The 136,151-nt window shown below is 43.2% G+C and overlaps 2 protein-coding genes across 2 annotated transcripts in view; both read left to right on the top strand.

The window, feature by feature from the left end:
* magixa (MAGI family member, X-linked a) overlaps positions 1-2,905 on the top strand; it is a gene marked incomplete at both ends in the record, with an annotated part of 120,686 nt that extends 117,781 nt beyond the window's left edge. The window contains 2 exons of the mRNA XM_084333408.1: positions 499-1,003; positions 2,893-2,905. Coding sequence (XP_084189534.1) covers positions 499-1,003; positions 2,893-2,905 — 518 coding nt within the window. The remainder of the gene's footprint in view (positions 1-498; positions 1,004-2,892) is intronic.
* A 46,216-nt stretch (positions 2,906-49,121) lies between these two features.
* LOC311244000 (tyrosine-protein phosphatase non-receptor type 18-like) lies at positions 49,122-118,280 on the top strand (the record flags this gene model as incomplete). Its single annotated transcript, XM_084333409.1, has 14 exons — positions 49,122-49,230; positions 62,312-62,388; positions 66,296-66,391; positions 67,484-67,522; positions 68,203-68,271; positions 68,918-68,980; positions 73,503-73,572; positions 79,318-79,390; positions 79,933-79,999; positions 80,871-80,926; positions 107,708-107,815; positions 108,881-109,089; positions 117,847-117,936; positions 118,164-118,280. 14 exons carry the CDS (start codon positions 49,122-49,124, stop codon positions 118,235-118,237), a joined length of 1,200 nt encoding a protein of 399 aa, XP_084189535.1. The 3' UTR covers positions 118,238-118,280.
* Positions 118,281-136,151: the final 17,871 nt, after the last annotated feature.

The following is a 136,151-nucleotide window of genomic DNA, read 5'->3' on the forward strand; positions in this document are numbered from 1 at the left end:
TGGGTCCAACACACCTACCCCAACGCTAACACCCTCTGTATGCATGACAGCCATTGAGGATGTGAGACATGGTTACACACACACACACACACACACACACACACACACACACACACACACACACACACACACACACACACACACACACACACACACACACACACACACACACACACACACACACACACACACACACACACACACACACACACACACACACACACACACACACACACACACACACACACACACACTAATTCAAGAAGAGAAGTGACAGGGAAGCAGCTCTCACACCACCACAGTTTCACACCAGATGGACAGATTAAACTCTGTAGGCTTCACTGTCTGTATTGACAATCTGTATTGTACATATTACAAAATGTAATTATACTATATTCTCTTCTCTCTCTCTCTCTCTCTCTCTCTCTCTCTCTCTCTCTCTCTCTCTCTCTCTCTCTCTCTCTCTCTCTCTCTCTCTCTCTCTCTCTCTCTCTCCAGACCCTGAGCACGGAGCCCTCTCATCCTCTCCCCCACCCTTCCCAGAGGAGCAGGGTGTGGATCCAGTAACCATGACAAACGCCTCCCTTAGCTGGCAGAGAGGAAGAGGAGGAGGAAGGGAGAGGAAGAAGAGAGGGGGAGGAGGGAGACAGAGGAAAGGAGGGAGCAGCACACAAGAAGAAGGAGAAGGAGGGAGAGGGACTCCTGACTTGGACCTAGACCTCCTAGGAGAAGAGGAAGTGCAGGAGCCGGGGGAGGAGCAGGGTGTGGACTCAGTAACCGTGACACCCACCTCCCTCAGTGGGCAGAGAGCAGGAGGAGGAGACAGGGAGAGGAAGAGGAGGAGAGGAGGAAGAGGCAGAGGAACTCCTTATTTGGACCTGGACCTCCTAGAAGAAGAGGAGGTGCAGGAGGAGGAGGAAAGGAGCCGGGGAGGCAGTAGGAGCCAGAGAGAGCAGGGGAAGAGGGCAGCTCAGAGCTGGGATAATCTGTCACGACATGACGGGTGGGTGGATGGATGGATGGAAGAAAACAGAGGGAGAGAGAAGGAAGAGGAGGAGGAAGGAGGGAGGGAGGAGGGAGAGAGGAGGAGGAGAGAGAGAGGGGATAAAGATAAACAGGGAAGAAGGGAGGAAAGAGAGAGAGAGGAGAGGAGAGATGAAGAAACCCAACCTGAACCCGGGACCTATTCTGGGACCTCAGTCTCAACATCCAATGGAAAAGCTCAATTCTCCTTCCTCATGCCATTGGACGATGCCAACAACAACCATTCATCCGACAGCGAATCGGTGGCCAGCTATTCTGAGGTCAGCCTATCGGCGGCCAGCATCGCGCCCGGAGAGGTGGGGTCAGAGTGGAAGGAGCATTATGATTGGCACGCAGCTGAGTTATCGTGGCAACAGGGCGGAGCACCCGGACCCTGGCTGAAACCAAGTCAACAGAGGCTGACACAGATTCTAAGTGGCAGCCGGTTTGGGGGGAGAGACTTAGGGGGGGAGGCAGGGCTCTCTCTCTGATTGGCTAGTAGTAAAGGTTTCTCTCTTCCTAATTTTTTCCCATTATGAAAGGATCAGAAAATTGTGTAAAGTTTTTGATTGGGTTGTTTTTGGCCTCTGCCTTTTTTGATTGGCCAGATAAGAGCACGGCACCGGCCTGGTCCTGATGACCACCTGGACTTCTCCATATTGACTGGAGGATGAGAAGCTGTCCTTTTTATTGCCCTGTTCCCTCTCCTAGGCCCGCCTGCAAATCCAAGAGGGTTAATGACACAACACCGCCTGCACACAAACCCGCCCTTCTTTAATGCCGTCTGAACCCCCTCTCCTAATTTACCCATGATCCTTCAGCACTAGCCCACCTTAAACTCGATGTCCTGTAACTCCTCGCCTAGAAGGTCTGACTGTTATATCTGTTCATTCGACTCATGCTTGATTCACACAGACACATCTGCTTTTTAAATATATATGGTTCAGATCTATGTCCGTGTCTGAACCGTTCAAGCTGGTGTGACAACATCACGTCTGGCTCTCGAAGGGTTAACGGTCAGATACCGTTCTTTCTCTGTCAGTAAGGTATTAGCAGCATCGTCATCATCGTCTTTATCGTACTCATCATCTTCATCATCGCCATTCTAACATTTTGAAAAACAAATTATGCAAGAAACGATGAACTGCACCAAGCCATTTTGATTCCAGCCTCCTGCAAAACCAAAACAGAATGCCAGCACCACCTTGTGGAAGTTAACAAGTTGGCATAAATAGTGGCCCTGAAATGTGTACAATTCTATGATAATTGTCCTAATTGTTTCTATAGTTAGTCCTAGCATGGATATATTATTATTATTATTATTATTATTATTTTAATGATTTTCTTTTTATGAGCAACATGTATAGGGTAAAGGTTAAAAAAATGGGGAAAGTGAAAGAAAAAAAGAATAAAATAAAATAAGACATGGTTTTATTTGCTTGCTTGCTTGGAAAATTATTGTATCTGTTCCCCATCATATTTTAAAGTCCTGTGAATGTGTATGACTATTACCAGAGCCATAGAGAGACAGAGTTCTAACAATACCCTCCATAGCAACAACCAACATAATAAACAACACTGTAACAATATCCTCCATATCAACAACCAACAGTCTAAAGATATAGAATCACCAGTTACCTAGCAACAGCCATGGGGCAGCACAACATGGCTACCGCAGAGCAGAGGCTAAACTGTCTTATCTAAGTACTGGATGAAACCAAGTGCCTCATTTTCAGCCTCCCCCTGACCACAAACTATTCTGTTAGAACCTCACCTAAAGACACCATTTGTAAATTTCTAATTAGATGAGATGAATCCTCTGTGGGAGCGTTGCTGTGCCTGATGTCTCTCTTTCTCTTTCTCTCTCAGAGTGATGGACTAACCTGCTACTATGACTACCTGCTACTGCAGGGTGTCTAGACCAGTAGTTCTCAAGAGTAATGGAATAACCTGCTACTATTAAGCTACAATTATCAAGGCACCCACTTGATGAAATGTATCACCACTTTGAGAACCATTGGTCTCGACTGAAAACACAATGTCATAGCAACGATACCATAGACTTAATTGACGGCCTGCGTTTTCCCCAAAATGTATAGAAACGTAGCAGCTGTAATCATGTGAACACAGTCCTCCCTCGCTACAGAAACACGTCCCACCTGAGACACCGTAGTTCTACTGTTATTATAGACGCATAAATACACCACGTCCATCCATCCTGTCAAACCGTCATGTTTTCAACTCCATGTCTGTCTATCTGTCTGTCAGCGTCAGGCAGTCTCTTCTGTATGTATACACATGCCTCAGAGCTCACACACACCTCATCATTCTGCCTCTAGATTTCCCTTTAGCCCCCTCACCTGCTCTGATCACTTGCGTGTTGCTGGTTGTAATCTATGTAATCCATTTCTAGAGAACATCAGGGCGTCTAAGGGCATTTTATTACTGGTCCTCTATGAATTTTGTAAGATTTCTGCTGTACAGTTGTATGTGTCTCAAAAAAGCATCAAGTGATACTTCCACATTTGGAGTTTAAGTCTATTTCTCCTCAACCCGGTTGAAATGGTGGGAAACATTTCTGTAATGACACTTAAAGCTACTAGAATCTACTAGAATCTAAGAGAATCTTCAACAGAATATATCACTCAGATTGGTTGGGACACCTTGTTATAATTACAGTAAACAAATGAGACCATTGCTGAAACAATCAGTAGCTTGATTCTCACAATAATAGCCCCCCGGCACAGGGTTTGGTCTGATGACGAGAGGATTCCCTTGCTAACCGTGAACTTGGAGCTATTTTTGTTGATAAAACAAGTGTTTGGAAAGGCATCCTTTGTGCCATCCCACACCTTCAGTAGAACTTCAGCAGGATCCAACTAATAGACTCATTGAATTTACACTGATATATTGATGTCAACATCCTCCTGGTTGTGCCTTTAAGTTTATAAAAAAAAAGTATTCTTGTTAGCTTTATTAGCATTTCTCAATGGAATTAAAGGGTACCACTAGCTGCAAGCTAACGATCTAGTAGTCTCGTGAACCCGACTCTGTGCCACTGGGATGGGAGAAACCCGCCTGGAGGCACTTAGTCCATAGAGTTTTTAGTCCATAATGAATTTGAAGTTTGTTCACCAGCTCTGTGTTTTTGTGACCATGTGCTTCTGATCAACTTGGTGCACACACACTATAGCGAAATAATGCCCTACACCTGGCAAAATCAGTGAAACAACCCAGGTGTTGTGGTGCGTGTGGTCACAAAAACACAGAGCTGGTGAACAAACAATTCATTATGGACTAAAAACATGAAAACATCTTTGGGAAAAGGAGGCTTGGGACTGTCCGTGATTTTTGGAGAAGATTGGAATAGATGAAGTGCCTCCAGGTGGGTCTCTCGATTTTTGAGTGAACCGGTTCCTGACTCTGTATACAGTCCCTGTAGCTCCGAGTCGGGTTCACACGACTAAGGTACCATTAGCTGCCAGCTAACGATCTAGATGACAGCTTGTGGAACCCATTAGTTTGAATGAGGAATGCTGCCTGTAATGGTATATGCTGGGATACAACAGTTGACAACTAGCAAAACTGGTGAGACATGCTAGTGTGTTTGGTTTGTTTGGTCTCAACAGTAGCATTGTTGACATTTTACAAAAATGAGACCATTTCTAAATGTTACCTATTCAATATCTATGGGCCACAGAGCGTTCCTACCATCCATTGTGAAGATACATACTTTTGCTCCATCACGCCTAGCAAATTTCTAGCCGGAGTTGAAAATGTGGGGCGTTGGTGGCACCTAGAACGCAGCCGTGTCTTTCCAATGACTTTAGACGCTTTGTGCTGCCTCTAAATGTTGTTTTGTGTTGTATCTGAACGTACTATAGCGCTAACTTGCCTGTTTCAAGTAATTTAAGAGTCAATCCAGAAACATGGCCTAGTGAAAATAAAGAATGACATTAATGATGGGGAGGTATCACTTTAAACCTGGTGGTGGTGGTGTTTGATAGAGACCTCCGTGTTTCTCAGCTAGTGGGTCACAGAGATTTAATGGGCTGTGACTCCACAGACAATGTCCTGATACCAGCCCAGCTGAGGAGCACGGAAGTTCTGACCTGAGCCTCCTGGAGATGACTAGCTGATGCAGGACCAGTTCTGCCTTTCAGAACAAACATGAATGTCTGCTTCTAACTCTCTGGTACAGATCTGATCTCAGTATAGCTGTTTAAACACACTGAAACCTATTTAAAACCAGAATCACCTTTATTCAACAAAGTACATGATCATACTATATTTGACTTGGTTTATGCATGTTCTCAGACAGTGCATGTAGGGGAGAATACATCGCAGTCAGAGTGGTTGAACTACCATCTACAGCCAGTACCACAAGGGTTAATCAGAACATTATCCCAGATCATGAAGGGTTAACCCTTGTGTGGTGTTCTGTGCAGTGTGCACCCTCCCCCCTACACATTTATATTACATACTATGTAATATATGTAAATTGTAGTTGAAACTAGTAAACATGGTAAAAATGAAACAAAAAGGTTGACTGTGTACCTTCACTGTCTGCCTCCACCTTGTTTAATTTATATTTTTCAGGATAAACATGATTTATTCCATTCATGTCTTGATTATAATGTATTATCTTTTTTTTTTACAGGTTAATAATCATAATGCTATCTCAGATCATGAAGGGTTAATAATCACAATGCTATCTGAGATCATGAAGGGTTAATACTCACAATGCTATCAGAGATCATGAAGGGTTAATAATCACAATGATATCTGAGATCATGAGGGGTTAATAATCACAATGCTATCTGAGATCATGAAGGGTTAATAATCACAATGCTATCTGAGATCATGAAGGGTTAATAATCACAATGCTATCTGAGATCATGAAGGGTTAATAATCACAATGCTATCTGAGATCATGAAGGGTTAATAATCACAATGCTATCAGAGATCATGAAGGGTTAATAATCACAATGCTATCTGAGATCATGAGGGGTTAATAATCACAATGCTATCTGAGATCATGAGGGGTTAATAGTCACAATGCCAGGCAGACCAAGAGGTTCCATGCACCCTGGTCTGAGATCAGCACAGGTTGCTCAGGTGTACAGTCAGATCCTGGGTTGTTCATTGGTCCTGTACCCAGATTATTATGCATCCAGCGTTTACCTCGTCCCGTTAGCAATAACAGCCATTGTGTAGCTTTGTCAATGGCACGATACACAGCCAACGCCACCAGCAGTGTGTCTGGACCCTTAGTGGATTTGAGATTATATAAGGACCAATCAGGTTGGAAAATATTGTCAAGCCACCCCCCCCCCCCCCCCCACCTCTAGAACGACATGTGTCCCCCCCCACTGGCCTGGGATCAGATCCCACCGGAATCTTCTCCTACGTCTCCCCTACTCTGTCGCCTCCTCTCAGCCCAAATGGAATAGAATAGAATAGTTAAGTAAACTACCAAATGGCCTTCCTGTTGTCCCAGTAAAGACAGAACTACTAATAATGAAAGTGGGACTGTTCATTCTCTGTAAAGAGAAGTAATAATATGTTGGTCTTAGTTGTGGGCGGCTGACGTTGCATGTTGGCTGTGTATCAGGGCCATTAGAGGCATCGTTGGGGTCAGAGGTCACGCCAATGTTGATCACTTCTGTTGAGCATTTGAGACCCCACCCTTTCCAACGATGTCACCGTCTCCATCACTCACACTGCACAATGTTTAGCAGGCATGTTGACTCAACAACATTCCAGTTGGTTGCATTGTCTGACCTGGTGACTTGAAGTTGACCTTTGACCCTGACTTGACCTGTCTGAGTTTGTCAGCCAGACAGCAACAACAAGCCACAATCAACAAGATGTCAAAAACACCTTTAAACCTCCACTTAAAACCTTCCCTTTAAACATTCCCTTTAAAGGTTCACGCCAACAAGAAAGCACTAGAGTCTCACAGAGCTGCTTCAGGGTCAGTTTGGGCCAATCCTATTTCTCTATGATATATTGCTATGTAAACAGAACAGAACTAGCACTGTGAGAAGGGGTTAAAGGTGCTATAGATAACATTCAGCCACTAGATGACTAGAGCACCTGGGGAAATGGGAAGTAGGGAGGGCCTACAATATGTAAACAACAACATAAAGGTTTGGACCTGCCAATATTCTTTTTATGATACATTTATTAAATTCATTATTAATCCAAAAAAAATAGCTCTGTGGATGTATTATTATTATTATTATTATTATTATTATTATTATTATTATTATTATTATTATTATTATTATTATTATTATTATTATTATTATTATTATTATTATTATTATAATTATTATTATTATTATTATTATTATTATTATTATTATTATTATTATTATTATTATTATTATTATTATTATTATTATTATTATTATTATTATTATTATTATTATTATTATATATATATTTTTTTTTTATTATCTTTTTCCTCCTTCTTTTTTCAGTTTTTTCTCCCATCCCAATGTTAGTCGTTATGCCAATTCCCAATCCCCTTCCTGGTCGTTGCGCACTCTACCCCCTACCGCTGGTCTGGGAGGGCGGAGACTATCACATGCTTCCTTCGATACATCATGTGTACCCAGCCCACCGCTTCTTTTCACCTGGCAGCGCGGACTCTCACTGGGAGAGTGTAACGTGTGGAAGGTCACACTACCTCTCCTAGATCCTTCCCTTGCTGTGCAGGCACCCCGACCGAATTGTAGGAGTCGCTGTTTACAATGACCAGGACCCACCCTCGCCGGGTTTCCCAGCCGCTAACACTGCCAATTGTGTTAGTATGGACGGTCGGCCAACCCGGAAGCACCACAGCTGGATTCGATCCCACTGTCTCTGTGGTGGTAGACAGGCGCTTAGTCCGCTGCGCTACCCGGACGCCCCTATTATATATTTTTAAGATTTTTCTATTATCTATGTCTATGGCACCTTTAACTGACAATTCCTGTCATTGAAAACAAGGAGAGCTGTGTTATAAATTATCAGATGAACGTTCTTCACTGCAGTGTGAAATGATCAGATCAATAAGATAAACATCACGTCTAATCATGTTTTTTTTACTTCAAAAGACAGATGTGACAGCGGCTATAAGCAGCTGGATCTTCTCTCATGTTGACTAGATGTTCTGTTTACAGGCCTGTTATCTAGTGAAATACTGTAGCTCACTTCTACTGAGTCGCTACAATGAGTTTTGGGGAAATGGCCTGCATCCTGGTTTGAGTGACAGTAACTTAAAAGAACACGCCAACATTATAGGAAGTGCGTTCTCGTCTTCTCCAGAGTCAGACAAGAAGATAGATACCGATTTCCTCTCTGCGTTCAGTAGAAATCTATCCAGCTGAAAGCTAGCCTAGCTTAGCACAAATTAATGGAATCGGATATGGACCACTAGCCCGGCTGAATACTCCGGGAGAGGTGTTTTTGGCCAACAGCTAGGCTTGTCCACATCCGCTTCCATTCATGTGTGCCAAGCTAGGCTAGCTTGCAGCTGGATAGAGCTGAACAGAGAGGAAATTGGTATCTATCTTATTGTCCGACTCTGGAGAAGACGGTGAGCGCATTTCCCATAACGTTGGTGTGTGCCTTTAACAGCTCCATGGCATATACGTAACAAAGATCAGATCGACCACAAAAGAATGCTCAAAATCCAACTGTGTGTGTGTGTTTTCTATCTCCTAGTGCTCTTCAGTGCTGGAGTCACATGGTGCTGGAGTAATAACTGTTATCCCTAGCATGCTGTCTTATCTGTTCCCAGCTACAGAGAGAATGCGTAGTGCATGGAACGATATTCCTTCCTGTCCAGTATGTTCGATGGTACGACCCAAGTGCTATTTTCATGTTATGATGTCATGATGTAATAATGTCATAATATGATGATGTTGATGTCATAATGTCATGATATCATGCGATGCATTTTGCTCTGTGTATTGGTGTGGTGTTTGTGACCTTTTGACCTCAGGCTGATTGTGGCTTGGGGGGAGGGGGGGTATCGTCAACCAGCCTTTCACTACAATAAGGGCAATGAACTTATTATACTGAGAAATATTAAGTGCTGTATTTGATGGAAACGTTTTTTTTATAAAGCGATCATTTTCAACGTTTGACCTTGCTTACTGAGATGAAGAAATTAGTTTTTCTTTCCACTGTTTCAGCAAAAAAGAATGTCAGTCAACCAGTCAGTCAGCTAGCTAGTCAAGCAGCTAGCTAGCTAGTCAGTCAGCTAGTTAGTCAGTCAGCTAGCTAGTTAACCAGTTAGTCAGCTAGCTAGTCAACCAGTCAGCCAGTTAGCTAGTTAAGCAGTTAGTCAGTTAGCTAGTCAACCTGTCAGCCAGTTAGCTAGTCAACCAGCCAGCTAGTCAACCAGTCAGTCAGCTAGCTAGTCAACCCGTTAGCCAGCTATCTAGTCAACCAGCCAGCCAGCTAGGTAGTCAGTCAGCCAGGTAGCTAGTCAACCAGCCAGCTAGCTAGTCAAACAGTTAGTCAGCTACGTAGTCAACCAGTTAGCAAGCTAGCTAGTCAATCAGCTAGCTAGTCAACCAGTTAGCCAGCTATCTAGTCAACGAGTCAGCCGGCTAGCTAGTCAACCAGCTAGGTAGTCAGTCAGTCAGCTACATAGTCAACCAGTTAGCCAGCTAGCTAGTCAGCCAGCTAGCTAGTCAACCAACCAGATAGCTAGCTAGTCAACCAATGTCCACAATAACACAATCAGTACCCACTTATTGTTTGTCCAGGTTACACTGTGGACACTATGTTGTTGGACAGAGCCGTAAATGGCCAGTTTGTCAAGGTTTACCTTCTTTGTGTTGTTGGCTGCACTATGAAGATGTCACGATGAACAGACTATGTAGCTGATATTATAGATAGATAGATAGATAGATAGATAGATAGATAGATAGATAGATAGATAGATAGATAGATAGATAGATAGATAGATAGATAGATAGATAGATAGATAGATAGATAGATAGATAGATAGATGACAGACAGACAGACAGACAGACAGACAGACAGACAGACAGACAGACAGACAGACAGACAGACAGACAGACAGACAGACAGACAGACAGACAGACAGACAGACAGACAGACAGACAGACAGACAGACAGACAGACAGACAAGCAGACAGACAGACATGCAACACCCTGCTATTGCACCCCCCATCCTATGCTGACTTAGATCAGTTGAAAAGTAGCCATGGTTTCTAATGTTTCTGTACCATAGGAAGCCCCTGTGAAATCTGGAGTGCAGCTGATACTGTAAATACTAATGGACATGATGGCGCTCCCATGTACAGCTTTATACCCTTGATATTGTTCTGAATATGAAGATGTTGATGATAATATTGTTGTATGGTTTCTGAATGCAGCAAACACAGAGTAATAATAAATGACTTGCGGTTATACTGAGATGAAAATGAATTATATAAAAGTGATTATGATATTATAATAAAATTAAAAAAAGATTTTAACAAAAAAATATTGGGGATTCTTGCTTTGTTTAATTTGTTTGTTTAAGTAAATGCATGTTGAATTGTGGCCTGGTTAATTCTGCAGCGCTAAACTAGCCCCAGTAAAAAAAAATATGACAAATGACTAATCACGGTCATTTTAAGTTGCAATAACTATTTTCTAACAGTATCTTTACAAAGAATATGATCCAATGTGTTTACAACAGACTGAATGCAACAGCAACGGTGATTACACCCAAAAGGCCCTTTGGTTATCTAGATGTCTATGTAATTTGTCAAGGATGATTCTACCTAGTCTCTAGACTCGAGGGTGACTGTATCTGAGTATAGTATAATACATCCTGTTTCACCCCAGGTGAAAATCTGCATAAAATGTATACCTAGGTAAATGGAATATTGCTCCACTTCTACAAGGGCTATTTGCATATTCTTGGTATCTAGGAACATCTATGGACCTCAATGAATGTATTCTCAGTGTCAGAAATATTGTGTCTATTACTAGGCTTGCTTAAATTGTGATGAAACAAAGGAAAATATGAATTATGATTTTTCTTTTCATCTTTGACAGTGAATAAAACCATGATAATAATGACCAGACTTAAAGAACTGCCACTGAGCTCGTTCAGTACCCTCTTGAGATCATGTGTACAAAAGATCTTGTTATGGTTTGTAACCGACCCCAATCGCACAACACAAGACAGGTATGATGGTTTGCCAAGAAACAGATATTTATTGAACAACAGGGAAAAACAGGGAAAAGGGCACTGTCCCTTTAAGGGAGAATCACAAATACAGGAATATAATATGAGGGGAAGGAAAGGTGCCTTTAAGAGGCGGGCAGGAAAAGGGAACACTATGGGAAGGTAAGGGAACGCCTAAGGGAAGGTTAAGGGAACGCCTTGGGACAGAGGAACTAGAGACTAGGTAAACAAGGGACAAGGAGAACTAGGGATAGAGGACTAGGGACTAGGAGAACTAGGGATAGAGGACTAGGGACTGAGGAGAACTAGGGATAGAGGACTAGGGACTAGGAGAACTAGGGATAGAGGACTAGGGACTAGGAGAACTAGGGATAGAGGGCTAGGGACTAGGAGAACTAGGGATAGAGGACTAGGGACTAGGAGAACTAGGGATAGCGGACTAGGGACTAGGAGAACTAGGGATAGAGGGCTAGGGACTAGGAGAACTAGGGATAGAGGACTAGGGACTAGGAGAACTAGGGAAAGAGGACTAGGGACTAGGAGAGTTAGGGAACAGGAGAAACGGGGACTAGGGGAACTAGGGACAAGGAACTAGGTGGAACTAGAAGGGGAGAACTTGGGACCAGGAACTAGGTGGAACTAGAAGGGGAGAACTTGGGACCAGGAACTAGGTGGAACTAGAAAAGGGGGAGAACTAGGGAACAGAGGGGACTGAGGCCCCCGGAGGCGGGCTGGGGAAAACAGGGAGGAACTGGGAGGACTGGTGGAAATCATCTGGGCCGCTCTGCAGGACAGAGGAGATAGTTAATGCACAAAAGGGAAAAAACAGAGCAGGTGCAGAACAGTCCAAATAACAAAGTGAACAAAGTAATAATATCTTCGTGTGACAAACACACAGGGGGAGATGTAAAGTCCAAAAATACTATTCTAAGTGAGAACCAAAAACAGAGGCAATACGCTGGGAGAGTGACATCACAATCTAAACTCACCCAGGCGTATGCGTAATGGTACAGGGAACGCAGCGGGAACGGGGGCAGGGGCACTACGCTGAGTGAGTGACATCACAATCAAAAACTCACCCAGGCGTATGCGTAAAGGTACAGGGACAGCAACGGGGCGAGGGCATCGCCACCGGGTGGCTGGCTGTCCGAGCCGAGGGACAGAGTCCTGGAACAGTGGCGGTGGCGAGGATGTCGTCCACCGGGTAGCCGCTGTCGGAGCCGAGGAACAGGGTGCTGGAACAGCGGCGGTGACGAGGATGTCGTCCACCGGGTAGCCGCTGTCGGAGCCGAGGAACAGAGTGGTGCGCCACTGCTTGAGTGCGCACCGGAACCGAGAGACGCGTCGGGGTGCGTCTGCGAGGAGGAGTGTGCCAAGCACGAAGGTCTAGAAGATGCGCGTTGCGCGCTGGTCTGGAGAGCGTGCCAAGCTCGAGGGTTCTTGGAAGATGCGCGTTGCGCGCTGGTCTGGAGAGCGTGCCAAGCTCGAGCGTCCTTGGAAGATGCGCGTTGCGCGCTGGTCTGGAGAGCGTGCCAAGCTCGAGGGTTCTTGGAAGATGCGCGTTGCGCGCTGGTCTGGAGAGCGTGCCAAGCTCGAGCGTCCTTGGAAGATGCGCGTTGCGCGCTGGTCTGGAGAGCGTGCCAAGCTCGAGGGTTCTTGGAAGATGCGCGTTGCGCGCTGGTCTGGAGAGCGTGCCAAGCTCGAGCGTCCTTGGAAGATGCGCGTTGCGCGCTGAGGACTGGAGAGCGTCTGCGCTGGTCTGGATGTGCGTCAGGACGAACAGCTGCGCGGGGGTCTGCAGTGGAACGCTGGGGTGCCTCCCGTGGAAGTACAGGGAGCGCAGACCAGTCTCCCCCACAGGCAACGGCGACAGCTGGCGAAGGCTGGAGCAAACATCTCGACGCCGGAGAATGGAACAGCATAGGCAGACAGAGGATCTCCCGAAAGAGTCTAGATGTTTAGAGAATATGACTCGGCAAGTATACAACACGACCCCACGCCAAAACGAGGGGAAGCGCCCTGGTATTTAAAGCCCACAGGGGGACTAATTAGCCTGCCACCACAGGTGCGAGAGATAATAGAATATCGAACAGGTGTGGCCACTAAGGGTAAGGAACGAGAGGGTGGGGGCTAGAGAGAGTGAGTGAGAAGGGAAAATAAACAGTATAGAAGGGAAATAAACAGTATAGGCTTAAAGAAACAGAGAAAAGGTAGTGAGCAGCGGGCAAAACCTCACAGTATCCCCCCCTCCAACGGGAGCCACCCGGCGACCCAAAACAAATACAGACAGAGTGGCAGGGGGCAAAACAAGAGGTACTGGCCAAGCCAGCAGGGGAAGCCACCACAAGAGTGGGGCTAGCAAAAGAAACAGGGTCGCCGAGGGGTAACTGGGGGAACTGGTCCAGAGGAAACTGGTCTAGAGGAACTGGGTCTAGAGAACTAGTCTAGAGGAACTGGTCTAGAGAACTGGTCTAGAGAACTGGTCTAGAGAACTGGGCTAGAGAACTGGTCTAGAGAACTGGTTTAGAGAACTGGTTTAGAGAACTGGTCTAGAGAACTGGTCTAGAGGAACTGAGGGGCAAGCAGGGTAGCAAAGGGGTAACCATGGTAGCACCGGGAAAGGGCTAGCAGAGGGAAGGTTGCTGCCAGGGCACTGATAGCTACAGGGCCTATGCTAGCTGTACTGCTACATCAACATAGAGGCTGCGCTAGCTGCCGAGCTAGGCTAGCAGAGGGAAAGGGTAGCTGCCAAGGCACTGATAGCTACAGGGCCTATGCTAGCTGTACTGTTACATCTACATAGAGGCTGCGCTAGCTGCCGGAGCTAGGCTGGCAGACAGGGCTGGACCAGCATGAGAGAACAAGCTAGCTGGAAGGACAGTCCTAGCTGTGGGAATACTGACCTTGCTAGCTGAAGGGCAGTCCTAGCAGTGGGAGAAACTACACAAAAAAAAGTGGAGGCCATGCAGAGGGACCGGGTTAGCTGCTTGGGCCTGGCTAGCTACAGGGCCTATGCCAGCTGCAAGGCTGCATTAACATAGAGGCTGTGCTAACAGCCGGGGCCAAGCTAGCAGACCGGGGCCATGCAGAGGGAAACTGGGTTAGCTGCCAGGGCATGGCTAGCTACAGGGCCCATGCCAGCAGCAAGGGCTGCATAAACATAGAGGCTGTGCTAGCAGCCGGGGCAAGACTAGCAGACAGGGGCTCTGCTGAGGGACTGGGTTAGCCGCCAGGGCATGGCTAGCTACAGGGGGGTCAAACAGGGCAAAACGGGAAGCAAACAGGGGAGCTAACCGGGGAGACTAACAAGCTAAACAGGGAAGCTAAACTGGGCTAAACAGGGGAGTAACAGGCTAACAAGGGAGCTAAACAGGACTAACAAGGAAGCTAAACTGGGCTAACAGGGAAGCTAACAGGGCTAACAGGGGAGCTAGAGGGGACAAGAAAAAAAAAGGCAAACTCAACATACACAGTCTGTGCTGGCTGGGGTCGTAGACTTGGTGGGGTCGTACTGTTATGGTTTGTAACCGACCCCAATCGCACAACACAAGACAGGTATGATGGTTTGCCAAGAAACAGATATTTATTGAACAACAGGGAAAAACAGGGAAAAGGGCACTGTCCCTTTAAGGGAGAATCACAAATACAGGAATATAATATGAGGGGAAGGAAAGGTGCCTTTAAGAGGCGGGCAGGAAAAGGGAACACTATGGGAAGGTAAGGGAACGCCTAAGGGAAGGTTAAGGGAACGCCTTGGGACAGAGGAACTAGAGACTAGGTAAACAAGGGACAAGGAGAACTAGGGATAGAGGACTAGGGACTAGGAGAACTAGGGATAGAGGACTAGGGACTGAGGAGAACTAGGGATAGAGGACTAGGGACTAGGAGAACTAGGGATAGAGGACTAGGGACTAGGAGAACTAGGGATAGAGGGCTAGGGACTAGGAGAACTAGGGATAGAGGACTAGGGACTAGGAGAACTAGGGATAGCGGACTAGGGACTAGGAGAACTAGGGATAGAGGGCTAGGGACTAGGAGAACTAGGGATAGAGGACTAGGGACTAGGAGAACTAGGGAAAGAGGACTAGGGACTAGGAGAGTTAGGGAACAGGAGAAACGGGGACTAGGGGAACTAGGGACAAGGAACTAGGTGGAACTAGAAGGGGAGAACTTGGGACCAGGAACTAGGTGGAACTAGAAGGGGAGAACTTGGGACCAGGAACTAGGTGGAACTAGAAAAGGGGGAGAACTAGGGAACAGAGGGGACTGAGGCCCCCGGAGGCGGGCTGGGGAAAACAGGGAGGAACTGGGAGGACTGGTGGAAATCATCTGGGCCGCTCTGCAGGACAGAGGAGATAGTTAATGCACAAAAGGGAAAAAACAGAGCAGGTGCAGAACAGTCCAAATAACAAAGTGAACAAAGTTATAATATCTTCGTGTGACAAACACACAGGGGGAGATGTAAAGTCCAAAAATACTATTCTAAGTGAGAACCAAAAACAGAGGCAATACGCTGGGAGAGTGACATCACAATCTAAACTCACCCAGGCGTATGCGTAATGGTACAGGGAACGCAGCGGGAACGGGGGCAGGGGCACTACGCTGAGTGAGTGACATCACAATCAAAAACTCACCCAGGCGTATGCGTAAAGGTACAGGGACAGCAACGGGGCGAGGGCATCGCCACCGGGTGGCTGGCTGTCCGAGCCGAGGGACAGAGTCCTGGAACAGTGGCGGTGGCGAGGATGTCGTCCACCGGGTAGCCGCTGTCGGAGCCGAGGAACAGGGTGCTGGAACAGCGGCGGTGACGAGGATGTCGTCCACCGGGTAGCCGCTGTCGGAGCCGAGGAACAGAGTGGTGCGCCACTGCTTGAGTGCGCACCGGAACCGAGAGACGCGTCGGGGTGCGTCTGCGAGGAGGAGTGTGCCAAGCACGAAGGTCTAGAAGATGCGCGTTGCGCGCTGGTCTGGAGAGCGTGCCAAGCTCGAGGGTTCTTGGAAGATGCGCGTTGCGCGCTGGTCTGGAGAGCGTGCCAAGCTCGAGCGTCCTTGGAAGATGCGCGTTGCGCGCTGGTCTGGAGAGCGTGCCAAGCTCGAGGGTTCTTGGAAGATGCGCGTTGCGCGCTGGTCTGGAGAGCGTGCCAAGCTCGAGCGTCCTTGGAAGATGCGCGTTGCGCGCTGGTCTGGAGAGCGTGCCAAGCTCGAGGGTTCTTGGAAGATGCGCGTTGCGCGCTGGTCTGGAGAGCGTGCCAAGCTCGAGCGTCCTTGGAAGATGCGCGTTGCGCGCTGAGGACTGGAGAGCGTCTGCGCTGGTCTGGATGTGCGTCAGGACGAACAGCTGCGCGGGGGTCTGCAGTGGAACGCTGGGGTGCCTCCCGTGGAAGTACAGGGAGCGCAGACCAGTCTCCCCCACAGGCAACGGCGACAGCTGGCGAAGGCTGGAGCAAACATCTCGACGCCGGAGAATGGAACAGCATAGGCAGACAGAGGATCTCCCGAAAGAGTCTAGATGTTTAGAGAATATGACTCGGCAAGTATACAACACGACCCCACGCCAAAACGAGGGGAAGCGCCCTGGTATTTAAAGCCCACAGGGGGACTAATTAGCCTGCCACCACAGGTGCGAGAGATAATAGAATATCGAACAGGTGTGGCCACTAAGGGTAAGGAACGAGAGGGTGGGGGCTAGAGAGAGTGAGTGAGAAGGGAAAATAAACAGTATAGAAGGGAAATAAACAGTATAGGCTTAAAGAAACAGAGAAAAGGTAGTGAGCAGCGGGCAAAACCTCACAGATCTAAGGAAATTAATAAAGGGAAGATGATAAAACTGAAGGTTCTGTATATACAGTACTGAATTCTCCCATCCGGACCAATGCAATTTGAAATATTATTATAGAATATAGAATATATGCTTATACATTACCTTATTATAGCCAATTCGCACATTTATATATACATATAGTATCTTTCAAATGGCCGAGTTCAATTTGGATATAGTATCACCAGGCGTGCATAATAACAGATACTGATATTTACTGTAATCAACTGTACTTTTTTATTTCCCCCACAGTGTAACCATTTTGAAACTAATTTCAGATCTAATTGTTCCTACATGGTAACAATAGTGAGGAGAAACTGACTGCGTTTCAATATTTGTCAAAAACGCTACCTTTTGTGGCTTATTATCGCGAATCATAACAATTATTGATATGATTCATTCAGAACGCTGAACTTTGAACCACCATAGTATGTGACAGGAAGTGTAGATCGGAGATATTTCAACGCAGGCCGATAGCTATGAATCTCCTCTACAAAATGGCCGCAAATAAACTACAATTCCCATGGTTCAACATTTCCATTTCCGGGTCAGATAGACGATTGCATATCGAAAACTTAAAACGATATAAGGACACTTTTAACCTATTGCTAAACTATTGCCAACCTAACGTTTTACATTCTACATGCATTTGTGACATAGTAGTTGTAACTGAGGGGTACAATTCCCTGACTGTATTGATAAGTATGGTATCATTAAACCACTACCGTCTTATGTACATTCCTACTGGCCATACAGTACACAGGTATCTAATGATGAACACTTCCCCACAATGACTCGGTTCCACACAAAGCTGTATTTAAGTATTTATTAGCAGCAAAAGGTACATAATATACTTTACTTTACTTCACTTTGGATGCGCTTATAAGGCAAAGGAATGTGCGTAGGCAAATCAATAACGAATGTCCATTCTCATATTACGCAGGAGATAATCATACAACCTGAATCTTAGGGAATTATATCTATGGTACACTAGTAATATAGCGGGAGATACTGGTAGGGTCCCCCCGGTTGTAAGCCAGCAAGGGTAGAGGATCTGTCGGTAGTAGAGTCTGGGTCAACGATGATAAGGAGACTCCGAGTACAGGAAACGGTGCAATAAGATCTTGATCCACAGACGAATACAGCTGTTCTCCGTAGCATGTAGCTCCACATGGAAGAAAGCTAGCCGGCCTCAGACTTCTGAGAGGCAGACTCGACGTGGCTCCTCACAGGTTAAATCCCACACACTTGTGGGTGTCGGCGATTCTCCGCTCTATTAATTACAGGACCAAAAGCAAATATAATCCAGCTGAAAAGGGCTATGCAGTCGTCGGTAGGTTATCCAGTGTACATAATCCACACGGTCCTCGTCTAGGGCCCCTCGGGTGAAAGCGCCATGGTAAGCAGCCCAGCCTGGATAAGCACTCTAGCTGATACGAGGAAACGTTGGTGATGCTGGTCACTGTAGAACTTTAGCCGCACAATACACTATACACAAATAGACTATTACTGACTTAATAGAATAGGTCAAACTCGACGGTACAGTGTTAAACTCTGACACTTCAGTTATTAATTCGCACGCGGTCTCAATGCTCTATTTGGGGCCAAACAGGCCATACTTCACCGCACGTCGTATCGTGGGTGAGGCTTCAACTTTAGTTACTAAGACTTCTGGCTAAGTGCTTCTGTATTCACCTGCGCCGTATTTATACGCTTAGATGAATAAACTAGTACCAGCTTTATTCCTGTCTCATATCCTTGCGCAGTACCGTTCATGTCCAGGCATGTCCCCGGCGGTGACTTTGAACCCGACATTGAAGGTATGGCCATGGCGCCTGTGGACCGCTGTCCAATAGGAGAATGAAATATTATGGTCTGTACTAGGCTAAAGGGATATTCCGTGTATATGTACAAGGAATATACAAGGGATATCAAACGATATACAAATATTATGCAATATATATCAATCAATAAATATATATATTTGGTTTAATCTGATCCTTCGTAACAGTAGTGATGTTAATACTTGAAAACGGTTGATTTTAAAATCACAAATTATTTTCATCATTCATAAAAATATGCCTATATGATCATAATGTCAAAAGGGGTCGGTACAGACCCCGTGGGGTGGAACAGGTTACAGAATTTTGAGAAACTGAATTTGAAAACTGAATTCTGAACTGAATTTGGAACTCCACACAAATTGAAATAATACTCACAAGTTGAAAACAATAACAGACAGCTAATATTCAGTTTGAACATTTCAGCAACAAAAACGTACAGAAGAAACAGCATCACATGTTGTAGAAACACAGTACACCTGTAGTTTGTACCAGTACTGTTTTAACATGTTATAGAATACACACAGTACACCTGTAGTTTGTACCAGTAGTTTTAGCTAGCATGTTGTATAAACACATTACACCTGTAGTTTGTACCAATACTGTTTTAACATGTTCTAGAAACACATACACCTGTAATTTGTACCAGTACTGTTTTAGAATGTTGTATAATACACACAGTACACCTGTAGTTTGTACACTATGTGTATTCTACAACAAGTTAAAACGGTACAAACTGCAGGTGTACTGTGTATTCTACAATATTTATAATATGTAACATGCAACAGCCCACATGTGGGCCCTCTTGAGGTCGATTTGCCCACCAGTGCGACACGCCACTTTGGCGACCTCTAGCAGCTCAGTGTGCATATTTCAATACAATATATCGATCGAATTAAAGCCCTGTTACATCCCAATGTATATATTCCCCAGTGTGTGTCTCCATGTGTGTGTGTTCTCCATTTTGTTTCCTCCCTCCAGCCATTGTTCCCTCCACCCGTCCTCCACCATTGGTCCCTGCCAGGCCTGCCCTTCCATTATAGCAGCACAGCACCGATTGGTGGATGGTTTTCCAGACTCCAACACTCAATCAACACCCATCACCCACCACCCAATCATGGATCACCACACACCTGTTAAAACATGGCTTCTCACTTCAGTCTCTCTCTCTCTCTGGCATGAGGCTAGGCCTAGTGTTACTTTGTGACATTGACTTTGACATTTGCATTTCGTTTATTGGCATTTGTTGTCTGTCGATTTAAGCTGACAAAATCCATTCAGCGGTTCTCGAGTTACATGCCGAAATGTGAGGCGTGCGCCAAAGTCTTTAGCAGACTTTTAATTTTTTCGAATATCACTCCCGACTCCTGACGCTCTAGCTCTGTCAATCATTTGGCAATCTCAAAGATTATTGGACAGGGTTGTAACCAATGAGTGAGGCTTTCCAATGGTACCCCACGTGGGGATAAGCGAATCAGGGATCTAGGTGAAAAGTCACGAGTGAAAACAGGAAGAGAATGTTCCGCTGAATGCATTGGAGTCTATGAGAAAATGGAAACCATTCTCCATTCTACCTCGTTTTCTTTGTCACTGTGTGTCTCCTGCATAAAAAGAACATCAATGTGCTTCAGTTTGACCAGTTCATAGAACGTTGCACATTTTCTCACACCTCTTGCCCCGTTCAAATTTAAAGTTCCAACCTTAAAATATTCCATGGGGAGAGGAGTATATACAGAATATATAAGTAATAACAGAAAATTAAAGGTTGCCACTTGCTTTCCTTTCATGAAGTTTTTTTTATACCTTTGGCAGTAGTTTTCTTAGTCTGTACACCTCCTGCTTAGTAAAGCTGTCGTTTCCCATGTGAAACCTGACTGACGTATAAAAAGCCTGTATCAGGAATATATTCCTCCACTTTCAAGCCCCGAACATTCTTTGTTTCTTGTAGAAAAGTGTTGATGGCTTTGACTGACAGTGAACTTTTCTCTTGGCTAAGTGACTTCCTTACCTCAGATAGTCACTACCATCCGACTCATACGCCTCACTATCACGCAGGTCTGACTGTGACGCTATTTGCTCTGTCTGGCTCTCACACATATTTTGATCCTTTTTTGCTTGTGTTGATCCCTTATTATTTCCATTATGTTTATGAGGTGCAGATTTTAAAACAGCAGCATCATCCATTTCCACCAAATGTTTCTGTTCACCTGCTGCTGCAATGCTGTCCGTGCTGTTTGCCACAGACCACAGCTATACTCTCCTTTATACAACGGCATGCACATTTCTCGAGTCTGATTGGCTGAAACAGTCAACTTACACTGGGTATTTGATATAACCCACGCTCTTGGTCCCAGGACCCGCCCACAACCGCATCACTATCAATGCGCGTTCGTGGTTTTAGAAATGCAAGCAGATGGCGGACAGTAAACGTTACGAAAGGATAATGGTGATAGGGTCATAAAGACTAAATGAAAAACGATTCTGTCACGGCGAATGTCTTAGTTGCTTAAACAATGTTGGATGATGTAATTGATGGGTCATGAGTCATTGTGGAACAAAATTAAAATCGCGCGAATTGATTGATTGATTAATTGCAAAAAAAATTAAAATAAATTTGTACCTACTTTCTATAGAAGCAGCTGGGAGGTGCGCTGTTTTAAGTGAGCGTGGACTATTGAATTGATTGATTGATTGATTGCTAATTTTATTACTGTACACCAGGGCTATTCAACTGGCGGCCCGCGGGCCAGATCCGGCCCGCGGGATGATTCTGACCGGCCCGCCAAAGATTACATGATAATAAAAAAAAAAAAAAAAAAAAAAAAAAAAAAAAATTATTCTTTATTTTTTTTACTTTTTTTTTCATGTCAACGTTAACACGCACAATTGAGCCAAAAGTCACTCAATTAATGACAGATTTCATTGATAAATTGAGGGAAAACTTTGCAAGTTGATTTGATGAATTTGACATGTCCAGATAATTGATGCATTTTGTGAGCAACCCATTTGCCAATGTAGCTGCTATTTCCACAAAAGGACAAGAGTTCCTTGCATCACTTCACATTGATGAAGGTCTCCTGCAACTTGAAATAATTGACATGCAAGCATCATCTGCTCTGAAGCAGGCACTTGAGAATGAACCCACCACAACATTTTGGATAAAGTGTATTCATGTCAAGACATTCCCCAAAATAAAAACGCTGGCAATATCTGTGCTAACAATGTTTGGCTCAACATACACCTGTGAATCCAGTTTCTCTCACATGAATGCCATTAAAACAAGCAACCATGCCTCCTTGACAAATGAGCATTTGCATCACTGTTTGCGGGTAGCCCTCACTTCCTATGAACCCTCTTTCTCTGCCATTGCCCAGTCAAAGAAGTGCAATCGCTCTCATTAGATGTGTGTATGTAGGCTAGGCCTGTCTGCCCCCCACCCCCCTGATGTTTGAGAGTTAAGAGTCGACAATAAGTGCTAATAAGATGCTGTGATTTGCTGTTGTTGCACAGACATGAAGCACTTTTTCATAAGCTCAGCTGCACTATAAATGTGTTTTTTTGTTCAAGTGTTGATGTTAGAATGGTCATATGCACATCATGCACTTGTTTGTTTTTTATTTTATTTTTATATTGAAATGTTGAAGAGGAGATGTTGCAGTTGTTGCACATAAATGAAGCACTTTTTTTGAAAAGTATACTACTTTTGCAATGTAGTTAAAGGGGATCTTATAAATGTCCTTTTTCAGTGTTTCCTAGCTATGTGGACGTATATTAATATGATCTATGTCTCTAATTCTCATATTGGCGCATTCTTCCAATTCTCCTCTCACAATATTCACCCTCACTGAACTGAGTCATCTGAAAATGTGCTGATTTGTGATGTCAGAGAGACACTGCTGCATGATAATCAGCTGAGTTTCCACACAGTTCCCACAGTGGTTGGAGCCCAGGCTCAAAACGTGTTTTTGAGTACTTGATTAGAAATACAAAACAATGAATTAAAAAAAAAATATTACAAGTTTCAAGTTTCTTTAATAGTTGTCATACAGAAGTACAGAATACTTTCATACAAAATGCTTCTTACTGTTACGCTCCAGAGACTGTGCTAGACAAGATAGTATCAAATAACATAGTATAGCATGTAATTTAGAAGAAGAAAATGAGGTCACAGTGTTCAGTATAGACATATGTACAATGTTCTGAGTTACCATATAATATACAATACTATGCAGTGTACTAATGTACAGTACTATATAGTGCAAAGCAGAAATGGGATGAGGTACAATTTAGGTACAATTTACAGTAAGGTGTACGAGTTGTAGTGCAATCCTTCATCAATAAATATAAAGTGTGGGGAGTGGGTGCTACAGTGTGTTTGTTTAAAGTGGGTGTGTGCTATAAAGTGTGTGGAGTGGGTGCTACAGTGTGTTTGTTTAAAGTGAGTGTGTGCGTGTGGATGTGTGTGCTATGTGCGTTTGGTGGTTGTTGTTGTGTAGTGTTCATTGTTCGTTTAGCAGCCTGATGGCCTGGGGATAGAAGCTTCTTCTGAGTCTTTCTGTGCTCGCCTTGAGACTCCGGTATCGCTTGCCTGACCGCAGCAGAGGTGTTCCATAAACCCACAGGAATTGTGTAAAAGTGCCCAAATAGTGAAAGAAATAGTAAAATAGTTCCCCTTTAAATAAAAGTTGTGAAAATGTGGTTGCGTCAAGTGTACATATATTCATAGCACGGGGAGGCGCCGTGGCAGTCCGGCCCCTGGCCCCTTGGGTTTCTGACAATGTGGCCCCCTGAACAATTTAGTTGAATAGCCCTGCTGTACACCTTGTTTCCAACTGGTTAAGTTTAGGCACTCTTTCGAAGTTGGTTAAGGTTAGAGTTTGTCTTTAGAGCAGGGCGATAGACCACCAGCCCTGATTCCAAACTCTAACCTTAACCAACTTCGAAAGAGGGCCTAAACTTAACCAGTTGGAAACAAGGCGGACAGTAATAAAATTAGCAATCAATCAATCAATCAATCAATCAATCAATTCAATAACCCACGCTCACTTAAAACAGCGCACCTCCCACCAATCTTATAGGGCAAAGAAACCGCCCCCCCTATATAGGGCAAAGAAAACTTTTTTTCCCCTATAGGGCAAAGAAAACTTTTTTTAAATTTGTTTTACCTACTTTCTATAGAAGCATCTAAGAATGAAGTTCTATAGAAAGTAGGTTAAAAACTAAAGAAAAGTTGGATGTGTTAGTTTGTTGGATGTCTAGGTGAAAGACAGTTGGATGTCTTAGTTTGTTGGATGCCTAGTTGAAAGACAGTTGGATGTCTTAGTTTGTTGGATGCCTAGTTGAAAGACAGTTGGATGTCTTAGTTTGTTGGATGTCTTAGTTGAGAGACAGTTGGATGTGTTAGTTTGTTGGATGTCCTACTGAGAACAGTTGGATGCATTTCCGAGCTGCTTCCACATGGAGGTAACTTCTCTTTTTTTTTGGTGGGAACTACTTTTTCTGGCGGATGGTTTTTTCAATAAATCTTCAATTAATGTGTGTTTATTGTATAGCAATAAGGTTGGATGAATGTGACAGTACTGTTACATCTAGACATTTATGACATACCAGATCTACAAATATACTAGACATTTATGACATACCAGATCTACAAATATACAGCACTGTTTGTGATACAAAAATAGTCTAAAAAGAGAGTACATACATTTGAGGGGGAATAAACTGTACATTGGAAGAGGTTGGGTAGGTGGGGAAAACTGTACATTGGAGGGGGTTGGGTGGGGGGGACTGTGCATTGGAGGATTGGAAGAGGTTGGATAGGTGCTTTTCTCAGCGGATAGGTGCCTTTCTCAGCCTTTCCAACCTCTTCCAATCCTCCAATGCACAGTCCCCCCCACCCAACCCCCTCCAATGTACAGTTTTCCCCACCTACCCAACCTCTTCCAATGTACAGTTTATTCCCCCTCAAATGTATATACTCTCTTTTTAGACTATTTTTGTATCACAAACAGTGCTGTATATTTGTCGTAAACGAGAGAGAGAGAGAGAGAGCGAGAGCGAGCGAGAGAGTCGTCGTCCCCCCCCCCCCCCCCCCCCCTCATCCGCATGCGCAGTAGTGCAAAGCCAGGTCCATGCCACAAGGCTACTGGCTAGTCCACGCCACGAAGCCCCGCCTCAAGCCACGTCCACGCCACGAAGCCCCGCCTCAAGCCACGTCCACGCCACAAAGCCCAGCCCAGACGTTGGGCTCTGTGGCTCTGCAGATATATGCTATTGGTTGGTTGAGAAGGGAAGTTTCATCTATCTAGGGAACCTAGCTACATCCGGGGTACAATGTTGCATAGGCTGCGCGTGGATGTTGCAGAAGCATAAAGGCAGAGTGTCTGCAACACTGTTGCATTGTCGATGTTGTGTTGCAGTTGCTTTGCAGTTTCTGTAGCATGTAGAGGCCTTAACGACCACCCCTAGGCATGGAAGATGAACATTTTGAATAAGTGATCCTCTTGCGTTACAATCAATGTGACCTTTGATTAAAAAACAGCAGCAACAAAAACGTACAGAAGAAACGGCATCACATGTTGTAGAAACACAGTACACCTGTAGTTTGTACCAGTACTGTTTTTACATGTTATAGAATACACACAGAGTACACCTGTAGTTTGTACCAGTACTGTTTTAACATGTTATAGAATACACACAGTACACCTGTAGTTTGTACCAGTACTGTTTTAACATGTTATAGAATACACACAGTACACCTGTAGTTTGTACCAGTACTGTTTTAACATGTTATAGAATACACACAGTACACCTGTAGTTTGTACCAGTACTGCTTTAACATGTTATAGAATACACACAGTACACCTGTAGTTTGTACCAGTACTGCTTTAACATGTTATAGAATACACACAGTACACCTGTAGTTTGTACCAGTACTGCTTTAACATGTTATAGAATATACACAGTACACCTGTAGTTTGTACCAGTACTGCTTTAACATGTTATAGAATACACACAGTACACCTGTAGTTTGTACCAGTACTGCTTTAACATGTTATAGAATACACACAGTACACCTGTAGTTTGTACCAGTACTGCTTTAACATGTTATAGAATACACACAGTACACCTGTAGTTTGTACCAGTACTGTTTTAACATGTTATAGAATACACACAGTACACCTGTAGTTTGTACCAGTACTGTTTTAACATGTTATAGAATACACACAGTACAGTACACCTGTAGTTTGTACCAGTACTGTTTTAACATGTTATAGAATACACACAGTACTGTAGTATGTATCAGTACTATAGTTTTAGCTAGCATGTTGTATAAACACATTACTCTCAGATACAGCAGCACTGCCTGTCTGTTTCTCACTTGTACTTCTGTCTGCAGCTCACCACTACTATCTATTCCCACAGTCTCATTATTTGACGCTTCTTTGTCGTCAGAGAGAGAGAGAGTGAGAGAGAGAGAGAGAGAGAGAGAGAGAGAGAGAGAGAGAGAGAGAGAGAGAGAGAGAAATTGAAATAATACTCACAAGTTGAAAACAATAACAGACAGTTAGATTCAACATTAAACCATTACATTAAATTTCAATCTGTGAAATACAATTTAAAATTGAGCTAATATTCAGTTTGAACATTTAAAATAAAAAAATATGTTCTACTGTTTATCAAAGTAAGTACTCCTCTCAGGTTGTCAGTTTTGTTTATTGTGACTTACTTAACTAATATGTGTTTTTGTCGTTTAGTAATGATTTATGGATAATGGAGTTATTCCTTTTTATTTACATTGAAAATGGAAGATGGACATTTTGAATAAGTGATCCTCTTGCGTTACAATCAATGTGACCTTTGATTAAAAAACAGCAGCAACAAAAACGTACAGAAGAAACGGCATCACATGTTGTAGAAACACAGTACACCTGTAGTTTGTACCAGTACTGTTTTAACATGTTATAGAATACACACAGTAAACCTGTAGTTTGTACCAGTACTGTTTTAACATGTTATAGAATACACACAGTACACCTGTAGTTTGTACCAGTACTGTTTTAACATGTTATAGAATACACACAGTACACCAGGTAGTTTGTACCAGTACTGTTTTAACATGTTATAGAATACACACAGTACACCTGTAGTTTGTACCAGTACTGTTTTAACATGTTATAGAATACACACAGTACACCTGTAGTTTGTACCAGTACTGTTTTAACATGTTATAGAATACACACAGTACACCTGTAGTTTGTACCAGTACTGTTTTAACATGTTATAGAATACACACAGTACACCTGTAGTTTGTACCAGTACTGTTTTAACATGTTATAGAATACACACAGTACTGTAGTATGTATCAGTAGTTTTAGCTAGCATGTTGTATAAACACATTACTCTCAGATACAGCAGCACTGCCTGTCTGTTTCTCACTTGTACTTCTGTCTGCAGCTCACCACCACTATCTATTCCCACAGTCTCATTATTTGACGCTTCTTTGTCGTCAGAGAGAGAGAGAGAGAGAGAGAGAGAGAGAGAGAGAGAGAGAGAGAGAGAGAGAGAGAGAGAGAGAGAGAGAGAGAGAGAGAGAGAGAGAGAGAGAGAGAGAGAGAGAGAGAGAGAGAGGTGGGGGGGGGGCGGGTGTTATTAATTGAGTGTCAAACCAGCCTTACTCAAATGTGGAACTAAACAGCAGTTAACTGTTGTACCTCCTACTTGAGTCTACTGTTCTTTAGTCTACTGTTCTTGAGTCTACTGTTCTTTAGTCTACTGTTCTTGAGTCTACTGTTCTTTAGTCTACTGTTCTTTAACCAGGGTAGGTAGAGGGTTCATCGGCCATGGAAGTCCTGCCGCGGCTGCTTGACCAGCTCCGGTCTCTAACTGGGAGCACTGCCGGAGAAGAGACCATCGCTGCAGAGTATAAAGTGAGTAGGACGTGTATGTGTGTGTGTAATGTATGCGTGTGCGTCCTTGCGTGTGTGCGCGTGCGTGCGGGGAGAGATGTTCAAAATAACGAATCACCTGGAGCCCATTGAGAGAAGTCGTGTGTATAAGTGAGTCAGGTAACAGGCTCCAGTTTGAATAACACACAGCCCTTTTTATAGACTATTTGTGAATCACAAACAGTACGGTATTTGTAAATCTGGTATGTCATAAATGTATAGCACTGATTCTTGAGAGTTGGGACAAAACATGTCCTACATAGAAAAGTCTAATTTATATAAAAAATAAAGAAATTCATAATGAGTGATATACTCACAAAGTTACATCTAAAGGTATTGTGTATACTGATGTTATGTTTTAGCACATATATTTGTTTTTTGGGGGATATTTGTTTAAATGTATAATCTGTGGTTAGAAGCTCCCATGTTAATTATCTTGTCCTCAGCAAGGGGTTACATTATTGACCAGCCCAAAAAAGCTTGAAAGACCTCTCCACTTGTGAAAACATACCTTACAAATCAAAGATAAGGGTTATACATGTATAAAACAATGCATGCCATGAAACTCAAATAATATTGCCCATAGAAATCTACCTATCAAAGTTGTGTCCTCAGTTTATGTCAACTCTGTCAGACCTTTTCATAAACCTAATTAAATCAGGCAATAGCATGGCTAGCTCTATCCCTGAGGACCCCTTTTCCTTCCCCTGAATGTGGTGAATGCAACACTACCACACATGGTCTGGTAAGTTTTACACTTTTTGATATTTTAGACAAACAATGTCAATATTCCGATGGTCACAGCTGGAACATGTCAACACCGTCTCTCCGTTATTATACTTTTAAAAAAACAATAGTGGATTGAATTCAAGTGTTTCAGTGAGATTATTAAGACAGCTAGCAACTGCCAAAAAAAACTAGCTAGCTGCAGTGCACAATACAGGCTTGGAGGGAAAATGTGTGCCCTTTTGTCAACTCCGTCAGACGTCAACTCCATCAGATTGTGTGTCTGACGGAGTTGACGTGTAAACTGATGGAGTTGACAAATCCATCAATAACCTCATAATATGCTATTATTATACTATTTTTTAACATGGTAAAGGATTTAAATGTTATTTCAGAGTTTTATCTGCACAGAAGTGTGCATATAATAGCATGCATCAGAGCATGGGCAGGCTGTGGTCTGCTTATTGAATAATTGTCTTACTTTCCCAGCACATGTGTTAATAAATAAATATAAATATATCACTTGTCTACGTTGATTGATTGATTGATGTAAAATATGGTGCAGTGTGTAGTTTTCACTACCAAACATCTACACTCTTGCCTCTTATAGAGCGGGGAAGGAGTTCCATGTTGCCCTTTCATATCCCAGAAGAGATACAAGACAGAAGAAAACAGTTATTCTTGTTATTATACTGTTTACTTAGATCATCAGAGCAGAGGGGCACGGTGGTAAACTGTGGATATTTGTTAGGTTTTAGTGAGTTGTTCCTTACCTTCGCATGGGGTATGTCTGGGAGTGCTTGCATTCTTTCATTTATTTGCATTTCTTTTAAATTTGTTGGACCTTATGGTGGTCTTGTTCTGTTCTTGACTTATTGTTATGTTTCTTCTTGACTTGTTTAAAGAAGACGTGTACGGCCCATGGGGACATTAACGTGTGTTGTCGGGCCTTACAAATAAATTTGGTTTGATTTGATTTCATCTTAATATCTTTATAATAATTCTTAATATAGGACTGGTCCATGCGTGTCTAGATTGCTGCATCATCCTTTCTCTGACTTTCCATCCATAGTGTAATACATTATGGTATGGAGTGATCAACAGGATAATTCTTTGCTAGTCAGTTGTCACAATCTTATCAGTTGTAATTAAGGCTGTCAAAGTTAACACGGTATTAACGCGTTATCGCCCGATTCTATTAACGCCACTATTTTTTTTAACTCACGATTAACTTTTAAGATTATTATTATTTTTGTATTACTAGACTTCACTCAGGTGTATTATTGATGCTCTCATTGATACTATGTTTGTTTCTGAAGTGTGTGTGTGTGTGTGTGAGATATATATAGAGAGAGAGGGGGGTGAGAGAGATGAGGAAGGGGCAAGAGAGAAAGAGAGCCGGGAGAGTGTGAGTGTGAGAGAGAGAGAGGGGGGGTGTGTGATTACTCAGCCCTTGTGTGGGTGAATGTAACAAGTTCCTAACGTTTTCTTTCCCCTATTATTTCATGCACACTTTATTCATTGTTTTAAATTATTATTTTCTTTTAAGTTATTTTGTGCATCACTCTGTTTTGAATTTGATGCAAATTTGCAATGCATGAGGGTCATCCTTTTGTGTTAAATGGCTGCATAAAGCAAGCATTTGTTGACTCATGTTGATAAGATTATTAAAACTTGGAACTTGAAAAATATCTGTTTAAGGTAGATAAAAAAAGATATGTTAAAAAAAATGCGATTAATTCATGATTAATCGCGAGTTAACTATGGACAATCATGCGATTAATCACGATTATATATTTTAATCCATTGACAGCACTAGTTGTAATATACCCTAGGATTATTGGAATGAATGTCTTTGAATTTTCTCCCACTGCTTCCACTGAACATGGATTTTGTCTGCACAAGCCAGTGTGAAGATGTTTGCAACATCTAGTTGTAGAAACTACGCACTGCAGCTTTAACGTCAATCAATCAATCATGTTTAGTAAATAGACACCTGATTTTATAGTCTTATTCTAATACATTTTCATGACTTTTGTATTATAGGAAAGCATGGCTAGACAGAAATTGTCAGTTGAGGAGCGAAGGAGAAGAAATAGAGAGTACCAATGAAAGAGAAGAGAAGAATTACACAGTGACGAAGAGAGCAAACATGTCATGCAAGAGCAGGAAAGACAAAGGTGGAAAAAGAGGGTTCAAGACAAAAAAGTTATAGAAATAGACAAGATGGGAGACAGGGCACAGAGGTATCGGAGAAAATATTGGAGAGAGGTCCAGAAAAGGTGCAGATAGAAAAGGTCCTGTGAAGGTGCGGTGCTGGAGGCAGACACCCCCCCAGATCAGGATATTCTAGATAACAATGCCAGACAGCGCAGAGAGTCTCTCAGACAGGAACAGAAACAAAGTAAAACACGAAAAAGGCATTCAAGATAAATACAAACTTTAAAAGAGAAGATTACAAATGTAACAAAGCAACAAAACAACCTGAGAAAAACAATAATGTGCTGAAAAAAGGCTACAAATACTGTACATCAACACTGGACTCTCCAGGCACGGAAACAAAGAATATGCTATCAGGAAGCAAAGTAAGGAATCAGAAAATCCAAAAGGCCCTGCTATTCCACCACATCCTCAGAAGAGAGCTGAAGACAAACAAACAAACTCCTGGCCCACGGCGCCAAAAACCAGCACTGAGTTCATCAGGCACGATTCTTAAAAAGTATCGTCTTCTTCAACAAATGAAAGACTTTGGGTTAACCTATAAGTTAATGAGAGAAAGGGAGCATCCTCAGAAAAAGCCAACATTCATACAGGGTGTAACACAGAATGTCCAGGATTTCTTCCTGAACTCTGCACGTGTGACGATGTGTGATGATGGATAGTGCTAATGATGGCTTTGTCATTATAAATTATTTCCCATATCTTTTAAAATCTTCGAAATTTTGCAATACAAAATTATGTAGGTTAGAGTTATCCTATCCCAAAAATGTACTCATATTTAAATTCCCCATTAAGAAATGCATCATTTAGACACCTTGCATGTTAGGATTTCCTTCAGATTCATGTTGGCATCCATGTATGGCGAAGGCCCGGACTGGCTATCGGGAGCTCTGTCTGTCTGTCACACACACACAAAGGGAGCCGCATGTGATTGGTGGAGGCGGTACCAGGCCATACAACTGATTGACAGTTGAGATGAATGAATGAATGAATGAATGACTTTATTTGACAATATAAAAAATAAACATGTGACAGAAGAGCACAGTCGGGATATACTGCCAAGGATGAAACACAAAAAAGCTCAGAGCTTATTTCCATTGTGGTCCTTGTAGGGGGGTGGGGGAATGTGATGCTTAAAACATGCATCATACAAAACGTGACATCACAACACATCACATATACCATTTAACATTTATATACATACAGACTCATACAACATGCAAGGGTGCCTTAAGCTAAGTGTCTAGGTATAGTCCCTTTTGAGCCATGTCTTCAGATGGCGAATGGAATGGCAGATGGCACTTCTGCAAAATGACAGGGAGAGACAGCGAAAGACAAAAAATGTCAAGCATAACCTACGCTTGAAGATGGACAGTGGAAAAAGAGGAAGGGTCGAGCAGAGAGGGAAAGAGAGAAAAATACATACTGCTTACTGCTTGTATTTCACAGAACAGTCAGATGGAAATGACTGGAAATGAAATGTTTCAACAGTGGAAAAAAGAGGAAGGGTGGGGCAGAGAGGGAGGGAGAGAAAAATACATACTGCTGACTGCTTGTATTTCACAAAACAGTCAGATGGGAATTACTGGAAATGAAATGTTTCAACACTTCAACAGTGAAAAAAAGAGGAAGCATGGAGCAGAGACGGGACGCCCTAAATGTTGCCGCTAAATGTGGCAACATTGACCAAATGTTTTCTTGCACCACGGGACCACCAGGTTAGTCAGTGATAAAAATAAACATGCTAGCTAGCTAACATAGCTAATGTTACCATGCATCATCATCATCCCCTGTAATTTTTTCCCCGCATAAATCTTTTATTCAACTTCAGTCCTGATCATAACCATTTAAATTGTTCTTGTAATGTCAGATTAAAAATGAAATACTCTAACTTTTCTGATTTCTGAGTTGTTAAGTCTGACATTACAAAAACTAAAAATCCATCAAAATCAGTGTTGTTGCTAATCATTGACACATGATGATTATAACAATTATTAGCCTGTAATAATCCCCCCCAGAAAAATCCACTTTGCATTTAATATATTGAAAATATTTAAATGTGTGTGTTTTTTAACAATAATTTGTGATGCCATCACAAACAATGGCATTTAAAGGGTAAACATTTTAAAAGTCCTGCACCAGCATGTAGGGAATTAAGTCATTGTAACAAAAATCTTCCTGGTGGGGGACCCCCAGACCCCCTGCTTAAAAAGTGGCCTGACTTGGGCTATATTTCGCACTATATTTCCTGGCCTGAATAATTCCCCCAGTCCGGCCCTGCAAAGGGGTGAAAAATTGTCAAATCTGCCAGTTTGAAATACAAAATGATGTAAGTTAGAGTTATCATATCCGAAAATGTTTCCTATATTTTAATTCCCCACAAGAAACACATATTTTAGACACCCCTCATGTTAAGATTTCTTTAAAATTCATGTTTGCACAAAAGTATGGCCCGCCCTAATATGATGACCACTGGTGGCTAGCCAAGATCATCGATGTGGATACTGATCAACAAGATGTAAAAGTGGAATTTCTGCATCCCCATGGTCCAACAGAAAAGGTTCTGTTTCTGCCCAGTTCAAGACATCATAGTGAAACTAATCGGAAATGCAGAAGGAAACGAAGAGGAGAAGTGCAGGGTGAGAAAGTGGAGATCAGGAAGTGGTGTAGAAGAGGTAGATGAAAACAGGGACGAGAAGAAGGGGTCCTGGTCTCCATTACTGTTTTTGTTGTTGGAAACAGTGCATTTTGTAATAGTTGGAAACAGTATATGTAAAGTTTGTTGTTATTACAATTGAGTTAACAAAATGTTCAGTATTAACATTAACAAGGAGTTATTAGTTCTTATCATTGTCACTTCCATCTGTTTAAAAAATGCATGTGTTCATTTATCAGAGATGCATACAATTTAGTCAACTCTGTCAGTTTCTCGTCAACTCCGTCAGATCTTTGTCAACACCGTCAGATGTTTGTTTTTGTTAATTCTGTCGAAAATACAAATTCCTTCTTCAGTTTATGTTGTTTAAGTAATAAAGGAGCATCAGATCTTCATCCTCTTGTCTTATTTACTTAATGATCTTTTTTTTATCATATCAAAATTAAAAACAAAGTTTGAAAATGCAAATATTTCTAAATCTGTGTTTTCAGAATAGTGTGAAATTACACCTGAGGTTTATATATTATATTTGATTGCATACCAGAGTAACTAAACACTATTACAACATACTTCAGAACCTTAGATTCTTGTTGGACTGTAATAATTAGAATTATATACTTTTTTGTGTGTCTGACGGAGTTAACCCAAATCAAGTTTCAAAGGGAAACATGTGAATTTGTTCAAAATGTTTTTCTATGTAGAGCCCGCACCTTTACATGGTTAAATAGCTCAGACCTTTCTCTACATGAATATACAACTCTAATCAATATAGTGTGCATTCTCAAAATATAATATTAAAAAGTGTTTTGTCCCGACTCTCAAGAATCAGTGATAGATGTAGCAGTACTGTCTATCTGTATGTCATATATTATGATGAATTGAAAATGGGGGACCCTGATGTAAACAAGACGAACGTCTTTCTCTGGTCTGCATCCCCTTGGCCCAATTGTGTTGATTGATTGATTAATTGAAAACTTTATTAACAGATTGCAGAATGGGTACAATACAGTACAGCTCAATACACACAATTGTTAAGGGGATGGAGACCAGAGAAAGACTTTCGTCTTGTTTACATCAGGGTCCCCCATTTTCAATTAATCAGGACATAATATGACATACAGATAGACAGTACTGCTACATATATATACATTTATGTCTGACATACCAGATTTACAAATACCGTACTGTTTGTGATACAAAAAGAGTCCAGAAAAGAGAGTATATACATTTGACGTAAAAACTGTACATTGGAGGAGGTTGGGTGGGTGGGGGGGGGGGGGGACACTGTACAACTGTACAAGCAAAACTGTACATTGGAATATTGACAACCATGCTAGGTAATTTACTGTACATTGGAGGGGGTTGGGTTAGGACATTTACAGGGGCCAGTTTCGAATTGCAGTCTCCCGTAGGTGTTCTTTGAGAGTGGTTTTGAAAGTGGGTAGTGATTCACATTCCTTTACAGCTTTGGGTAGGGCGTTCCACATTGATGTGGCATAATTGCGAAACGTGTTTAGTCCCTTGTTTGAGCCGAATCTGGGTTTAACATGATTTGTGGAGCTCCCTCTGGTGTTGTGATCGTGGTATTCACTGACCTTTGGGAAGTATTTTGACATACAACATGGGTACCTTGGTCGTGTAGTGTATCTTGTAGACCAGGCCCATTGCAAGTTGCTGTACTCTGTCGTCTACTCTAAGCCATCCTAGGTAGTCAAAGTGGGCAGGGGTGAGGTGGGTTCTAGGAGTAAGGTCAAGCAGTAGTCTGACCAGTTTGTTTTGAGATGTTTGTAATTTTGTTTTTAGCGCCTTTGAGGTGCTTTGGTACCATGAGGTGCAAGCATAGTCGTAGTACCCTTGAATGAGTGCTCCTGCCAGAGTCTTCAGGGTATTCTTGTTGACCAGAGAGGAGATACGGTACAAGAATCGAGTTCGTTGGTTGACTTTTTTTATTACATTGGATGCCATTTTGTCACAGGAAAGATTAGCCTCTAGGATGGAACCCTGGTAGGTAATTTCATCTTTTCTTGTGACAATATTGTCACCCACTGTAACTGAGAAGCCGTCGGTCTTGCTGAGTTTGTTATTTGTCGACATGTCATTTGCATAAATTAGGAACAGTAGCGGTCCTAGTATGCTTCCTTGTGGAACACCACAGCTCACTGGGAGGGGGAAGCGGTTGATTGGCTAGACGTGTGTCGGAGGAAGCATGTGATAGCCTCCACTCTCCCAGACCGACTGTGGGGGGTAAGTGCGCAGCGACCAGGAAGGGGATTGGGAATTGGCATAAGCGGGACAGGTCTATCATTTACATATCACTATATTTATTTATTTAGTCAAACAAGAAAAAATTACAATTAATTCAATATAGCTATATTTTTACTTTGTATTTATAACTTGTATGTATTTATTATATTAACACATACAATCTATTGAATATTTATTTAATACAATATCTATATCTATAGGTTATATTTGGGTAGGTTTAGTGGTCTAGTGGTGACTGATGTGGTGGATTCTATACTGTAAAAAAGATAAAAATAAAAGACCCATGTGCGTAATTATGGGGGGGGGGATACGGGGGACATGTCCCCTGCATGGTTTCAGAGGCAGTTATTGTCCCCCGCACTTTTTTACCATCCAAAACAATGCTACACGATAATAAACAGTGACGCGACGCAGCACTAGGACCACACGGAAAACGGCTGCTTGTTCCATCTCTGAGCTCAGGTCTCTGACGATCTGAGCCATTGTCATGCAAAGACAAGTAGCAAGGTGAGCACCCGGCGAGGGACGAGTCGCATTTTTGTGTGCACGCGCCAAGTACCGACCTGGCCACCCTTCTTTGCATAACAACAGCCCATGTCGTCAGGTGTGCTCAAATACATAGCCTGGTCGGTGTACAAATCAAGGAGAATGTGTCTCGGGTAGCGGACTCTACTTAATATTATGTTCTTATTATATTACTTAAAAGTAATATCTACTTAAATAGACTGCCCTATCTCTGAAAACAGCTCCCAGCGGAGCGCACCCCGTGAGAAGTATTCCGATAAGCTATAAACCATGCTGCATTCATTCGGAAAGAACTATTCCAAATGCTATTTATAGGGTTTGACAATAATTACACTCATGTCTCTATTTTACAATTAACTATAATTAATTATGAGTCATACCGAACACTCTGTGACTCGGTGTTGAAACTTGAATGCATGAAAGTCTGTTGCCGTCTTCCTATTCTACCGCTTGGTGACATGTACGCACGGTCTGAGCTGTGCGTAGATATATGCACAATCTCAAGCACACGTTCATTTTGATAAATCCCACACTTTGCTTAGAAATGATCGTACGCACGGTTTACGCACATATCTGTGCGTACGCAGCATTGATGAATGAGGGCCCTGGACTAAAATACCTTTTGAATGGAGATTCTCCATTTAAAAATGCAATTTAGTCCACGACTAGGCTGTGAAATAGCCTCCTACGGCTGGTTTCATGGACACAGATTAGGTCTAGTCTTGAACTAAATTTACTTTTTATTTTATCCAGGAAACCTCATTTTAACATGAATTTCAACCCTTTACACAAACACTGAATTGAAAGAAAATCATTTCAGTTTATCAATTCACCATTGGATGAATGGAATTAACGTTAGCTGGCTAGCTAGCTAATTCACTCAAGTGAAACGAGCCGGCATCATGATCAGTGGCCCATGTTTAACGTAGAGAGCGACTGTACAGGAGCTATTCGTCTGAATGACATTGAACTACAAGCAGTCCACTATTAAAATACTCTAGTTACCTACAGTATATCATGCTTGCATGGATTCTGCGGCTGCCTGTCAGGTTTCCTCAAGTTGTTGACATAATCAAACGTGTTGAGTAAAGATTTTGTAGTAATGACAAGATCATCCACTTCACCACACATACACACACACACACACACACACACACACACACACACACACACACACACACACACACGCGCGCGCGCGCACACGCACACGCACACACATTCTTGACGTTGTATAATATCTTTCCTGCACCAAAGTAATTTTTACGCAATTATACAACTTTTATTATTGTATATATGGAAAAATGGAGGGTATACGCATCAGGGGTCATTAAGAGGTAAGTAAATGCAATATTCACTGAAAAATCTGTAGCTTCTGTTTGGGTAGGTTCTCTTTTGGTAGGTTCTCTTTGGGTAGGTTCTCTTTGGGTAGCTTCTGTTTGGGTAGCTTCTGTTTGGGTAGCTTCTGTTTGGGTAGGTTCTCTTTGTGTGAGGTTTTGTCCGCTCCCCACCCACTCGCTCCGTTCCTTTAAAGTACTTTGTTGATTAATTGCATTCCCCGCCACGCTCCGTTCCTTTAAGGTACTGTGAGGATTCTGTGATGATTGGTTCGTGGCCGAACGCACACTTCTAAGTCAAGTATCAATTACCATCACGCACCTGATGTGTGTTCTAATCAGCGCCCCAAGAGGCTTTATATACTCTGATTCCCCTAATATCGAGGTTGGATCGTTTTGTATACTCCCTCTTCATGGACCTCGTTCCTGGGGTGAGACTCGTCATCGCTCTCTATCGTTCCACGGGAGGATGCCGTGTTCTCACCCCATTCCCCTTGGACCCCCTGTTTTGCTGCGTTGCCCGTCGGCAGCGTTCTGGTCGGGAAGATGCCCGTGTTTTTGAATATTCCCTGCATCTGCCTTTCTTTCCCGTTCGCTGTCAGTTGCTCTCCAGGACTCTCGTGAAGTATCCCTTGGAGAACCTGATTCCCCGTACGAAGCTACGCCTCGTTTATCTGCCCGCTTTACGCATTGCGCTTTGGTGAGTTTTTGAAACAGTCTTTTTGGATCACCAGTTTTTTGTGTGTTTGTGAAACACCAAAGAGATCCCGTTTTTGTTATACTGTTCTCACCTATTTTTTGTTGTTGGATTTACTCTTTGGATTACCGTATTGTTTTTTCTCTGGACTCTGCTAACTGTGTGTATCACACCGAAGATCAAGTCACTTGGATATTAATTTGGATCAGTCACCTCTCTGTTATCTGTTGTGCGCTGAGCTAACTGGGATTCTCTCTCTCCCTCCGTGTTCCATCTGGAGTGTATGCTGGGGGGATCTGCAGAGCGGCTCAGACGTCACAAGCAAATTCCTCACCAACACCGTCTGGGAGAATCTGCAGAGCCGCAAGACATTCTTCTCATGCCAGATTCCCCGTTTGTTCTGTTTTCCACCTAATTCAATCTTGTGACTCTGAGAATAAACACGCCCTTGTTTTTGGCTAACTCTGAAAACAACTCTCTCTGTGCCGTTGCGTTTGGGGTCGGTTACAAACCATAACACTTTGGGTAGCTTCTGTTTGGGTAGGTTCTCTTTGGGTCTGTTTGAGTAGGTTCTGTTTGGGTAGGTTCTCTTTGGGTAGCTTCTGTTTGGGTAGGTTCTCTTTGGGTAGCTTCTGTTTGGGTAGGTTCTCTTTGGGTAGGTTCTCTTTGGGTAGCTTCTGTTTGGGTAGGTTCTCTTTGGGTAGGGTCTGTTTGGGTAGGTTCTCTTTGGGTAGGGTCTGTTTGGGTAGGTTCTGTTTGGGTAGGTTCTCTTTGGGTAGGGTCTGTTTGGGTAGGTTCTCTTTGGGTAGGGTCTGTTTGGGTAGGTTCTCTTTGGGTAGGGTCTGTTTGGGTAGGTTCTCTTTGGGTAGGGTCTGTTTGGGTAGGTTCTGTTTGGGTTGGTTATATTTGGGTAGGTTCTGTTTGAGTAGGTTCTGTTTGGGTAGGGTCTATTTTGGTAGGGTCCACAACAACTCCACACACACGGGCGCATGCACACAACTTCCTTGCTGTTGACTTATTATGTCTGACATTATGCATTCGGTGGGTGTACTATATATATATGTACAATATATCTATAAAAAGTGACTGCTGTAGTACTCTTATTGTACAATATATATATAATTATATATATATATATATATAAACAAGTGACTACTGTAATACTCTTATTGTACTATATATAAACAAGTCACTGCTGTAGTACTCTTATTGTACTATATATATAAACAAGTGACTACTGTAGTACTATTATTGTACTATTTATATAAGCAAGCAAGTGACTTCTGTAGTACTCGTATTGCCCTAAAACATCTGACTTCCTGTTCAGTTGGAAGGCGGAATCCAGAAGCAGTGAAATCAAGAGCTGAGGTTTGTTAGTTAATAATCATGCTTCCCCATTCTCTTTGCACACACACACACACACACACACACACACACACACACACACACACACACACACACACACACACACACACACACACACACACACACACACACACACACACACACACACACACACACACACACACACACACACACACACACACACACACACACACACACACACACACACACACACACAACACAACACAACACAACACACACACAAAACTGATCAGTGATAGGGGTTTACCTACAAAAGTGTACAATCAGGGCTATAATCATGTAGTTTGAACTTGACATTAAACAACTGAACTAGAGACTGGTTTGATTAGATTGGATGCAAATGTATTGTCATTATACTGTACAACTACAGTACAACGAAAATAAGTTTGGCATCTGTCGGGGATTCCGACCGTGCTCAGAGATCCTCTTTGAAAGAGGGGGGTCCATCGCGACAAATAATTTAGTTCTATTCAGATGTGGATTTCTTTTATAGTTTAATTAGGCAAAAGTATTAATAATAAACAGAGCAGATTGCGTTCGTCACCAACGCTGGAGACGCTGGATTCGCCTGTTCGATCTAAGGGGGGTAGTGTGATCCTTCCTCACGTTACACCCTCTCGCTGCCAGGTGAAAAGAAGCGGTTGATTGGCTAGACGTGTGTCGGAGGAAGCACGTGATAGCCTCCACTCTCCCAGACCGACTATGGGGGGTAAGTGCGCAGCGACCAGGAAGGGGATTGGGAATTGGCATAACGACTAACATTGGGATGGGAGAAAATCGGAGGAAAAAGGAGGGGGGAAAAGATTAATAAAAAACATAAAAAAATAATAAACAGTTGATGCAGAAAAAACAAAAGACAGCAGAATATATGAGATATTCTAAGCTTCGTGCATTAAAGCAGTTCGCCTGACAAAGCCCTCGTCTGGCGAGTGACCATTATGCTATATAGCAAAACATAGGAGTCCCTGGCCCTCCCTCCCTCCCTGGCCCTCCCTCCCTCCCTGGCCCTCCCTCCCTCCCTGGCCCTCCCTCGACAGAGAGAGAAAGAACTCTCAAGGTCGGCCTGCAAATGGAATGCTGGTTACCATGGAACCTCAACAGCTTAAAACAGTAGATATGGTATATTGTAGACACTGTTTTTTTTTACTTTATTTTTTCCACATGAAACAAGACACAACACAATACAGTAACAATAATAAACAGAATAAGACATGACAATTAAATAAAATTATATTAAATCAAATAATTTGTCAAATATAAAATATATATTCAGGTGTAGCTCAGTAGATCAGAATATCACGGGAGTGCCCACCCACCCCTGCAATGAAATGATGCCCCCCCCCCAATACTCCACCCCACAAATGGAGAATAGAACATTAGAAAATTTATATTTTTATATATATTTACATATCTATAAAGTGAAACATCCCGAGCCCCCATTCGCCCCAGCCCCGACAGCCACGGTCTCCACCCCATGAGGACCCCGAATCCGGCATCCCAGCGAACCAGAACATCGTGCCTCAATAACATTCTGACTCCCCCGGGACCCCGAAACAGGGGCCCCCACCAGCCGGAGGCCGCAACCATCAAACCCACAACATCAAGGGCCCAAAACACCCCGCATATACAAGTATATATAGAATATAAAATGAAAACAAATAAAAAGTAAAATTATAATAATAAAGATTATATTGCTAAAAGACATTTCTTCTTGGGGTTGGGGGATTGGAGTTACGGGAGGCCAATGTAATATTAGTCCAGACATCTCCCCAATCAAACTCAGGATCCAGTTCTGGAATATCTTCCTGCCAAATTGTCTATCTAAGGGGAGGTTCTTGTATGTGGACTCGAGTAAGAGTGTATAAAAGTCTGAAACGAAGCCCCTTGAGGTTGTTCTGTCTCTGATGAGTCTAAAAAAGGGGTTTCAATGTAGTGGCTGACCCCACGGGACCCCATGCGCCCTGAGTGCCACCCTCAGTTGTAAATAAAAGAAAAAAGAGGCGCCGGGAAGGTCATAATACTCAGGTCCTAAAACGCGCGAAGGCCGGATATATCATAAACATCCCCCAGGGTGTGGATTCCTTTCCTCTCCAATTGAGAGTTTCTGTTCCACCCCAGGTGAAAATCTGCATAAAATGTATACCTAGGTAAATGGAATATTGCTCCACTTCTACAAGGGCTATTTGCATATTCTTGGTATCTAGGAACATCTATGGACCTCAATGAATGTATTCTCAGTGTCAGAAATATTGTGTCTATTACTAGGCTTGCTTAAATTGTGATGAAACAAAGGAAAATATGAATTATGATTTTTCTTTTCATCTTTGACAGTGAATAAAACCATGATAATAATGACCAAACTTAAAAAACTGCCACTGAGCTCATTCAGTACCCTCTTGAGATCATGTGTACAAAAGATCTAAGGAAATTAATAAAGGGAAGATGATCATACTGAAGGTTCTGTATACAGTACTGAATTCTCCCATCCGGACCAATGCAATTTGAAATATTATTATAGAATATAGAATATATGCTTATACATTACCTTATTATAGCCAATTCGCACATTTATATATATATACATATAGTATCTTTCAAATGGCCGAGTTCAATTTGTCCTGCTGGTAGGCGCTTGGTTGGGTGCGGGAAATCATCGTCTTTGACGCGCAATTAGAAAAAGATTAATGTCCAGTCAGTGTCACCTGCCGTTGGGTGAAGTTCCCATTTAATTGAAGTATTTAACATAATACATGGTTGATGAGCCAAACAATAGTTTCTACATAATGCTGTTAATAATAGTGAAAATGAGCGAGGGTACGTGCGTGCCTTTGTGCGGTAAAAACCGTGAGACCTCTCCGTCACCCATACCTTGATACCTTGATTGCAATAGCCTACACCTGTGCCTTTATTCAAAACCCATGTGCTCCGCGCTGCCACCCAGTGATGAACTTAACAACTACAGACTTAACACAAAAACAATCAAATAGCTCCTACAGTGCTAATGAAATAGAGCAGGGCTATTCAACTAAATTGTTCAGGGGGCCACATTGTCAGAAACCCAAGGGGCCAGGGGCCGGACTGCCACGGCGCCTCCCCGTGCTATGAATATATGTACACTTGACACAACACGCAACCATATTTTCACAACTTTTATTTAAAGGGGAACTTTTTTTTTTTTTTTTTTTTTTTTTTTACTTTATTTTTTAGCGTTTATCGCTTTTCTGGTCAAGTATGACCGACCGAAACAGGTTGAAACGGGATGTAGAGCAGGGGAAGACATTCTGAGAAATGACGGCGGGTCCGGGAATCGAACTCGTGTCCCCCAGATCCGTGACGAGCACGGTTTTCCCCGACGCAGAAATAGCGCCGAGATATGCAGTGAGCTACTGGAGCTCCCCAAAGGGGAACTATTTTACGATTTCTTTCACTATTTGGGCACTTTTACACAATTCCTGTGGGTTTATGGAACACCTCTGTAATTTTTTTTTTTTTTAATTCATTGTTTTGTATTTCTAATCAAGTACTCAAAAACAGCATTTTTCTACCTCAAGATCTTAAGCCGTTTTGAGCCTGGGCTCCAACCACAGTGGGCACTGTGTGGAAACTCAGCTGATTATCATGCAGCGGTGTCTCTCTGACATCACAAATCAGCACATTTTCAGATGACTCAGTTCAGTGAGGGTGAATATTGTGAGAGGAGAATTGGAAGAATGCGCCAATATGAGAATTAGAGACATAGATCATATTAATATAAGTCCACATAGCTAGGAAACAATGCTAAACACTGAAAAAGGCCATTTATAAGATAGTTCCCCTTTAACTACATTGCAAAAGTAGTATACTTTTCAAAAAAAGTGCTTCATTTATGTACCACATCTGCAACATCTCCTGCAAAAAGTGCTTCATTTATGACTGTGCAACAACTGCAACATCTCCTCTTCAACATTTCAATATAAAAATAAAATAAAAAACAAACAAGTGCATGATGTGCATCTGAACATTCTAACATCAACACTTGAACAAAAAACACATTTATAGTGCAGCTGAGCTTATGAAAAAGTGCTTCATGTCTGTGCAACAACAGCAAATCACAGCATCTTATTAGCACTTATTGTCGACTCTTAACTCTCAAACATCAGGGGGGTGGGGGGCAGACAGGCCTAGCCTACATACACACATCTAATGAGAGCGATTGCACTTCTTTGACTAGGCAATGGCAGAGAAAGAGGGTTCATAGGAAGTGAGGGCTACCCGCAAACAGTGATGCAAATGCTCATTTGTCAAGGAGGCATGGTTGCTTGTTTTAATGGCATTCATGTGAGAGAAACTGGATTCACAGGTGTATGTTGAGCCAAACATTGTTAGCACAGATATTGCCAGCGTTTTTATTTTGGGGAATGTCTTGACATGAATACACTTTATCCAAAATGTTGTGGTGGATTCATTCTCAAGTGCCTGCTTCAGAGCAGATGATGCTTGCATGTCAATTATATATTATATAGTTGCAGGAGACCTTCATCAATGTGAAGTGATGCAAGGAACTCTTGTCCTTTTGTGGAAATAGCAGCTACATTGGCAAATGGGTTGCTCACAAAATGCATCAATTCTCTGGACATGTCAAATTCATCAAATCGACTTGCAAAGTTTTCCCTCAATTAATTGAGTGACTTTTGGCTCAATTGTGCGTGTTAACGTTGACATGAAAAGAAAAAAGTAAAAAAAAGAAAAAAATTAAAAATATAATTTTTTTTTAATTTTTTTTAATTTAATTAAATTTAATTTTTATTATCATGTAATCTTTGGCGGGCCGGTCAGAATAATCCCGCGGGCCGGATCTGGCCCGCGGGCCGCCAGTTGAATAGCCCTGAAATAGAGTAACAGAGGTCTGAACTTGAGTTGAACTCGCATTTTTCTGTAGTGGTTGCAAGATTCCATATTCCAATATTCCAGCATAGAGGTATAAACTGGAAAACACAGCGGTTCCATAGCCTGGAGTCTTGTTTTTTTTGTATCCACTTTTTCTAGCCTGACGTCTTATGTAGTACAGGTCCAAGTTTTATAGAAATCCGTTCAGAAATGGGTCTTTGAGAGACCAGCTAGAGAAAAAAAGCTCCCCAAAATCCATTTTCCTCATCCATGGCCGTTCATTCTGAAGTGTGATTCACTTCTGGTTTTCGCCCGTCAATTTTCACCTAGATCCGTTATTCCCCCCCCCCCCCCCGCCCGTGGGGTATCATTGGAAAGGTACACTCATTGGCTACAACGCTGACCAATCATTTTCGCCATCAGCGGATGATTGGCAGTTCTAGAGCATCAGGAGTCCGGGCGGGTCATCTGTCGCTCGCCGCGTAAAAAGACACTCGCCTGACATATCGTCATGTAACTCGAGAACCGAGGCAAGGATTTGGTTGAGTGAGATGGCGTTCGAACGGCAACAAATAGATCTTTCGAACTGCTAGACGCTCGCAAAGTGGAAATATGTGCTGCCCTCTAGTAGTAAGTCATACTGTAGAACTTAGCGTGAAATCTTATTTAGTAGTGTCAATACGGAACAACTGCACGTTGGCTCTCAAGGCCACCTCCTGCTCCGTCTGCAGTCATGATCCAGGGGGGCAGCGCTATCCGTGATAAAACAAGTTATTAGAATAATAGAAGCCTACTGTAATGATTCATTATGCACGTATACAGTATGTGTGTGTGTGCGCTGAGTGCATCTGCGTTATGCATAATCACCAAGCCGTTTCTCCACTGGTTCTTAGATGTGCGCACTAAGCAATAAGAAATAAATAAAACCAACAATAAATAATATCATAGAGAACAAGACGGTATATGGAATATTAATAGTCTATTCCACTATAGCTAGATCCACGCGATTGGGTTTTGATTGTATGTTACTATTGCACTTTACTGTTACATTTTCACTCTGGTTGGATGCCAAACTTATTTCCGCTGTATTGTACGTGCTGTATGATGACAATACATTTTAATCTAATCTAATCAGTCGCAAATTGCTTCCACACTACCTGAATATTCCCCCCATATGGGTGAGCAATGGATAGCCTCTCCTTATAAGGAGCTGATGGGGCATTTTTGTATGCAAATAGGTGTACGAGAACACGCTTCCAGTTTAAGAATGAGTGACGTTCTTCATTCATGGGAACCCAGTTGAGATGATTTTGGCCACTTATGGAGGAGGATTTTTGTAAATTTGTTAGTACAAACTTAGTAGTAAGATAGTTATGAAGATAATTACGAATATGTTCGAGAATGAGGTCCATTGTGTCTACTCAGAGGTGTATATAGTAAAAATATTGTACAACGCCAAGAATACTGACTTGCTCATCTGTTCATCGTGCGTGTGTGTATATAGGCAGTGGTGCAGTGGTAATTTTATCTTGGTTGCACTATGTTTTAATGACATCATGTGCATGCACGCTCCATTATGATTATAATGATTATTATGTACATAAATAGTAGGAAACATGTTTGTATAGGAAATGACTAGCTTTAGTTTAGTTTTTGTAAATATTGCCTTGAAATAGAGAAGCTGAAAAGAGAGAGAAAACATTAGAACATATTCCCATTAGTCATTACTGCATGATTTTGTATCTTGTTATATCTCTACTTTCTGTGTGTGTGTGTGTGTGTGTGTGTGTGTGTGTGTGTGTGTGTGTGTGTGTGTGTGTGTGTGTGTGTGTGTGTGTGTGTGTGTGTGCGTGCGTGCGTGCGTGCGTGCGTGCGTGCGTGCGTGCGTGCGTGTGTGTGAGAGATCTATATCTCTACTTTATGTGTGTGTCCGTGAGAGAGAGAGGGAGATTGTTCTATCTCTACTTTCTGTACGTGTGTGTGTGAGTGAGAGAGATTGATTGATTGAAAATTGTATTAACAGATTGCAGAATGGGTACAATACAGTACAGCTCAATACACACAATTGTTTTAGGGGATGCAGACCAGAGAAAGACTTTCGTCTTGTTTACATCAGGGTCCCCCATTTTCAATTCATCATAAAAGAGAGAGAGATTGTTCTATCTCTACTTTCTGTATGTGTGTGTGTGTGTGTGTGTGTGTGTGTGTGTGTGTGTGTGTGTGTGTGTGTGTGTGTGTGTGTGTGTGTGTGTGTGTGTGTGTGTGTGTGTGTGTGTGTGTGTGTGTGTGTGTGTGTGAGTGAGAGAGATTGTTCTATCTATCTCTACCTTCTGTATGTGTGTGTGAGAGAGATTGTTCTATCCCTCTACTTTCTGCATATATGTGTGTGTGTGTGTGTGTGTGTGTGTGTGTGTGTGAGAGAGAGATTGTTCTATCTACTTTCTGTGTGTGTGTGTGTGTGTGTGTGTGTGTGTGTGTGTGTGTGTGTGTGTGTGTGTGTGTGTGTGTGTGTGTGTGTGTGTGTGTGTGTGTGTGTGTGTGTGTGTGTGTGTGTGTGTGTGTGTGTGTGTGTGTGTGTGTGTGTGTGAGGAGAGCTTGTTCTATCTCTACTTTCTGTGTGTGTGTGGGTGATAGAGAGATATTGTTCTATCTCTACTTTTTGTGTGTGTGTGTGTGAGAGAGAGCTTGTTCTATCTCTACCTTCTGTGTGTGTGTGTGTGTGTGTGTGTGTGTGTGTAATAGAGAGAGATTGTTCTCTCTACTTTCTGTGTGTGTGATAGAGAGAGAGATTGTTCTATCTCTACTTTCTGTGTGTGTGTGTGTGTGTGAGAGAGCTTGTTCTATCTCTACTTTGTCTACCGCGCTCCCTACCTGTGGAATAAATTACCTGCCGTCGTCAGGGGTGCCTGCTCTGTCGAAGCTTTTAAATCCCTGCTTAAGACCCATCTTTTCTCTCTCTCCTTCAACCTACCCTGATCTCACCTGGTCGGGGACTGACCCTTAGATTAATCTGTCTAGTTTAGTTAGGATGTCTATTTGCTCCCATGTCTGCTTTTCTGCAGACATGGGAGAACCTTTTTAACCTCTGTCTCTGTCTCAACCGGTCCCATGGAACAGCTTCATACCGCCTTTTGTCTGGCCTGCAGTGCTGAACCATCTGAGTGGCTTCTCCTGCCCCCCGGGGCATACGGCCCTGAGCTATTGTCTTGTATCTCAGCCTGTATCCATACGCTTGCAGTAGTTCTATCTATTACTCAATTTCACAATTTTCTTATATACTTTGATTCCACTGCATATGCTCACTACATGTATTTATTGCTCCATCTCCGCCCACTACAAACATGGGAACTCTCTAACCCCTGCCCCCCCCCCCCCCCCTCTCTCTGAGTCGTTGTCTCGTAGTGCTGACCAAGGTGGTGGATGTCTCGGGGTCTTGCCCAAGATTGCAGTGACTGTTCTACGTGCACCACGAGGCCATGGATCAGCTTCTTACCGTCTTGTCCGTGGTCTGTCAACGCGGTTCAGACGTTCATTGCTGGGTTAAGTACTTCTATTCTATTCACATAATATGTTTACTACATATATCTATTCTATTCACATATATGCTTACCACTTGTATCTATTGCTATGTCCGCCCATCACAATCACGCGAACTGTCTAACGCCTGTCCCGGCTCCCTGTCTCCCTGTCTCCCTGTCCCCCTGTCTCCCTGTGAGTGGCTGTCTCGGAGTGATGACCGGAGTGTTGTACGTCCCGTGATGAAGACCGGGAGGATGCGACCCTATCTGCGCCGCCTCAAATAGATCCGCTATCAGCTCTATCTTTAATCTTTAAAAAATGCTCAGTTGCTATCGCTATCAGCTCTATCTTTAATCTTAATCTTTCAAAATGTTCAGTTGCTATCGCTATCAGCTCTATCTTTAATCTTTCAAAATGTTCAGTTGGTATCGCATGCACTTATCTGTGTTTCACTACACACATGAGTCCATGCCTACCAACTGTTCACCTGTTTTATTGCAACACTACTATCACCGACATCTAAGAAGGGAGATCCCCCCTTGAATGGCCCTTCTAAGGTTTCTCTCCTCCACAATGCCTGCGGTGCATTTTTTCCTATTGCTAGGTTTTAGTGAGTTTTTCCTTACCTTCGCGTGGGGTATGTCTGGGAGTGTTGCATTTATTTATTTTACATTTATTTATTTGGCATTTATTAAAAAAAAATTGGACTTTATGGTGTTCTTGTTTTGTTCTTGACTTATTGTGATGTTTCTTCTTGACTTGTTTAAAGAAGACGTGTCCGGCCCATGGGGACATTAACGTGTGTTGTCGGGCCTTACAAATAAATTTGATTTGATTTGATACTTTATCTGTGTGTGATAGAGATAGATTGTTCTATCTCTACTTTCTGTGTGTGTGTGTGTGTGTGTGTGTGTGTATGTGTGTGAGAGAGAGAGATTGTTATTGTTGTTGTTAATACAGTAGATAAAAAGATGCTCTAAAACTAAAACATATTGAACGTATGTTTGGTGCAGATTCCCATAAGACATTTAAAGTGCGTGTGTGTGTGTGTGTGTGTGTGTGTGTGTGTGTGTGTGTGTGTGCGCGCTAGATGGTGCGTAGCCAGGCGGTGGCGCTGCAGAGGGACTTGGGTCTGACGACTGAAGCAGGAGCCCTGAGGGAGAACATCAAGAAGAACAGATACAAAGACGTTCTGCCATGTAGGACACACACACATACAGTATACACACACACACACACACACACACACACACACACACACACACATACAGTATAATACACACATACAGTATACACACCAGTGGAGGCTGCTGACCAAATTTTTTGGTGAAGCACAAATTATTATATTATATTATATATTAAATTGTATTTTTTAAACATCCCCAACGCTGCAACACCCCCATTCCTCCCAGGTGTCAGGCTGCTCATTCGCTTCCATTCATTTTGGGGACCATGTTTAAATATCATACTTCTGAAGTATAAACAAACTATACTGCTGTGACAATTTCAATAAAACAGACAATTCTGAGTCAATGGTACAGCAAAACTGTACATTGGAATATCTAACATGTATTTACCACCTTCCTCTGCACGAGGCCACAGATGGGTTTTATGTAACACAAGGACAATGAATGAATGAATGAATGAATGAATGAATGAATGAATGAATGAATGAATGAATGAATGAATGAATGAATTAATGAAAACTTTATTTAACAGATTGCAGAATGGGTACAATACAGTACGGCTCAATACACACAATTGTTAAGGGGATGCAGACCAGAGAAAGACTTTCGTCTTGTTTACATCAATTCAGTGCCACATACACACAGTCCTCATATCCCTCCTAGTTACACACAGTCATCATATCCCTCCCATACAATACGCACAACACAACAGACTAACTCGTCTTGCTCAATACTTGTTTATGAGTTTTAAGAGACAGCACTGTAATCTCTTTCAACCAAAGCTCTACTAGTTAACAAAGATCTCCACCTTGCTATCTGAAACACTGACACCATTATCAACCTAATAATATCAACCTGATAATATTAAAACATTATCAATATAACGTTAGCTACCAACTTTAGCTAACGTTCTGTCTCATTAGGGGCTCTGCTTGGCATCACTCTGCACTATCTCGCGTACGTGCACGCGCACTGAATAAATTCCACAAATGTACCTTTAATACCAGTATTAGTCTGACCACACCCCTCATCAGCTTACCTTCATAAGCAGGTGTGTGGTCACCTGCTCTCCTCCTTCTCGCTTTCACCACAAGGAAGTGCCTGGTAGTACCCCACTTGACGTGTTGTTAGTTGAAAAGAGTTGTGACGAGTTTACATTGTGCTTAATTTTTTCTTCTCTCACATCTGTTGTACAAGAAAAAGTTGGGTCATAATGTATTCCGCGGAGAGTAGACCCGCTAGACCTACTCTTCACCAGCGGTTCTCCATTCCCGCCTCCGTCGTGCGCCTTGGTGCTGGGCTGTTGCCACTTTCGTGGTTGCCGACCCAGCCCAGGAGGCAGCCGGTGGATAGTTTGCCTCACCGAAGAGCCGAGGAGTCGGTGCCGTCGCTCCGGCGATGGCCTGATCTCGACTCTGGTTCCTCTGGTTCCGGGGAATCGCCCGTTGGTGAACGGGGGGTTGTCTTGGAGCCAGAGGATTTGCGACGCAAACTTTTCGCGTCTGCCCGTTCACGTCGCAAGATGGTAGCGTGCAGGCGCGAACGGCCTGGGTTTGGGGAACTGCTGGAGACCAGCGAAGATGCGTCCGGCTCTGGATTTCCAATGGAAACTGAGGACTTCATGGACGAGGCGGACGGGTTTTTGTATGATGGCCCCGTGGAGGAGAGTATCCCTCCTCAGGAGACCCCGGAGGGGGGGGAAATGGCTCCATGGGGCGCCCTGTTCGAGGATGTCGAGGAACCACCTTGGCCTCATCAGCAGGATGCCCTACTGTCGGCCACATCAGACTGTGGCTCCTTGACCAGTCGCAGCCTGCTGCATGTGAGGGATGCGGGGTCGGTGGAGGAAGGTTCGCAGGGGGAACTGCGGGCCTTGTTTCCCGAGCTCATGGCGGTAGCCGCCGCCGCAAACGGCGTGCCGCTGCCGCTGCCATTGCCTGCACCTGTCGCTGATGACCTCATAGGCCATCCCTGGCAGCGTCCCCCAGTGAGAGGGGTGGACGTTGTCTACCCATTTTTCCCATCGATGGGGGCCTATGTTCGTCGGGGTCAGGCGGTGTCCAACATCATGGGACTAACTCCCGCCTACGTACCAGTTACGCGGGTGTCGGGGTTAGTCAAAGGTATGGGGGAGGGCGTGCCTCGGCTTGACAGTCTGATGGCCGCGCTCCTCTGTCCGGATATGGTGTGGGAACCCCTATGCAAGCCGGTCCTCCAGGGGAAATCGGCTAGGCGATTGGCTTATTGGGGTGACCAGTCATTCATCGCTGGTACACAATCGCTAGCTGCGGCGTCTAACATCGCCCACCTGGCTAGATTTGTATCGGGGATAATGACGGGCGGCACGGATCTGAACGAGGTTAAATGCGATCAGATCACCCAGGCTGCGGGAGCTGTCCTGCACCTTTCCCTCCGGGGCTCCTCGGGGTGGCAAGACTCGAGCGGCGCGAGGTGGCCGACGGCGTTGAGTGACTTTTCCCCTCTGTGTCGCCTCTCCTCTACACCCTCCCCGGCCCCTCTATGATTTAGTGCCTTAGAACACTTTTTTTTTTTTTAAACTTTGACCAGTCAGCTGGTTCTTTTTAGCGTTTATCGCTTTTTCATCGCATTCATACTTGGTCAAGTTCGACCGACAGAAGCAGGCTGAAAGGGTTCAGATGGGGGGGAAGACACTCTGGGAAAGGCACAGCTGCCGTCCGGGATTCGAACGCGCTCAGCCCCAGATCTTTGACAAGCACGGTTGTCCACGGCGCTGAAATAGCACTCGCGGTACGTGGTGAGCTACTGGAGCTCCCCCCTTAGAACACTTTTTAGTTTAATAAAAAGAAGTTCCCCGATATAAGGGGGACTGTGTTTTGGCCGAACAAACTGTGTGTTTCTTCAAACAATTCATATGGTGGGGTTGTGTATATATGGATCTGCCCTTTTACGTTGTGTGATGAGTCGTGTTGTGTTACGTGGTTAAGCAAGGTCTGCAACGTACACTCAGTAATAGGTTCTATTAGCTTGATGCTCCACATGCAGGTAGAAACTGGTGTTATTCCATTGCTTGAACTAAGTGTATGTGTCTCACAATGCTGTGTTGTTTAGTTGCAGTAATACTCGTACACACATTTCACGGCCTAGCCGTTTACTCTCGATCAGCGTTTTTTTCCTATGTACGACATAGTCAACGGGGGTAGGATTCACACACAGGCGACTTGTGTTTTGTTGTAAAATCCTGTACACATTTGTGGGTAGCAGGCATTGTATTAGCTTATGCTATGCATTGCTTTCTACCAGAGGTTTTCAAGATGGCTACGGTTGTTTTTCTGTGTGTAGGGTATGAAGGGTGTTTTTCGGGAGGGGGTGTCGAATAAACCCCTCCTTTTCCCACTTGATTGGTTTAGGGGATTTTTGATCTCTTCTGCTGAGCCAGTCAGGGCCAAGCCGGTGGGACGTCTTGGCGGGGGGGGGGGGGGGGGGGGGGGGGTTATTCTACCGACTCCTATTACATGACAGGAGCCGGCAGGTTTCCCCGCCCGTTGTGGCGGTGTTGCTATGGCGACGCCTTCCATGAGTTGAGGTGTCTTAAAGGTGTCGAGTTAGGGCGTAGGGCTCACAGTTCTGCTACGCCCGATTTATGTGTAAACTTGAGTCGGTTGGTCACGTGACTCACAGTTGGCATATCTTTTTCATGACTATGAACTCATGTGGGAAGGTGTTTCTGGGAGGGTCTGGTCTTACACTCTGATTAAAAAGAGTGACTGGATTAAAATCATGTGAAAACAGGTTTTTTACTCCCAGCTGTGCAGTTGGGTCATACGGGTGATGCTTTTTCTTTATTATTATAAAGAGTTGGATGTGTCTATATGGATTGGAAATGAGGGTCCCTGATGGAAACAAGACTAACGTCTTTCTCAGGTCTGCCCCCCCTTAACCAATTGTGTGTATTGCCGTACTGGGTTGTACCCTTTCTGCAATCTGTTGGGTAAAGTTTTTCATTCATTCATTCATGGAGTTGATTGCATCTCGCCCCTCTTGTCGTTCCCCTGGGCGTCTTGGGGATTCAATAAGGTGGTCTAAACAGCCTATTGTTGATGTGGATATGTCAAAACGCACACATAATGCTAGCTCAGGATGTTCTGTTGGACATTAGCTGACTGGCGCGCCTTGATTGCTTGGGGTTGAAACAGCGTTTTTATGAAGCAATTGGGATGGGGTTTTTTCCTCTGGGCGCGGTTCGTACCGAAACGTCTGGGTGGCGCCTTCTTTTTATGTTTTAGGATCAACGCGCATATCTGCCCCTTCTCCTGGGGTTGGCAGGTCGGCGTGGTTAGGGCACGGGACTGGTTCTGGTCGCGCTGGTCCAGATCAGTTACACCCGTTGTCCGCCGGGGATGCAGATCTGCTGTTCTGGTACCCTGAGGGACTTGGGCTTTTTTCAGGGGGAAAAAATGCTAGGTCGGTCCGGGTGTCACAGGGTTGAGCGTTATGGAACCCTTGTTGGGTACGTTGCTTACGGCCGTGCCAACCTGTACGCGCCCGATCTCGTCGGATCTCGGCCGCTGTGCAGGTTGGTCTTGGTTGGTACTTGGTTGGGTGACCTCCTGGGAATACCAAGTGCGGGGTGCTGGGGCTGGTCTTCCATTTTTTACGCTCTTCTCTTGCGCTTGGCGAAGAGGGGCCTGTTGGGGTGGTTTTAGCCTCCTCGGGGGACCCTGTGCTCCCCGTATCACCGGGCCCGGTCCGGGGTAATGTCTCGTTGACCCGTAGGCCCGGGATAGCCCTGTTGGAAACCGGAACGCGGGCTGCGGCAGTGCCGCAGGTGTGTTTTGGGGTTTCTTTCCTGAGGGGTTATGGGACCAACCATTGCATAGGGTAATGCCTGGGTGGTTGGTTCTCTGGTGTGTTGCTGCAGTGTCAACTCCCGGTTTCTCCGGTTGAGGGTGCCCCTGCACGTTCATGACGTCTGCCGATCGTATCAGCCTTCTCTGTGGAGGCTTGGTTATGCGACAACGCCAGCATACGCCCCTTCCGCCGGAGCGGCTGTGTTCAGCTGTCCTTTCTGGCGCCTGTCTCGTCCGCAGTCTCCAGGCTTGGGTTGACAGCCTGTTGCCTGGTCTTTTTTCCCGGTGCACTGCCTGCTTCCGTTGGTTAACTCTTGTGTGTTACGACCATGCTGTCTGCCTGTTGCAGGGCCGGTGTGCCAAGCGGTGTACTGTTGGGGTGGACAGGGCCCGCTCGGCTGAGGGGCCTTTGTCCGAATACGCTGGCGATGTGGGGGGCGGGGTCACTAGGTGCCCACCTGGTGGGGTCTTGATGCTGGCATCATGGACTTCTCCGGGCCCCCATTCCAGGGAGTCCAGTCCTTTTGGTGGGTCTGGGTCTTCCTTCGCGCTCCGCTGCTACGGCCTTGCCACGGGGTTGGGTTTGCCCTTGATCCCGTGATTCTGGGGGCAGTAACGAGGTTGTTCCCTACGTTCGTTCCCGGGTGGCATGCGGGTTGTGCGTGGGTGTAGTCGTGGGGTCAAGCCACGGTCTGCTCACCCTGTGTGTTGAGTTGCTTGAGTGCCTCTTCGCGCGGTCGGGTCCGTCGCCCTCTCGGTAAACCTCTAATAGGGAGGGTGCCCTCCATTAGGGGGGGTCGGGGGGGCTCGGCCCTCCCTGTTCTGTTGGTTGTGGGGGGCCTTCAGCGGGGTGTATTTGTCGGCCAGTGGCTCCGCTTGGCCTCCCTTTGTGCAGAGTGATGCCAAGCAGAGCCCCTAATGAGACAGAACGTTAGGTTATAACTATAACCAAGTTCTGTTAATTAGGGGTGACGCTTGGCATCCGACGGCCGCTGCAGCCCTTGACCTCACCTTGTGGTGAAAGCTTGGGAAGGAGGAGAGCAGGTGACCACACACCTGCTTATGAAGGTAAGCTGATGAGGGGTGTGGTCAGACTAATACTGGTATTAAAGGTACATTTGTGGAATTTATTCAGTGCGCGTGCACGTACGCGAGATAGTGCAGAGTGATGCCAAGCGTCACCCCTAATTAACAGAACTTGGTTATAGTTATAACCTAACGTTAATGTAGCAGGGCTCCTAATAACACAAGATACATTTCACTATGAATTGAAAATGGGGGACCCTGATGTAAACAAGACGAAAGTCTTTCTCTGGTCTGCATCTCCTTAATAATTATGTGTATTGAGCCGTACTGTATATTGTACCCATTCTGCAATCTGTTAAATAAAGTTTTCATTCATTCATGCCTTTTGAAAAGTGACATGGTCGGTGTAGGAGTTATGATGCGGTTTCAATTCGGTTACAGTAACGTTACACAAACTGACATTCTAAAGCCAAGAAGACACTTACCCATAAAGACGGTATCTTGATCGATCTCATCTTTCGTTGAATAGTGCAGCTTCTCCATGTGACGAGTCCGACTCGAGCCGTGTGCATTAATCCCATGGAAAATGTAAACAATAGCCATGTGCATCGCGAGCCAGCTTGTTGCATCAAATTGATGTTTGGCTTTTGTCTCCCGAGTGAAGTTAGAACTACTACACTTCGGCTGGCTAACGTTAGCGTTAGCGTCCAGGCTAAGCACTGCAGGCTTTTGTTTTACAACAACTGAGATAAAAAAATATATATATATCATCAAACGATGCACAATAAGTTCATGAACAATAACAAAACACTCCACCCTGGGCCTGGTAGCTGCGGTGGTAGCCCTTTAGCTACGTTAGCTCCAACAAGTTAGCTTCTTAAACTGAGATAAAATGATTTTGTAAACAAAGCTGCAGAGCCGCTGAGTAGAAACTATTCTCTGATTGTATCTCAAGGCTGTCAATCATTCAACCTCCGTCTAGCTGCAGAGCAGCAGAGTTGCCACATTCTCTGATTGGATTTCAAGGCTGTCAATCATTCAATCCCCCATTCAATGGCAAGAGTTTAAATGCACGGACCGTGCTTAGATGACGTTAATAGCCTATTTTGATTGGCTATTATTTATTATTTATTTAATCCCGGGTCAACCCGTGCAGAATTCTGCAACAGGTTTCACTGCAGCCATTACTGCAGTAGTGCAGTGCAGGCCTGAGCTCAGAGCTGTCAATTTTGGCCATTTTTGAAAGAAAAAAAAAATTCACTGGCATTTCTTTTACAGAGGAAAACATTTATAATAAAAATAATAATAATAATAATAAAAAAAAAAAATATATATATATATATATATATATATATATATATGTATATGTAAATTAATAATAATTATGAATTATGAGTGAATTTGTGTTTCACGTGTTGTCATAGAGAAACCTCCACTGATACACACCCACATATACAGTATACACACATACAGTATACACACACACACACACACACTATACACACATACAGTATACACACACGTATGCAGTAGGGGTGTAAAGGTACACGTATCCGTACCGAACCGTGTCAGTGTGTACCGAACAAATACAACGGTATGTTAACTACTAACGACCACCCACTGGGGGCTGTTTTTTATTATTTCGATTATTAATTTCAATATAGAATATTCGTTGACAGCCCTACAAGTACAATTAGTTACTGCACACTACATCACCCCTGAGTGGAACATGGCAAGCCAAACTTTCCCCCACTGTACCGAAAACCCGTACCGTACCGTGACTTCAAAACCGAGGTACGTACCGAACCATGGTTTTTGTGTACCGTTACACCCCTAGTATGTACAGTATACACACACATACAGTATATACACACACATATACAGTATACACACATACAGTATACTAGGGCTGTCCCCGACTAAGGATTTGGATGGTCGACTAGGATTGGCCAAAATTTGCCGTTAGTCGACTATTGGTCGACTTAAAAAAATAAAAAAAATAAAAAGTAAAATATTTAAAAAAAAATTATTTAAATTTTTTTTATCATTCCATTTGGGCTGTGGGGGTGCTTAATGTCTGAAGGAGTCGACTGAAGGCTTCTTGTCCTCTGCAAAAGCATGCAATTGGTCCACTGATGGATACATCTTGATATTTGTCTAGTCTAGTGTGTTCATTAGATCTTTCAGTGCCTCTGTGCCTGTTTTCGTAGGCAGTTAGCCTCTGGTATGCGTTCCATTAGCGTTAGTCACGCTTCTAGGCCTCTTTTTTTTGGAAAAAATTATATAATTTTTATTTTTATTTTTTTTTATATTCGACTAAGGCCCTTGTTACACACAGTGTTTTTGTTCTCGTTTTTATACGTTTTGAATACGTTTGCTGTTTCTATTACATAGAAATGCCGTTTTTGCCGGAAACGTTGTGGCCCTACTGAAAACGCTAAATTGTGTTTCCGTTTTGGAATAGCGCCAAAAACTCGCCAACAACATGTCGTGTAATCTGCGTGGAGCCGTTGTTGCTCAACGCCCATGCGCAGTAGATACCATCTGCGTGCCCTTCCGGTGACAACAGAGCTGTCCCAAATAGCTGCAGCTACCATGTGTTGTCAAGTTATTGTTATAAGGACCCCAGTCCAAGCTACAACAGTCTGCATTCCCTTAACAATTGTTTGTATTGAGCCGTATTGTATTGTACCCATTATGCAATATGTTAAATAAAGTTTACATCCATTCATTCTGCTAGCATTACCGATTGCATGAGCACTGCCGCTGGCTAACGTGAGCTAGCGTTAGCTATCAGACCCTGTTAGCTCAAGCTCCTCTTTCAATCTTAACAAGCATTAAACAAAATGGCCCAGTCATCTATTCACCTTTGTTTAATACACACGGCGTTGTCTCTAATGTTATCTAGCTACTGATAGCTCCCGATATCATCAGTTTGGTGCTGGCTGGTTAACGTGAGCTAGCGTTAACTTCTAACCACAATACTATACTGTTATACTGGCATATTCCATTTCACGTTAGCATGTAGCTAACAATGTAGCTAACAACATTGCCGATCCTTTTTGAGACTAAACTATCCGCTCTTGGTGGTCACTTGTGTTGATGTTAGTTTTGTTTCATCAACAAATGAGAGGCAGAACACACAGTGAATGTATCCGTTTAGTTTATTGCACTTTTATTACACTTTGCTGAAAAATAAGTGCTGCATTGGGTAAATAGGCATTTAAAGATGGCGGCGCCTTGTTGACATTTTCTTTGCAGGAAGTGTATTGGCACATTCAAGTTTTGATTGGTTGAAAATTGCCTTCATGTTCGCCACCTACTGCCACCTACTGCTTTGGCAGTGTACTACATCACTGTACTTAGGTTGCAAAACGTATGTCTCACTCAGCTACCGCTACGTTGCGACCTGTAAAAGCGAAACTCATCTGAAAACGAAACTAAGGTGTAACCGCAGCCTAAGAGGTTGGCCAGTCGACTACGGCTCCTTTCGACCGATTAGTCGACTAATCGATTAATAGGGGTCAGCCCTACAGTATACACACACATACAGTATACACACACATACAGTATATACAGTATACAGTATACACACATATACAGTATACACACACAAACAAACAGTATACAGACACACACACACATATACACACAGTATACACACATATACAGTAGAATAGAATAGAATCTTTATTGTCATTGTTGGTACAACGAAATTGAGTTTGGAGCATCACCACTGGCATACAAACATACTGAATATAGCATGTGCAAAATAATAATGTCAATAATAATAATAATAATAATAATATAATATCAATCAATGTCCCAATGTCCTCAATAATAATAATATAACATCAATGTCCCAAGTGCAATAGTGCTAGTGCATATAAATAGTGACAGTCCAGTTGGGTTAATGGATGGAGGGGGGGGGAGGGGGGGGGGCGTTGGCTTGCAATGAATGGAATAGTGTATAGTGCAGCAATGCAAGTCCGGTTCACAGTTATTGTTGTAATGTATAAGTGGGAGTTATGTCACCGGGGGTTGGGGATGGGGGGTGCGAGGGGGGGGGGGTGCGGGGCCACAAGTTGATGTTGATCGTTGAGCAGCCTGACAGCCCGTGGATAGAGGCTGTTGGTCAGTCTGCTAGTTCTGGACTGGATGAATCTATACCTTCGACCAGAGGGCAGCAGTTGAAAAAGATTGTGTGCTGGGTGGTACTGGTCCTGTACGATGTTATTCATACGACGTAGGCAGCGGGAGGTGAATACTGTGGAGATATCTGGGAGGCTAGCTCCAGTGATCCTCCTCGCAGCCTTCACCACTCTGTGGAGGGCCTCCTTCTCTGCCCTGGTGCAGCTGGAGAACCACACCAGTAGTCTGTACGTGAGCACACTCTCTACTGCGCAGTGGTAGAAGTTGGCCATCAGTCCCTGTGGGAGTTTAGCCCATTTAAGCTTCCGCAGATAGAAGAGGCGTTGCTGTGCTTTCCCCACAGCAGAGGTGATGTTGATCCCCCAGGACAGGTCATCAGACAGTCACACCCAGAAACTTACATTTTGAAACCCTCTCCACCTCCTCACTTCCAATGAGGAGTGGCGAGTGGCTGAGGTCACCAGTCCTGCGGAAATCGATGATAATTTCCTTGGTCTTCGTGGGGTTGAGAGCAAGGTTATGACCATCGCACCACTCCACTAGTCGCTCGACCTCCCTCCTGTATGAGGTCTCATCGTTTCATTTCCTTCCTTGTGTCGTCTGCAAATTTGACTATGAGGTTAGATGGAGAGGAGGAACAACAGTCGTGGGTGAAAAGTGTATAGAGAAGTGGGCTGAGTACACACCCCTGAGGGGCCCCGGTGCTAATGGGCAGGGTGGGGGATGTGTGCTTGCCAATTCTAACATGTTGTGTGCGATTTCTAAGAAAGTCCAAGATCCAATTGCATAGTGTGGTGTTCAGTCCGAGTTTGTGTAGTTTACTGTGAAGCTTGTTGGGTAGAATAGTATTGAAGGCTGAACTAAAGTCAACAAAAAGGAGTCTCCCATATGTGTGCCTGTGTTCTAGATGTTCCAGCAGAGTGTGTAAAACAATGGCAATAGCATCCTCTGTTGACCTGTTCTTCCGGTAGGAAAACTGGTTGTGGTCTAATGATGGCGGTATGGAGGCTTTTATGTGTTTCATGACCAGTCTCTCAAAGCATTTTGCGACGATGGGGGTGAGTGCCACAGGTGTGTAGTCGTTCAGGCACACATATATACACACATACTGCATATAATAATAAATAATAATAATAATAATAATAATAATAATAATAATAATAATAATAATAATAATAATAATAATAATAATAATAATAATAATAATAATAATAATAATAATAATAATAATAATAATAATAATAATAATAATAATAATAATAATAATAATAATAATAATAACTTTATTTGTATAGCACTTTTCATACAGAAGTTGCAGTTCAAAGTGCTTCACAACAGTAAAAAATACAGGCATAAGCGAGCATAAAAAAGATAGAGAGGTAACAAGGTAAGGTAAATCACAGTGTTTCACATTAGGATCTAGCATCCCAATAGGTTCTCTGTACAGTTTCATTCAGTAATACAAATAATTTTATTTTTTTTTACAATTATTCGGTTTAAAAATAGTCTAAAAATTATAAAATAGAACGGACATACAACATGGTATTTAACATACAACAGAGCAGTGCATCAGTAAGAAGTAAAAAGTGTGATAAAATTGTTCAATTTTGAATTACAACAGAGCAGTGCTCTTAGAATTACAGTGCATTATTATATATATACACGCACACACATACACACACATACAGTATACACACGTATACAGTATACACACATACACGCATATACATACACATACAGTATACACACATACAGTATACACATATATATTATATATATAATATATATAACACATATACTGTACATATATACACACACATTTATATATACTCTCACACACACACACACACACACACACATATAAACACACATACACATTCACATTCACACACACACACACACACACACACACACACACACACACACACACACACACACACACACACACACACACACACACACACACACACACACACACACACACACACACACACACACACACACACACACACACACACACACACACACAAACATATATACACATCTCCCCAGTCCTTGTATCCATACACTGGCTCCAGGTAAAACAACGAATACATTTCAAAATCCTCATGTTCACATACAAAGCCATAAACGGTCTCGCCCCAGCCTACATAAAAGAACTCCTGGTCCAATCAACCAGCTCCAGATCCCTCCAATCAAACAACCAAATCTGCCTAAAAATCCCCCACACAAGACTGGTGACGAAGGGAAACCGGGCTTTCGCAGTCGCAGCACCGACCCTCTGGAACAAGCTCCCACTCAACTTGAAATCTGCAGGCACTCTACGGACCTTTAAGGCCATGCTCAAAACCTACCTTTTCGCCATAAACAATCCGTGAGCTAGTTTTTGTATTGTAGTATGTGTGGTGTATTATGGCTGTCTGTCTGCATGTATTTTTTTCTGTTTTTGTATTGTTCCTGTCTTTTTTGTTTGTTTCTTTCCCGGGATGCGCCCCGGGCCGATGTAACTATTGGTTGAGGGGCGCAATATAAATAAATGTATCATATCATTATCATATATACACACACACACACACACACACACACACACACACACACACACACACACACACACACACACACACACACACACACACACACACACACACATACACACATATACACACACTGCATGGAGAGTCCACTGTACTCCCATACAATCCCATTACAGGCATTGGTGTCTGCCTTGTTAGCAGGAAATACTAAATCATATCATGAATGACCACTTAAGACTCTTTATGGAGATTAACTCCCATTAGATAATGTCTTATGGTGCTTATAATCATGATATGCATGTTTTGGTTTTTCCTCAGTGAAAGTCAGATCAAGCTGATAAACAACAGCATGTTTGTTCATTATGCCAATATGTCTCAAAGGTACTGTGAATCAATATGGAATGTCCCCGCAAGTGATGAAGACATGTGTGTGTGTGTGTGTGTGTGTGTGTGTGTGTGTGTGTGTGTGTGTGTGTGTGTGTGTGTGTGTGTGTGTGTGTGTGTGTGTGTGTGTGTGTGTGTGTGTGTGTCTGTGTCTGTGTGTGCGCGCAGATGATCAGAGTCGTGTCCAGTTGTCTCTCCTGACAGGTGAAGGTGATTCTGACTACATCAACGCCAGCTTCATTCAGGTAGAAATTCATTGAATATGAATTACGTTGGCAGTCGCTTACTGTCTGTAAAGACCTTCAGGACAGTCTCTGGTTTCCTCCCACACCATAAAGACAAGCATACTGGGTACATACTGGGTACATGCTAGGTGTATGCTAGGTACATGTACATGCATACACACACACACAGGTACGTGCGGCACGGCACTGTCACCTCACAGCTAGAAGGTCCTGGGTTCAAGTCCCGCTTGGGGACCAGGTTTTCCCGTTGCCAGGTACCCAGGTGGGGTATCTCCAGGGCCTTTCTGTTTGAAGTTTGCATGTTCTCCCCGTGCTCGCAAGGGTTTCCCCTCCCGATAAGATAAACCCAATGGAAAAACATGTAGAACAGATCGCTAACGCTGTCGCGTCCCTGACGAAGACAGACTGGGTAATTTGATAGGTCCCCGGGCACGGCCCCACTAGAGACGTTGGAAGGGGGGGTGCGGCAGCTTCAGTTACTGCACAAAACGGTCTTTTTATATACTGTAACATTATAAGTTATAAGTTTCTCCTGCTCAAAGCACTTCACCATTATTACACTGTACACAATCATACGGAATGATCGTTATGTTATCATAACAGTAAAGTGACATGTGGGCGGAGACATACTAGACATTATATAGACTAGGGAGGTTGCAAGTGCACAACGGAAGCCCGTTCCACCTTCACAGCGATCTTAATCTTCACAGCGATCTTAAACGGGTCGCCCGTGGCGTTAGAACAGGTTGCGTCATCTCCTCTTGAAAGCAGTTAAAAAAAAATGTAATAGGGAGAGATGTTCGTGTAGAGATGTGGAGAATCTGTGATGTTTTGGAACGCGGCCAGAGATGCTGACAGACGGCGTGCCACAGTATAGAGAGGGCTGCACCCTCGGATCTGTTGAATTGGGTATAGACTACAGAAGAAGCGACTGACGTCCAAAACACATGGCATTTGTTTAACGTGCACGTTTTATTGCAAAATGCATTTCGGTGCGACGACCGGTAAAGAGAGGAAAATTGGTCATGGATTATTTCTAACACATTTGAACAACCGCGCATGTAAATAGAGAGACTCACCCACGTAGCAATAATGAATGTTCACCATGACATTTTGGATGACATTGATGATTCCACTCTGATGAAAGAGTTCATTACACGTGCACCTGAGCGAAGGTCCACTTTCGGTCATGCATGAGACTGTTGGTTCATGGTTGTATAGGCTACTAAGCTTAATTAAGGCTTTATTTCATCAGAGTGAAACATAATACGAAAACCAAATAGCCTACAAAATGCAAAAGAGAGCGCCGAGCGAGCGTGTGAATGAATTGTTATGAGTGTTATGAGAAGTGATGTTTGTTTTAATTTCTTCAACTGGCTTCTAATATGCCCAATGTTGACTGTGTTTATCTTTAGTCAATCGCTGACAATAGCCTTAGCCTAGCATACAGTTCTTGAAAATGTAGCTAATGTAGGCTTGAAAAGTCTAAATAAAACAAATTCGAAATAACTTATTTCAAAGCCATTCTAAACAAAGAACGTTCCTCTCACTCACCTCCCTGCCACGTTGTCATTTTGATTTAAAAAAGACATTAGAATTCACATATAGTAGGCTATTTCAAAGCCGTTCTGAACAATATACGTCTCACTCCCTCTCATGTAATTTTCATTTAAAAGGACATTGGAAATCATGTTAAAGGCGTTCTGAAAAAAAAAATCTCAGAAAGGCTGAACCCCCTGCTGATTTAAAGTTCCAACGTCCCTGGGCCCCACGCCGCAGCGCATGTCTGCTCCCGGCTGCCCTTGGGGGGGAAGGACGATGGGATGGGTCAAATGCAGAGAGGAACATTTCATTGTGTATCTGTGTGTGCCGCCCATTGCATGTGTGTGTCACTGCAACATTGTCTATGTGTGCAATGAATAAATACTTCTTCAAAGTCCAGTTGAATCTTAATCATAATCTTAATCTAATCTAATGCTATGGTACATTGGACCTCATTCACTAACATTCTCGTAAATTTCTTTGTTTCCGGATACCTGAACGCTGTGCTTGTAAATGGCCAAAATTATCACAGCTGAATGAAGAACGTCACTCATTCTTAAACTGAAAGCGTGTTCTCGTTCTCCTACACCTTAATTCGCATACAGAAACGGCCCGCCAGCTCCTTTATAGGGCATGCAAGGGTTGTGTGCAAACTGATTCAACACTGCGTATAATGAAAGGGAGAGGCTAAGCATTGACCTCGGTTGTGCTGACCCCCGTGAAAATAGTATTTTATTTATAAATTATAAATGTATTGTCATTATACAGCACAAGTACAATACGTTAGTGCATCGTTGCTAATAAACTATAGATTTATAATATATATGATTAAATATATAGCTTACATGAAAGGAAGGGGGTGTGTTGAGAGCAGAATGTAGATGTGTCCATTCTATTCCACTATAGCTATATCCGCGCGATTGAGTTTAGTTCTTATTTATTTATTTATTATTCACTGTCATTTACAGTGTTTGTGTTGTTTTTTTTTATTTATTTTTGGACATCACGATGCCTCGCTGAGGCATGACTATAATGATACAAATATTGTCGTATTTATTATTATTATAATTATTTAATTCTGAGGATGTCTGTAGACTCGACGTGTACGCAATCACCAACTATTTCTCCCAAATGAAGCCATTTTAAGAACACCGGCGCACACCAGTCTGTCCGACTTACGACTGCCTTTCCTCGCTCGTAAATCCTGCTCTTAGCTACGAGTGAATCCCTGAGAAGGTACCGTTCGAGAATGCCAAAATCACCCTAGAAATGGATGTTTTTCATTCATTTTCTGAGAAGCTTCATTCCTATGACCAATGGAAAGTCAAAACAGGAAGATACTACCCACTCACTCATACACACACACACACACACTCACACTTACTTTCACACACGCTCGTGCACACACGTGCACACACACACACACACACACACACACACACACACACACACACACACACACACACACACACACACACACACACACACACACACACACACACATAGAGACATGTTTACTGCTGCACATCTCTCTATTAGAACATAAGCCTTTGTGTCTCTAGAGCTGTACGTCACACAGCCTGCAGAACAGCTCTCAAGTGCCTTGTTACTGTAACAAAGACTGACCTCCATAACCAAATAATTTGCTATTAGTTTGAAATAATTTTGTAAAGAACATGTACACATAGTATCACAAATAACAAAAATATGAATCTTGTCTGAACATGAGTCGTTCAGTGATGTAGTTATCAGGAAAGTAAACAGACTATGTTTTCTGTGTAAGGAAACCATACACTTATGGCTGTGTCCATCATTGTTTCCATGGACAGAGTGAATAAACTAGGCTTCATATACGCCGTGAAATTAAATGATTACATTTCTTATTTATAAAAGAGACAATAAAATATGGGGAGGAACAATAATATAATATTATTTATTCAATATGAGTATACTTCTTGTCAGTCTCGATGTAATCCAGTCATAACTCAAGTCAGAAATGTGTATATTATTCCATACTGAAAGTATAGATTTTGTATATTTTGTGTTAGAGATAGAGGGGGAGAGAGAGATTCCTGCAATGATGTGGCAGGCACATTGAACTGTCTGACTGCCGCCTGGTGGAGATTTGCGCTCTACTAAGCCCACCTTTCTAATTGAAAGCTGTAATATTCATTTATTTTGCATTTATTTTAAATTTGTTGGACCTTATGGTGTTCTTGTTTTGTTCTTGACTTATTGTGATGTTTCTTCTTGACTTGTTTAAAGAAGACGTGTCCGGCCCATGGGGACATTAACGTGTGTTGTCGGGCCTTACAAATAAATTTGATTTGATTTGATTTGATTAATAATTCTATAATTCCTCCAGGGGGCAACAAACAGCAGGGTATATATCGCCACCCAGGGTCCTCTGAGCAGCACACTTTTAGACTTCTGGAGAATGATCTGGGAGTATGATGTCAAGGTAAACAACAATATGAATGATCTGGGAGTATGATGTCAAGGTAAACAACAATATGAATGATCTCGGAGTATGATGTCATGGTAAACAACAATATGAATGATCTGGGAGTATGATGTCATGGTAAACAACAATATGAATGATCTGGGAGTATGATGTCAAGGTAAACAACAATATGAATGATCTCGGAGTATGATGTCATGGTAAACAACAATATGAATGATCTGGGAGTATGATGTCAAGGTAAACAACAATATGAATGATCTGGGAGTATGATGTCAAGGTAAACAACAATATGAATGATCTGGGAGTATGATGTCAAGGTAAACAACAATATGAATGATCTCGGAGTATGATGTCAAGGTAAACAACAATATGAATGATCTGGGAGTATGATGTCAAGGTAAACAACAATATGAATGATCTGGGAGTATGATGTCAAGGTAAACAACAATATGAATGATCTCGGAGTATGGTGTCATGGTAAACAACAATATGAATGATCTGGGAGTATGATGTCATGGTAAACAACAATATGAATGATCTGGGAGTATGATGTCATGGTAAACGACAATATGAATGAGCTGGGAGTATGATGTCATGGTAAACGACAATATGAATTATCTGGGAGTATGATGTCATGGTAAACGACAATATGAATGAGCTGGGAGTATGGTGTCATGGTAAACGATCTGTGATGTCATGGTAAACAACAATATGAATGATCTGGGAGTAATGGTGTCATGGTAAACAACAATATGAATGATCTGGGAGTAATGGTGTCATGGTAAACAACAATGCATCAAATACAATTTAAAAACTGATATTTACCTGTTGTCTAGTGTTGGTCCTTGTATCAAGAGCTGTCAATCAACTAGAGAATAAAAACATGTATCTGTTACTATTTATTATCTACCCATGTGTTCACGTATGGATCCCTGGTTGCTTCTGGTGCTGAAGACATTCTGATCAGAATGGATCAATATGATGCCAACTGAATACATTCTGATCAGAATGGATCAATATTATGACCAGATCATAAAACTAGTTGTACGGAGAAAATAATCTGAATGATCCATATATTCTATGTTTCAGGTGGTGGTTATGGTCTGTAGAGTTGTAGAGATGGGGAAGGTAAATCTCCCTCTCTCTCTCTTCCTCTCTCTCTCTCTTCCTCTCTGTCTCTCTCTCTTCCTCTCTCTCTCTCTTCCTCTGTCTCTCTCTCCATCTCTCTTCCTCTCTGTCTCTCCCTCTCTCTCTCTCTTCTCTCTTCCTCTCTGTCTCTCTCTCCCTCTCTCTCTCTTCCTCTCTGTCTCCTTTCCTCTCTGTCTCTCTCTCTCTCTTCCTCTCTGTCTCTGCTCAAAGAGAACATGGGGAACATTTAAATAAAATGTTTAAATGCTTCTAAATTCCTGCTAATAAAACCATCTGCTCTCTCTCATTCTCATATCTCTCTCATATCTCTCCTCCCACTCTCCTATCATTCTCCTCTATCTTTCATCCCTCTGTCTCCTATCTCTCTTCTAACTCTACTGGATGGACAGATTCAACTCCTACATGCTTCACTGTCTGTATTGACAATCTATTTACTAATGTCATTCATACGTTCATGCAACTGTCGGACACTTCAATGTGCCTGCCACATCATTGCAGGAACCACTCATCTCTCTCTCTCTCTCTCTCGCTCTCTCTCTCTCTCTCTCTCTCTCTCTCTCTCTCTCTCTCTCTCTCTCTCTCTCTCTCTCTCTCTCTCTCTCTCTCTCTCTCTCTCTCTCTCTCTCTCTCTCTCTCTCTCTCTCTCTCTCTCCTAACAGAGGAAGTGTGAGTGTTACTGGCCTCCTAATAAGCAGAGTTCCTCGTTTGGACCATTCTCTGTCTATAATGTAAGAACATCACAGCCTCAGCACTTAAAGGGACAGTTCACTATTTTAAGAAGCCAATGCCAATACATTGTCACATGTAATCTATTACTACTCTAATGTGACAAACAGAGATGATAGACAGGTTACTCTCTTAGTTACACGTAATCTATTACTACTCCTAATGTGACAAACAGAGATGATAGACAGGTTACTCTCTTAGTTACACGTAATCTATTACTACTCCTAATGTGACAAACAGAGATGATAGACAGGTTACTCTCTTAGTTACACGTAATCTATTACTACTCCTAATGTGACAAACAGAGATGATATAGACGGGTTACTGTCTTAGTTACATGTAATCTATTACTACTCCCATCACAACTTGTACAGGATGAGTGTTATTGTGGTGAGGATCTGTAAGGATGTTGTTACCATGTATGTCATAAATGTATAGATGTAGCAGTACTGTCTATCTGTATGTCATGTATGTCATATATGTCCTGATGAATTTAAAATGGGGGACCCTGATGTAAACAAGACGAAAGTCTTTCTCTGGTCTGCATCCCCTTAACAATTGTGTGTATTGAGCTGTACTGTATTGTACCCATTCTGTTAATAAAGTTTTCAATCAATCAATCAATCAATCAAAACCATCTGTCTCCAGCAGGGAGAGCTGTTTCCTAATGAAATGGTGGTGGTGCGGTTGCTCTCTGTCTCATTCCAACAGGTGAGTCCTTCCTCAGCTGCTCATATGATATGAATATGATATGATATTATATGATATCTTTATCTCCCTCTCTCTCTCTCTTTTCAATTCAAAGGTGCTTTATTGACATGAATGTCAAACGATTAACAGTGTTGCCAAATCAGTTTACAACATTTAGTAGACAACAAACTTTGTCTAGAGGCACTTCCTACTGTGAATGCTTTTAAAGGTATGCTACGATTAGCCCTTTATGAAACATGTAACTGTTTTACCTGATGCTATTGCTGATCTGATTATGCTCCTTGCCACTGAACAAATGTCCTTCTGTATTTATATTTGAATTGTATGTTTTTTGTTTAATGCCCTGTTTTATGTTGAAACTTGTTGTGTGCCGTGTTGGTCAGGACTCTTGTATCTCAATGGGACATTCCTGGATAAATAAAGGATAAATAAAAATAAAAAACATATTACAATGTAGAATTACCATGCCAAAACAAAACATAGGTTTAATGGTTTCTTAATTAAAATAAAACAAAATATAATAATAATGATAATGATAATGATGATGATAATAATAATAATAATAATAATAATAATAATAATAATAATAGTAATAATAATGAATAAAAAGGTTGACTCCAACTGCAAATTAGTATTATAATACAATATGTTCTTTAAATTTTTCCACAATAGGAGCCTCATTCTCAACCTCACCTAAGGTGCACTGTCGTACAGCACAATGGTCCTCATTCACGAACGGACTTACGAGAAAAGTTACGAGCAAATTTCATCGTATCTCCACTTACGAGCTTTTTGGGCTGATTTTGGCATTCTGGAACGGTTCCCTCTCGTAGCTAAGAGCAGGATTTACGAGCGAGGAAAAGCAGTCGTAAGTCGGACAGACTGGTGTGTGCCCGTATTCTTAGCGACTTAATTTGGGAGAAATAGTTGGTGATTGCGTTCACATCGATTCTACAGACATCCTCGGAATTAAATAATTATAATAATAATAAATACAACAATATTTGTATCATTAAAAATTACGTTTTACATAGTCATGCCTCAACAAGGCATTGTGATGTCTACAAACCCTGCAAATGACTAATGAATAAATAAATAAATAAGAACTAAATTAAATCGCGTGGATATAGCTATAGTGGAATAGAATGGACACATCTACATTCTGCTCTCAGCACACCCCATTCCTTTCATGTAGGCTATATATTTAATAATATATATTATAAATCTATAGTTTATTAGCAACGACGCACTAACGTACGTTGTATGTTGTGTTGTACTTGTGCTGTATAATGACAATACATTTGAATCTAATCTAATCTCATTTTGATCAGTCGCAAATCGCTTCCACGCTACCTGTTGAATACGGGGCTCAGCACAGCCCAGGTGCAATGCTGAGCCTCTCACTTCCGGTATAAGGAGCTGTTGAATCTGTTTGCACACGGTCCTTCATGCCCTTATAAGGAGCTGATGTGGCGTTTCTGTATGCAAATTCAGGTGTACGAGAATGCGCTTTCAGTTTAAGAATGAGTGACGTTCTTCATTCAGTTGTGATCATTTTGGACACTTAACCCATTTAGACCTGAAACGCCTGCTAATAATGCATTATATAGCCTGCATATACACACAAATGTGATTCCTGGATTCAATGGGTTAAGAGCACCTCTCCACACGTTCCGGAGGAATCCGGAGGACTATCGTAGGTTTCCTCTTACAAACTTCTTATGAGGTTATTTACGAGGAAACTTACGAGAATATTAGTGAATGAGATCTATTGTTCTTTGGTCTCTTGGTAACCATGTTTTCTATGTCTGTCTGTAGACTGTGGTCATTGAGTCTGTACCTGGGCCCTTATTTATCAACGCTGCAAACGCACAGATATGTGCGTAAACCATGCGTACGATCATTTCAATGCAATGTGTGGGATTCATCAAAATGAACGTGTGCTTGAGATTGTGCGTATATCTATGCACAGCTCAGACCGTGCGTATATGTCACCAAGCGGTAGAATATGAAGACTGCAACATGAGACAGACTTTCATGCATTAGTTTCAACACTGACGTGTTCTTTATGACCCGTAATTCATTATAGTTAATTGTAAAATAGCGACAGTAGTGTAATTATTGTCAAACCCTATAAATAGCATTTGGAATAGGTCTTTCTTTCCGAATGAATGCAGCATGGTTTATAGCGTTATCGGAATACTACGGGGTGCGCTGACTGCGCTCCAGCGGGGAGCTGTTTTCAGAGATAGGGCAGTCTATTTGCAGAGAGAACATAATATTAACTAGAGTCCGCTACCCGAGACACATTCTCCTTGATTTATACCGCAATTTGGGACCCAAATTGGAGGGTGGAACAAAACGCAGAAATGCCATCCCCATGCACATTCAAGTCCTCTCCACCCTCGGGTATTTGGCCAACGGCACGGTCCATCGTGATATTGGAGATGGATCGAGCAATAGACTGTTACTGTACCACCCATGTAGCTGTCAAAGCTCCATCACAAATTCAGTTATGTGAATAGAAAGGGATTCCACTCAGTCAATGTTGCAATGCGCATTTGGCTGATACATGTCGTTGCTGGTGACCGGGAGGAAGGCACGCATTGTATTGAATTAAATTGTAATGTTATTACTGGGGTATCTGTAATTAAAATATTGCTTAAATGCAGGTGATCGGGGTTATCCACTGAAGCCATAGTTAATGACTCTGACCAACCCAGCGAACGACCCAACAGGAGTGCAATTATAACAGGCTCACACATGAACAAGAGCCCTTTAGAGCGCAGTTGGCCTGCTTGTTTGGCACGGGCAGACGCAGAACACCCACCTCCAAATGCGATTAAATATTGTTTAAAATAAAAAGCTGTGTCATGTTTCCAAATAAGATTGGTCACAACGAAATGCTTTCTAGCTTCAATTTGTTGGTTAGAATAGATGACCTCCGTTGAAACTTCCCTGAGAGCAAGATTGATCACGGAGGACTCGCTCTCAGTGAAGTTTCAAGTCCGCTTAGTCCATTATTCTACATTCCATGGGGGTGTTTCATTACCTATATGGTTAATTAGGGGCGGTTCAGTATGCAAATGCTTACAATCATGCACGAGCATAGACGGTAAGAACATTGGTATTTATCAACATGGAGTGTGCGTACGACCTGTGCACGCATGGTTGATAAATCCCGATTTTTCTGTGCGTAGAGACATTCTAAATTCCGTGCTTAGGAACGAAAATAGAACACTTACGCATTATTGATAAATGAGGGCCCAGGTGAGGGTTAGGGTTAGACCGTGGTCACTGAGCCTGTACCTTGTAAGGGTTAGGGTTAGGCCTAGACTGTGGTAACTGCCAGCTCTGACAGTAGAGAGATAGTCTGACCATTTATATTCTCCTTTTGTGTTTATGTTTCAACGTTCCAAAAGATATGTTTGACTTTGTTTGATGATTTTATTGATTGTAACATTTCTTTTGGAACCAGAGAGTACTATTTAGAGATACTATAACTGTTACTGTAGATGTTGCAGTAAATATGTTCTTAAACATTCAAACTGTGATAATATGAAAAGAAAAAAAACATATAATAAATGTTCTCGCAATCAGATTTTCCGACATGAAGCACGAAATGCTGGACTGGGTCACATTTGATCTGCAAGATGGACTACATGGTCTACTGCCAGCAGCTAGATAACTTATGGCTGCAGAACTCAAGAACTATTAGGAATGTCCAGTGTTCATTTAGTCAACGAAAATAATGACTAAATATGGTCGTCAACAAAGCTTTTTCCACTTACGACAACGAGACGAGACGTCATCGTTAATGTAGATCATGTGACACTAACGTGACTAAATAATTTATGCAATGTCGTTGACTACAAACGACGACACAAAATATAGTTTACAAAATAAAATCTTGCCGAAATCTCTTCATTTTAAGACGAGACAAAATAATTATTACTTTTAGAATAATTCATGTTATTATTACTCAATCGAGCCTAAAACGAAAAAGACTGCTGTGATTGATTGATTGATCCCGCCCTAAGACTAAAATGCTCAGACCTGTAGTTGACTAAAACTTGACTAAACGAAGAATAGATAAAGGTGACTAAATATGATGAAAACGAAAAAGAGCATTTGACACATGACTAAGACTAAAATAAAAAAATAGCTGACGAAATTAACACTGGGAATGTCTGACCACTAAGTGTGTCTGACTATAAAACCTGCACAGACTACAACGTACGACATCATGCCAGTTAGAGTACCTTGTGTATACTGCACCTTGTGTATACTGTTTACTCTTACTCATAGTAAATATTCAGATTCAAATTGTTTAACCGATTTTCAAAAAGGTTTATATTCAGAGTTAATTATATTGCCTATATTTATGTCTTTCTTCTATTACCCTGTCCATACCTATACCTCCCCTTCCCCCTCCCCCATGTTGTTTTACTGCCTGAATTTTCCCATCTATCTCATCTTATCTCCATGTTATCTCTCTCTCTCGCCCTCTCTCTCTCTCTAGGAATCTCGTTCTCTGTTTCAGTATCAGTATACTGCATGGCCTGACCATGATATTCCCTACGAGGCTGCAGGTAAAACAACTCTGATCCTAAAATCCCCTTATATTACCTGGAGTGCTCTCTGTTCATCCAGATGTACACTTTTATATTACCTGGACTCCCTGGAGTTCAGTCAGTATGTTCTTCCTGTGCCCCAGGACAGCTCAGTCAGTATGTTCTTCCTGTGCCCCAGGACAGCTCAGTCAGTATGTTCTTCCTGTGCCCCAGGACAGCTCAGTCAGTATGTTCTTCCTGTGCCCCAGGACAGTTCAGTCAGTATGTTCTTCCTGTGCCCCAGGACAGCTCAGTCAGTATGTTCTTCCTGTGCCCCAGGACAGTTCAGTCAGTCTGTTCTTCCTGTGCCCCAGGACAGCTCAGTCAGTATGTTCTTCCTGTGCCCCAGGACAGCTCAGTCAGTATGTTCTTCCTGTGCCCCAGGACAGCTCAGTCAGTATGTTCTTCCTGTACCCCAGGACAGTTCAGTCAGTATGTTCTTCCTGTGCCCCAGGACAGTTCAGTCAGTATGTTCTTCCTGTGCCCCAGGACAGTTCAGTCAGTATGTTCTTCCTGTGCCCCAGGACAGTTCAGTCCGTATTATTCCTGTGCCCCAGGACAGTTCAGTCAGTATGTTCTTCCTGTGCCCCAGGATAGTTCAGTTAGTATGTTCTTCCTGTGCCCCAGGACAGTTCAGTCAGTATGTTCTTCCTGTGCCCCAGGACAGTTCAGTCAGTATGTTCTTCCTGTGCCCCAGGACAGTTCAGCCAACATGCACCACTCTGTCCTAAACCTAGAAATCAGAGAGAGAGAACCTCCAACCAGTGATGTTGAATCTGGGGCTGCTGCATAGACAATGAATGGGGCTCTTACACCCTATGGTGTGGGAATGGCTGGGTTAAGCAGCCACACCTGCCCTGGGTCAAGCTAATCCGACCTGGGAGCAGATGTGGCTGCGTACCTGTTGCACATTGAAGTAATCAGTATGCACAGGTTAAATCAGCCATCCTCACTCACACACACACACACACACACACACACACACACACACACACACACACACACACACACACACACACACACACACACACACACACACACACACACACACACACACACACACACACACACACACACACACACACACACACACACACACACACACACACACACACACACACACACACACACACACACACATAAAAGGCCACTTTGGTGGCATGCGGCACTGCGGCAGGGTCGACTGTTACACACCCAAATGAGGTTTTACTTCTGGTTCAGACCTATCAATGTTAGAACATAAAGCTAATTTGGGTCTCTAACTGAGATTATTTATTCAATATGTGAAAACGAAATAGGATGACTGAAACATTGTCCAACTCTCTGTGTAGGAGAACATCCATTCTAGGGGTGGGAATCACCAGAGGCCTCACGATACGATACTATCACGATACTTGAGTAGTCACGATACGATAGTATTGCGGTACTAAATATATTGCGATATGCTGAGTATTGCGATATTAATATTGCGATTTATTACCTTTTTTCAACTGCAAAGTAAAACTTTGTCAACATGTTTTATCTAATAAAATAAAGTTCAGTCTGTTCATCTCACTTCAATAATTTTTATTGCAGAATTTTTTCAAGCAGACACATGTAAACACATGTAAAGTAAACACATGTAATCTGTGTTGCATGTACCTGACAAACTGAACTGTTTGTATTACAGTCATATTCCAACTTAACTGAATGCACATGTGTGCGTGTGTGGACTACTGTACTATTAAAGGTATTGAAATGAACAATGCAACTTCCTTATACAAAAAAAAATTATAATTTTTTTTTTATCATTTCTTTTTTAATAAATAATAAAATATCGATACTTGGCGTTAAATCTGGATTTAGTCATTTCCTCACGGTTTTACGATAAAAGAGATATAATTAGCATTTGTCTGATTCATATTTTCTGTAAATCTTAAAAACATCGGTAAAAATTTAAATATACACTTTGACTGCTGTTTTGATAGGGTTATGATCTTTACTCTTTGCTACATTTGAAAAAGAAACACAACATTAACCTCTTAACATCCACATGTGGGCCCTCTTTAGGACGATTCGTGACGCGCCACTTTGCCGACCTCTAGCGGCTCAGGTGTGCATTTCTTTTAATACAATATATATATAGAATTTATATATAGAGAATTAAAGCCCTATTTGTTGCCTGTCGATTGCCGTTTCAGGCGACAAAATCCGTTCAGCAGTTCTCGAGTTACATGCCGATATGTGAGGCGTGCGCCAAAGTACACTGCAAAGTACACGACACGTACATGACTCCCGGGGTTTTAGCCAATGAGTCTGCCTTTCCAATGATACCCGACGTGGGGATCTAATACGGTCTCTATTGATCGATTTATGAAAAGAAAAAAAGCAGAGTCCCCTTATAAGGGCTACAGCTTAATAGGTTAATAAGGACATTAAACACCTACTAAATAGGAAAAAGAGGGCCTCCGTGACATGGGACACAGATCAGGCCAATGCTGTCCAAATGGGGCAGCAGGTTTGGACATTTACCGGGGCCAGTTTCTAATTGCAGCCACCCGTAGGTGCTCTTTGAGAGTGGTTTTGAAGGAGGGTAGGGATTCACATTATTTTACGGCTGTGGGTAGGGCATTCCACATTGTTGTGGCATAATTGCAAAACGTGTTTAGTCCCTTGTTTGAGCTGAATCTGGGTTGAACATGATTTGTGGAACTCCCTCTGGTGTTGTGGTCGTGGAATTCACTGACCTTTGGGAAGTATTTCGACATGTACATGGGTATCTTAGTGGTGTAGTGTATCTTGTAGACCAGGCCCATTGCAAGTTGCTGTACTCTGTCGTCTACTCTAAGCCAACCTAGGTTGTCAAAATGGGCAGGGGTTAGGTGGGTTTTAGGAGTAAGGTCAAGCAGTAGTCTGACCAGTTAGTTTTGAGATGTTTGTAGTCTTGTTTTTAGCACCTTTGAGGTGCTTTGGTACCATGAGGTGTAAGCATAGTCGTAGTACCCTTGAATGAGTGCTCCTGTTAGAGTCTTCAATGTATTCTTGTTTACCAGACAGGAGATCCGGTACAAGAATCTTGTTCGTTGGTTGACTTTTTTTATTACATTGTTTGCCATTTTGTCACAGGAAAGATTTGCCTCTAGGATGGAACCCTGGTAGGTAATTTCATCTTTCCTTGTGGCAATATTGTCACCGACTGTAACAGAGAAGCTGTTGGCCTTGCTGAGTTTGTTATTTGATCCAAAGAGAATGGACTCTGTTTTACCCAGGTGTAATGATAGTTTGTTATCAGCGAGCCAGGTGCAGATTCTGCCGAGTTCCGAGCTGAGGGTTTTTTCAACCTGTAACTTGTTCTTGTCAGAGACCAGCAGGGCTGAGTCGTCCGCGAACAGTACGATAAGATAAGATAAGATAAGATATTCCTTTATTGATCCCCTTGGGGAAATTCAGGCATCATAGCAGCATGGGGGAAGGGGGGGGGGTGGTACAGGTAGTAAAAACAACACAAGCAGTGTAAACAAATAGGTCAATATAATTTACTATCTAACTAGCTGAAAAAAAAAGTTGCAGTCACAAGCTGACGACATGTCATTTGCATAAATTAGGAACAGTAGTGATCCTAGTATGCTTCCTTGTGGAACACCACAGCTCGCTGGGAGGGGGGGGATAGGGTACCGTTTACCTCCACCATCTGTTCTCTCCCCTCCAGGTAGGATTGCATCCAGCTCACTGATAGACTATCAAAACCAATTGCTTTTAGCTTGTCAATCAGAATGGAGTGATTGACAGTGTCGAAGGCCTTTTGTAGGTCCAGCATGACCATGCCGCAGTATTTGCCTGGGTCTAATTTGCTGCCCTTTTTGTGCAAGGGTGTTCAATTTTGAAGTCTTTGGGTACGTGTCCCTGTTTTATGGAGAGGTTTATTATGTGTGTGATGACTGTGGGGTGGTCCAGTGTACTTAAATTTACGCAGATTCGCCGCCATCTGTCCACACAAACATTGTCCACTGGCTTAAGTAATATATCCTGAGTAAAATTCACAAAGTTTTATGAAGTAAAACACTTACTAACTTAAAATAAAAATAAACGCGACGAGAGCTCAAACTAAGTGCGTCCTACTCCATTGCCAGCTCAACAGCGTCCCCCTCTCCTCAGACATTTTAATCCCAGTTACAATATCACAATAATGTGTGACATCAGTGATACAATTCAACAATCCACAAATTCAGATTCCTCGTAATTCACATCCACAATCCACGTGTGTAAAGACGCTTCAATTTATGCTTGAACACAATCCGGGTCGCTCCGGTTAAGCAAATACATCCACAGGGGGGAATATGAAACTAATCGGAGCCAAACGCCCAATAGGATCCAAGTTTCATTAATTAAAAATATCCCTGCGGGATTCACATTTGCAATGCTCCGTTATTAAAATAACCACATAGTGTGCGTCGTGTGTGCCGTATAGCTATGACGTGCATTATTTAGGACAAAGTAAATCCATAGGCTGAATATGATTTATTATCAGCATTTTAGGTCTATTATTTTACATTTCAAAAGCCCCCTCTAGAAAAACTAAGCACAATAAAATTATTCAGAATGGTATAATGGGATCTCTGAGGAAGGGAGCTGGAATTTCTTTGCCAGGGAGTGGCCAGTTTATCCAGCTAACTTAACTAAACCTGCGCTGGAGCAGGTTAACATTTTTCGATCTGTTGCCATAGTGATTTAGACAAACCTGCTTTGTGGAACTGAAAAGCCTGACTTATGTCAAGTTATCCTGAAGATTATCCGGCTAACTCAGTTAGCCATGTACGGGGAACAGGGCCCAGGTCTGCACAGCAGTAGTTTGTTTATACTTCAGAAGTATGATATTTAGACTTGGTCCATCAAAATGAATGGAAATTAATGAGGAGCCAGACACGGGGACAGCAGTGGTCACTTGTAGATTACTTTAGATAGAGGTAAGACTGCTGAAACATGACATGTTCAAGTGAAATATCCCTTTAAAGGTCATGTTATTCTGCCATAGAATATTTGATGATGTTGTCATGGTGATCAGAGATGGTTTGGTCATGTACACCGGAGACTCTGATACGTCTTAATAGTCAGAGGAACAGTGGGTCTCATTCCCCAATATTTTCCAAAGAGTTCTCTTGGAAGACTTATCTTGGAACCGACTGAGACAGAATCAATGACAAGTTCACTCTGAGTCCTCAACACGCTGGTAATATGTCTTAAGTGTCTCAAACGATCACAGCTGTGATATCTGCGTTGGGGAATGGCACCATGTCTCAAACATGAACGCGCGTTTCCGTCTAGGTCATTTTCATACAAAACAACGCCTCCAGAGCTCCTTATAAGGCAACTAATGATGCAGCCGTGTGAAAATTGACGCGGAAGTGTTTTGCGACCCATCGAAATTAGATTAGATTAATTGTATTGTCATCATATATAGTACAGCTCGGGCACCTGCCGCAGCGCGCACGCACACACACACATGCGCGTGCGCAGTATACTGTATAGCCTACGGCGTAATGAATGAACGCAGTATAGGCTTATTATTCCATTAATGACTTGTTTCATTAGGATTTAGTAGATACTATATATATGCTCTGCCCTACGTACAGTATAGGTACAGTCTGTATAAAATAGAACACTTTCTACGCATTATTGATAAAGGAGGGCCCAGATGTCTTTACCTCTGACCTACAGTCAGATTAACAATTGACCCTGTTCTTCCAGGGATTCTGGACATGATGGAGACAGTCAGAGACAAACAAGGAGACCATCCTGGACCCTTACTGGTACACTGCAGGTACACACTAGGGATGGCCATATACGTCCACCAAAAGTGCCTGTTTGTGCCAATGAAACAGAAAACTCATGTTGAAATCGCACTCTGAACGCCCACACAATGCATGAGTTGTTGCAGGAAGCGGTAAGCTGTCGAGCATGGATAGTACACTTAACGTTACCGTGAACAGTTTGTTAGCTTGGCGTTATCCAAAAGATAAAAACAGCGGTTCATTGTGCATTTCCACTTTGTGTAGCGTTCATAGACTATAGACTATACAGACATGCTGAAGAGAGAGACCTGCAGACAGACTGTAATGTAATTATTATAAATGGTAACCGATTGTTTTGACTGACAATACGCATTAAGCATCAGGTATATTGCTGTGTGTGTGTGTGTGTGTGTGTGTGTGTGTGTGTGTGTGTGTGTGTGTGTGTGTGTGTGTGTGTGTGTGTGTGTGTGTGTGTGTGTGTGTGTGTGTGTGTGTGTGTGTGTGTGTGTCTCTGTCTCTGTCTCTGTCTCTGTCTCTGTCTCTGTCTCTGTCTCTGTCTCTGTCTCTCCAGTGCTGGCTGTGGGAGGACAGGAGTCATCTGTGCTCTGGACTATATCCATGACTCTCTGGTAACCAAGGTAACACAGTCCTGGCTTATATATACGGTAACAAATAGTCTGACTTCAGATCGAATTTGGTCTGATCACAAACCCATGTATTGCTCTGTATAAGGCCTGCTGTTAATAGAGTGCCTAGATGGCGTTTCAAATCCTCAAATCTTTGGAATTCAACAATGGTTCGGTTTCTGACCTGAGGATTTTGTGGGAGGCAGTGGAGGGCTTTGTTTGGGGAAACACCACACTGTATGCTTCAGACCAGCTAAACTGGAAACATTGGAACTAATGTATGTTAGATTACATTAGATTTACTTGTGCTGTATAATGATAAAACATTTTAATCTAATTTAATCTAATCTAATTATTTTATGCTCCGCAATTGACCTGCTACTCAATACTGCCCCCTCCCCCTGGTTCATAGATTGGTTAATTTGTTGGTTCATTGTTTGGTTAATAGATTGGTTCATAGTTTTATTCATAGTTAGGTTTATAGTTTGGTTCATAGTTTGGTTTGTAGATTGGTTCATAGTTTGGTTTATAATTTGGTTCATAATTTGGTTTGTAGATGGGTTCATAGTTTGGTTTATAATTTGGTTCATAGTTTGGTTAATCCATGTGTTCATACAATGTTGGATTCAACACTCCACAACACACCCATCCTATCAGCTACACAGATCTTATTTCACATTATGTACATAAAGAGTGTACAAAAATTGTTTTGTTTACAGTGGCAGTACAGTATAGCTATTGCAGCTTAAAAATTTTTTTTTTTTTTTACAAATTAACTAATTGCATTTGACTAATTAAACAATTACAATTTTACTTCCTTTACTTTACTTACAAGAATAAAATGAGTACATTTATCTACATTATGTGTCTGTTTCTTCTGCAGCAAATCAGAGATGATTTCAGCATCATGAAGATTGCTCTGGAGCTGAGAAGACAGAGGCATGGATCTATACAGACTAAAGTATGGACTGACCTGGGCTCAGCTATCTTTACTCTAGATTCATTTAGTGGTGTTACTGATGTATACAAAATAAAGTATGGACTGACCTGGGCTCAGCCAGGACCGCAATGGAAATAAGTCTAAGGACTTTCTTGCGCTATCCTGATATATTTTTATACTGTATGCACATGTGTATTGTATTTTTTATTATGTCATAAAATCAATCAATCAATCAAAGTATGAACAACCAAGACAATCTCTCCATCATCCAACCATCTATTGTCTCTCTCTCTCTCTCTCTCTCTCTCTCTCTCTCTCTCTCTCTCTCTCTCTCTCTCTCTCTCTCTCTCTCTCTCTCTCTCTCTCTCTCTCTCTCTCTCTCTCTCTCTCTCCCTCTAGGAACAGTATCAGTTTGTTTTCTCTGCTCTGGTTTCCATGTTTGAGAGAGCTCTCCAGACCCACTATAATAACCTGAAGCAGGTATACACACACACACACGCACGCACGCACGCACGCACACACACACACACACACACACACACACACACACACACACACACACACACACACACACACACACACACACACACACACACACACACACACACACACAGACACACACGTGCACACACACACACACAAATGTGATGTGTTTGATCTGACTGATGCTGTGCATTACAAAATGGAAATGACAGAACTAACAGAGGAATCCATTTTTCAGCGTCCTTTTGATTTATAAATGGCCGTACCTTAGCTATGTTTCTAAGGTGGGAGAATTATGTTTTTGTCACCTTTTTGATGTGTGATTTAAAGTCTATTATAACACCAAGACTTGTAACCTCTGGTTTGATCCAAGGAGTAAGTTGCCCCATATTGCTCTGTAACATTTATCTTTTTGTTATAGGGCCGACTAGTAGGATTTGAGTTTTGTCCTCATTTAATTTTAGGAAGTTGTTTGTCATCCCTTTGTTTATTGCTAAGAGAAAACATTTAGTTAACACATCGACGACCGGCCCTAGCCATCTAATATGTGGCTGGAGGACCACGCTTTGTAAACAAACCGATGTACTTTTGGATAGCTATATATATACTTTATAGTATTGCTATCTGTCCATTCTCATTGTCACTTGAGTGCATAAACCGTGCCTTCATAATGGCTTAAAGAAAATAAAAATCCATCGGTTGGTTGTCATTTTATAGCGTTGTGAATATAAGCTTTATCGCAGTTTTCGTCTCGTATTTTTTCTGGAAAGCTATTTATAGGGCTAAAGGCTAGTCACGTTATATCGAACGGCATTTCTGTTGTATATATACGAATGAAATAAAACAAACTGCTTAGCATCCGGACTATTACAGAGCATCTATGGATGAAATGGGGGCGGCGGGGGGCGCCGATTAGTATTATTGATTAGCAATACAGTGTGCGTTCAAGTAGCCACATTCACTGATCGATCGCTTGCGTTTTACAACAATGTCCAATCCGGCTGTAATTTGGGGGAAGTGTGTCCTACCGTCAGCCCATGTGATCGCCGGCAGCATTTCCCCATTATTCATCGGCATCTGGTAGATCGATATGTCCATTGGCTGATCATAAATCCCATTATTCCAGGCTGAAATCTGCGCTTCGAACCGTGATCAAAGATGGAGGATGTTCGCTTGGGATCCAGGCTCATATGAAACGCCCATAGACAGTAAAAGATTTTTTTTCCCCATTCGCCCTCAATGATACTGCAGTGGAGCGATGGCGCCCCTAAGAGGATCTGGCCGGTATTGCATGTCGCCGATTTAAAGGAGGCGGGTAAATCTGCAGAGTCGATCGGGGATCTTGATCCGTTTATTAATATGGAATAAAACAATAACAACTTGCCACGAGTTAACTCGTGGCTCTGGTCCTCAACGCATGGCACCGAAACCCGAGTTAACTCGTGGTTGGGCGGCAAAGTGTTAATAGCTGTGGGATCATTTGGTTCAGCGGAGATGTAGAATTGTGTGTCATCTGCGTAACTATGGAAACATACATTGTGTTTGCTAATGATGTCTCCGAGTGGCAGCATGTATAGTGAGAATAATAATGGACCAAGGCAGCTCCCCTGTCGAACTCCAAAGTAGGTGTCATGTTTCTCAGAAGAATGATCTCCAAGCCTGACTTAATATGTTCTCCCTTTGATATATGTTTAATACATAGTCAGAAAGACCAACAAACTTTTCTCGACTATTTATTAGGATATCATGGTCAATCGTGTCGAATGCTGTGCTTAGATCTAATAGGACGAGAATTGAGACTTTATTTGCATCTGAGTTTAGTCTGAGGTCAGTAATTATTTTAGTGAGAGCAGTTTCAGTGCTGTGGTGCGTTCTGAAGCCCGATGTAATGCATACAAACACCTGTACATCGCTCGTCATGACCGTATTGTGGACATTGTGTCTGATGTGGTACGGAACATATCACCATCTAGTGCAGCAATGTACAAACATGCCAGAGTGAAACCAGAGTGGTTTGGCCTTACCAACGATGTCTTTGCTAACATACCAAATACACCGGACGTTGTTTTTGTTTACACCAGCCACAGGGAGGTGCTGGTCATAGAAGTAGGCTGTACCTTTGATCTGTACATGGACCAGGCCTTCCGGGACAAGTATATCAAATACCAACCACTGCTCAGTGTGATGGCTGACCTTGGGTATAGGTGTAGATATAGTGTACTTGTATTCGGAAGTCTTGGCCATGTATACAAATGCACCATGACCGGTCTGAGAATTGCTGCAATGTATAAAAGAAAAGCCAAACAAATTGCCAAATATTGCTCTGTCTCAGCTATTATTGGCAGCTTAGCCACGTGGAGAAGGAGGTGCTATGTATTGTGTACCCTTAAGTGTTCAGTGCTGCTTGGCCCCAATACATTTGATTCCCTGTTTATGTAATATAATTTGTGGAACCAAATAAAGTATTAAAGTGTGTGTGTGTGTGTGTGTGTGTGTGTGTGTGTGTGTGTGTGTGTGTGTGTGTGTGTGTGTGTGTGTGTGTGTGTGTGTGTGTGTGTGTGTGTGTGTGTGTGTGTGTGTGTGTGTGTGTGTGTGTGTGTGTGTGTGTGTGTGTGTGTGTGTGTGTGTGTGTGTGTGTGTGTGTGTGTGTGTGTGTGTGTGTGTGTGTGTGTGTGTGTGTGTGTGTGTGTGTGTGTGTGTGTGTGTGTGTGTGTGTGTGTGTGTGTGTGTGTGTGTGTGTGTGTGTGTGTGTGAGGTTCGCGTCGACCAAAGTACGGAGAAGCGATTTTTCAGACCCCGCTTCTCTTCGTGCATGAGGACACATATACTATCGATAATCTAGTGTTTATTTGAAAATGTACAGATGAAAAAACTATCCGTTTCGTACATGTTGACTGCAAGCAAGTCATTGAATTTAAGATATAGTTTAAGCGTTTGCAAATATCCCCGTCCTCCCATTGACTAAAGCGCTGGCCTACAAGCCTACAAAACGTATATATATATTAAGGCTGTCAAAGTTAATGCGATATTAACACACAATTCCTTTAACGCCACTATTTATTTTAACTCACGATTAACACTTTAGAAAAAAATTATTAACTTTTTTTAAAAACTTTTTTAAATGTTTTGTTACTAGACTTCACTCAGGCGTATTATTGATACTCTCATTGATACTATGTTTGTTTCTGACTCAAAGTGAGAGAGAGAGAGAGAGAGAGAGAGAGAGAGAGAGAGAGAGAGAGAGAGAGAGAGAGAGAGAGAGCTATTTTGTGCATCACTCTGTTTTGAATTTGATGCAAATTTGCAATGCATGAGGGTCATCCTTTTGTGTTAAATGGCTGCATAAAGCAAGCATTTGTTGACTCTCATGTTGATAAGAGTATTAAACCTTGACAAATATCAGTTTAAGGTAGATTTAGAACAGATAAAAAATATGCGATTAATTTGCGATTAATCGCAAGTTAACTATGGACAATCATGCGATTAATCAGATTCAATATTTTAATCGATTGACAGCCTTAATATATGTCTCTCTGTCTTTCTCTCTGTGTCTCTCTGTCTCTTTCTCTCGTCTCTATGTCTCTGTCTCTCTCTCGGGTCATTTGAATATGCTCTGAGGAGGAAGTCAGGCAGCAGCATCGCTTCCTCTTTCCTGCTTCAACACTTCTCTTTTCTCATGTTTTCTCTCCATCACTTCATCACATCACTCAGAGAGAGAGAGAGAGTGAGAGAGGGGAGAGAGAGAGGGGGGAGGGTGTGTGTGTGGAGAGAGGGTGGAGAAAGAAAGAGAGAGAGAGGGTGGAGAGAGGGAAACAAATGGACAGAGAGAGAGTAGCTATCTAGTATACTGAGGAGCGTTGTGAGATTAACTACAACTACATTACTACTTCAGAGTATCTTAATTCTAACATGTCTGGGTAGAGTTTCTGCTTGCTTGGATTCTACAGCGTGGATTCCCTCAACTGCTGAGCAGACAACTAGGACCGAACAGCTTCAGAGTAAATATACTAACACATTAAATTCTATCGTACTGACAATGATTCATATCAGTTGACTATAGTTAATAGTGTTGATAATGATTAATATCAGTTGACTATAGTTAATAGTGTTGATATTGATTCATATCAGTTCACTATAGTTGATAATGATTCATATCAGTTCACTATAGTTAATAATATTGATAATGATTCAGTGATCAGTAGTATTTCCACTCAAGTACTGTACTTAAGTACAATGTCAAGGTAAGTGTTTTAATTTTAGGGAACTTTGTACTTTTACTCAGATTAATTTAAAAGGAAATGTTCTTTTTATGCCATTACATTTTTCTGACCCCATCAGTTACTAGTGAAGAAAAATATTTTGCATAGGAAACATGGCAAAATGTATCATGATTATTTCAAATTTGAAGCCTACATTCAAGAGAATGTAATCAGAGCACATTAACTGCACCACATACCACTTTAACATAACAAAGGTTATCCTATAACCCTAGTTATATGTGTAATGGTGAGCGCTCTGCTCACTATTGGAAATATTCCCCATCACATACTGTGAATTTGAAAACTCTCAGCAACAATGCACCTACACCTGTCCGGCCACACCCACATCCGCTCATGCATATAAGCGAGGGGTGTGACCGTACTCCTGCTCTTCCCTAGTATTTCACTGTTAAAACGGAAGACCAACAGGGGTCCTCAGTGAGTGAGAGCAGAGCGCTCACCATTACTCATATAACTAGGGTTATAGGATAACCTTTGTTATATATCGTAATGGCTCACGCTCTGCTCACTATTGGAACACAAGAGTGGAGCAGAGCAGAGAGCCCGACAAATGTACCCGCTGAGGTCCCCTACAACCATAATAATAATAATAATAGATTGGATTTGTAATGCACTTTTTGTTCGCTGGGATCCCAAAGTGCTACACTACAGGGTTAAAACATCACCTGTCCCAGAGACACGTAGGGCACCATCGATGGAAAGAATGGGCAGACAACACTCGCCTCCCTCACAGGACGGCGCTGAAAGACATGGCCCACCATGTCATCGGGAACAGGCATTGGCAGTGGCGCCGGCAGCAGGATCCCGTTTGCTCTGGCCGCTGCCGCCATGAGTTCGGGAAACAAAGCATGCAACTCTCCTTGCGTCCTTTCCTCCGCCTCACTCGCATCCCTCACGTTCTGATAGCTCAGACCACTTGGTAGGTGGGAGCCGACGCCTGACGCGGATGAAGAAAGGGCATCTCGTCTCGGAGTTGGCAAGTTGAATCCAGTCTCGGAGTACGAGGCTCCCAAGCAAGAAATCAAAGCTCCCTCTGCCGGGGCGTCGAACAGAAACTCCCCCGCCCCCTCCATGTAATCCTCTGTCTCCATTGGATGCAATGGAGAAGCGACGGAGGAATTTCTGCTCGGGCCAGCTGTTCTGCAGAGCCCTGCATAACCAACACAGCCACTGGACCACCCACCCCTGCCGCTCACCGCCGAATGACGGAAGCGAGCAGAAGCGGAGAGCTTGCGCCGCAAGTCACCACCCACCAAAGAAACCGTCGGACCAGCCGACTGTCTCCCGGCAGGGGTGCTGGAGCCGGAGCCACCTCACTGGAGACGGGTGCTCAACGGCTACCTGGCGACGCCCGCTCCACTCTGCGCGTCGCTGAGGCTCACCTGCCTGCCACAAACGTGGAGTCAGGGAACCTCCACGACGCACAGAGGAGGCCACGACCGTGAAGCGCTGGTGGAGGCCTGAGCGATAATCATCAGGTCCCGGTGGTGATGACATTTTTGCTTTTTCCCTTAAAGGAGGAGAAAGGAAAAAAGAAATATTAACCCAAATTACTAACTAACAAACTTTCAACGCTGCTAAAGTGGTGCATTGCCACGGACTTCCGTGAGGTTGAAAGAAGGGAAGAGCAGGAGTACGGTCACACCCCTCGCTTATATGCATGGGCGGATGTGGGCGTGGTCGGACAGGTGTAGGTGCATTGTTGCTGAGAGTTTTCAAATTCACAGTATGTGATGGGGAATATTTCCAATAGTGAGCAGAGCGTGAACCATTACGATATATAACCTTTAGAGGTCAATGGTTTGATCGCTCCCAAGCACTGAAATACACACACATCATGTAGAATGCATACTTTTTTCTTTTATGTTTTTCTTTTTTTTGTCAATGTGTTTTTTATTACAGTTTTTTTAGACATTACAGTAGACACTACGGACGTGACATACATACACATACAAACAAAACGGAAAGAAAACTAAACGAAACACCAACAAAATATATTAAAAAATATATATATAATAACAATAAAATAAAATACAAAAAAAGATACAGTAAAAAGTTCTCAGATCACTTCATGTTACAGAGTCATTCCTATACAGTGTCCTTGTTTCAGGAGGTGAGAGACGTAAGAAATAAAGGGTTGCCACACCACATCAAATTTTCCACTTGATCCCCGCAAAGAATATTTTATCTTTTCAACTTTTAAATGATACATTACATCACAAACCTGCCAAATGAGGGAGGGTGCTCGTTTTCCAGTTCATAAGAATGAGACGTCTTGCTAGAAGGGAGGAATAAGCGATACAGTTCAGTTGTGCTTTTGGTAGATGTAAGTCGTCGGAAAGAACACCAAAGAAACCCAGGAAATTACATGGTTCCAGTACCCGACCTGCCAGGTCTGAGTAGAGCTTAAATATGGACGACCAGAAATCTGCTAGGCTATGACCAAAATGTGTGATACAGACCGGCCGGGGCTTGTTTGCATCTGTTACAAGTAGGACTAACCTCAGGGAACATTTATGACAGTTTGAGTTTGGACATATGTAGCCGATGTACAATCTTGAATTGAATAAGCCTGTGTCTCGCACAGATAGATGAAGCGTGAAAAAAAAATTGTATTCTTGACCACACCTCTTCTGATATGTCTGTTTCAAAGTTCTTTTCCCAGTGCCCCTTTATTATTGAGAGTGACGAGTCCTCCATCTCGAATATGTTCGTATAAAGCTTAGACATTGTTCCCTTGAGCTCAGGTTTTGTCTCCAGGATTGAGTCCAGTGATGTATTTGGAGGCAGGGATGGAAATGTAGTGGATTGACTATGTATAAAATGTCTAACTTGTAAGTAACGAAAGAAGTGGTGTGATGGCAAATCATACAGCAGTCTCGTGTTCAAAACTCCCTTTTTGAACCACTGATCAAATACATTATCTAGGAGGGAGGCCGGAAACAGATTTTTTTATGTTTTTATTTTTAAGTATATTCAATATCAAATACTTCTCTATTTTTGCTTACGTATCATTTTGAGTGGAGTTTTTAACTATTTACTATAGTTACTACTATTAACTATTTTATCTAAGTATTTCTACTTTTACTTAATTCCTGTGTGGTGTTCTGGTCTTTGGGACCTGTTTGCAATGTTTATTAAAAGATAAATTATATAATTCTTTGTTTTATTTAATTTTATTGGCCATGGCTCATTTTCTGTGAAGAACATATAAAAGAACACATTTTCATTGAATGGACAATGTGCAGGTGCAGCCTACACATTTATATTATATACGTGGTGTTCAGGTCCACTACACTACAAAAAGGTTCACTGTATACAGTACCTTCACTGTCTGTCTCCACCTTGTTTTCATTTCATGATTTATCCCATTCATATCTTCGTGGATTCTTTTTCACATTTTATCACAAAAAACAAATAGCACTTTTATTTAATGTGATCTAGCAGAGGTAACTGGCAAATATTAACCATATATCCTGTCTAGATTGTAATTGAGATAAAGTTAACATTTATTTTTACGTTAATTGTTATTGCTTTATTGTTTTAAAATCCCAATAATGTTGTGGGTCTACGAGACCTGTGAACATTGGATGAGTAAAAACATGAACAGCAGAGTAGCCATAAGTTTCAATTTGGACCAACGCCCCTGATTTACACACATTCTTATAAATATCTTGGTTTCACCTTTAATAAGTACATGAGCTTCATAGAAGGAAGGAAAATAATGTCTGAGTCAGCAGGAAGGGCGCTAGGGGGTGTGTTGAGTAAAATGAAAGTGTGCACTGACCTTGTTCTGTTCTGTTTTATTTTATGCTGCTGGAGTATGGGGTTTTGATGATGCACCTGAATGTAATGCGATCCAGAACCAGGCCATAAGATACTTTTTAGGAGTCCATAAATACACACCAAAAGGGGCTATAGAAGGGGACATGGGGTGGGACTCTTGCTTGGTCAAGCAAAAAGGTGAAATGGTGAGGTTATGGAACCGGTCCAGCTGCCAAATGGCAGGGTGACAAAAAAGATTTTTAATTGGGACAGAGCACACGATCATCCCTGGTCAAGACAGATGTCCATGATTTTTTCTTCTACTGACTTGAGTATGATTTTTATGAACAATCTGCAGTGTAAGGTTCACATAATTAAAACTAAATTATCAACAATCCATCAGGATAAGTGGAAGGTGGAGATTTGGAAAAAACCTAAACTTAGAAAATATGTTGCAATTAAAAATTTGTATTTTACTGAACCTTATGTAATGTTAAACTTAAAGAGAAGACGGAGGTCTCTGTGTGCCCAGTTGAGGTCTGGCACCCTGCCATTGGCGGTGGAAGTGGGTAGATTCCAGGGTAAACCTGAGGAGGAGCGGTTGTGTGTTCTGTGTGATCTGGGAGTGGTGGAGGATGAATAACATTTTGTTTTTTATTGCCCTTTGTACACCGCTTTGAGGAGGGCTTTATTTGAGAAAATTCTAATTGTAAATCCGGATTTGTTTTGGCAGTCTGAAAGTTGTATGTTGAGTTGTTTTTTTGTGGAGGACATCTTCGGTTTTGCAGGATTTTTGGAGAAGGCATGGCACTTGAGACAAAACACACTGTATCCTATATAATTGTATTTGAATTCATCTTGTTTTTCTGTTTATTTACATTGAGTACAGCTTGTGTTATATTACGTTTTATTGTATTTTCTTGTATTTTCTTATGGCCATCTTGGTCTATACTGTATGTCATTTGTTAAGTAATTGGTAAAGTATATTATTATATACTTATTGTTATGTGTCTTGTAAGCCCATATGGGTTGGGCATACATCTGTATGTAAGACACGAAAATAAAAAATATCAAATCAAATCAAATAAAAAAAAGTAACAACAACATCACACCAGGGTTCAGTAAAGGAACTGTACTTTTTTATCCCACACTGTAAGTGTCTTTGAGCACTATGAAAAGCGCTATATAAATCAAATGTATTGTTATTATTATTTAACTGGGGAGCCCCTGGAAACCCGTCAAGGACCTAAAGTATCTATGTTTATAATGGTGTCTTCTTTCTGCCAGTTGAAGGTGCCAGTCTATGATGACATTGACCCTCTGAAGACACCCGAACACACTACCACTACTTTCCAGCAGACTGATACTAAGAGGTATCTATCCATCTATCCATCTGTCCATCTGTCCGTCTCTGTGTCAATAATACACAAATCAAAGACAGTTACACTTTATTAATACTATTTCATGTAAAAAATATTCTACTATCCCACTATAAAATGTCTGAATCCATTTCAATGGGTTGGCTAATCAATCTGAAATTGCACATGGGCATTGAGCATTGGCATAGGCAGCCAGGCAGGGACTGACAACGCAGAATTTTCCACTATCACAAATGTAAGCTGTTGAGCCTTTTGGCAAGTCTGCTTGGAGTTGTGGTGTACCGTGGAAGTCTGCACGTAGTTTGGGGAGTGCGCATCCCTGGAAGTCTGCATGTAGTTGTGTACAATACAGCATACATAGTACACAGCATAGTATACATAGTACACAGCATAGTATACATAGTACACAGCATAGCATACATAGTATACAGCAGGTGTTCCCAATTCATTTTCTGCCAGGTCCTCTTTCTAGGATTCAAATGACTTGGCGAGCCAATCCCTCACCCCTCACCCCTCACCCCTCCCTCATTCAAAATGCAGACATAAGCTACATGAGAAGAGCTACATGAGAAGAACGGAGTCCAAATGTAACATTCAATAACCATTTTCTTGTTATATGAAGGAACATCAAATTTGCGCAATTATAGCCTACTACTGGAAACACTTTAACGCAGGCCTAGACTTTCATGAAATAAATTTTTTTATTGTCCATGCTCGGCTTCCGTAGAGAAGTGCAACACTCGTTTGTTTAACACAAATAAAAACAGGCCCGCTTCGAATGTAATAATTAGCATACATTTCAAACAAACTTGAAAACGTCAAAACAAGTCTAACAACCAAAATGCCCTTTTAAAAAGAAAATAATAATATTCGGATTAAGCTGAAACCATGGGATGGAAATGTGCATCTCCACTCAAATGCAAGTTTTCGAACGTTCGGCTGATGTGATGTTGTGGCAAGGCGGAGGCACTGGTGGAGGTGTTTCCTCCACCAGTGAGAGAGAGAGAGGAGAGAGAGAGAGAGAGACAGAGACAGAGACAGAGACAGAGAGAGAGATTTGGGTGAAACTTCCTGTGAGAAATTGAATTGGTTGCGTGTGTACATGTGTGTGTTACTGTTTCCATTTTCCAACATTAACAGGTTCAGCGCCAGAGGTCTCTATGGGCGTATGGCCGTTGTGTGCCAGCGCTTTGTTCAATGGGGATAAATGCCGGTGTTTGCAGTGCTAAAACTATATTCAATATTATAGCTATGGATCTAATAACATAGTCGATTGTCAGTGAGTTTCTTCCGGTCAACATACAAAAAACAGATAATTTCTTCATCCATACATTTCCGTTTTATACCGTGGTGAATATGAGTATAGTTTTAGAGTGATTCTGTGTAATCCCGGGAAACGACGTCAAACAGCGTTTTACTGCATTTCATTATAAATCGTGCCATTTCTCGCCTGGATCAATAATCAATCGGAAATCAACGCTAGATTATCGGTATTATGTTTCATCATGCATGCAAGAAAGGGTGGGGGGGAGGTCCTAGTAAAAGTTAGGGGGCTAATAACCCTTGCCATAATTTCAGTGCGCCCCCTAACTTTTGATTGCAAGGTCTGACATTGACCCCCTTTTCAGGAGTTGACCTAGAGCCCACCAAGGTCATGCATATCAAGTTTGGTCAATGTCAGACCTTGCAATACACTGTAAGGCACTGTAAGGCTACTGTCCTGCCTCACTTCCAGTGATGAAGCTAAGCTATGCTAACGGAGCGTCTATTCCCAAAGCTAAAATGCACGCACAGAGACAAAAAAGGTATGCATCTTCTTGTCTAACTCCAGGGAAGATGTTAAATAAGCTAATTTCCAAAAAAAGTTCCCCTTTAAGTGTGTATAGTTAGAGACCAAACATAACAACATATATGAGAAATAAATCAACTAAACATCAACATATATGAGAAAGATATCAACTAGAATATAATACATTGGTGTCTTATTACTGGATCTTGTAAACACAGTGGAACAGTAATATCTACTTTTATCATTGCACAGATGTTTTCCTTCAAAAGTGGTTACCAATGGTTACAGACAGCCATGTTGGCAGAAAGTCATTCTGTGCACTCTACTGAACATGAATGGTATTATTACTGATACTGTTGTCGTGGAAACCCATGTCAGTTTGGTGTATGACTGATAACAAGCCTGGTGTTAGACTTTCCTTCATCTGATCTCTTCATGTTGATAATGATCTCTGGTTGAACGTTGGTTTGGCGCTGTGCCAGCAGCATTGCCATATGACACCCTGTAATGACATCAGAGAAGTAGGAAGCTTCCTGCTAACATGTAAATAGAGTAGAGAAGTAATACAGTATGTGTACTCAGTGTAGTACAGTATGTGTACTCAGTGTAATACAGTATGTGTACTCAGTGTAGTAGTGTACTCAGTGTAATACAGTATGTGTACTCAGTGTAATACAGTATGTGTACTTAGTGTAGTATGTCATGTGTACTCAGTGTAATACAATATGTGTACTTAGTGTAGTATGGTATGTGTATTCAGTGTAATACAGTATGTGTACTCAGTGTAATACAGTATGTGTACGCAGTGTAATACAATATGTGTATGCAGTGTAGTATGTCATGTGTACTCAGTGTACTACAGTATGTGTAACTGAGGGGTACAATTCCCTGACTGTATTGATAAGTATGGTATCATTAAACCACTACCGCTTGATGTACTTTAACTTCTGGCCATACAGTACACGATATCTAAGTATGATGAACACTTTCCCACATATGAAATCAGGTCCACACAAATATAACAGTCGAAGGTTTAATATAGCAAAAGGTATATACAACATTCACTTAATTACATTTATGATTTGAATGCACTTGTAAGGCAAATGAGTATTCGTAGGCAAATCAACACTGAATGTCCAATCTCTGGTTACGCAGGAAGCAAGTATACAACCTGGTTCTTTAGGGAACTATAGCGATGGTACTTAAGGATTATAGCGGGATACTAAAGGGGTCCTGCTGGTTGTAAGTCAGTAGGGGGGGGGGGGGGGTTTGGAGAGCCGTCAACTGCATCCCATCTGGCCAACGATTCCTGGGGAGAATTCAGGTACAGAACACAGTGCCCGCAGGATCTTGATCCACAGATGAATACACTTGGGCCCTCTTGTAGACGGTAGCTGTAGGCTGTAGGTCCACAACGAAGGAGAAGCGAGGCGGCCTCGGTCTGGGTTGAGCGCCGTCTCACCTGGGCTCCTCTCGGGGGTAATTCCAACACTCACCGGCGTTGGCTGTTATCCGCTCCACAAATCAAAGCACCCAAAGCAAATAGATATTCCATGCCGTATAGGCTCAGCAGTCGTCCGGGTAGGTAATCCAATGTGCAGGTCCACTCGTCCTCGCCCAGAACTCCTCGGATGAAAGCACCACGCGTGGTCTGCCCAGCCTGGTTAAGACTCTAGATAACGCGAGGAAACGATGGGGGTGCTACTCACTTTAGAACTCGATACCGCACGATGCACCATACATAATAGACTATTATTAACTTAATAGAAATACGTCCCACTCGACGGTACAGTGCCAAACTATGACAATTCAGCTATGAATTTACACGAGGTCTCAATGCCTATTCTGGGGCCAAATAGGCCATACTGCACCACACGTGGGTCGTGGGTGAGGCTTCACGTCTGTTACTAGGTTGGAGGGTAAAGGACTAATGGACTAAAAAGAAAGTTCTACTTTACTTGCGCCATATTTATATGCACGGTGAACAAATAGTACCATTCGTATTTCGGTAGCCGTATTCCTACGCGGAACCGGGGCTAGTTGGGACATGTTCGTCGGCACTATTGAACTTGACTCAAGGGGCCTGTCTGCTGGCGCCAGGTTCTTGTCCAATGAGAGAATGAACTATTATGGGCTGTAGTAGACTAAAGGGATATTCAGTGTATATGTACAAAGAATATACAAGGGATATCAAACGATATACAAATACTATTAAATATATATCCATAAATAAATATATATATTCGGTTTAATCTGATCCTTCACAACAGCCGCCCCCTAATTAGTCCCACCTAATTAGCTAAGCAGAGACAGATTAACCGCACTGTCTACCACTCAAGGTCCGCTGTAAGGGTCAGTCAACTCACAAAGTCGTGGGGTCATGGTCGTCATCGATAGTGTCTGGGAGTCTTGGCAGTTCTATTAGCCTCGCCACGGGTCGTGTGTAAGTCCGCCCTTGGACGAGCACTTCAGCTGCTCGGACCTTGCCATCGGCACCGGTGATCACTTTGCTTACGCGGCCAGCCGGCCACATAGCTCTGGGTAGTGACTGGTCGATAATCATGACGACTGTTCCTTCTGTCAAATTGTCTCTCTCTTTTACCCACTTCTGGCGGGTCTGTAGAGACGGTAAATAGTGGAGTAGGAAGCTATTCCAAAACTTGTCAGCCAGTACTTGACTGTACCTCCACATTCTTCGGCCGTTCGCTTCTTCAGGCCTGTACATTGTCTGGGGTAGCGCGGGGTCCAGCCGCCCCATCAAGAGTGTGTTGGGGGTGACTGGGTCGACATCTGCTACATCACTTGAGACGTAACCGAGGGGCTTGGAGTTCAATACTCCCTCGATCTCCGTGAGGACTGTCATTAGGACTTCTTCCGCCACAGTCTGGGCCCCAAGCACGGCGTACAGGGCTGTCTTTATAGAACGTACTTCTCGTTCCCAGGTTCCACCGAAGTGGGGTGCGTTCGGGGGATTAAACTGGAAGTCAATCTGGGATGGAGCGAGGTGGGTCTTAAGTTCTGGGCCCATAGCTTGGAAGCTCTCTCTCAGCTCTCTTTCTCCGCCTTTGAAGTTTGTCCCGTGATCAGACAACAATGTAGACGGTTTTCCTTTCCGCGATGTGAATCTTCGGAAGGCCATAAGGAATGAGTCTGTGCTCATGGTTGGAAGGAGTTCGATATGTATCGCTCTGGTGGTCATGCATTTGAATACAATACCCCACCGCTTCTCGGTTCCTCTTCCTTTCTTTATATACAACGGGCCAAAACAGTCCATGCCTGTGGAGTGAAAGGGCTTGTCGCCGAGTCGGAGGCGACAGGGAGGTAGGTCAGCCATCCGGGGTATGCTGGGCTGCGCGCGCCACTTTCGGCAGTCTAGACAGGTTCGCTGGAAGCGTCGCACTGCTTCTCTCCCTTGAAGTATCCAATAGTGACGTCTGATCTCCGCGAAGACTCTCTCTGCTCCTGCGTGGTGCACATCCTCGTCGTATTTCTTTATGATCAGCTCTGTGACCTTGTGTCGGCTGTTCAAGACTATCGGGTACTTAACGTCATCCGGTAGGTCGGGGGCTCTCCGCAGACGACCACCCACTCTGATGAGATTATGGGCGTCACTCTCGGGTGCCAGGTGGAGCAGTCTGCTGTCTGATGGGACGGGCTTTCCTCCCTGTAGACAGTCTAGCTCATCGGGGAACGAGTCTCTCTGGGCTCGTTGTAGTAGAAGAAGTTCTGCTTCTTCGTAGTCAGCTGCTGAAATGTCAGTGGTGGGCTGAATCTCTGGGTGGTGCCACAGGAATGTCTTTAGCTGCGCACTCTGTAGGGTGAGGCAATCATCTATGTTGGGGTCTGTGGAGGCAACTGTGCTCAATCCACAGAACATAGGTTTCTTGTTTTCAGCCTCCTCTTTACTCGCCTCCCGTGGGGTGGGCGTAGGCCACTCTTCTTCCGGGAGCTTGAGGAACTCTGGTCCGTCACTGTAGATGTTGTGACGGGTGAGGTCATCTAGGGACATTCCCCGGGTGATGACGTCAGCTGGGTTGTGTTTGGTGTCCACATACCGCCAGCTTGCTGCTTCTGTTAACTCTTGAATCTCTGTGACTCTGACTCCCACGAAGACCTTGTATCTGCATGAATCAGACTTGATCCATGTGAGTACTGTTGTAGAGTCTGATCACAAGATTGTTCTTTGCACCGGGATGGTGAGTTCACGTTGGATTAACGTGGCTAGATGCGCTCCTGCTAGGGCTGCGCAGAGCTCTAGACGCGGGATAGATTGTTGCTTTCGTGGGGCTATTCTTGAGCGAGCCAGGATGAAAGCGGTGTGTATCTCTCCTCCCTTCTCTTGGGCACGCAAGTAGGCCACAGATCCATAGGCTACTTCGGAGGCGTCGCTGAAGACGTGTAGATCCATCTTGCATGTCTCTGGCCTCACTGTGGGTGGGAAGTAGCTGCGGCGTATGTTGACGCCTGGGAGTGAGCGGAGTTCCGTCTCCCACTCTCTCCATGTGGAGGCAAGGTGTGCGGGTATTGGGTCGTCCCAGCCCTGGTCCTTGTCCCATAGTGCTCGTACAATCATCTTTGCCCTGGTGGTGTAAGGTAGAATACATCCCAACGGGTCATATTGTCTGGCGAGTGTTCTGTACACACTCCGTCTGGTGGTCGGTATCGCCGTCGACCTTCCCTGCTCCGTGGTCAGGGGTTTGTGTCTATAGTGGAGCGAGTCTGTTTTGAAGCGCCAGACTAGTCCTAGTGTCATTTCTTGGGCTTCTCCTGGGATGGTCGCCATCCAGGTCTCGCTACTGGCTGCCTTGTCCGCGGGGGAGAGGCTGCGCAATACTTGCGGGTCGCTGCTGGCCCACTGCCTGAGATCAAAGCCGCCTTTGATCAGGGAGGCGCGTAGCTTGAGTAGGAGAGCCTCGGCTTCTTCTTGGGTCGAAACGCTTTGTAGACAGTTGTCCACGTAGAAACTGTTCTTCACACTGTGTCGGACCTCTTCATCTGCTGCTGGGTCCTCTGCGACGTGTTTCTGCAGTGCAAATGTAGCACAGCACGGGCTGCATGTGGTTCCGAAGGGGAGGACTTCCCATTGGTAGATGGCTGGGTGCTCATCTCCGATCCTCTCTCTCCATAGGAACCGCAGTAGGGGCTTATCCTCCTCCACTAGTCTCACCTGCAGGAACATCCCTTTGATATCCCCGCTGATAGCCACCTTATCCTGGCGGAAGCGTAGTAGCACGCCTAGTAGAGAGGGGCCGAGTGTGGGGCCGGGCAAGAGCTCTTTATTCAGATTCTGGGATCCGATCTGGTAGCTGCAGTTAAACACAATGCGATCCTTGCCGTTGTGGTGGACCTTGTGGTGCGGCACGTACCATGATTCGGTCGTCTGATCGGCCTCTTTAATGTCAATCTTCATTACGTGTCTCGCTGTGATTAGCTTCTCAATCTCAGCGCGGTACACACTCTCTTGAGCGGGGTCTTTGGCTAGGCGCCGCTCTGTGTTCAATAGATACCGCTCCGTAGCTTCTTTCGTGGCGTGAAAGGTGGGCATTCCCTCTCGCCTCAGGAGTGGAGTTGCGTATCTCATCACTCCGCCGACTGTGACTCTCTTTGTCCCTTGCTCGAGGAGGTTTATGGCGTAAATGTCTTCTTTAGAACGAATGTCTTTCTTTTCGTTCTTAAAGGGCATTGTCTCTAGTGTCCATAGCCTCTCGACATGCTGCAGGAGAGTGGTGTCTTCTTCTGTCACTCTGGAGTGGAGGCAGCTAGTGGCTGCTGTTCGGTTGAGAGATTTAGCGAGGGGGCCTTGTAATGTCCATCCTAGGCGGGTCTCGACTGCTGCAGGACAGCCTCTGGGTCCTGTATGGACCCGGTCTATCGGGACTATGAGGTCTGCATGGTCGGAGCCTATCAGCAGGGTCGGGGTGGCGCCGTCTATGAGCGGGATAGGTAGTTGACGCAGGTGCACATATTTATCCATCAGTTTGGCGATGGGGTAGGTGTACTGTGATAGTCCTATTTCTTGGCTGGTGAAAGCATTTGTAATCCTATACCGTCTCTCTGGCTGCCCGCTTGCTGCGATAGTGAAGGAGACATTCTCGCCTTTTATCGTCTTTAAATCTCTTCTTATTGTCCGAATCGTCATCTGGTTCTCGCTCCCCCGCAGTCCCAGCTGGGCCGCAGCGGATGCGAGGAGAAGGGTCTTCTCTGACCCGTCATCCAGGACGGCGTAAGTGTCCATGACTTTATCTTGGTGGCTCAATGTTACACGGACTACCTTTAAGAGCACCTGGGCGCCGCTGCTGCTGGCGGGGTCAATGTACATGACACTTGCCTTTGTGCTGCTCGATGGTGCAGGTGCAGGCTTTCTTCTGTTACTGTCGTGTAGGACATCTAGGTGGGCTCCGTCACACCGACTGCACCTCTTCTTTAGGCGGCACTCGGCTGCCATGTGACTGCGCGCACATCGGTAACAGCGCCTGTTGGACTTTATCCATTGACTCACTTCTTCTGCATTCATCTTCTTGAACAGGTCACATTGTGACAGCCAGTGTTCCTTCTCGCAGTACGGGCACACCATCTTCCACTTCTCTTTTCTCGAGGGGGTACTGTGGTTCTTACTGCTCGGTACTGATTCTGATTGGTGCATGACAGTCACTGATCTTCTTCCATCGTTTACTCTCCTAGGTCCCTCTCTGGAGCTTGGTGTGCTCCGCACGAATGTATCCAAGCGTAGGCTGCTGGCTTCTCTCGTCAGGAAGTCGGCTAAATCGAGGAGGGATGGTTCGGGACCGTTAGGATCACGGTGGTCTCTTTGCCGCCTAAAGCGCTCTTGTCTGGCGGGCGGCAGCTTCTCTAAAATCCTCTCGACGTTAGAGTTGGCGTATAGCTCGTGCATACCCTTTTCTCGTTGCGCTCCCAGCATCCCTACCAGGGACTGCACTTTTATAGACAGGTCGTCTAGTGAGCGATTGTCTGTTGCTGGGGGTAGGCGGTCAATATGCCTTATCTCTTGGATTACGTAATCCCATATACGTCCATATCTCTGGTCCAGCGCTGCTAGAGCCGCGGTGTATGGGGTCGTAGAGGTGGCATAGGCTAGCGCTATATTGTGCGCTCGGGGTACTTTCAGGTGCTTCAGTAATATTGCATACTTGTGGCGTTCGTCAACGACATCCACCATCATTGTCTCTAAGCACATCCGGAGCTCCGTGTACTATGCTCGATTCTCATGGGTGAAGTCTGGAAACGTCGGTGTGCCAATGTATGATGCCGTGGATGGCTGGCACATCGGTGAGCGTTGGGAGAGAGGCCTCCTAGGCGAGTCTCCTCTTGCGCCTCTCTGTGGGCTGGTACCGGCAGGGTACCATGGCCCGCTGGTCCAGGTGCTGTTCCTCGGGGCTGGTCGTGCGTCATGCTCACCCGTGAATAGAGTCGGGGGTCTGTAGCGCAGCGCCGCGGGGGTATAGCCTGGGCTGTACTGGACCTCCTGGTCCGGTGGAGTACTGTGCTGTCGTCGGGCTTGGTTCTCCTCCTCTCCCTCTTCTTCTTCTGTCAGGTCCTCTAGATCCTGTAGTCGTTTATTTAGCCTCTCCGCAGTGTATGCTGCTCCTTCCTTGTAGCTGGGTCTCGCTTGGACCGGTCGGGGAAGGGGGTCTGCGGGGGGTATAGGCTCTCTCTGGTGGTCAAGTTCAGGGTCGCTTGGTCGGTTAGGGGATACTGCCCTTGACTGTTGTCTCGACGAGGCCCTTGAACCCCTGGCGGAGGGAGAGGGTGTTGCCTTGGTGATCAGCTGCTCCATTAGCTGCGCTTGTAGTCTGTCGCGCTCGCCCTGTAGTCTGTCGCGCTTGGCTTCGCGCTGGATGAGAGCGATGTCGCGCTCTGCTTCTCTTTGGGCACCGTCAGCGGCGCGCTGGGTGTCAGACCGGTCTCTTGCCATATTCTCTTCCGTCTGAAGGCGTCTCATCTCCAGGCGTATGTGCTCTTCTTCGCTCCGTTGCTGTGTTTGGAGTCGATCGCGTTCACCCTGAAGTCGATCGCGTTCACCCTGGAGTCGATCGCGTTCGGTAGAGGCTGTCAGGCTGACGAGGAACGCCTGTGACAGCATCCTCTCCGCCTCGCTGGGGGAAGACGCTTGTAGAGGTGAGCCGCTCCTGGCTGTACTCGTTGGGGAGTCCTGGAGCTCTATCTCCTCGGCGCTCTCCTCATCTTGTTCTGTGCAGGGTTCCACCTCTGGAGGGTTGTCTTCCTCCCGGAGCTGGTCGGGGACTACTTCTTCGGTATTGGTGGGGGGTAAAGGCATGTCTGTTCCCTCCTGGTCCCCACGTGAGCTTGGTCAGCTACATTAGAACCCACTAGGGCCTCTGTGGTCGGGGTAACCTGGTCGTTAAGGTCAGACATAATTTTACTTTCTACTTTTACCGCGTTTACCGTCTGTAGAAGGCTAGGTAGTTGACTGACAGCGTAATCCTCTAAGTACTGCGGTGTCCGTCGTCTGCGCCGCGGGCGTTCTACGTTAGGAGGACCGTTTCGTGGAGTGTTCATCATAGGCCATTTCAATATTAATAACACTATATTAATATTACACTAGTTACCATCCGGCTCGGAGGACCAATTGTAACTGAGGGGTACAATTCCCTGACTGTATTGATAAGTATGGTATCATTAAACCACTACCGCTTGATGTACTTTAACTTCTGGCCATACAGTACACGATATCTAAGTATGATGAACACTTTCCCACATATGAAATCAGGTCCACACAAATATAACAGTCGAAGGTTTAATATAGCAAAAGGTATATACAACATTCACTTAATTACATTTATGATTTGAATGCACTTGTAAGGCAAATGAGTATTCGTAGGCAAATCAACACTGAATGTCCAATCTCTGGTTACGCAGGAAGCAAGTATACAACCTGGTTCTTTAGGGAACTATAGCGATGGTACTTAAGGATTATAGCGGGATACTAAACGGGTCCTGCTGGTTGTAAGTCAGTAGGGGGGGGGGGGGGGGTTTGGAGAGCCGTCAACTGCATCCCATCTGGCCAACATTCCTGGGGAGAATTCAGGTACAGAACACAGTGCCCGCAGGATCTTGATCCACAGATGAATACACTTGGGCCCTCTTGTAGACGGTAGCTGTAGGCTGTAGGTCCACAACGAAGGAGAAGCGAGGCGGCCTCGGTCTGGGTTGAGCGCCGTCTCACCTGGGCTCCTCTCGGGGGTAATTCCAACACTCACCGGCGTTGGCTGTTATCCGCTCCACAAATCAAAGCACCCAAAGCAAATAGATATTCCATGCCGTATAGGCTCAGCAGTCGTCCGGGTAGGTAATCCAATGTGCAGGTCCACTCGTCCTCGCCCAGAACTCCTCGGATGAAAGCACCACGCGTGGTCTGCCCAGCCTGGTTAAGACTCTAGATAACGCGAGGAAACGATGGGGGTGCTACTCACTTTAGAACTCGATACCGCACGATGCACCATACATAATAGACTATTATTAACTTAATAGAAATACGTCCCACTCGACGGTACAGTGCCAAACTATGACAATTCAGCTATGAATTTACACGAGGTCTCAATGCCTATTCTGGGGCCAAATAGGCCATACTGCACCACACGTGGGTCGTGGGTGAGGCTTCACGTCTGTTACTAGGTTGGAGGGTAAAGGACTAATGGACTAAAAAGAAAGTTCTACTTTACTTGCGCCATATTTATATGCACGGTGAACAAATAGTACCATTCGTATTTCGGTAGCCGTATTCCTACGCGGAACCGGGGCTAGTTGGGACATGTTCGTCGGCACTATTGAACTTGACTCAAGGGGCCTGTCTGCTGGCGCCAGGTTCTTGTCCAATGAGAGAATGAACTATTATGGGCTGTAGTAGACTAAAGGGATATTCAGTGTATATGTACAAAGAATATACAAGGGATATCAAACGATATACAAATACTATTAAATATATATCCATAAATAAATATATATATTCGGTTTAATCTGATCCTTCACAACAGTATGTGTACTTAGTGTAGTATGGTATGTGTATTCAGTGTAATACAGTATGTGTACTTAGTGTAGTATGGTATGTGTACTCAGTGTAATACAGTATGTGTATTCAGTGTAGTATGTCATGTGTACTCAGTGTAGCCAAACGGTGGGAAAATGTAGTCGGAGACAGGTTGTCATCTGATTTTATTTTATTTTATTAGACATTTAAAAAAAATACAAGATTCCAGAAAAACGTCAAAGATGCTACACAAAAAAGTCAAGACTTATTTCCATTGTGGTCCTTGGTCTCAGACAGACAAGCAATACAAAACATGACCATAAATACAAATTTGACAAACTACATAGACATGAACATTTTAAATGCAGTACAAACGTAGCAACAGACAACAATGTATCAGACAACATTTTCATGCATTTTAAAATCTAGTTTTTGACATTGTCGAGGAGCCATGAGTTGACTTTTTTTGTGTCGCCTACTGATGCTGTGAAGGTAGCAAATTCCAATTTGTGGCTCCCCAGAATTTAAAAGAACATTTGCCCATATTAGTTTTGAACCTTGGAATACGCAGGTCGGCAATGCTGGCTCTGGTGTTATGGTATGCATGTCCCTGTTCCACTGAAAATTATTTGTAAGATAAGAGGGGGCCCTATTATTATAAATGTTGTGAACTATGTTGAGCTGAAGTTGAATGGACCTGGCTTCCAGAGGGCGCCAGCCCAGCAACTGGAAGTGTTGTTTGCCCACATGTGCTAGAGGCTACTAGTCCTAGAGTTAATCGGATGAGTTTGTTCTGGGAAACCTGTAACTTATCTTTTAAAACTTTGGTCAGACCTCCGTACCAAGAACAGATACCATAGTCGAAACTCGAACCAACAAGAAACAAGAGAATTTTCCAGAATGCTTACAGGGTCTAATAAATGTGCTTTCCTGGCCAGAAATGTTGTTCTGCCATTCACCTTGCTCATAGTTTTGAGAGCCATGGATTCCCTGCTTAGGCTGCTGTCTAGGTGGCAACCTAGATAGCTTATACACTTTTTTGCCGCAAAAACTGGTGGTTGCTTTTTATTTTCTGTTCTTTTGCCCTCCAGTGGAAAAACTGGCAAAAACCGTATTTAACATAATTAAATACAAACAAAAATACAAACGATTAAACTTTTCTATAAACAAAATATCACACAACTACTAGGCCATTGGCTAAGGGAACTAGCTCCAGCACAGCCGTGTCTCGCTTCCAAGCCTGCTTCAACTTCTCCTCCCCAGAAGAGCTTCTATCCCAGGCTTTATCCTGGAAGCTCCTCCTACAGGGACAAACCAAATCACAACAATCAATTAGATAATACAAACATTATTTTACACCTTAAATTATTCTGTGCAACATGGATACATCATTCCATACCGAGCTATCATCACAAAACAGTAAAAAAGCTCTAAACACAAAAAAGTGTTTAGAGCACTTTACTTATTTTTTGATCAAATCTTTGTTTAGAGCACTTTAGAAGTCTATTCCCTTCTCATCATGAAAACCCTCCCCCTGTACTCTGCCACAGTTGGTACCTTCCAAATCTCCCCTCCAGAAAAGGCTTTGGCCTCTCCCAGTTCTGGGCCCCATTCCCCGTACCTGCTTCAACTAAGTCGATCAAAAGTCCCATTAGCCAGCTTAAATTAACCCGATGATTGATGTCAGGCTATCTCGGTTTCTCGAAGGCTGATTCGGTCTCGTTCATTCGAACCAGACTTCAGTAATCAGGATAATTGCGCATGGCCATTTTACCTGAAAAGGGAGAGGTGTCGATCCCCGAAAACCATGATTTTCTAACAAGAAGATATCGCAGACAAGTTAAATGCATATCTATAGGCAAATTTTAAGTTCCTCATTAATCCAATCAATCAGATTATATTTCTTTAAATGTGCCTGCTGGCAGTAGGCTTAATGGAATGAATAATCGAATGAGATCTTGCTAGTGAAAATAATTATTTCAACTCTTTCAGAATAAGTAGATAAAAACAAGCCCAAATAGTATCTAATTGATACGAATTAATAGATACTTATGAGGATATCTGTACTGTATGCGCTTAGCTTAGGTATCATGTACTATATAAATACATGGTTCTCAAAGTTTTCAAGGCGCGACCCCCGAAATAACGGTGACAGAGAGGCTTGGAGGCTATTAACAGTTTCACTATTAATCAGGTTTTAATCTGTTTCGGACATCATCCATACATGCATTGAATTGATTAACCTTTGGTTTATACCAGTCATGTTCATCACCAGTCATCTTTTTCATCATCAGATAACAGTGCTTGAACAGATAAATGCATTTTCTCAAATTCATTCATCAAAATGTCAAAGGCTTGCAATTGCTCATTCACTTTTCTCAAGTCATGTCCACGTCATCAAGTCCGTCAAACAGCGCATCTCCTCAGACATTTTAATCCCAGTTACAATATCACAATAATGTGTGACAGCAGTGATACAATTCAACAATCCACAGTTTCAGATTCCTCGTAATTCACATCCACAATCCACACGTAAAGACGCTTCAATTTATGCTTGAATGAAACACAATCCGGGCGCTCCGGTTAAGCAAATACATCCACAGCGGAGAATATGAAACGAATCAGAGCCAAACGCCCGATAGGATCCAAGTTTCATTCATTAAAAATATCCCCACGGGATTCACATTTGCAATGCTCCGTTATTAAAATAACCACATAGTGTGTGTTGCGAGCGCCGTATAGCTATGACGTGCATTATTTAGGACGAAGTAAATCCATAGGCTGAATATGATTTATTATCAGCATTTTAGGTCTATTATTTTACATTTCAAAAGCCCCCTCTAGAAAAACGAAGCACAAAAACATCATTCAGAATGGTATAATGGGATCTCTGAGGAAGGGAGCTGGCATTTGTTTGCGAGGGAGTGGCCAGTTTATCCAGCTAACTTAACTAAACCTGCGCTGGAGCAGGTTCACATTTTTCAATCTGTTGCCAATTGCCATAGTGATTTAGACAAACCTGCTTTGTGGAACCGAAAAGCCTGACTTATGTCAAGTTATCCTGAAGATTATACGGCTAACTCAGTTAGCCACGTACGGGGAACGGGGCCTGGTTGGGCAGCCAGATATCCTACAAGGAACCAAGTGGGAGCACAGACAAACGGTATTTACAAACACTTTAAATCCACATAACATGTTATGATTTAACAGAAGGTGTTTGTCTTCTGTGCCTGGGTTTTCCCAGTACACAATAAACTATGCCAAAGGCCTAAACTAAATGTTTGGCAGCATGACCACATGCGGGGAACAGGCCAAACCAATTAAAGCCGTTCCAACTCAGAGTACCCATTAACCATACACAATCCACAACTATATGCCAGCAAGATGCTATACATAGAAGAGTGGTGTGTGTATGGCCAATGTGCATCCCTACTTATAGGGCATGGGATAGCCCCATGACACACATGTGATACAGTATGTGTACTCAGTGTAGTACAGTGTGATACAGTATGTGTACTCTGTATAGTACAGTGTGATACAGTATGTGTACTCAGTGGCATACAGTATGTGTACTCTGTATAGTACAGTGTGATACAGTATGTGTACTCAGTGTAATACAGTATGTTTATTCAATGTGAATGATACTGTATTACACTAAGTACACACACTATCACACTGTATCACACTGAATACACATTCTGTATTACACTGAGTACACATTCTGTATTACACTGAGTACTAGGGGTGTAACGGTACACATATCCGTACTGAACCGTTTCAGTACTGGACCTTCGGTTCAGTAAGCGCTGTGTACCGAACGAATGCAACGGTACGTTAACCACCAACGGAACGCTCGTGCAGAACTTTTTTTTTGCATGCATTTAATTCAAAACCCCAAGTTCACCCCTTCCAAAAATATAATTTGCGCAAAGACGTATGTTCGTTCAGGCCACGCACAACACTGAGAGATTACCTGTAATTTAGCATAGCCTCATAGTGTGGCGAACGCACACACACACACGCACACACATGCACACACACACACACACACACACACACACACACACACACACACACACACACACACACACACACACACACACACACACACACACCCTCTCTCTCAGTGCGTGAGGAGGATTGGTGCTAGATTGAGAAGGTGATGTCTCTCAGAGATCAAATTAATGATAGTTTGCGGCATATAGAACGGACATTCATACACAGCAACGCGTCTCCAAACAAGGTGTGATAAACATGAATTGATATATTTTCCTTGGCATGAAACAGGAAATAGTATTTACCATTAGGGACCTGCATGACGCTTCTTTCTCTATTCAATAACGTTTTACCCTGAGGGATGGTGGTCGCGGTTGCTGTTGTATTCAGTTCAATGACGTTGCGTGTCTCCTATCCGTCATGCAGCGCATTCAGGCCCACGCCCCCACAATCTAATATTTTTTTTTTCTTTTCTTTTTTAACAAGTCGATTATTAATTTTAATATAGAATATTCATTGACAGCCCTACTTAACAGTTACTGCTTCACCCCTGAGTGGAACATGGAAAGCCAAATAAATAAACGTAAACGTACTCCCACTGTACCGAAAACCGGTACTGAACCGTGACTTCAAAACCGAGGTACGTACCGTTACACCCCTACTGAGTACACATACTGTATTACACTGAGTACACATACTGTACTACACTGAGTACACATACTGTATTATACTGATCACTTAAGACCTACTTTAGTGATCTTTTACCTTTAAACACTTTCACCTGATAAACACAAAATTAGTTGACTTAGTACCGTAATAGTCCTGCATAAAATTACTTTTCTGTCACCTCCCTGTTTGTCCCCTAAGGTCTGAGTATTAACTACAGTACACAGTAGCCATCGCGTTTTGTCACACTACCGTCTCGCCCACAGACCTGCACCGTGTCTCTGGACGTCTCATCCACTACTATGTTGCATGTGCCGGTTATGTCACAGTGGAGACAGTGTGTACTGATGAGTACATTCTTCTAGTTCATCATTGTCAAATTGATTGATGATTGGTTGTGTGTTGTGTGTTTTTAGGTGTTCCAGGGTATCTGTGATGAACGACACGTACGCTGTGGTCAACAAACCCAAACAACCCCACCCATCCTCCACAAACCCTGGCCACTCTCCAGCACCCTCTCCAAGGTAACTAGTCTAATCATCACCCAGATCATTGTGGTAGTTTAACCAGAAATAGTCTATACAATGAGACTGATAACTGTGGTAGTTTAAGAAAAGACAGTCTATATAATGAGATGGATCATTGTGGTAGTTTAACCAGAGACTGTCTATATAATGAGATGGATCACTGTGGTTGTTTAACCAGAGACAGTCTATATAATTAGATGGATCACTGTAATAGTTTAACCAGAGGCAGTCTATATAATGAGATTGATCACTGTAATAGTTTAACCAGAAACAGTCTATATAATGAGATGGATCACTGTAATAGTTCAACCAGAGACAGTCTATATAATGAGATGGATCACTGTAATAGTTTAACCAGAAACAGTCTTTATAATGAGGTGGATCACTGTAAAAGTTTAACCAGAGACAGTCTATATAATGAGATGGATCACTGTAAATGGTAAATGGCTGCATTTATACTGTAGAGCGCTTTTATCCAAAACGCTTTACAATTGGTTCCTCACATTTTACCCATTCACTCACACATTCACACACTGACAGCGGAGGCAACCATGCAAGGTGCCAACCTGCTCATCGGGAGCAATTAGGGGTTAAGTGTCTTGCTCAAGGACACTTCGACACGCTGGCCGGGAGGAGTGGGAATCGAACTGGAAACCTCCGGATTACCAGATGACTGCTCTACCTCCCGAGTTTAACTAGAGATAGTCTATATAATGAGATGGATCACTGTGGTAGTTTAACCAGAGATAGTCTACTCTATACTATCTTATTAAACAGATGAACACACTGTTAAACAGATGAACATACTATTAAACAGATGAACATACTATTAAACAGATGAACACACTATTAAACAGATGAACATACTGTTAAACAGATGAACACACTGTTAAACAGATGAAAATGCTATTAAACAGATAGTTTTCCAGTGATCTCTCATTTTGTGTAGTTACTAGTAAGCAGTGACTTCATTTAACAGTGAAAATGACACATCAAAGAGTTTATATTCACAACAGTTGCTGGTATGAGGGTGTTTGACCCCTCCTTGCTTTCTGCTCCTAGCGCCACGGCCAGGTCTCATCACTATGACAACGATCTCCCAGGTGCCACAGCGGCCGCACTTTACAGCACCGTCAAGCCCCGGGCTAAGCCAATCGGCTCGCCCCATCTTGCGACGCCCATCTATGATTTGGCAGGACCGGCCAGTCTGAGGCAAGGGGAGGGGTCATCGCTAGACGACAACATAGGATATGAGCTGGTACAAGGTAAAGGTAAGGAAAGAGAAAAGGAGGTGTTAACCTCTTAAGCCCTAGCCATATTTTCCGAAAATTCGCCTAAAAGTAGCTACATACCCAAGTATCTGGAAGTTTGCTCCACTTCTCCATTTGCATGTTCTTGGTATCTAGGGACATCTATGGACCTCAGGGAATGTATTCCCAGTGTCAGAAATATTGTGTCTGTTACTATGCTTGAGTAAATTGTAATGAACCAAAGGAGAATATAAATTATTATAATTGAATAACATATAATTGAATAACACCATGCTAACATTGACCAGACGTGAACAATTCAGCACCTTCTTGAGATCAAGTGTGCAAAAAAATCTAAGCACATTAATAAAGGGCAGATGATTTACAAGGGGTTTTGTAGATACAGTACTGAATTTTGCCATCCGGACATTTTGAAATATGAATATAGAATATCAGGCCTATAAATGACCATATTATGGGCAAGTCATACATCTATGGATCGGGTCAAATCCAATGGCAGAGTTAAATCTGGATTTAGTACCACCAGGCACCCGTTACAGGGCAGCAAAGACCGTGAATGAAATGTACTGTAAGTACAGTTACTTTTGTATAATCTCCATAGCTCCGCCATTCTTTATAATTTTTTTAAGACGTTCACAGATGGGTAAAGAAACAATATACGTTGTATTTTATGGCAATAACATTCAGGTTTGTTCGACCTGTGAGATATAATCACGAATATTATTTTTTCACGTCAGCCCGCTGCAGCTTTGACAGCTTACTTCTGGCATTTGAAAAAGTAGGTTCCGAAGCACATGTGTGCCAAATTTGGTGCTTGTGCCACAAAGTGAAAGATTGTTTCAGCAATCTGCTCCACTATAACAGAGGTAGAAGAAAGCTAGGTTTGCAATGGATTAGGAGGATACAAGATACATTAAATATGGTACATAAGATTAGGGATCCCAAAACGATTAACCTATTAAGAGCGCCAGAGGGAATAGAGAGGATATTAAGATTATTTCAGGACACTATACACATAACCAAAAGCAGCCGAGGAAGGGAATATTAAGTAATTTTTTGAGAGATTAGATCTACCAACAAAAGGGGAAGAACAGAATGGATTGTTGAACTCAGATATTACAGAGGAAGAGATGGAAGATGCCATTAGTAGAATGAAAAACAATAAGTTGCCAGGGAGTGATGGTTTCCCATCTGAAGTTTACAAGACATCTAGACAGGAATTGGGCCCCTTACTGTTAGCATTGCTTAGATACACCATGAAGGAGGGCAGGATTCCCCCTTCCTGGAAAGAAGCCATCATCACTATAATCCCCAAGAAAGGTAAGGATATGGAACTATGTAGTAGCTTTAGGCCAATATCCATTATTTAGATTATAAAGTATACACTTCAATAATTTCTAAAATATGTGAGACGTTTATGCCAGATATTATAGATGAGGACCAGACTGGCTTTATTAGAGGGAGACAAGCACAGGACAATATAAGGAAAACAATTAATATAGTAGAAGAGGTTCAGAGAAGGGGAGAAAGTGCAGAGTATGGATGCTGAAAAGGCGTGTCATATATCATGTCTTGTAAAAAATTCGGTTCAATGAGGAATCAATCAAATCACTGTACCACGAACCAACAGCAAGGGTGAAGATTAATGGTAGCCTGACTGATAGGATCAGACTAGGGAGGTCTACCAGACAAGGCTGTTGTCTTTCACCGACACTCTTTGACATCTTCATTGAACCATTGGCTCAAGCAATTAGACAGAATAGTAATATCAAAGGGTGGAGATGGGAGGCTTAGAACACAAACTGGGTCTATTCACAGATGGCGTGATAGCATACATGGGACAACCAGATGTGAGCTTTCCAATACTAATGGTACATTTGTTCTTCCATAAATGTTACTAGATATATAACATAATTTAGTATAATACATTATAGAATAATACTTTTACTTATAGTACAAAAAGAAAAAACTTGATTAGCTTGACAGCAGTAAATACAATACAACACTACATAACACAATATAACATAACTTTGTTTATCCGCATTACTCATTTCTGTATTTCTCTAATGTGTATTCTTTAAGCTGATTTTTAAATTGTGCCATATGTTTACTCAGTTTGATGTATTCAGGTAAATTATTCCTCAACTTCACTTCACAAACAGATATGCACATGCTTTTCAGCGTAGTGTGTACCATTGGTTGTTTAAGATTCCCTTTCCCTCTTAACACTTTGGATGCCACGCCGTGTTTTCCTTTTTACCCCCTTGATGCCCAAACCCACTCCAATGTTAACTTAATATCGCCTAATCTATGTTTTAAATTATGGCTATGTGTCTAATCTGCCCGTCGCTTATCAAAGACTCATTTTCCAGTCAACATTGTCAAGGCAGATAGTTTTTTTATCCCTTCATTTCCGTTTGATAGCATTTTGAAAATCACTCGTTTTCGCGGAAAAAACAACCCTATGATGATAATCGTCTTTTACTGGAATATTCCAGAACGTTGTCATTTGTCGGCCTATTTATGAATAGTTTTCAAATAAACGCTAGATGATCGATAGTATATGTGTGCGCACGCACGCTCGTGCCGCGCGCTGACCCCGGTTACATCAGTGAGAAGTAAAATGTGGAGTCAGAAATCCGTTCTCCCATTCACTTTCATTGAGTCCAATCCAAAAGGGTGATTTACCATCTGGGAGACGATAGGGGGGCGCTTTTTTCACATCTGAGCGCCGGCGGTGCCTGGATATCCAACGGTAGGCTCGCTTGATGCAATATGATTTCAGATCGCTAATAAAAAAAAAAAAAAAAAAAGAGAGAAATCTCGTGATGGGCATTCAACAGTCGGGGGGGTAAACCCGAGAAATCTCGGGCGTGGCATCCAAAGTGTTAACACATTCCCGGCCAATCACGTATACGTGATTCGGCGCCATGCTTAAAGGGCCAAGCTTGTTTTTGCTTTTATTGCATTTTAATAACCTACTCAATGTCACGGAGCGGCACTGCAGATATACCCTAGTCTTGGGATTCGGAAAAGTGCATTACCGGCCAGATCCTGGTAGTGGCGCTGTCTCGAGAATGGAGTACTCCTTGTTTTCAGACCGGATGTTATTTTTTTTCATTCAGTCCTAGTTTTTCTGTTAGCCTGAAGCGAGGGCTTCAGCCGATCGCCTGGAATACTTTTTGCGACACGGAATTGAGTATGCAGTAAAGGAATATAGCATCAGCCAATGGACATATCGATCTACCAGATGGCGATCAATAACTGGGAAATCCTTTTTGGGATCCAACCGGCCACAGGTGAGAGCTATTTCACGTAGATTTCATGCTGATCAGGCCTTGTTATCATAGCCAACCAGCCGATCAGTGTATTAGGCTACAATAACGAATTCCGTTATTGGTAATCAATAATCAGAAACGACGTCCCGCGCCCCCCCCCCCCCCCCCTGTCATGCATTACCAATCATATGCATTTTGATTTTTACCTGTAGCTTGTGTAGGGCCGAAACGCCAATCGATTTAACGTTATTAGCTTAGCGCCTTATAACTAGCCTTGCAGGAATTATCCCAGATCATTCCGATATAACGCTCATATTCATCACGCTATAAAATGGGAACGTATTGATGAAAAAATGTATTCCTTAAGGCATATTGAAGGGAAGGTTTATAGTGTCAATTGACAATGAGAATGGACACATAGCAATAATTTAAAATATAGATTTAGCTCTACAAACACCTTCACGCATAGTTAAACCTTGTTATGAGAAGCTGGCCTTATAGAGTGGGGCCCGTCTAATCCCTGTGGCCGTCGATGTGTTAAGTTATATTCTCCTTCTGTTATGGTTTGTAACCGACCCCAATCGCACAACACAAGACAGGTATGAGAGTAAGCCAAAACAGGGCATTTATTTATTATAGAACAAAAAGCGGCACAGTTCCTTTAAGGGAGAACACAAAAACACTAGAGTCAAAGAAATATGGAAAATGCGGCACTGTGCCTTTAAGAGGCGAACAGGCTAAGGGACTAAGGCTAAGGGCCAGGGCTAAGGACCAGGGCTAAGTGTCAGGGCCAGGACCAGGGGCACTGGAGAGGGGGACAGGGACAGAGGCCCGGAGAGGCGGGCTGGAGACAGGGACAGAGAACAGGGTTAAGGCCTTGGACAGGGCGAGGGCCAGAGCTGCTTACAGGGATGAGGACAGGGTTCCGACGGCGGAGGCCTGGCACGGGAACAGGGGCCCGACGGCGGAGGCCTGGCACGGGGACAGGGGCCCGACGGCGGAGGCCTGGCACGGGGACAGGGGCCCGACGGCGGAGGCCTGGCACGGGGACAGGGGCCCGACAGCGGAGGCCTGGCACGGGGACAGGGGCCCGACAGCGGGGGCCTGGCACGGGGACAGGGGCCCGACAGCGGGGGCCGGGCACGGAGACAGGGGCCCGACAGCGGGGCCGGGCACGGAGATCCTCCTCCTCGGATGCTGCAGACGGGCAGCGCAGAACAAAGGGGGTCCCAGGGGACCGGGATGGGAACACGCCGTCCTCCCGTGGAATACTAGGGAGCGACGACGAGCCTCACCCCAGGTACGAGGATCACAAAGAGACGCCTTCCTCCCGTGGAATCGGGAGCGATGGTGTGCCGCCTTGACGTCTGGAGTGGGAACACTGGAAAACCTCCCGTAGAGAATTAGAGAGCGAAGACGGTGTCCCACTCCAGGCAAACGGCGACAGGTGGTGATGGCTGGGCCGTCGTCTCACGCCGGAGACGCGGCAGGTGATGGTGACGTACAGAATGGTAACGTACAGAACTCCATGAACACAGACACAGATACAGAACGACCCGACCAGGACTGGAAGGGAGCCTGCCACCTAAGTACTCTCCCGAGCAGATTGCAAACTCCCAACAGGGGCGTGAGGGTAGAGGAACAGAATGTCCAAGGGTGGGGGCTGGTGAAGAGTAGGAGGCAGGCAAAAGTTCTCACAAGGGTGGGGGCTGGTGAAGAGTAGGAGGCAGGGAAAATTCTCACAAGGGTGGGGGCTGGTGAGGTGAGGAAAGGGAAAAAAAGGTCCAGGGAACAGGCGAATCCTCACACCTTCCCTGTTGATTGATTGATTGATTGAAAATGTTATTAACAGATTGCAGAATGGGTACAATACAGTACAGCTCAATACACACAATTGTTAAGGGGATGCAGACCAGAGAAAGACTTTCGTCTTGTTTACATCCGCCCTAAAAACATGGCTCAGCAGCAACTCAAATTGGTCTTAAAATGTTTTTTTTATCTCTTTTATCATAACTTGGCTTTTATTTCTTTTATCATGAGTTGCTTTTAAGGGTTTGCGGATTTTCTTTTAACATTAGTTAACTGTATGAGTTGTCAGGTTAGGTGTTTTTATAATTTTCTTTTAGAATGTGTCCTGTCAGTGTACATGTCCATTTGTGTTTCTGTGCCTTTTTATGTTCCATGTATGGACCACAATGGAAACAAGCCTTGGCTTTATTGTGTTTTATCCATTTTTGACCAGCGTTATTGACACTGTTATTGTCTTGTCTTTTAAAATGTTTTTTTGTCATACGATTTGTGTCAAAATAAAGTATTAAATCAATCAATCAATACATCAGGGTCCCCCATTTTCAATTCATCATAACATATATGACATACATGACAAGTCAAGTCAAGTCAAGAGCTTTATTTGTCACGGCATACAAGTATACAATGAAATGCGGGTGGTCTTGCCCGCAACGATGTGCAATACAGTGGTACAACATGTAATAGAATCCAATAAAAAACAACATTGTGCAATAAACAGGTAACAGGTAACAGGTAACATGGTGGGACATCTCGGTATCTGTACATAGTTATTTACAGGGCATATAGGACATGCTAGGTAGCTTTGGTAGTGCAATACACTGTTACTGTTGTTATACTAATTTAAAGTGACCTTTCCTTTTTGGCCATAAGTGTGGGCGTGTGCGGCATGAGTGTGTGTCTGCTCATGTTAATGTGTTAAAGTGGCTGCTAGTGTGTGAGCGTGCACAGCGTGCGTGACGTGTGTGTGCTCATGTGTGCTTGTGTGTGGATAGATCAGTGTTCTGTGGCACTCAGTGTTCATTGTTCAAGGCTCTGATGGCCTGGGGGAAGAAGCTGAGCCTGACATACAGATAGACAGTACTGCTGCTACATCTATACATTTATGACATACCAGATTTACGGTTTTAGGCGGGGTGGGGGGGGGGGGGGGGGGGGGTAACTGTACATTGGATTATCGACGAAACCTTACTTGGTTCCAAGAAGAGGGTCTCGTGTATTATTGGGTTAGGACATTTACTGTACATTGGAGGGGGTTGGGTTAGGACATTTACAGGGGCCAGTTTCGAATTGCAGTCTCCCGTAGGTGCTCCTTGAGAGTGGTTTTAAAAGTGGGTAGTGATTCACATTCCTTTACAGCTGTGGGTAGGGCGTTCCACATTGATGTGGCATAATTGCGAAACGTGTTTAGTCCCTTGTTTGAGCCGAATCTGGGTTTAACATTATTTGTGGAGCTCCCTCTGGTGTTGTGGTCGTGGTATTCACTGACCTTTGGGAAGTATTTTGACATGTACATGGGTACCTTAGTCATCTTTGAATGTTGCCTGGGATTAGTTTATATCTGGCTTTGTATACAATGAGGGCAGTTTTGAAATCATAAATAAATAAATTATTGAAATTGAAAATGTCAATGTTTGTTGACTATTCTTATTGCTTTTTTTTGCATGGTGCATATTGGCTGTAGAGGGCTTTTGTAGGTATTACCCCACACCTCCGCACAGTAGTTCATATATGGAAGGAAGAGCGTACAGTACAGTGTACAGTACCTGAACATATTGCTAAGGTTGTTGTGTATCAAGCACTGCCCATACCAATAACACAAAATAAATTTATCGAGTGGGACAAATGGATCTCAAGGTTAATTTTGGGGGGGAAAGGTCTAGAATCAGATTTGCGACTCTGCAGCTACCCAAGGAGAGAGGAGGAATGGCGGTACCAAGTCTTAAAGAATATTACTATGTGGCACAACTCAGAGCAGTGGCATGATGGTGTAATGCAGATATAGCCAGATGGAAAGACATTGAAACAAAGAGGGAAGGTTACCAGATTCAAGCATTAGTGGGGGATAAGGAAATATCTAGGTTACAGGAAAACGTATTGTACCCAACTAAATTTACTTTAAATATCTGGAAAACGGTAGTAAGGAGATATAAATTAGAACGATTTTGAGATGGTTAATTTACGATCATAGTTTCATGAGATGGGCAAGTAAGGGCATCACAGCAATATGTACGATGGTGGAAAAGGGGGAAATGCAGAGTTTTCAATATTTAAGAGACACGTTTAATTTGGATAAGGATCTTTTTGAAGACATTTTAAATACCTACAAATACCTATATACGGGAAATAAAAACAGATCAGAACATTGAACAAAACGGGGTAATTAAAACAATGGTCAATGCATATGAAGGAAAGAAAGGTAGAGTGATATCATTTCTGTACCGGGCTCTGTTGGGAAGTAAGGGCAATTCAACTATATATATATATAAAAGAAAAGTGAGAAAGTGAACTTGAGATTGAGATGACAGAGGAAGAATGGTATAATGTGTGCAAGCTACAACACTCAACCACTGATTCAAGGGTATGGAGGGAATTTGGATCGAAAATTTGTATTGGGTACTTCATAACTCCAAAGATGAAGGGGAAGCCAACACATAGCGGCACGGTGGTGTAGTGGTTAACACTGTCGCCTCACAGCAAGAAGGTCCAGGGTTCGATTCCCGCTTGGGGACCAGGTTTCTGCGTTGCCAGTTACCCAGGTGGGGTATCGCCCAGGCCTTTCTGTGTGGAGTTTGCATGTTCTCCCCGTGCCCGATAAGATAAACCCAATGGAAAAACATGCACAACAACAGATCACTAACGCTGTTGCGTCCTTGGCGAAGACGGGCAGGAGCACTTGGATTGGTCCCCGGGGCGCGGCTCACGTCGACGCCCTATCTGCTCCCGGCTGCCCTTGGGGGGAAGGACGACGGGATGGGTCAAGTGCAGAGACTCAATCGCATTAGGCCACACAAGAAATTGCATGTGTGTGTTCCTGTGTGTGTGTGCCGCCCATCGCATGTGTGTGTCGTTTGCATGCCAAATAAAGACTTCCTATATTATTAACACTAGAACCAAATGAATGTTGGAGGTTGTGTGGCCAAGTGAGGGCAGATCACACACATATATTTTGCAAGTGCCAAAAAAATTCAGGAGATTTGGGAAGGAGTGTGGGAAATATTAAAGGAGATACTGGGTTATGGAGTGCCTAAGACAGGTCTGGTATTATATCTGGGGAATCTGCCACAGGAAAACATACAAGGAGGAGACAGATACCTGGTGAAGGCACTGCTAGCAGCCAGCAAGAAAACCACAACAAGAGCATGGTATAAGGTGGACCCGCCCACAAAGGAGCAGTGGTTGTGTATAGTGGAGGAAATATATGACATGAACATTTTACACATATTTTGAGGGAAATTTGGGTAGAAATGGGGGAAATGGGTTGAATATAAAAACCTATTTTCCTTTGTTTGTTAGTTTATTTGTGTCATGTATGTCATTGTAAATGTAAAGACAATTTATTTTAAAGAGATCTATCAGTTCTCCAGCCGTTAACCAAGTGAGTTATATCTGCTACGTTGTGGAGCTTGATGGCTACAGGCACAAAAGACTGACGAGGATATTTGTGTTTCAGCTGATTGCCACTCGTCAACAGAGGATGACTATGAATACGTCTCCAAACCCCTCAAAGAGATTACCAGCCCCTGTATACCTGGAAACATGGGTATGTGTCTGTCTGTATGTCTGTCTGTCTGTCTGTCTGTCTGTCTGTCTGTCTGTCTGTCTGTCTGTCTGTCTGTCTGTCTGTCTGTCTGTCTGTCTCTCTCTCTCTCTCTCTCTCGCTCTCTCTCGCTCTCTCTATATCTCTCTCTATATCTCTCTCTATATATCTCTCTATATATATGTATGTATTAACAAACCAGGTATTCCTTGTTTGTATTTTCTATACAGGTTTTAACTGTCGGATAAAGAAGCCAAAAGGTCCTAGAGAGCCCCCTGCTGAGTGGAGCAGACTGGAGAGATAGAACACCTGGCGTGGACTAGAGAGATGGAACACCTGGCATGGACTTGACTCACTAGAGAGATGGAACACCTGGCATGGACTGAAAACACCTGGCATGGATTTAGCTAGACTGGACTGGAGAGATAAAAGAACTGGACTAAGCTAGACTGGAATCAGAAGGCATTTCTCCACCAACAATTTTGACTTGAAGTAGGACTTCATTATGAAGACTTAACACTTTGAGTGCCAGCAGGGGGCGCACGATTTAGCGCTCTATTCAATGAGAGGGCGAGCACATTTGCAAATGCATAAACTATATCTTAAATTATGGCTATGTGTCTAATACACCCGTCGCTTATCAATGACTTGCTTGCAGTCAACATTGTCAAAACGGATTGTTTTTTCATCAGTACATTTCCGTTTTATACCATTTTGAAAAACGCTCGTTTTTGGACATTTCCAGAAAAAAAAGTGATACGTTGTAATTTTTCGGCCTATTCATGAATTGTTTTCAAATAAACGCTAGATTATCGATAGTATATGTGTACTTATGCACGCTAGAGAAGCGGGCTGAAAAATCGATTATCTTATTTCCTGATCAGCACACACACACACACACACACATACACACATAGGGGACACGTTGATATATCTGTGAAAAAAGCTCTGATTACCCCAAGACTGGTAAAATAGATCAGATGTTCTCCAAAAAGATTATTCCAATTCCTGATCGCCATTCCAAATATCGATCACATTTATTGATCCAACGCTGGGTGCTCGAAACACAAATTCCACGCTGTTCTGAGGGACCACAAAGACTGCAATCGGCTCGGATTACATGCCTGACAAGTAAAATGTGGATTCCGGATTTTCTTTTCTTTTTCACATGCGTTTTCATTCAGTCCAATCCAAAGGGGCATTACCATCCGGGAGACGATAGGGGGCGGTATTTTCCCTGTTCGAGCTCAGAGAGAGTCCCAGTGGTAACGTGAGGCTAGATTGATGACAAATTTATGGAAATCGCGAATAAAGAAAATAACGATTAATAACGAGATTTCTCGTCGTTGGCATGAAATAACGACAATTCTCGTCGTTGGCACTCAAAGTGATAAAGGGGAACCACCAAATTTATAATTTAAAACATGACTGGTCTTATCCTTTAAAACATTACCCTGGTCTTATCCTTTAAAACATTACTCTGGTCTTTCCTTTAAAACATTCTGCTGCACAGACAACCAATATTATATTATTTTGTTATTGTTATTTTTCATTATCATTTTCTTAACACTTTGATTGCCCAACCCGAGTTTTCTCGGGTTTACCCCCCGCGGGTTGAATGCCCATCACGAGAATATTCGTTTTTTCTCGTTTTTTTTTTTTATTAGCGATCTGAATTCATATTTCATCAACCGAGTCTACCGTTGGAAATTCAGCCACCCCAGGCGCTCAGATGTGAAAAAAGCGCCCCCTACGCCCCGGACTCCACATTTAACTTCTCACTCATGCAACCGGCGTCGATCAGCTTCACTCTGGAGCCTCAGAGCAGCGGGATTATGTGTTTTTACAGTATATGCGGTGAATCAATAAAAGGATTGATTTTTTCGAATGGCGATCAGGAATTGGAATAATCCATTTGGATATTATCTGATCTCAGGTAAGGAATCTATGTTACCAGTTTTAGGATAACCAGACCCGTTTTCACGGAGATATAAGCTTTTATGTGATTATGTGATATGGCTGTTTGACTGTGCCAGCGGTCAGGAACTAGGAGAATCGATTTTCAGCTCGCGGCACGAGCGTGCATGCATACACATATACTATCGATAATCTAGCGTTTATTTGAAAACGATTCGTAAATAGGCCGAAAAATGACAACGTTCTAGAATATTCCAGTAAAGGGCGATTATCATGGAATGTCTTCTTTTTTCCGTGAAAACGAGTGCTTTTCAAAATGCTAGAAAACGGAAATGAACCGATAAAAAAACAATCTGCTACGACAATGTTGACTGGAAAATGAGTCTTTGATAAGCGACGGGCAGATTAGACACATAGCCATAATTTAAAACATAGATTAGGCGATATTAACGTTAACATTGAAGTGGTGCTGGGCATTCAAGGGGGTAAAAAGAAATTAAGCTTGGGCTCTGAAAGTGTTAAAGGTTATTTGTGATGGATGTTGATGGTTTACTTTTGAGCTTTTTTTCCCAACAGTAACTGCTTTTATGTTTGAGTTGTAAGGTGGATATATATTTAACTTGGTTCTGATCTGAAAAGACCCCCTGGTCCAGTAGAATCATGTCTCCGCTATACAGAACGGTGTAGTTTTAAGTACAGTAAACTACCATTACTATATGACTGTATAATAGTTTGAGGTACAGTAAACTACATTTTGTCATTTAGCTGACGCTTTTATCCAAAGCGACTTACAAGTTTTGTACAACAAGACAGCAGGAAGGGTACAACTCTATCAGCTGAGTAACAATGTTCATCAACATTTGTAAGTCGCTTTGGATAAAAGTGTCAGCTAAATGACTAAATGTAAATGTAAATGTAGTTTACTGTACCTCAAACTATTATACAGTCCTACTAGTAAACTATTAGTGAGGAGTGGAAGAGGCAGATTGCTGTAGATCCTTCAGAGTAAAAAATTAGGACTTTGCGGTTGTTATTTAAATAGTTTTTCTTTTATGGCTTTTGGTTTGGCAAATGTCTAATTTAAAACAGTTTTACCAGTAATACAAATATTTGTCATGACATACTGTCTGTATTCAGGCAAACAGTTGCTAGGGTAACTGGTTAAAGTGATACAGCAGATGGTTCTTAGTGGCCAGCTGTTTGATTATATTGATTCACTGACAATCACTGTGATAAATTAATGTGGCTTTTTAGTTTTTTACATGTGATGCTATGATGTTAAACATGTTCCATTGTTTGTAATAATACTGTTAATAAATATTTCAGAGAACTAGTAAGAAGAGGCTGGTCTGATTAAGCAGCAACTCAGAGGGAGTAGGTTACTAGTGATCATGTGGGAATGATTATCAATTATCACATTATAACATAACCTGGAGTATGTTATTGCTTTTATCAAATGTTTACAATGGTTTCAAACACTAAATAAAGACAAAAACGTATTTCTTGATATTTCGTAGCTAGTTTAAAAAGGAAGTGTGACTATGCAGAGTCTTCCTATCTCCAGTCAGAATGAGGTTGGGGTGACGACCCAGTTGTGTTTGTATTACAGAATATACATTCTGATCTTATTAAATCTTGCCCCTGACATATGTGCCCTATATTTCAAGAAAGAAATAAAATCGACCTGGACTAGTTTCCACAAGTTCCCAACACAGTAACACAGCAATACAACAGATGCAGGTATAACAGAGGTAAATCTTTATTTGGAAAAGTTATTACAATGTGTTAAAAACACAAGGCGATATGGGAATAGGACATTTCCTATTTTCTGACTGCTTACTGATGACCCTGGCCATAGCAGCCAGTGAGATGGTTTGGGCGGTACCACTGAGCAAGAGGAATGGGGGCGCCAAAATGGTGGCACACACAACAATAGTAAATTGCCACACACAATAACACCTAATGGCCACAGAGTTTACAACCTTGTCCAGACTAAAACGATTTTGATCTGTTTCGTTTTCGTTTCGTTAAGGTTTCCGTAAAAACGGAAACGACTCGAGATAATAAGTGCATGCCACAAATTTACAAAATAAATGTCTTTCCTGTTTCTTTATTTTGAAAACCCCCGACCGGAAGTGTTATAGTGTCTGTTGCTAGCAGCTTGCCTTGTGTCGGCCGGTTCGCGTCTATATTAATCCCAGCCGAAGAGCGCTTCCGCATTTTGCCCTGATTGGCCCCGGTAACGCCCTCCAAATGCGCATTTTCTTTTTCCCCGCTCAGACGCCGAAATGGAATACATGTATATTATCGCGACGCGGACCAGATTCACTCGCAACGCCATAACGTTATTTCCCTGTACATTGCAACGTTAACACAATGCAGCTGTCAACTGTACTTTACATATTATCCAAACGAGGACCACATAACGCCATAACACGCCATAACGTTATTTCCCTGTACATTGTAACGTTAACACAACGCAGCTGTCAACTGTACTTTACATATTATCCAAACGAGGACCACATAACGTTACTTTACATATTATCCAAACGAGGACCACATAACGTTATTTCGCTGTACATTAACACAACGCAGCTGTCAACTGTACTTTCATAACGCCATAACGTTATTTCGCTGTACATTAACACAACGCAGCTGTCAACTGTACTTTTTTTTTTTTTTTTTTTTTTCTTTTTCCCCCTCCATTTTCCTCCGATTTTCTCCCATCCCAATGTCAGTCGTATGCCAATTCCCAATCTCCTTCCTGGTCGCTGTGCACTTACCCCTCACAGTCAGATCATCTGGGAGAGTGGAGGCTATCACGTGCTTCCTCCGACACACGTCCAGCCAATCAACCGCTTCTTTTCACCTGGCAGCGCGGATCCTCCCTGAGAGGGTGTAGCGTGTGGAAGGATCACACTATCCCACTCAGGTCCTATCCGCGCTTAGCAGGCGCCCCGACCGAACTGTAGGAGTCGCTGTTTACAACGACCCGGACCCACCCCGCCAGCTTCTCCCACCCTCTAATACAGCCAATTGTATTAGTGTGAACGGCCAGCCAAGCTGGTGACAACCCCGGAGCTGTGACAATCCAGCTCACAGCTCCGGGGTTGGTGACGAACGCAATCTCCGCTAAGCCACCTAACCGCCCTGTCAACTGTACTTTGTAACGTTATGTTATTTCGGGCATTCATAACGTTATTTCGCGCGACTGTACATTGTAGCCCAGCTGTCAACTGTACATTGTAACGTGCAACTGTACTTTGTAACGTTAACACAACGCAGCTGATTGATTGATTGGTTGAAACGTTTATTAACAGATTGCAGAATGGGTACAGTACAGTACAGCTCAAAACATACAATTACCAAAGTAAACAAACCCTGGTCACACAATACAGCAATTACAATTAAAACTCATAGTTACATGTTGCCTAGTCAATGTAGTCCTTGTATCAAGAAGTCAATCAACCAGTCTCCTTAATTTCTTATTGTTTCTGGTGGTGGAGACTATACCCTGTGGTTTACATTTGGATCACTGATTGGGCCTTTGCTGCATAATTAAAATAATTGAAGACACACATTACTTTGAAGGTGACTTTTTATTAATTCAGTACACTCACCAGAGGTCTGAACAGGGGAGACTGTTATAGCTAAATCAATTGTATAAATCTCAGATTAGCCTATTTTATAACCCCTCAACCTCAAACATTCCATTTGAACAACCTTTGAAATTCACATATTTGACATTCACATATAGATGTACAGTATTTTTGCAATAAAACATACCCCATAATACGCCCATGAACAATAGAAACATGTACCGGATGGTCTCAGCCTTTCAGTTTAATGTTGCCATTACAACACCACAGCTGTTCCCTGTTTGGTAATGGTAAACACCTCAAATGCCCCACAAAGTCTGCTTTGTTCACCATCTACATACATCCGTTTCATCCACCATCATGTCTGACTGCAACACGGCTGTGGCATAATATCCATTCATGTCGATGGACGTACTGGTGAATAGCAGTAGCAGTGATCGCCTGCTGTGTCCATCGCGTATATATATATACCGTATTAGCGCTTTAATATGGCGTGTTCTGTGATTAATGTGATTGACCAGCGTTAATGTGATTGACCAGCGTTGCGACCAGCGTTGCTAATATGAACCAAAGGCTTTAATATGGCGCATTCTGGCATCTGTGATTAACCGTGTTGAATGGGGGTCTGAACCAAGCGAGGACCTCATGCGCATGTGCGGCGAGCACCTGGGCGAAGGAAAAGGAAATGCGCATTGCTTACCGGCGAATGGGGAAGAATGCGGAAGCGCTCTTGCACTCTTCGGCTGGGATTAATATAGACGCGGCCGGCGTTGTGCTTTTCGAGCTAATGTAACGTCATTAGTTTCCAAAGGAGAGGAGAGAAAGACCGCAACTCACATGCAGCTCAAACTACCTGTTGGAATAAATTAATTGATTGATGTTTAACTTGTCCCTGTGTGTGTCCAGTCATTTCGACTAGCAAACGTTGTATTTAACGTTACCTCAGGATACCACTGTCTATTGTATTTAGTTGGTTAGCTATTTAGCTAATGTGGATAGGATTTTGAATAGCATTGATTGATTGATTGATTGAAAACTTTATTAACAGATTGCAGAATGGGTACAGTACAGTACAGCTCAATACATACAATTGTTAAGGGGATGCCGACCAGAGAAAGACTTTCGTTTTGTTTACATCAGGGTCCCCCATTTTCAATTCAACAAACTATCATTACACATGGGCAAAACAGAGTCCATTCTCTTCGGTTCAAATAACAAACAAGACCGACGGCTTCTCAGTTACAGTGGGTGACAATATTGTCACAAGGAAAGACGAAATTACCTACCTGGGTTCCATCCTAGAGGCAAATCTTTCCTGTGACAAAATGTCATCCAATGTAATAAAAAAAGTCAACCAACAAACTAGATTCTTGTTTCTCTGGTAAACAAGAATACCCTGAAGACTCTGGCAGGAGCACTCATTCAAGGGTACTACGACTATGCGTGCACCTCATGGTACCAAAGCACCTCAAAGGCGCCTAAAACAAGATTACAAACATCACAAAACAAACTGGTCAGACTACTACTTGACCTTACCCCAAGAACCCACCTCACCCCTGCCCACTTTTAGAGTAGACGACAGAGTACAGCAACTTGCAATGGGCCTGGTCTACAAGATACACTATACGACTAAGGTACCCATGTACATGTCAAAATACTTCCCAAAGGTCAGTGAATACCACAACCACTACACCAGAGGAAGCTCAACAAATCATGTTAAACCCAGATTCGGCTCAAACAAGGGACTAAACACGTTTCGCAATTATGCCACATCAATGTGGAACGCCCTACCCAAAGCTGTAAAGGAATGTGAATCCCTACCCACATTCAAAACCGCTCTTAAAGAGCACCTACGGGAGGCTGCAATTCGAAACTGGCCACCGTAAATGCCCAAAACCCCCACCACCTCCTAATAGACAGTCTCCTCCCCACCACATGTATATATTCCCTCCCCGCCATATGTATATTTCTCTCCAACCCACCCACCCCCTCCTAATGTACAGTCCCCTCCCCATCATATGTATAATGTTATGGTTTGACACCGACCCCAAACGCAACGACACAAGAGAGTAGGATTCAGAGTTGCCAAATACGAGGGCTTGTTTATTTGGTACTAAGAATAAGAGAAACAGGGAAAGCAGGTCAAACAAGACAGGTACAATGATCAAGGGGCAAAGTTCTGCTGCTCTGCAGCTTCTCCCGTGAGGGTAGTCTTGGGAAGCAGGTGTTGACTTCTGAGCCGCTCTGCAGAATTCTCTCGGTGGATTCTCAGATGTTGTTGCGAGACCGAGAGAGGGAGAGAGGGAACGAGTCAGTGACAGAGCAGTCTTAAACGAGCAGGAGAACAGGGTGTACAATTCTTCGTGTTAACAACACAGTGAGCACAGTTCCAAACACAGCCCAAGTGAATCTCTTCGTGTTAACAACACAGAGAGCACAATTCCAAAAACAGCCCAAGTGAATCTCTTCGTGTTAACAACACAGAGAGCACAATTCCAAAAACAGCCCAAGTGAAACTCTTCGTGTTAACAACACAGTGAGCTAAATCCAAACACAGTCCCAGTGAATATCTTCATGTAAACACACAGTGAATATCTTCATGTAAACACACAGTGAATATCTTCATGTAAACACACAGTCCAATTGTGAAATAATATCTTCGGTGTGAGCAAACACACAGAGGGAGATGGAAGATCCCAAAAATATTATTCCATAAAGGAATAAGCAAAAATAGATAATGGCTGGGTGAGTGACTGTTTGACAAAGGTGGTAGTCTTCAGTGTAAAAGTTACACACGAAAAACGGAATAGGTCAAGACAGTCAAATAGATAACTCACCCAGACGAGATGCGTAAATGGAACTGGAACAACAGTGGAGGCGAGCGCGCGCCACGGGAGCAGGTATCCAAGCGAAGGCTTCTAGGAATTCCTGGAGAACAGCACAGAGAAAAAAGGCAGCAGCAGCAGCAACGGGGAAAAATATCCAGCGACAAATCAAGACGATCCAACAACTTAGGGTGAGGAAAACGGGGTATAAATAATGAGGGATCGATTGATTGAAAAGCGTGGGGAAGTGAGAGAACCAATCAGCGACGTCTCTGATGACGTCAACGGGGAGAAAGCAGTGACAGCTGGGGAATGTGATTGAAAAGCGTGGGGAAGTGAGAGAACCAATCAGCGACGTCTCTGATGACGTCAACGGGGAGAAACGTGTGAACGAGGGGATAGAACCAATTGACAGAAAATGAATGAAAACAAAGCGAGGGTGGTTAAAGGAACAGAACGAGTGAGAGAGCAAGGACAGAAACCTCACATATATACTCTGTCAGGATCTAGGGGTAACAGTACTGTATATTTGAATACCGTTTATGTCACAAATGTATCAGTACTAAATACCTATATGTCCCTATGCCATAAATGTCATGTATGTTGTGTAAGTCATAAATGTCTATATGAATTGAAAATGGGGGACCCTGATGTAAACAAGACAAATGTCTTTCTCAGGTCTGCATCCCCTTAACAATTGTGTGTATTGAGCCGTACTGTATTGTACCCATTCTGCAATCTGTTAAATAAAGTTTTCATTCATTCATTCATTCATTCATAACATATATGACACACACGACATACAGATAGACAGTACTGCTACATCTATACATTTATGACATATCAGATTTGCAAATACAGTACTGTTTGTGATACGAAAAGTGTCCAGAAAAGAGTGTATATACATTTGACGTAGAAACTACATTGGAGGAGGTTGGGTAGGTGGGGGGGGGACTGTACATTGGAGGTGGGGAGAGGGGGGGAGGGGGGGGGGGTTCGGTGGGGGACACTACACTGGCTGACTACAGCTTTATTTACTAATACTAATATTTGCTAATTATTTAGCTAATATTGATAGCATAGCTTGCTGGCTACAGCTCAACACCATGCCATGGGGATACTATTTACTAAATTATGGAGGCTTTTTAATTGTCAAGGTAAGAGCGGATTTGTCATGATCAACTGAAGGGGTATGCTATGGAACAGTATGCTTGGCTACTACTTGGGAAAAAGTACATTTAGCTGTAAAAGCCTGATCAAGCTCTGTAACACTGTTAACACTTTCTCCGCCATTCACGTCGTACGACGGGTTTCAAATTCATGCTAATTCTGCCAATAACGGTGTACGACATGTTTCAAGTTCATATTTCATATTTTCGTCATGGTATTCATATTTCACTCACGGAGCCTTGTCATATGCTGCGGGAGCCATCACAACTCTGCAACGCTTCAATACTGCCACCTGGTGGCTGATCGGCGAGTTGCAACCGGAAGTGGATCTCTTGTGATACCGGTGCGTCTCCCTATTCCGTCCGGCCACTCGTTTATCGTCCCTGGACTCAAGACACACACCGTGGATATGAATCTTTGCCATAACTCAATAATCCACATGATTTGGGCGTATATTAGTATTATACAAACCGGAACTGGATTGCATCGATCCACATCACATAACTGGGATCTGTTTGCTCCACTCTCATTGCTCAACGCTACGAGGAAGCTGTCGTGAGTTTCAGCGTTTTTCTTTATCATTTTCGATACAAACTGCTCTGATCTATATATCACCCATACTACATAAATCATTTAACGTCAGTCACGGAATTATAAACGACCCCCCCCCCCCCTCCGTTCACCCGCGGATGATCAGTCATAACGCTTAGGACCATGTACAGTTGAAATTTTTAATATAATGTTGATCGGTATCAGATGGCATTTGATAATCTAATATATGCATTTATGTCTATATCTCACGTTCTAGGAAATACTGCAGAAAACGATAAAAACATATTTATACCGACGGTATTTTCGTATGAATGTGTGAATGAAAAAGTAAAACGTTCCTACATCCTGAACGATAGCTAATCGATGTTGAATGGGCCATAGTAATGTCAATTTAGCAATACAATTTAAAAGGTTATAGCCCTGCAAAGAAGGTGAACATCTCCATAGACTTACAGTACTGGCAGAGAATGGTTTAGGATGATCAAAGTGGTGGCAGAGAATGTGTTAAGGGAGATGTCAATCTGTTGTTGACGGTGGTTTGTGATGTTTGGCTGAGTTTGCACATGCGGGTAAGGGAGAGGTGGGCTATGCGTCATCGGTTCAGGAGAAGACGCGTACCGCTTGTAAAGATGGTGACGCAGTGGGGGGCGTCTTCAGGCGTCTTCAAAATTGCGCACTCTGGGAGGTGGTATCAGAAATAGAATAGATAGAATAGAAATACTTTTATTATCCCGTGGGAAATTTGGCACTGCAAATCGCTCAACATTTAAACATTTAGACAGGACAGGTCACAAATTAGAATAATAACACAAATCAAATCAAGTTGCCTAGGATAAGAGTAGAGTAAAATAGAATAAAATGAAATGAAATAAAATATACAGAAATAAATACAGTAAAAATATACTGAGCATGGGGGAAGCAGTGTAAACAATTTGGTCAATATAATTATAATTTAAATCTAACTAAATGAAATATATAGTAACTCCCCTACATGTATCTGACCATTCCTTCATATCCTTCTCACTAACTCTCATGCTTAACCGAAAGGTCTTCACCCCAACTCAAACCGTCTCACTCAGACGCAACCTGCCCTCCCTATCCCCCTCCACCCTCTCCTCTGACATACTATCCACTCTACCTTTGAGTGACACCTTCTCTGCTCTCTCCACAGAGATGGCAACCTCCACCCTCCTCTCAGCCCTTGCAACCTCCTTCGACAAGCTCTGTCCCCTCATTGAGAAACCTGCCCGCCGTTCCCCACCCAGTCCATGGCTGACAGATCCAGTGAGAGAACAAAGACAGGTCCTGAGAGCAGCTGAAAGGAAGTATAGAAAGTCACGCCTCACTGCTGACATCAACACATATCACACATATAACCTCTTGTTAACATTCTCCAAAACCATTACTAATGCCAAAGCTTCTTTCTTTCACCATAGGATCGAGGCCTCTGCCAAGAATCTTCGCAAACTGCATGCTACCATGTCCTCCCTCCTCACTCCCCCCCCACCCCCCCCTCCCTCATCTTTCTCTGCCGAAGACTTTGCGATCTTCTTTGAGGAAAAAGTGGAGAACATCCGCAGCTCCTTCTCCCAACCCCCACCCATTCCAAATGCTGAATCGAGAACCTCATCCTTCACTCTGTCATCTTTCTCTCCCATTACAGAAGCCGAGACCCTGACACTGGTAACGTCGAACCATCCGACTACATGCCAGCTGGACCGGCTACCTTCCCCACTCCTCCAGACCATAGCACCAGACATCCTCCCATTCCTAACTGCAACCATCAACTCCTCACTCAACTCGGGGGTGGTCCCCACCTCCCTAAAACAAGCCAGAGTCACGCCCCTCATAAAAAAAACATCCCTGAACCCTACCGTCATAGGCAACTACCGTCCTGTCTCTCTTCTCTCCTTCCTTTCTAAAACACTTGAACGTGCTGTATCCAACCAACTTACTGCTTATCTCTTACAGAATGACCTCCTAGACCCTAATCAGTCAGGCTTCAGGACTGGTCACTCCACAGAGACAGCCCTCATTGCGGTCACAGAGGCACTTCACTTAGCAAAAGCGAAAGGCCTCTCCTCTGTCCTGATTCTCCTAGATCTATCTGCAGCCTTCGACACAGTCAACCACCAGATCCTCCTCGCGGCCCTCGCAGGAATGGGAGTGGCTGGCTCTGCGCTGACATGGTTGTCATCATACCTCAATGACCGCTCCTACCAAGTGTCATGGAGAGGGACCCTGTCGGCCACCCGCCCCCTGCGGACGGGTGTCCCCCAGGGCTCGGTTTTAGGACCCCTTCTCTTCTCCCTCTACACTAAATCACTGGGTAACATTATCACATCTCATGGCTTCTCCTACCACTGTTATGCCGACGATACTCAACTCTTCCTCTCCTTCCCTCCCTCAGATATCCACGTCTCTGAGCGGATCTCGGCCTGTCTGTCCGACATCTCCGCCTGGATGACGACCAACCACCTCAAACTGAACCTAAGCAAAACAGAATTGCTCCACCTGCCGGCCAAATCCTCCCCCCTGACCGACCTTTCCATCACAGTCGAGAATGCAGCTGTGACCGCGTCCCCGACCGCCAAGAACCTTGGTGTTGTCCTCGACGACCAGTTGAACTTCTCTGCTCACATCGCAGCGACAACCAGAACCTGCCGATTCCTCCTGAGCAACGTCAGAAGGATCCGCCCCTTCCTGACAAAAGAAGCCACCCAACTCCTCGTCCAATCAACAGTCATCTCCCGCCTCGACTACTGCAACGCACTGCTCGCTGGCCTCCCGGCCACTGCCACTAAGCCTCTTCAACTCATTCAGAACGCAGCGGCCCGCCTGATCTCAAACCTACCGAAGTCGGCCCATGTCACCCCACTTCTTAGGGACCTGCACTGGCTCCCCATTGCTGCACGAATCCGCTTCAAGGCCCTCGACCTAGCATACCGTGCGGCAAAGGGAACTGCTCCCGCCTACCTCCGGTCAATGGTCTCTAACTACACACCCTCAAGACCCCTACGCTCTGCATCTTCTGGCCGCCTCAGACCTACTCCTATCCAAGCTCCGGGAGGGTCATCAAAGTATTCACAGTGTCACAAGGTGCAGTATGCTTCAGGTAGTGTATTGTCCTCCTTGGGTTCCTATAAGTCCTAGATCAATGTCTGGCAGCCGTCGCTGCCCCCTGTTGTGGAGCCTGCCACTATTGAGCTGCCGCTCTGTGCTCAGTGATGCAGTGAGGCACAGTGATGCATTATATAGTCTGATGGCTGTTGGAATGAAGGACTTCCTGTGCCGTTCAGTGCTGCATTTGGGTAGTGTGAGCCTAGCACTGAACATGCTCCTCCTGTCAGCCAAGTCTGTGTATAGTGGGTGGGTGGGGTTTTCCCTGATGGCCTGGAGCTTAGCAAGGCTCCTCCTCTCCACCACCCTCGCTAGAGAGTCCAGCTCCACCCCAACCACGCTGCTGGCTTTCCTGACCAGCTTATCCAGCCTGGTTGTGTCCACTGCTCTCAGTCCGCTGCCCCAGCAGGTCACAGCGTACAAGAAGGCGCCCGCCACCACAGACTCATAGAACATCCTCAACATCCTTGTACAGACATTGAAGGATCTCAGCCTTCTGAGGAAGTAGAGTCGGCTCTGGCCCTTCTTGTATAGTGCCTCTGCATGTTTTGACCCGTTCAGTTTGTTGTCGATGTGCACACCGAGGTATTTGTACACCTCAACCATGACCACATCAACTCCCCTGATGGACTCCCATGATGGACATGGTTGAAAGTACCGTCTTCAGGCTGCCAGAACGCAGTTCCGTGTGGCAGAACGATGCAAACGATCAAATACTTTGCCTAAAATCGTTTTAGTCTGGACATAAAGGTTTGGGGTGTAGAACACCATCCACATAGTGGATACTACATTGATACTTATATGAGCCCCGGCCCTCTCTGACACAGACACACACAGGGCTAAACATGCACTCAATCAACTGCCTGTAATTAATCCCAAGCGGGAATCGAATCCATGACCACCTTGCTGTCAGGCAACAGTGTTAACCACTACACCACCATTTCGCCTTGTATATGTAACACCTTGATTTGATTTTTGATTTGAAGTCTTTATTTCGAACATGCAATGAATACAACAAACAATAACAAAAAAGAAAAACAACTCAATCTGCATGTTCGAAAAGGAGTAGGAAGAAGTATACACTTATTTAATCCTACCCCTTTTCCACTACTCAAATGAGTGTACTATTTTAAACATAAAAAAGAAAAGAAAAGAAAAGAAAAAAAAAATATATATATATATATATATATATATGCAAAACAAAAAACAAAAACTATATATGTATAAAATAAAATAAAATAGAAACAAAATAAAAATGTAAACACCCGTGAATATCAAGTCCCTTCTTCATCCCTGTACCTTGTGAACATAATTTCCTTATACATCAGTTTGAATTGTCTCATGTTTGGACATTGCTTGTATGTGTGTATGAAGAGATCTTGGAGAAAATGCCCATGTACAAAATAGCGGCTCACTTGTAGACCTTTCCTTTTTTACCTAAAATATGTTTATGACAACATAAGTCAACATAAGTAAGGTATGTTTGATATGCTATTGCTCGATCTTGAGTCATGATCTAGTTTGAAAGGTGGAACAGAATTGTCTTCGATGGTACAGGCTTGGGCACCGCTGCCAGATGTTCGATAATTATCGTATTTGTACAATAAAAGCAGCTCGCTCGTTACAGGCAAATAAACAACCCGTTGAGAACAGGACTGAGGGGGTATAGAGGCTGCTAGAATGAGAACGGGACTGAAACAGAGAGGTAAAGAGGCTGTTTTATGTATCATAATTTTAGTGTGGTGTTTCATGATATTCCATTAGTGGCCACCAGGTGGGAGCAGAGTGACATGAATCAAAAGGTAGATTTGAGATGGGACTACATTGCACATACAAGGCTGCATTCAAAGTCAGGAAGAACACACACACATAAACCAGTTGACCTCCTTGCCTCACAGACGGAGATAAATGGAGATGGAGGGAGGTGTAGACGAGAGATGAAGGAGACGACAGAGACATGAAGGAGACAGAGACACGAAGGAGACAGAGACATGGAGGAGACAGACATGGAGAAGACAGACATGGAGGAGACAGAGACACAAAAGAGACAGAGACATGGAGGAGACAGACATGGAGAAGACAGACATGGAGGAGACAGACATGAAGGAGACAGAGAGATGGAGGAGACAGACATGAAGGAGACAGAGACATGAAGGAGACAGAGAGATGGAGGAGACGGAGAGATGAAGGAGACAGAGAGATGGAGGAGATAGAGAGATGAAGGAGACAGAGAGATGGAGGAGACAGAGAGATGGAGGAGACAGAGACATGGAGGAGACAGAGATGAAGGAGACAGAGAGGTGAAGGAGACAGAGAGATGAAGGAGATAGAGAGACAACAAGATGGAGTGATGGAGAAAAAAGAGAGAGGGAGGAGAGAGACAAGAATGATGGAGAAAAGAGAGGGAGAAGGGAGAGAGAGAGAAAGGCATGAAGAAAAAGAAAGACAGAAATGAGAATGATAGAGAAAGAGAGAGAGAGAGAGAGAGAGAGAGAGAGAGAGAACAGTGCGAGAGCAGATCTCAGGTCAGTCAGTAATAATCACACCTCTCCCACAAACTGAGACATCTAACAGTCAATCTGGCCTGGCAGGTCTTGGCAGGAACAGTATGGCAACCATTTGTCCCCACCGCCCACAGAGACGGAGACATGTCTCAAGTCCTACCTTACCAGACGCTCTGCAGGGGAGAGAGAGAGGCAGTCAAATCAAGTTAACTTTATTTACACCGCGTTTTAAACACAAAGCAAGTGCTTCACCAAACAGGAGGAAGACGTACACATAATCAGAACGATTTTTTTTTTAAGTACACACAATCAGAAAGAAAATATGTAAAGTACACACAAAATCTGGAAAAAAGACAAAGTACACACACAATCAGGAGAAAAGATCTAAAGTACACACAATCAAAAATCACAATTATTTTGGTTGGTGTTACTTGGCCAAGCTGCAACATCGGACCTTGTCATACTTTTCACCCAATAATATATTTATAAACCTTACCTAACCCTTACCTTAACCCTTACTTTAACCCTAACCTTAACCCTTAACCTTAACATCAGTGGAGAACTCACATCCCACCCAAACCTGAAAGAGAGATGTAAAAAATATATATATACTGTATATATTTTGTGATCATTGGTTTTTGAGGTGACAACCAGCTAGAGTGTATATAGAAATGAGGTGAACTGATGTATGAGAGAGGCTCTGACATGTGACAGGTCATAGTGAGGTGTATAAGGTCATGTGAATGAAAATAATGAATGAATCATTGCATTTTGACTTGAATGCCAAGGACCTCTTTATGATAGACACTCTGGGTTCTTTAACGTCAGGGAACCCTCTACTCTTTATGATAGACATCCTGGGTTCTTTAACGTCAGGGAACCCTCTACTCTTTATGATAGACACCCTGGATTCTTTAACATCAAGGAACTCTACTCTTTATGACAAACATCCTGGGTTCTTTAACGTATGAATCTGAAAGATTTAACATGTCATCTGAAGGACAGCACTAGCAACTGTACCTGTCACAGCAACAGGGTCATGAGGACAGAGCGCTCCCTGCTGGACAACAACACTTGCTGATGATCCAACCATGAGCCCAGAGCCAGTGTGGTCACATGGGCAGTGAGAAGTCTGATCCTAGGTCAGTACTCCTATAGGCATTCTCAAACTTGACAACATAAACATTTGTAATGTGCCCCAGTTTCCTGTCGCTGTGTTGCAGTGTTAATACAATAGCTGACAGGAAATACATTTGGGTCCAGGCTGTTCCCTAGCAACACAATTCCATTGAAAAAGATCTATACTTAGAGGTTTGATGAATACGGTTCCCTGATCCAAGTTTGATCTGGCAGCGTAGTCATGACGATGGTTATCCCAGATCATGTGAGTTATGACTCAAACGCAACAGGAACAGGCAGTAATGGAATCTGCTGGAGGAAGTCGCTCACAGTGGCTATAGAATGTCGCACAGATGGTTGTTACCATAATTATCACATAACCAGTCGACCCGACATTTGGCCTGTTGCTTGGACCAGCTGCCATGCTGTTCTCCATGCTGGAACAGAAGTCTAACATCACCATCTACCAGCACCCTAAACAGCCTTTATTCACCCCATCGCCTTATTATTCTAAGCAGAATAGCAGCATAAGAGATGTTGTTTTTCTGTCTTGTAGTAGTAATAGTAGCAGTAATAGTAGTTATAGTAATAGTAGTAGTAATAGTAGCAGTAGTAGTAGTAGTAGTAGTAGTAGTAGTAGTAGTAGTAGTAGTAGTAGTAGTAGTAGTAGTAGTAGTAGTAGTAGTAGTAGTAGTAGTAGTAGTAGTAGTAGTAGTAGTAGTAGTAATAGTAGTAGTAGTAGTAATAGTAATAGTAGTAGTAATCAAATCAAATCAAATCAAATGTATTTGTAAGGCCCGACAACACACGTTAATGTCCCCATGGGCCGGACACGTCTTCTTTAAACAAGTCAAGAAGAAACATCACAATAAATCAAGAACAAAACTAAAACACCATGAAATCCATAATAAAATGTAAAATAAATGAATGCAAGGTATCATGCCTTCTCGTATCATTGCTATGCCGATGATACTTGACTTTTCCTCTCCTTTCCTCCCTTAGATATCCACGTCTCTGAGCGGATCTTGGCCTGTCTGTCCGACAACTCCACCTGGATGACGACCAACCACCTAAGAAAAACAGAATTGCTTCACCTACCGGCCAAATCCTCCCCCCTGACCGACCTTTCCATCACAGTGGAGAATGTAGCTGGGGCAGCGTCCCCGACCGCCAAGAACCTTGGTGTTGTCCTTGACGACCGGCTGAATTTCTCCGCTCACATCGCAGCGACAACCAGAACCTGCCGATTCCTCCTGAGCAATGTCAGAAGGCTCCGCCCCTTCCTGACAAAAGAAGCCACCCAACTCCTCGTCCAATCAACAGTCATCTCCCGCCTTGACTACTGCAACGCATTGCTTGCTGGCCTTCCGACCACTGCCACCAAGCCTCTTCAACTCATTCAGAATGCAGCC

This window comes from Notolepis coatsorum (genome assembly GCF_963971535.1).
Source record: "Notolepis coatsorum genome assembly, chromosome: 17".
Taxonomy (NCBI): Eukaryota; Metazoa; Chordata; class Actinopteri; order Aulopiformes; family Paralepididae; genus Notolepis; species Notolepis coatsorum.